Source organism: Prorops nasuta, unplaced genomic scaffold (assembly GCF_024137725.1).
Source record: "Prorops nasuta isolate Cenicafe-Biocafe unplaced genomic scaffold, Cenicafe_Pnas_1.2 PNAS00001, whole genome shotgun sequence".
Taxonomy (NCBI): Eukaryota; Metazoa; Arthropoda; class Insecta; order Hymenoptera; family Bethylidae; genus Prorops; species Prorops nasuta.
Window position 1 is genome coordinate 15,830,153 of NW_027116798.1, and position 118,707 is coordinate 15,948,859.

The 118,707-nt window shown below is 34.4% G+C and overlaps 1 protein-coding gene across 2 annotated transcripts; it reads right to left on the reverse strand.

The window, feature by feature from the left end:
- Positions 1 to 9,828: 9,828 nt before the first annotated feature.
- LOC136772089 (calpain-7-like) lies at positions 9,829 to 108,853 on the reverse strand. Of its 2 annotated transcripts, XM_066728629.1 has the most exons (11): positions 108,437 to 108,853; positions 108,217 to 108,371; positions 107,940 to 108,147; positions 107,543 to 107,865; positions 107,302 to 107,434; positions 106,955 to 107,145; positions 106,652 to 106,879; positions 106,314 to 106,558; positions 106,031 to 106,239; positions 40,080 to 40,521; positions 9,829 to 10,596 (listed from the first exon to the last, which is right to left on the reverse strand). In XM_066728629.1, the coding sequence occupies exons 1-11, from the start codon at positions 108,645 to 108,647 to the stop codon at positions 10,449 to 10,451; spliced, it is 2,493 nt and encodes an 830-aa protein (XP_066584726.1). In that variant the 5' UTR covers positions 108,648 to 108,853; the 3' UTR covers positions 9,829 to 10,448. The 2 variants fall into 2 exon arrangements, with proteins under 2 accessions (XP_066584726.1, XP_066592238.1); XM_066736141.1 differs by lacking the exon at positions 40,080 to 40,521 and having other exon boundaries at positions 108,437 to 108,852.
- Positions 108,854 to 118,707: the final 9,854 nt, after the last annotated feature.

Here is a 118,707-nt window from a genome sequence, read left to right on the forward strand (position 1 = left end):
AAACATAGCCCAAAGTCGAAAAACGTGAGTTTACGTAGTTACAATCCTATTTCTTCGTCAAAAAATAATATTAAGGGAGTCGCGAACCCTTATGAAATCCATGCTGTTATATTCAGAATTTAATGGGCTAGAAGATTGTGTAGGTGAAAAAAATTTAAAAAAATGCCTGCTATTTAAAAAATCCAGCACAATGTTAGAAAACGTTGGTTATGGGAGTTAAAGCCCTATTTCTTTGTTAAAAAGGACATTAAGGGAGTTGCGAACCCTCACGAAATGCATACTGTTCAATTCAGAATTTAATGGGCTTCAAGAGTGTACAATTAAGTCAAATTAGAAAAATTTCCTACTATGAAAAATACAGAAGCTATTGGTTGGTGGTAACCATTATTGCGAACTTATTAAAACCATTAATAAGATTATTATTTTTAATATAAATTAATTTAGTTTATTGATTTATATGTAAAGTGAGCCCTTGATTTACTGAAAATACGAAAAAATCGAATTTTCAGAGAAATAAGGGGTTCGCAGTGGTTCTCAACCTGCGCCCGTAACTGTGGGCTGAAAGTGTGGGCTAACTTCAGCCTCATACTGACTCTTGTCCTGCTCGACGATACTCAGAAATTGGAGTTTCGTAATTTCGTTCAGGGTCACATGGGGTATTTTCCATTGCACTCGTAGCAGCTTGATCGACGAATTGGTGATTTTGACTGATGAGTAATTGGCATTTGTATCGTCGCGCGCGCGAATGAGAACGAGCTTGTGACGCGCGTTAACGACGACTCCCCGATAATCCTCGCAGAATCCCAGCAGCATTTTCAGGGGCACGCAAAAGCTGAAATTCTTAACAGCCTCCTTGAGCCGGTCTTTGGCCGTTGCGACGAACCATCCGGAATGACGTAGACTGGCGCTCTCCTCGGTGCTCAGGGAAACGAGATTCTTCAGAGTGCTGGTAATACCGACGTTTCTGCATCGGTCGATCTCGACACCGTTCAATTCGTAACGAATCTCGTCGAAAAGAAAGGCCGCGGAATTGCAGTCGAGCGTAACTATATCCTCGTTGCTGGCGCTCGCGTCACGCGTGCCCTCCACCAGCTGTCCCTCGACGTAGAGATAACTCTCGCACGGCAGGAGTATCAAATCTTGCTGCTGTATGGGAATGCGTATTTCGTCGCTGTTCGCCAACGAGGCGTTCGCATATGGATTGTAGGCATGCATCTCCATTATGGTGATGCGATTATCGTAGGTCAGCGGTGTGGTGACGTTCAAGGGATCTGCCATTGTTCCACTATGTACTTTCACCCAATCTCTTCACGGTGAATCCCAATGATTGTAAAAATTCTATATTTCTTCTCGTTAGCAAGAAGCTCCTCTTATCGCGATTCCTCCTTTCACTCTGAACCGGTGTATTCGACTCCACGCAGGACGAACGACTAGCGAACGTTTCATCCAGTTTCACCGCTTTATAATCCTCGTTACTTTTGTAAATTAACATTTTTCTTAATGTGTAATCTTATGGTAATTTCTTCACGTCCAAAATCTACGAGACGATCGTCCTGATCGAGGATATGTAACGTGAGACGGTCGATTACTCTGACGATGACCGGTAGATAAATGACGGTTTTCGGTAGCTCCGAGATTTTATAGCCCGGTGGTACGCTAGAAAAGAACTCGTGAATAATGTGTCGGGGTCTACCGTTGGTGTACACACCACCCGCAATGTTGCACTCGATGCGTAAAATATTCGTTTTTAAAATGTTCACGGTTTCGTCGGATTCAGCCTGGGCGTTCGGTTCGATCACGCGATTCGACGAGAAGCCCAGTAGTGAGCCAATGTTATTCGGTTTTCCAAAGTCAATCGAATATTTACACAATATTTCACTCTTCAGTATATTATTGTTCGCTCGTAGAAGAATAACGCTGTTAATGTCGTCTTTAATTTCGTGTCTCGCAGAAATTTGAGACTGCAAATACTTATTTATTGCACTCAATTCTTAACAGCCTCTGGGTATCGTCAGTACTTTATCGTTATCGTAGTAAAACTTATTATTCGTCTCGTCCACATTGGCTATCGAGTTGTACGTTTGCATGTCCACGAGACCGATCTCGTAGCGATCGTCTTGCAGATTGATCGGGGGAAAGAAATCTGAATTTAATACTGATTTACGATCCGATAATGTCACGGTGAAAGACATTTTGTTTTCAAAGTATCTGTTCTCGCAGGAATTTCACGCACAACTGACCGCAATTGCTTTTATCGTACGATTGATATCGATCATGATTGTAGTAGATTGTAACGTTGGGACCAAAGTAACGTACACATTCTTTCGGCGGTTTTAAATTTCCAAAGGAATCGAAATATACGACGATGTCGTTACGCTTGACGTAGGCTACCCAGTGGGTACCAGGGCCGCATTGATCGTCGAGATTCACGATCGCGCACTCGTTGCACCGCGGCCCGTCGAGCGGCAGAGATGTGCGCATAAAGACTCCACGGAAATGTGATATGCGTCGCCAGATGCGTGCCAATTGTATGTTACTAGTAGCACCAGAATCCGGAAGGAGAGCTTCTACATTGCGACGAAATTGCCCCTCATTCATTTTCTTCCCGCTCCTCTTCTCCGACCGTTTTTTTTTTGTTGTTTTTTTTTATACCTCTACGATTTCCCTTTCCAACGATTTGCTTGTACGGTTTCAGATAAAGACCTCGGCCTCCCTCGCGCTTCGCCGACGCTTCCATCGCGCGATTGTGACGTTGCATTTCCTGCAACCGTTCTCTCTCAGCTTTGGCCCGGTTTACAGCCCTCGCTATACCCGATGCTCCACCTGCCAGTGCTCCGACTGCACCTAGCAGTGGGAGTATAGGTATAATACCGCCCCGTTTCCTCGGCACTCGAATTCTTCTCTTCCTCGTAGTAGTAGTAGTACCAATTTTTTTCTTGTTGTTCTTTTTTTTAGCCGCTACTGCTTTCTTCATCCCGACAATATTATTATGTAATCCCAAGCCAAGTTTACGCTTATCATTCATCGATGCCCATACGACTGTGGAGACCGCGCAATCACCTCGAGCTCGCGTACGAACCATTCGATGCAGTCGGCATCACGATGAGCATCGTATCTCGAGAGTGACGCATCGCGAGCACTTTTCAAATAATAACCAACACTTATAGGTTCATGTTTCTGATAAATATCACTACTACTGTTCGATTGTTCAACTTTTGATAATATGCACTCGAGATCCGCGTATACGACGAATAGCACTCGTTCCCCATTTTTGATGTTCTTGAAGGAAACCCAGCGATCCTCGGACTCTCTCGGTAGCATCAAGCGGAGATTATCGTTGAGCTGCGCGCAGTCCTGCTCATGCGACTCGAGCCTCTCCACTGTGCGACAGTAGTGGAGACATCTACAAAAAAAAAATAAAATAAAACATATGCAGTTATATTTGTATCATTATTAATACGTACCGATCGCATATATAATGCGCATTTTTTTTCTTGGTGAATTGGCTTCGCACCAGTCTCGAGAGATTCCTTATGCACATAAAATGTCCTGCTCCCTGTTCATCGTTAACGAGAAGAAGATTAGCATGCCTCGATCTCTTCTTCTTCATCACCTGAAGAGGTACGATTTTTGCGTCGATATCTTGCTCTTCATTCTCCAAGGTGAAGATATTGACCGACACATCTTTATCCGTCTCGAATTTCGGGATCTGTTTTAGCGTAGTCGGAAAGGTTATGCTACCGACGTCTAAAACCGTCCGAAAATGTGGATAAGAGGACGTGCGCTTTGGATTAGCCGTAGGTTTTGCCGGATAGAGTGCTGCCGTCACGGACCACACGAAACATGCATTATCACTAGTTTCTAAATTTATCAGAGCTTTCCTACTTGTGGTAGCAGATGGCAGATTAATTCTACAACCCGCGTGCAACGGGTTAAAACGATTAATGTTAACCAGTAAATAATGGATTTTTTGTAAAGCCCATCCATTATCTATCTCTTGAAATTCACTTAATTTTTTCATAACAACGTCTAAAATATTTTTCCTATACCAATCACTAAAATTATCAGTTTTATATAATGTTGCGTTTGTCGTACTAATGTTTTTTTCATCACTATTGTCCTTGGAGACGAATTGTCCGTTAAATACACAATTGACCTTAACACTATTTGCACTAACAAATACCTTATCTATATGCACACGCACTAATACTTCCGCATCTACTAAAAAATCCTTCGGCTCTATATAATTACTATTAACTACCATACCACTGCATATTCGACTTCGAAACGCCGAATCAAGCTCCTCCCAGATAAGTCCTTGTACGTCATTGCTACAACCAGCACCTGATTTAATATAATTCAATTCTCTCTGCGCTCGTAGCAATAGACACTTTATACACGCGATTTCAGCGAAATACTTTTGACGCGTTCCAACGGGCAAAGCTCGATCAGCGTTGCTCAATCGTCGAATATGCTCGCGACATTCCAGTACCCACGCATCGTGTTCATTCGCACTATTAATTGTAAAAAATTTTCTTCGCAATTCGGTCGACATTTTGTGTTTTTCTTAAAGAAATGACTCTGTCATACGGTGAACAACAACAACAACAATAAATTAATAATTGCGAATGCGTCTCTCGCGAAGAGTAACGCTTATATATATATCGAATAGAGAATGGAAGTAGGGGTATCTACAAATCCCATTGTCTCGTCCGAAATGCATACTGACATTGATATACATTTTTTTTTCAGAAGTCTTTTATTCCTTTATATATTGATCATATACAGATTTCATATAGTAGACATTTTGCAGTGAACATATACCATAATGATTCATACACTTGGGTAACGGTGGTTCGAAATTTTTACTCCATCTAAGACTAAATTTACCCCACTCACACTCCTTCGCATTGTATATATTTTCTAAGTTGAAAATTTTTCTCAACCAATCATATTTCTCCCGTCCTTTCACGAAAATCCAATCCTCCTCCTCGTATGACGTTACATACTTTCTTATTACATCTTTATACTTGTAATAAGGTGAATGACCGTCGGTCCAATTGAATCCATGTCGATTAAAATAAAGCCAACTTTAAAAAGAAAAAAATTATATACAAATCATTACATTTAAAAAAAAAATACTTACTCATTCTGTTCTCTCTCGAGATCGCTCAACCAAGCTTCTTGAAATGGTGGTGAAAATACATTGTGATACACTTCATTATCACGCAACACCGCAAATTCTTTAACTATAAAACTTTTGTCGGTCAATATAAAACTTTGAAAATCAACGAATGTCGGTGTTATTATCGTCGTCGTCAGTCGCTCGATGCAATACTGAACGATCTTTTTTTTTATCGCATTTAAGAACATTTTTTCCCACTCCAACAGGGGAACAAATAACGCATTAAATATTAATGTTTTTTTTTTCTTAGAAAGGGATAAATTCTAAGATTTTTTTCCCTATTGTTATCTACAGTTTCTTCACAGTATAATACAATAGGAAAAAAAATATCTTCCGGAGATTAAGAAAGAATGGACTTCTTATCAAATGTAACTTTATATTTTAAAATAACGATAAAATCTTTCTCTCGACGGAGATATTTCTTCGGATACTTCATTTCAGTTTTTTTTCTTCAACGTCGAGAATAGCACGAGCGCAACAATGCATAGAATAACTCTTATAATGGATATAGAAGCTTTCTTAGTTTATAAAAAAGAACTTAAATATAAAGATATAGCTATAATTAATTTAAAAAGTAACCAAATTTCTTACGCATCTTTTCGTTTGGGTGACAGTATGAAAAACCTTTGTGAGAAAGACACAAAAACTGTGTAGTATTTGCTGAATATGGTGCATGGTATAAAATATAGTGATACGGGATTCGAGAAATACGAGCAGGAGGATGTGGAAGATTTTATTAGAGGTTGCCTAACGTGCGAGAATCCCGTAGTAGCCTACAAGGGAGGGAACATTGAAAAAAATCTATTGAATAGGATGAATGTGGATAATATTAATTTAGAAGTGTATGGTTGCCCTTAGTTTAAGGATTTAATTAAATTATATGATTTTGAAAAAACTCCGTGCAATTTACACGTTCGAGAGAAGAACTTGAACAATGAACGTATCCACTGTCCGTACGAGGAGGTGTCAGTTTTTGCCAAGTGGATAAAAGCAAAAATGTGATTCTTTAAAAATCATTGGAGGAAAAACCTATTTAGAGAAATAAAGAGGGGAAAACAAGTCCTCGCAGCCTCATTCAATGTTACAACATCGTCGGTGCTGGACACACAGTAAGAAAAAATGAGCTGCGAAAAGTGTAAATTAATCATGATTCAAGAGGATATTGTTCCTCTTTTACCCACTCCTCTTAGAGAATTGACAGAGGAATACCTCAATCGTTACTTCGAAGAGTATGAACGGAAACTGCATCATTATTTGCATAAAACCTGTAAGTATTTATTTAATAATAATATTTTTTACATTTCTATAATTATTATTTGTTTGTATTTTTCTTTAAAAATAAAGTGAAGAAAGACGAAGAGCCTGAGGAAAAAGATATTGAGTCAAAGGAGACGAAGAAGGAAGAAGATAAAGAGGAGAAAAAAATAGAGGAGGAAGAATGTAAGTATTTATTTGATCTTTTTTTTTACCTTTTCATAATTATTATTACCTGTTTGTATTTTTAAAATAAAGTGAAGAAAGAAGAAGAAGAAGAAGAAGAAGAGAAACAGACCGGGGAAGATATTGAATCAAAGGAGATGAAGAAGGAAGAAGAGGAGAAAAAAATAGAGGAGGAGGAGAAGGAGGAGGAGGAGGAAGATATTGAGTCAAAGCAAACGAAGAAGGAAGAGGAGAAAAAAGTAGCGGAGAAGGAGGAGGAGGAGGAGGAAAAAGATATTGCGTCAAAGCAGACTAAGAAGGAAGAGGAATCACCACATTTCTTTTTCTTTTACTATTAAATTATTTTATAGAATAGTTTAGAAACATACATTAATGATTCCTTTATGAAATAAATGAAAAAAATATTATTGTTAATTAACCTTTACTATTTCTGTTATCAAAGTGATACACTTCATTATCACGCAACACCGCAAATTCTTTAACTATAAAACTTTTGTCGGTCAATATAAAACCTTGAAAATCAACGAATGTCGGTGTCATTATCGTCGTCGTCGTCGTCGTCGTCGTCATCAGTCGCTCGATGCAATACTGAACGATCTTTTTTTTTTATCGCATTTAAAAAAATTTTTTCCCCCTCCAACAGGGGAACAAATAACGTATTAAAATTTAATGTTTTCTTTTTTTTCTTAGAAAGGGATAAATTCTAAGATTTTTTCCCATTGTTACCTACAGTTTCTTCACAGTATAATACAATAGGAAAAAAAATATCTTCCGGAGATTAAGAAAGAATGGACTTCTTATCAAATGTAACTTTCGCACTTGGCTGGACAGAGTCTATTGTCCTAACACGAGGTAATATACCTCAACTATACCCCACTACCTTATAGTTTAGGGGTACCCATGTGACGTCTCCCCTCTTACATGAAATTCCTATAGTGGATCTGTGGATGGGTGCGCTCATTCTAGTTTGTGCACTTCGACCGAAAAAGTCTCAAAGATAATTATTATTAAAAAAAAAATGTACGACGAAATCTACGCACACCTCTACGATTTCATATGGTATTTAAAAAGGATAAATCCTGATAAAAAGCTTCTGGAAAAAATTAGAGACCGTAAGTTACGACAAATTAAATAATATTTTTTTGCTTATAACAAATTAAATAATATATATTTATTTTTTAATTATCCGCTTACAGTTTTAAGGGATAAAATTATTGAGAAGGAGCATACAAAATATTTACGTAAAGCAATTGAAATAAGGAATGCTCAATGGGAAGAAGAAGTTATGTACAATTTTAACTTTCAATAAGATTTTGATTATTTTGGAATCCGTTGGATGCAGGAAGGTGTTTGGGGGTCACCCAACCTCCAACACGAAGACCCTGATGATGAGGAAGGGTGGCCCCCAATTAGGAGCGAAAAATATATTTGCAATTTTTTTAATATTTAATTTTTATATTTAATTATACCTTTTTTAAATTACAATGTTTTTTAAATAAAAAAAAACATCTTTATACGTTACTTTTCTTTATTAAAATACATATGTATAATTTTCCTCATCCATGTCCAAAAGTTCCACTACCACTGTTAGAATCACTACTGAAGTGATAATTGCTCTCCTCTCCGTATTCAAAGAATAAAAAACCCTACATTAGCATTATGAAACACTCTATACCTAGTAAGATAATATAAGCTGATGGTATAGAGAGAGAGAGAAAGGGGCTCCAACTTTTTTTCATCTTCTTTTTACTGTAAAATAATAACTACTTCAAAGTTGTGATGATACATCACCCAGCAATTAGAAATTTAATATACGATCAACAAAATTTCAAAGTGTAACATAAAATTGAGATCTGTGTATGCTTTAAATATTAAATTTCACTTTCTCTTTCTACCGTTCTCTCTCTCTCTAAGGCGCCCACTGCTTAACGTAAGAGAGGGGGAGGCCACTTATGTACCCCACGAGTTTAACGTCGGGAGGGGAGCAGGGCGCGATACAATGCGCACAACCGCACGAGGAGAGGGGGCACTTCCTCTACTTCCCCTACACCCGCGGGACCCCGACCCCCTCACCCATCGGTCTCAGCCGAGGAGTGGGGTAATTCCCCTACTTCCCCTGCCCCCGCGGAACCCCGACCCCCTCGCCACCCGGTCCCAGAATCCTCCTAGCTACACTACTTTTCTACAATATTATTGTTTATAATTTTCATAAAAAATAAAATTGTTTTATTGAAATTCTGAGCCTGTAGCGCTCTTATGCACTGTTAAACGAGTAAATTCAACCTCTACTAAAAAGTTTCTATTTTTATTTTCGGAGATAAGCTTGAATTAAATTTTTCGTCCGACGTGAATCCCCTTAATGGCCTAACCTCATACATAGGAAGTTAAAGTAACCTCGAGTTTACTAGAAGGATTTTTGTGGGTGACTCCTACATACTGGAGTTAAATTAAGTCCACTGACTAAAAAAATCTTGTCATGTCTCAATAATACTGGAGTGACTATTCATTATATGCATAGAAATATAATTAACCTAGACGTTGAGCAGTCGCTTGAGTTCTTAACGCTTACCTTCATGCACTAAATTAACAGAAGCAATACGTAGGCACTACATATACAGCGTTGGAAAATTTGAAAGTTAGGAAGGGGAAGCAAAACTGCAACTGAATTAAAACCTCATATCCTCCTTATTTCGGTCCCTTTATCATCCTTCCTTCCATCATATGGAATTATCGAAACCTGTCTTTGAGATCCACTTACATAGCTATTCCTCTTTCTAATCGGGAAAATTCTGTGGTGCGATCCTATGTCTTTACTTTAACAGGTCCTGTATAGGGAGAGGCGCCTCGAATCACGCAATCACCTAGGCGAGCGTATCCGTTGCGCACTTGCGCACGATGCAGTCACCTGGGTTCAAGAGCGAATCTGCTTTGCGCAGCAAATTTCAATGTCGTCTCTTGAGTTAATTTATACTTAAACTAAGTAACAAGGCAATTCGCGTCCAACATCAAGGTCCGTCGCCCTCTGGTGTAGATTTTGAGTACTCACCGGTAACTGCTAATCACGTTAAACACAGTGAGTACACGTTACATAGTGCTGCACTATGTAACGTGTACTCACTGTGTTTAACGTGATTAGCAGTTACCGGTGAGTACTCAAAATCTACACCAGAGGGCGACGGATATTGATGTTGGATGCGAATATCATTTGCCATGTTAGAAACTGTAAAATGTACTATTTCTCATTTTTTTCTACGAGACTTACATATAAAGTTATAGCAATAAAAGTTAAAAAAAAAATAAACATTTGATTCAAAAAGGATTAACCATTATGGTTGACACAAGTTAAATAGGCAGGTTGTTTTATCTCTATAACTTACGTTCTACACATAAAAAAAGCGATTAGCGTATGTACTAAAGATAGTCATCAATTTTGTCAACAGCAATCTAATAGTAAGTTCATTTTGTAATAATACATACTTCAGTTGTATACAATTATGTATTTCTCTATACTATATATATTTGCGTTGTAATAATACAAATGATGATGTAATGAAGATGTAAAACTCGTTAGTGCTGTATTTAATATAATTAATGTTTAAAAGAGACAAGGAATGAGCAGCAGTCCAGTTCCACGAGTCCCAATTATTTGAATACAATCAGTAGTTGTCTAGTCTCGTAACTATAATCTGTACTCTCGAATAATAATCAAATTCACAATCAAAAATATAGTACTCATTCTCTCTTTCTCAGCCTATTATTTAATATATTGAAAATTCTTACATGGTTAATTACTATTATGTTATTAATAAAATTCATATGGCGTTTAGGATGTAAAAAGTTGCAGCTGCAGATTGCAAGAAGATTTACAAGTTAAGATGAAAGGTCCCTCCTGATTTGGTAAGTATGTCGACGGTATAATGTTATATGTTCCTGCAGGTACATTTTCCAATTCAAGGTACACAAATCCTGACCTACGAAAAGTAATTTACATATATACGTGTATATATATATATATATATATATATATATATTAGGGTGGTTTTTAATTATTATTAGACCGCCTCGCAGATTCATTTTAAAAATATAAATAAATATATATCCCCGGAGTTCGTGCTCTTAACTAAAATCCTAATAGATGCCTCAATCTACTTTCTTTTTCCTATTTAAATAACGTTGGATTTTGACAGAATTCATATTATACTTTTCTATTTAATGTTAAAATTACTATAAAAATTTTTAAACTGATATTATCAAGCAAAAATATTAGCAGTAGCATAAAATTTGATCACAAATTTTCGTTTATATACATAAAGATTGGCAAATCATTGAAATTAATAGAAATCGACCCTAAAACTGATGTTTAGTAATGTGTCTATCTTTGTGTATGTAATTGAAAATTCACAAAACTCTTTTAAAACTACTAGTAATTACACTTTACAGTTTTACAGTTAAAAATGTTAAAGTTAATACATTTGCTAAATACAAAGATCATTACCAAGGTCTCTCAAACTCCTGTGTTATTTAAATAGGGAAAAGTTATTTAAGGCTCCCTGAATTAGCTTTTTAGAAGGGGATTATCTAATGTAACGGATCGAAAAAATCGATATTCTTCTGCATTTTTTGATAGCTTATTATTATAGAACAGATATCCTATAGTTATTTAGATCGATTCCTTCTTATTTGACGTCTATAGAGCTTTAAAACATGTTGTAACTGCGCGTCATCCAGCGTGTACTGAAGTTTCGCAGCAAGTATACGATTAAGTATTTGAAGAAGCTATGTTGTAATTATATCTGCGTCCATATAGTATATAAGGTTTATCAGCGATGATACATATAATTTGAATCACGTATTTTTGAAATTAAATCCAGCCGAAAAGTCCTGTACCATTTTTTCCGCAAAGGCTTCGTTAGTGAGATAATTCATTTCTAACTCGAAAAATCACGGCTCGAATTCAACGAAATAATTACTTTGCTCCTACTTTTGTTGACAATTCTTTATCATTAAACAAATGTAGCTTGTATTTCTCATCGTTCTGTCGTCACACGAACACATGTGAAACTATACTGATTACAAAGGCCGACATATTTTTATCATAGAACTTGGTAGATTTCTGTTGTAAATTGATGTTCTGAAATCAAGTCTCTCGCCAGATTACTCTATCACAACAGAATTTTTGGATATTTAAGGTTGAAAGGTAAAAAGATGACTTTTGGACCTACTCATATCTTTGGAGGGAATAGCAAAGTTTATAATTTAACACGTAAACTGCTGGTCTACAAGACAACTCATAAGAAACTACGAATTATATCGTAGACTGGCAGTCAACGTGTTAATTTGGCTAGGGTGACCTCATATAGTACAATATTTCCCCTACAAAAGAAGTTATTGATTGTTTATTTATGATTTTTCTTATCGGAGTTGTGTGAATATTACAAAATGAAGCTGTATTGAAGTATCAAAGCTCTAAAGTTTATGTATCTCCAATTTGCGCATGATCTGGGATTGATTTACAAACTGTTATTCTGTTTTGAGATATTTTTTACCTAAAAATACGAGATTATCTTTTATCCAATAAATTATCAGTTTGGTACTAATATGCTATTCCACATTTATTTGCACAGAGTTTAAATGAATATACATTAAGGGGGGAGCCTCGTGTAATAAGTTTTTAAAATCGACTTTTTTCATATATGGATAGTACATAACCTTAAGATATTACCTTTAAAATATTACATTAAAATTTGTACAGAGTACATAGTTATAGAGATTTTTGTAGTTGTGCGTCATGCAATAATATTTCTTGCGGAGCGTGCTGTTCCGCTAGAAACAATTTAAGAAAAGCTTTGCTTAAATCATGATAATGGATTGTTCACAAAGAAAAATCGGTTTGAAAATTAGGACAGCCAAACTTGTTGTATAAGAGATTAGTGCCTCGACGGCCGTATATACATGTCATTATCTACTTTTATACATACTTGCCGTCGAGACACTACCGTGTCTCTTGAGAGCTTTCATTATTTCTGTGTACGGTCAAACCTTGTTTTCATACATTGTCTGAGACTATATTTTATATAAGTTTGGTAAAAATATTTGTTATAGTCAACAGTTATCGATCCAGTTATCATCCGTCAGCTGAGAATCTATTTCCTACTGAAAACTTTAAACGCGTTTTTCTCAAAACCACTTTACCGAATTGGCGTGACGCATAACTCGAAAAGTTCTCCACCGAATTAAAATTTTTTTTTGTTTTAAAGGTAATAAAATTCCCCTATAGATGAACCTCAAATTAAAAATATTTTACGAAATAGTATTTAGTAATCTGTTTTAAAGATGAACAAAAAAATTGTCAAAATTAGACTTCATTTTTTACAGTTGATGCTTATGTTTAAATTATTTTTTTTTTTTTTCAATGAAACGAGGTTCATCTAGAGGGAAATTTTATTAGGATTGTAGTAAAAAAAGAGAAACATGAATTTTTGACTTATTAGGGAAGCTACACGTCACGCCGTTTGAGAGTGTTCTTGCGGTCGATTAACATTAAAGTTATATAACTCTTTTTTTCCAACTCAACTAAAGTAAGAAAAAAATATGATAATACTTTTGAAAATCAAGAGACACGGCAGTGTCTCGACGGTAAGTACATAAAAGTAGGTATAAACGTGTCTATACCGCCGTCGAGGCACAACTCTCTTATACAGCAAGTTTGGCCGCCTCAATTATCAAATCGATTTATCTCTGTGAATAATCCATTGTCATTGTTTAAGTAAAGATTTTCTTAAAATGGGTTTGAAAACCCTTTCATTTGAGCCTACGAACATGAAAATCGGTTCACGCAATCTAGAGATATCATACTCTGGTATCTATATATATGCCGAAATAAAATTGTCCTCCTTCCTCATTTATTTTTCAAGCCAAATGTATGCCTCGGGCTGAAGTTGGCCGCTAACGATAATAAATTATACCCAAAGACCAAACTGTGTTTGTGAACTACCAAATAAAGTCGATATAATCGATATAATTAATCCGGCGACTATTGTCAATTGTATATTGTAATGTGAGGTTATTTGTATTTATATTTAAAGCAGCGAGGTTATTCAGCGTGTTGCTATAATTGCTTTAATGCATCGGTTAATTCTTTAAATTACAAATAAATTCGTTTACAGTGACAGAAGGATCCCACAAAAAACAAGCTTTACTTGTAAAAAAAGGACGGCAAGTACATAAGTTGTATCTAGTATGATTAATATATAGTAATATAAAATATTTTAATTAAAAAAAATAGTGAAATCCAAATGTTAGGCAAGTATAAATTTTTTCCATGATGAAAATTAAAATTTGGAAAAAGGAAAATAGTAACACAAAAATTACTTGCCGGGCCCGGAATATTCATGTGTAACTGTGTAAGTCGCTATCTTGCAATTTAAGCGTTGCTTCTCGTAAGTTAAAAATGTTGTTATTTAATACGATTGCATACAACGGGCCACCAGCAAGTAATTTTTGTGTTACTATTTTCCTTTTTCAAAATTTTAACTTTCATCATGGTAACAATAATTTATACTTGCCCAGCATTTGGATTTCACTATTTTTATTAATTAAAATATTTTATATTCTTATATATTAATCATACAAGATACGACTTATGTACTTGCCGTCCTTTTTTTACAAGTAAAGCTTGTTTTTTGTGGAACCTTATAACGTTTTGTAAGAATATAGGAATTAAAACTAAAAAATTGTTTTAACTAATTCAATCTAACAAAACATTTTCCAATGTTCTAGTCGTTCCATAATCTAAAGCTTCAATTCGAGATAGTAATTTATTAATCTATTAAATAAAATACAAAATATTACAATGATGAGTTCTTATCATAATTGCATTTTTAGAGGTATTTAACATAGGATTCAATGACTGTTTGAGTTATATTTTCAACATCTTATACCCAAATTCACATTAAAGCCTTTCGCTTTCAAAAATTTGTTTCTAAATTTACCTTTAAATCCACTTTTTTCTTAGGTGTTACTCTCATCATCATCTTTGCATTATGGCTCTTTCCCTGGTAAATTAGTGACATTTATATCAAGAGACACGGTAGTGTCTCGACGGCAAATACATATAAAAGTAGATAATGACATGTCTGTACCGCCTAGCACTACCGTGTAAGTTATACAGCAAGTTTAGCCGTCCCAATTTTCAAACCGATTTATTTCTATGAATGATCAATTGTCATGATTTAAGTAAAGCTTTACTTAAAATGGTTTTGAAAAACCTTTTATTTGAGCCCATAAACATTAAAATCGGTTCACGCAATCCAGAGATCTCATACTCTGTTAGCTATCTATATGCCGAAGTTGAAATTCTTCTCCCTTCTTTCTTCCCGAGTTCTGTATGTCCTTGGCTAATTCTGTATGTCTCGGGCTGAAGTTGGCCGCTAAGGAAAGTGACGTCATTTTCACATCGCTTCCAACAAACTATACTCAACGACGAAACTATAGTTGTGAGCTTGCAAATAAATCGATGTAATCGATATAACTAATCCGGCGACTTGTGTTAATTGTCAATAGTAATATAAGGTTATGTATATTTAATGCAGTGAGAATGTTCATTATTATGTTAGTGAATGAGTTTAATTTTTAAAATGACAAATATATTCGAATAATAATGACATAAGGAGTTGACAATTATTAGATAAGTATAACATTATATTTTATAATACAGGATGTTAGTATACTTTGTGGTACTTTGTGAAATTTCTTTTTCAGATAAATTAAGATAGATTATTTCTATTTGAATTGTTGAGGATAGAGTTGACTGGATGAAGTAAGATCAATATTTATATATTTTTAACACTGCCAAGGAGAAGTATACTGTCAACATTTATGTGCATCGGTGATTATCCAGAGTATATATAAATTGCAAGAAATTGTTAAGGTATTTGAAAACCATATGCTAAACTTCCAAATATTGAAATCATTAACAAAATACATATTTAACTGTTTCTTTTCTTTAAATTGATGTGGATTTCAACTGTCCGATAGGTTATCATACTGGGGGTGAATAAAGTTGACTGGATGAAGTAAGATTAATATTTATATATTTTCAACACTGTGCCAAGGAGAAGTATACTTTCAACATTTTAGTGCATCAGTGATTATCAGGATTGCAAGAAATTGTTAAGGTATTTGAAAATCATGTGTTAAACTTCCAGGTATTGAAATCATTAACAAAATACATCTTTAACTGTTTCTTTTCTTTAAACTGATATGGATTTCAATTGTCCGATAGGTTATATCATACTGAGGATGAAACTATGTGGATTGAGTCATTGCTGAGGATAGAGCTAACTAGATGAAGTAAGATTCATTTTCAACACTGTGCCAAGGAGAAGTATACTTTCAACATTTATGTGCATCAGTGATTATCAAGAGCATATTAATTGCAAGAAATTGTTAATGTATTTGAAAACCATATGCTAAACTTCCAAATATTGAAATCATTAACAAAACACATATTTAACTGTTTCTTTTCTTTAAACTGATATGGGTTTCAACTGTCCGATAGGTTATACCTTTGTCAAGAATTAGCAGCATAAATGTGACAGTAATTGGTGTTAAAAAGAAATGTGGTATGCAAAACGACATTGTCAGCTTTGAATATATGCTTGATTGTAGCTTATTCAAAGCTTTTCGAATTGCTTGTCCAGTCTTGCCCCAGTATCAACTCAAGTAGTTGATGAAACTAGTGAAGTCTAGCAAGGTCAGATGGTGGTAAAAGTCAAATATTGATAAACAGAAAATGTAAATTAATTAAAACATACATTTTACTTAATTATTTTTATATGTTGAAAGTATGTTTATTGATTATGAAAAATTTAATCAAACTTTTATTATAGTGAAACTGAAAACATTAAACAAGTAGCCGGGGCATTAATTATGAAGTTCATTTATGCAGAATGGATTACAAATATCAATAAATTCAACGTGTTGACTGTGATATTTTTTCAATATTAATATATATTATTTTATTAGTTAAGCGCTGCTGTTTCAAAAAATGAGAAGTGTGGAAATTTTCTTTAAATTCTGTAGAAAAATTAAAAGAATTATTTAATTTTTTAAATATTATGCTCTTACAAAACGTTATGAAATCCCACAAAAAACAGACTTCGCCTGTAAAAAAAGGCGGCAAGTACATAAACCATTTAGCATAAATAATATAGTAAAATTATCCAATTAAAAAAAGTAGTGAAATCCAAATATTAGGCAAGTGTATTTTCTCACCTTAGCAAAAGTTACATATTTAAAGAAAAAAGGAACAACAAAGTTACTTGCCGGGCCCGTAATGTCCATGCACAGTGGGAAATTGAATAGTGTGTGAGATTCAGCTATAGCGTAGTACAGCAAATTTCATGTTAAAATACAGAATGAAGTTAGCCGAACCACGGACGATTCTAATTCTCACTGTGCATGGACATTACGGGCCCGGCAAGTAACTTTGTTGTTCTTTTTTTTTCAAAAATTTAACTTTTGCTAAGGTAAAAAATACACTTGCCTACTATTTGGATTTCACTACTATTTTTAATTGGATAATTTTACTATATTATTTATGCTAAATGGTTTATGTACTTGCCGCCTTTTTTTCAGGCGAAGTCTGTTTTTTGTGGTATCTAAAATAAAGGCTTCCATTGCATTAATTTGTGTATTTTCTAGTTTATATTGATGAAAAGAAAATACAAATGGCACTAGTTTGCTTGAAAAAGAGCCCTGATTCATTGTTGATATTGGGAGTAACAGTTAAGAAAAAGGGATGAATTTCTAAGCAAATCCTTAAAAGTGAAGGGCTTGTAGATGATTTTGGGTATACAATTTTGGAATTAAAAATCACATAGTTGATGAAAATTATAATAAAATCATGTAGATGTGTAAATATGAAAGGAATTCATTATTTCAATATTTCACATGTAATAGAGCATACAGTGTGTAACTTCAGGAAACTGAAAGCAGTACACTTAAAAAACATAGGCTTCCATTGTATTAACTGGTATATGTTTTACAGTTTATATTAATCAAAAGAATAAATAAATGGCACTAGTTTACCAGAGAAAGAACCATAATGCAAAGTTGATAGTGAGAGTAACACCTAAGAAAAAGGTGAATTTAAAGGTAAATTTAGAAGCATATTCTTGAAAGCGAAAGGCTTTAGGTGATTTAGGGTATAAAATGTTGGAAATATAATTCAAACAGTTATTGTGAATATTATGTTAAAAGTGTAACTATGATAAAAATTCATCATTGTAATATTTTGTATTTTATTTAATAGAATAATAAATTAATATTTTGAATTGAAACTTTACATTATGGAACGATGGGAAAATTGGAAAATGTTTGTTAGATTGAATTAGTTAAAATAATTGATTAGTTTGAACTCTTATATTCTTACAAAACGTTATAAGATCCTACTAAAAACAAGCTTCGCTTGTAAAGAAAGGACGGCAAGTACATAAGTCGTATATAGCATAATTAATATAGTAATATAAAATATTTTAATTAAAGAAAATAGTGAAATCCAAATGCTAGGCAAGTATAAATTATTGTTACCATGATGAAAATTAAAATTTGGAAAAAGGAAAATAGTAACACAAAAATTACTTGCCGGGCCCGGAATATTCATGTGTAACTGTGTAAGTCGCTATCTTGCAATTTAAGCGTTGCTTCTCATAAGTTAAAAATGTTGCTATTTAATACGATTGCATACAACGGGCCACCAGCAAGTAATTTTTGTGTTACTATTTTCCTTTTTCCAAAATTTAACTTTCATCATGGTAACAATAATTTATACTTGCCCAGCATTTGGATTTCACTATTTTTATTAATTAAAATATTTTATATTACTATATTAATTATGCTAGATACGACTTATGTACTTGCCGTCCTTTCTTTACAAGCGAAGCTTGTTTTTTGTGGGATATTCTTTTCATCAAGAGACACGGTAGTGTCTCGACGGCAAGTACACATATATATAGTCGAGCGCTACCGTGTAACTTATGCAGTAAAGCCGAAATCAGACGATGCTTTTTCTCGTGCTGGATTGCTTGCTGAATTGAAATATTGTTTGCTGATTGGTTATAATAATGCAAATATCCAATCAGCAGTCATCATTCTAAATTCAGCAAGCAATCCAGCACGAGAAAAAGCATCGTCTGATTTCGGCTTAAGTTTAGCCGTCCCAATTTTTAAATCGACGTATCTCTGTGAACTATGCATTGTCACGATTTAACCATAGCATATCTGAATAAGGTTTTGAAAGAGCTTTCGAATAAGACCTCGGACATTAAAAACAGTTCACGCAATCCAGAGATCTCGTACTCTGTTGTCTATATATATACCGAAATATTACGATTCTTCTTTTTCTCCTTCAATCCTCGGCGGATGTTTTCGCCCTGAAGTTAGTCGCTTTGACGTCATTTTTCTACTACTGCGCTGCCAACCAATTTTTGACTTTGACAGTTTTGCTCTCTTTAATGATAATGAGGTTGTATTTAGTAATGTCTCGCTCGAATTTTGATCTGACGTATTGTCAACTGTGTGTGTATCTAATTAACCTGACGCAGTGAGGCTAGTTTGTGGTTAAAAGTGTCAATTTAGCAAATTCACAAAAACTTCAGATTAATTATAATAAGAGGAACCAATAATTAGATAAGTATAACATTCTATTTTACAATATAGAATGCAATAAGCTTTGTGGTACTTTGTGAAGTTTCTTTTTCAGATTAAATGAAAATAAAACAGCCCCTTTTTCATTGCGGAGGATAGAACTGACTGGATAACCGGAGATTTATATTCATAACTTTGCTACTGAAAAGTTTACGTTAAATATTAATGTGCATCAATCAGTATCAGGATTATATTAATAGGTAGAAATTGTTAAGGTATTTGAAAATCATATATGCTATACTTTAAGGCATTAAAATCAATAACAAAATGCATGTTTCAATTTTTCTCTTTTTTAAATTGATATGGATACCAAATGTCCAAAAGATTATATCCTGCATTTGAACAATTTTCCTGGAGATAATATAACTTTCTTATTACTATATACGATTAGAGAAAAGTAGATGAATATTTGCTTAACGATTTATTTAATATTCAATGATAATATAAAAGAATATTTAAACCAAATATTTACCTCTACGCCTCTCTAATTAAAGTAAAACGAAATTATTATTGTCTCCAAAATATTGTATAAATTTGGTATATGTTCTTTCAGAGAAATAGTATGAATATGTTATTAATAAATAATAATCTAGCATTTCTGATTTTATAAAATAAATAGTAGTCTGTATTTTCATGAAAAGAAGTCTTTTGCAAAAGAACTGTAGTCTATTAATAAGCACAGTTAACTCTACGTATAATTTTCAAAAGATGATAATTATATATAATAGTGTCAGCAATATCGCATAAGCCAAGAAAATTAAATAGTACAGCTAGTAAAATATTTAAGATTAAAAAATATAAACTGTAGAAATAGCTGTTCATCTATTACCAAAATTAAATTAAATGGTTGCGAAATTAATAGGATATTTGCAAATATCACATACTGTACACCATCTTAAACACATCTAACCATCAAGTTGGATAAAAAGTAATAAACATGGCTTTTGCATTATGTATGGTGTATAACGTAACAATAAAAGCATCTTTGAGTTGACTTTAAAAAATTTTAACGAATAATATGTAATAAGTTCAACAGATTTCAGAAAGTATATTAAATAAAATATTTAATAACTAGCAAAAATCTACTAGATATTAGGCTATAAATTTCTATGGACATAATACGTAGTGTATTTCTTTCATTTCTTATCTAGCTTGTGGAATTATTAAATTCTGTTTTGAAGTATACCAAATTTAAAACGACAATAAAATACTCTAATTTCTGTATGAAATCTGGTAGAATGCAAATTTTATGCGTAAGACCAGACCCTGCAAAAATGTCAAAAAGTAACTAAATTTTCATCAATGTTATGAACATTTAAAGCCTTAAAGTCCATTTTCCCTTCAAAATATATAAAAAAATTACTAAATTCACATCATCATGTGAATTTAGGGCCTTGTATTTTAATTTCTTTTCAAAATGCATTAAAATTGTATTAATTCGCATTTTATAAGAAAAGCTTGCAAATTATTTTGGGCATAAAATCTTGGAAATATAATTCAAATATAGTCAGTGAATATTATGAGGAAACTCCCCAAAAGTGTAATTATGATACAAATTCATCATTGCATTATTTTGTATTTTCTTTGATAGATTACTAAGTTAAAGTCTAAATTAAAATTTTACATTTTGCAACAATATGGACATTGGAAAATGTTTCTTTAGCTTGTATTAATTAAAACAATTATTTACTTTTATTTTCTACATTCTTACAAAACATTATAAGATCCCACAAAAAACAAGCTTCGCTTGTAAAAAAAGACGGCAAGTACATTAATCGTCTAGCATGAATAATGTAATAAAATAAAATATTCGAATTAAAAAAATGAGTGAAATCCAAATGTTAGGCAAGTATATATTTTTACTGTAGCAAAAGTTAAAATTTCTAAAAAATAATAGTAATACAACAAAGTTACTTGCCGGGCCCATAAAGTTCATACCTAAGTGGCTATCTTACAACACAAGCGTTGGTTCTCATAATTTCAAAATGTGACTATTTAATGCCATTGCATACAACGGGCCTGGCAAGTAACTTTGTTGTATTACTATTATTTTTAGAAATTTTAGCTTTTGCTACAGTAAAAATATATACTTGCCTAACATTTGGATTTCACTCATTTTTTTAATTCGAATATTTTATTATATTATTCATGCTAGACGATTAATGTACTTACCGCCTTTTTTTACAAGTGAAGCTTGTTTTTTGTGGAATTAATATAAAATGAAAAATATATACCAGTTAATGCAATAGAAGCCTATGTTTCTTAGGTACACTGCTTTAAGTTTCCTGAAGTTACACACCGTATGTTCTATTACATGTGAAATATTGAAATTATGAATTCTTTTCATATTTACACTTTTACATGATTTTATTATAATTTTCATCAACTATGTTATTTCTAATTCCAAAGTTGTATGCCCAATATCACCTGCAGGCACTTCACTCTCAAGGATTTTCTTATAAATAAGCTCAAATTTATCCATCATTTTCTTAGCTATTACCGTCAACATCAACTTTGAATTATGGCACTTTCGTCAGCACACTAGTACCATTTATGTTTTCCTTTCATTAATATAAACTAGGAAATACACCAATTTATACAATGGAAGCCTCTCTTTTGTGGATATACTGCTTTCAGTTTCGCAAAATTATTCACTATAAATTCTATCGCATGGAAAATATTAAAATAATGACTTCTTTTCATTGTTTCATTTCTAGATGATGTTACCATTATAATTATGATTTAATTGACTTATATATTTCAAAGAGTTTATGCCAAAATCACCTGGAAGCCTTTCACTATTACAAATTGGCTTCCAAATTTTTAAATTTCTCCACCTTCTCCTTAGGCTTAACTCTCAACATTAACTTTGCATTATGGCTCTTTCTATGGTAAACTGGAATCATTTATGACTTCTTCTATTAAATATAACAGCTCAAGCCTGCACAATGACACAATAAACAAGTTATTGTAATTCAATCTGCAATAAAATCTCACTAAGTACCAAAAAATATATTACATATTATATTATAAAAATCTGTTTTTCTTATAAAAAATTAAATTTGGATAATTTTTTTGGAGATAATAATAATGTTTTTCTATTCTTATTAAGGAAGCGTAAATAAATATTTGGTGTTCATACTTTTTTATACTATAATTGAATATTAAATAACAATTAGAAAATATTCATCTACTTTTCTTTAATCGTAGTAGTAAGAAAGTTTTATATTGTCTCATAGAAAATTGTTTGTATATATGATATAACCTATCGGAGAGTATGTTCCACATCAGTTTAAAGAAAAAAATAGTTAAACTTGCATTTTGTTAATGATTTCAATACCTGTAGTGGGATTCTGTAACTCTTAGCGACAACTTTCGGTATCGTTAAGTCCAGTTACCGACAGAAATCGCTAAATGCGATTCTGTAATTCAGAGTCAGCGATGATTGTCGCTTGTAATGTCGGTATTGTCGGTAACCTACCGAATCCTACCAAATAAACGTATATTTCCTTTTTAAGCAAACTCTCAGTTCAATCTTAGTTAAGTGACGGAGTTAAGAACAAATGAAGTTAATATAAATTGTACTAAACCGAATCATTCAGCTGAGAATTGATATTTCACTGAGTTTTTTATTGAAAGGAAAATTAATAATATCGTTATAACTTAACAACGTCCGAGATAGATGTCGCTAAAGGTTTAACGGTACTAATATAAAATTTATCCGAAGAATAACTTTAATAAACCTTTGCTTTTCCTTGGACTCATTCCACCAAAAACTCACAATGCTCGTAATAAATAATATATATCACATCAACTATTATATTGTGAGTGTTTTTGGCCTCAAGTGGGTCAAAACCCTTAACGACAGCTGTCGGTATCGCTAACTACCGACAGCTATCGCTTGTGCTAACGAATGAGCGATTCTGTAACTTTAGCTTTACGACAATAGTCGGTGCAACTCATGTTTGTACGATAACGATAAAATTCGTTAAGGTTCTAGGGGAGTTGGTAATGTTGGTGTATTTAATACCAACTGAAATAGGAATTTTTGTGTTACTTGACTATATCAATTTTGATTATAGCAATTCTTACTATAGCAAAATTATCATATTTTATTTAATAGAAGTATTAAAACGTAAGTATATTTTAATGAAAATAAGTATTATAAATTAATGTTTTAACATTTTTTTTAGTCAGGCAATGTACAGTTAGTGCCTGTGTGCTATAGTTAAATAACACAATTAATATTCTATATTTTAGAGAAAACCTCTGCATATATATTATATAGTTATTTTTAAATATAAAAATTGGAAAAATATTAAATTTTATTTCCTACGATTTTTACTGTAAGCCTTAATTTATAAAGAAAATTTATTGTAAGTACTTTTTTGTGATTTCCAAATATTAATTTAAGAAATATTTGTGACATTTATTATATTTACTTTCTCGGTAAACTTCTACCGACGCCTATCACGGTCGTTGTTAAGTTAACGATAGAATTCGGTAGCGACCGACATTTCTCACAACAATTATCGAAAACTTTGTGTTACAGAATCACTCTTAGCGATATCTCTCGGTAACTCGATTCAATTACCGAAAGTTGTCGGTAACTAGTTACTGAATCCATATAGACGGAAGTTACAGAATCGCTCTTTTCGTTACTGCAAGCGACAACTATCGGTAGTTAGCGATACCGACAATCATCGCTGGGAAGTTACAGAATCCCAGCACTGGAAGTTTAGCATATGTTTTTCAAATACCTTAACAATTTCTTGTAATTAATATGATATCCTGATAATCACCAATGCACATAAATGTTGAAAGTATACTTCTCCTTGGCACAGTGTTGAAAATATGTAAATATTAATCTTACTTTATCCAGTCAGCTCTATCCTCAATAATCAAAATAGAAATGTTCTATTTATTTTATCCGAAAAATAAATTACATAAAGTACCACAAAGCATATAACCTCTTGTATTCTAAAATATTGTTTTACTTATCTAATAATTATCGACTCCTTATGTCATTATTATTTGAATTTATTTAGCATTTTAAAAATTAAACACATTCACTAACATAACAATGAGCAGCTTCACTGTATTAAATATACATAACCTTATATTACAATTGACAGTTAACATGTCGCCGGATTAGCTATATCGATTACATCGATTTTATTTGATATTTCACAACCATGATTTTGTAGTTGAGTTTAACTAGTTGGCAACGCTGAGAAAGAATGACGTCATTTACCTCTTAGCGACCAACTTCAGCGCGAGACATACATTCTGGCCGGAGAAGAATATGACGGATAGAAATGAAATTTTTCTTTATATATATAGCTAACAGAGTATGAGATCTCTGGATTGCGTGAACCGACTTTGATGTTCGTGGGTTCAAATGAAAGCTTGTCCAAAACCATTTTAAGGAAAGCTTTATTTAAATCATGACAATTGATCATTCATTTAAATAAATTGGTTTAAAAATTGAGACGGTCAAACTTACTGTATAAGTTACATAGTAGTGGTCGGCGTATAGTCATGTCATTATCTACTTTTGTACGTACTTGCCGTCGAGACACTACCGTGTCTCTTGATCCGCTAATTAGATAAGTATAACATTATATTTAGAATACAGGAGGTTATATACTTTGTAGAATTTTTGTTTTTCAGATCAATTAAAATAAAACATTTTTATTTCCATTGATGTGCATAGAGTTGACTGGATTAAATGAGTTGATATTTAGGACACTGTGCCAAAGGGAAGTATACTTCCAAGATTAATGTGCAAGAGCTGACTGGATTAAATAAGTTGATATTTAGAATACTGTGCCAATGAAAAGTATACTGCCAACATTAATATGCATTGATGATTATTAGGAGCATATTGTTTGAAAGAAATTGTTAAGGTATTATTTAGGACATTGTGCCAATGAGAAGTATACTTCCAACATTAATGTGCTAGAGCTGACTGGATTAAATAAGTTGGTATTTATTACACTGTGTCAATGAAAAGTATACTTCCGATATTAATGTGCATCCATGATTATCAGGAACATATTAATTGAAAGAAATTTTAAGGTATTTGATAATCATGTTAAATTTCCAGGTATGGAAATCATTAAAAAAAATCATATTTCTTTTTCTTTTCTTTAAACCGATATGAATTTTAACTGTCTGATAAATTATGTTATGTATGTGAATAAATATTTCAGATTAAATTATAATAATACTTATTTGTAAGATGTGAAACATTCCAAAGAACCTTCATTTATGTAGAATACATTTTGACCAATATTTGGATTTGAGCTGATTATACGGTATTAGATGTTTAGAAAAGAAACAAACATATACTCAAGTATTACAAATCCTTAGTTTCGAGGATGTTAAGTCACAAAGAAATAAAGAAAAAGGAGACATTCAAAGTCGAATGTCGGTAAATAGATGAGATGATCATGTTCCTTCAAATATTAATTTTCATTGAAGAATTTTGATTGTTAAATGATCAATTTGATTTTAGGCTTACAAGTAGTTTCATCAATTAATATTTTACAGTCACTATTCAAGTCTATAAGATTATAAAGTAGACAAGCTAGGCCGGTTCTGCCCCCCCCCCCCCACTCCTGTCCACCAGAGATGTTAACTTGTGGGAATTCGGTATCCCCACCACGCCGCCACTAGCTAGCACGCACACAGTGCCAGCGATACATCTGTGAGCCAACCCCAATACTGTCGCTGCTCGCTGGTCACGCACACAGCTACATCGATACGTGCGTGTCTCGGCTTTCGCCGTTCAAGTTCGGTTAGCTCCGCTGAGGTATGAGTACGGGAGGGATGAATATACTTTTTTCTCGGACCTCTCTTTCGCTCTCTATTTCTCCCAAGTTTAGCCAACGAGCCGCGCCAAACTCCTTTTCCACGGTATCGGCCGCAGCGTTGCCAACTCCGCTATTTTGATTATACTACGGTGTACAGTGCTATCAGTGATGCCAGAATCAAGTTTTTAGCAACAAAAATAAAGTTAACCGCTAGCCAGCAGCAGTATAGAAAATTTGAAGGGAAGGGATATATACCTCTTCCCTTCGAAATTTCTATACTGTTGCTGGCTAACGGTTAACATTATTTTTGTTGTTAAAAACTTGATTCTGGCATCACTGACAGCACTGTACACCGTAGTATAATCAAAATGGCGAAGTTGGTAACGCTGCTACTCTCTCCCGTGGCCGCCTAGCGAACTCCTCTTGTATTGGCTACAGTCCCTCCAATAGTCCTTTTAGAAAGAGAGCGCGAAATTTCAAAGGTAACATAAGTCTTATAGTTTTTTCCCCCTTTATCGAAGAAGCTGCAAGTGTGTGAGAATTCCGATCACTGTTCAACTGGATTAGTGCGTTGTGCACTTCCATCTTCTATCACTAACAGGAAAATAAACTAAAAGTCGAATTAAAAATTTGAAAACGTGGTTCACTTGGAAATAAATGAAAGATTATATGTTCATACCAATTTCATTGTAATTAGATAAGAATTACGACCGTACCGCGTGGCAAAAATAGCGTGATTTTTAACATACTCCGTGCAATTCATTGTAGGCTGCGGAGTGGGGAACGATGTCGCGAGTGAAGAGCGAGTCTACTTCCCTCCTCGCTGCTCGGGTAAGGAAGCAAGCTAGATTCCAGCGTTCCCTTTGTTATTGTCGGCTCTGCGTAAATTTCAACAAATTAGTTAAATCTTGCGCCAAACGAAACAGCCTCAATTCTTAACCGATTTTCATGTTTATACACCTTTTTGAAAACGCCAGAAGATTATCTAGCGATCTTCGTTGGCAAATTTTTAAAAAATTGAAAAACTAAAAAAAAAAGTGAAATTTAAAAAGTCACCAACGAAGATTGCTAGATAATCTTCTGGTGTTTCCTAAAAATTGCATAAACGTTAAAATCGGTTAAGAAATGAGGCCGTTTCGTTTGGCGCAAGTTTCGCTCTGTAATGTCGATATACAGATTCCCCTTAAGCTCAAGAATATGTGGTTAAAATTAAAAACATCATTGCTGTTACACACTGTATACAGCAAGTTTGGGTCATTCAATTTTCATATCAATTTCTTTCGTCATGTTATTAATTTAGACATTTTATTTAAGTTTAAATGTTTTCTGCTTTCAAAGAAGTTTTAAACGAACCTCGAAACATGAAAATCGGTCCACGAATTATAGAGATATAGGAGCCGTTAGACCGAATTTTGACAAAACACTTAAATTGTTTCCATTTTCATCTTTCGAGTATGTCTCACCCTGAAGTTGGCTACTTATGAGTTATCGATCAGTTATAGATTGGCGTGAGTGTATACATGCACATATATACGTAACCAAGAAACACACACACAAGTAAACAAACTAACAAATACTTTGAATTTGGTTACTTATCGAATATCGATTACTACCGATTATCGATTATCGGAGTTAGATTATCAATTACTATCTATACCGAGTCTCGAAGATCCAACACACTCTCGATTACCGATTATTATCGATTATCAATTGATAGGTGTATACACACGCACTCATACACGTAACCAATAAGCATACAAATAAACAAACAAACACCTACTTTGATGTTGGCAATTGTGACGTGGCTAATTCTATGCGCTTGGTGTCGTCGCAAAAATAATTATAAAGAACTTCCTCGTACTCTCGGATACATCACCCCGAGTTAATATCGTAAATAATATTAAAATCCAATAATTATGATATTTTTGGCTTTCTTTAATTTATAATTTTGTGAGCATGTTAGAGTAAGATTTTACAGCACAAGGTCAAAAGGAAGCTCCAGATTCACCTTGGAATCCCGCCACAAATAAAGGTTAGAAATCTCATTTATTCATTCATTTGCTATTCATGTCGATACCGGCATATACTATTTAATTTTGTATTATACTGCGCTTTGTAGGTTAATTTTTGTAAAGTGTTCGCTCCATAATTTTAAACTAACTGTACGGTGTGTCGATCTGAGTGAGGGCCTTGCCTCTCCTCCTTCTCCTCCATCATCAGTCCTGGGGAAGAGTACGTCATCGTCAAAATCATCGAAGGAAAAGCAGCAACTTCTTCTTCTTCTTACTACGGACCAGCCTGAGATTTCGAGCCACAAGAGGACAGGACCTAGACTTGAGAGGGTATCCAGAGGACATGAAGCAGGAGGAACTGTGTATCTGAGCCATACTAAAGCTATCGTGGATCAATCTGAATTTAAGGAATAATTGCATCAGAATGGGCTAGCCCTCGCTTTTTCATACTCTCCTGCGGCTTCTATCCATCACTGGTTCACGAACAGCAGTCGCCTAAACCTCACGCTACCGCTGTGACTGACGAAAACATTTAGAGTCGTTCAGGGCAAGACTTACTCCTGGCGACAGAAAGAAGAGAAAACGAGTTAGCGATCAGGGTCGCATAATATAGCGGATTCTCGTGATTCTTCGGAAGTTCTATCGATATCCGAACCTTTTAATCAGTAAGTGGGGATGATTGCAAATGACCGAAATCGCTGTCTTGGTAGCGCAGTCGAAAACTAGCTTCGATTGAAGTACAACGTGAGCTCTGGAGTATCCTAGACCGAACCTAGGACCGTTCTTCTGAAGCCTTTTGGAGATCGCCTGATTGTCGTTTCCCGCTGATCACCGTATCCGAGAGAAAGAATTAGACTACCGAATAGACGAGAGTTTGCGGATTGGTGAGTGCCTCCTTCAAGTCGACCATGCCAGAGCTACACTAATTTCCTTGTATAGAATGGTATATTTTATTCCGCAACATAAATCCTCGAGATTTCGATTTCATATGATCATGGCAGAATACTAGACGGTGATATGTTGAGTAATACTAATAAGTATAATTTTGAACAGTTAACTGGGGAAAATAATCACAATTTCTTACAGTTAAGCATCGTATGGCGGTGTCGCGCATCGAGGCCTGCCTGTTGTAGGCTCGATATAATTTTCGTAATATTAGTAGTTTTCCGGGACGAAATTGCCCGAGTTTTCGTATTATCTAAAGGGTTGATGATCCAAGATTAAATGTCACAAAATATCAACTCCGTCTCCAGTTCACTCGCCGTTTTGATGAATAAAGTCTCCGCTTTTGAGGCGTGTGAGATCAGTAGAGTCTTGTTTGAGTTAATATTTTAGTTAAAGAATCAAGGATATCGGTGATTGGCCACGACCACTTATTTAGAGTTTATTGTAGATTTCTTGGTTATCTCTATAGTATGTTTTATTGTGTTTCCGAATAATAAGTTGTAGAATTCTTGCGTTCTCTTTGATGCGTTAGTGGAGATTTATTGTTAGAGAATTGTTAGGGAAATTACCTATAACGTGGCGGGCCTAATTTGTAATTATTTTCGACTTTCTAGGCCTTGTTAATCGAGCCTGAGATATCCTCAGGAAGTGTAAATCCCAGGAACTTTGTGAATAAACCTAAGGATTTTTCTTATGTAAATCTTGCCTTTTTCTTTTGTCGGATTTTGTATCGCGTTATAGAGATTTTTTTATCGGTAATAGCGAAAACCTCTCCTAACCTTGCCCCTCTCCATTTTCCAGCTAGGGACAGAGATAGCCAACACTTTGGGGCATTTTGGTTATCGAATAATAGATTATTCGTGGAGAATAAAGTCATAGAGAAAACTGGTCTAAGTGGACCTGGCGCCCAACTTATCGAATATAGCGTTATAGATTTTAGAGTATTCGAATGTAGTTCTGTAATTAACCGCGTATTAAATTTAGTTGTATCATATCGTCCCTAAAAACTTTCATAGAGCCCTTCTAATAATTTTAGGAGTAATATTTTGCTCTACGCGGTAAGCAATCGCAAGATTTTGTCGCGTAACACTATTTGCGAATTAGCGATCGATTATCGATGAATAGTCGAATGCCTATTAGTAATTATTGATCGATGGATATGTAAGCACTGTTACATACATTTAACTAACAAGCAAGCAAACAAACAAATAATTATTCTATGCTTACGACAATTTTATGTAAAAATGATAAATTTTCTTATAATTTACTTATTATTCAAAGTATCTTCATTTCGAGCGATTTGAATTTGAAAATTGCCTTTTTGTCTTCGAATCCTGAGGTTTTTAGCTCTTCATTTGCGAATGTTTTACCAACTCTACGGCGGAATATAGGATATTAAATAAGCGTTTTTCTGTGGAATGCACGATTAAGTATGTGCAGTTACGTGCTTTTTGTTTACTCATTGCAATCATTAAAAAACTTTGTGAGATACAAAAAAAAAACAGGTTTCGCCTGTAAAAAAATGGACGGCAAGTACATTGATCCTACACCTAAACTGATTCTATTATTAAAAAAATTAATATTTCAATTAAAAAACGTAGTGCGATTCAAGTAATGGGCAAGCATTTGTATCTTTATTAGTACACGTTAGAAAAATATTAACAGAAAAAAGTTACGTGCCGGGCCAGTTGTACGCAATACCATGAAAAAGCCACATTATGAAATTGCGTAAAAAGACGTTTGTATTGGTGGCATTAAGCAGAAATAACAGATGCGGAACTATTGAGTAATTCATTTTAAACTTCTACTTCTAATGGATAAAACTATAGGATCTAAGAGCAATAGCCAATAACATACTACATCGCTCCACCAACTGTTGTCTCTTTTTAGTGCTACCATTGTAAGGTAGTGACTTACGTATGAAAATTACGGACCCGGCACGTAACTTTTTTGCGTTTAATATTTTTCTAATGTGTATTAATAAAGATACAAATGCTTGCCCATTACTTGAATCTCACTACGTTTTTTAATTGAAATATTAATTTTATTAATAATAGAATCGGTTTAGGTGTAGGATCAATGTACTTGCCGACCATTCTTTTATAGGCGAAACCTGTTTTTTTTTGCTATCTCATAAAGTTTTTTAATGATTGCAATAAGTAAACAAAAAGCACGTAACTGCACGTACTTAATCGTGCATTCCACAGAAAAAGCTTATTTTTAATATTCTATATTCCGCCGTAGAGTCGGTAAACATTCGCAAATGAAGAGCTAAAAACCTCAGAATTCGAAGACCAAAAGGCAAAAATTTTTAAATTCAAATCGCTCGAATTGAAGATACTTTGAAAAAAAGTAAATTATAAGAAAATTTATCATTTTCACATAAAATTGCCGTAAGCATAGAATGATTATTTGTGTGTTTGTTTGCGTGTTAGTTACGTGTATGTAACAGTGCGTACATATCCATCGATCATTAATTGATAATAGACATTGGACTATTCATCAATAATCGATCGCTAACTCATAAGCAGCCAACTTCAAAATGGTCGTTTGTTTGTTTATTTGTATGCTTATTGGTTACGTGTATAAGTGCGTATGTACACACCGATTAATTGATAATTGATAATCGATAATAACGATAATCGAGTGTATTCGATCTACGAGAATCGGTAATCGATAGTAATTGATAAAGCTAACTCTGATAATCGATAAGTAACCAAATTCAAAGTGTTTGTTAGTTTATTTACTTATGTTTGTGTTTGTTGGTTACGTATATATGTGCATATATACACTCACGCCAATCTATAACCGATCGATAAATCATAAGTAGCCAACTTCAGGGTGATGCATACTCGGAAGAAGAAAATGGAAACAATTTAAGTGTTTTGTCAAAATTCGGTTTAACGGCTTCTATATCTCTGTATTTCGTGAGCCGATTTTCATGTTTGAAGGGTCGTTTAAAACATCTTTGAATGCAGAAAACATTTAAACTTAAATAAAACTTCTAAATTAATAACACGACGAAAGAAATTGATATGAAAATTGAATGACCCAAACTTGCTGTATACAGGGTCTTTTCCTAACAGCGGAGCATAGGAGATTCGTGTTAGTTGACTATAGCACTCGGAATGATCGAATCTGAGAGCGCTGATTGGTCAATATTACGTAGTACCAACAGATAATAAGCCGTTACCAATAGTTGGATACAAAAAATGAGATTCATCCGCCATATTGGTGTGGAGAATGTTTACATGCTGATCGTAGCAGAAAGAGGTGTAAAATGGAAAAATGTCAAATGTTGTCGTTACTAAAGTAAAAATTGAATACTTTGAATGAAAATGAAAAATATTCGTACTTTCCATTCATTATTTTCAATTTTTACTTCAGTAACCTTACCATTTGACATTTCTCCATTTTACACCTCTTTCTGCTAGGGATTAGCATGTAAACATTCTCCACACCAATATGGCGGATGAATCTCATTAGTTGTATCCAACTATTGGTAACAGTCTATTATATGTTGGTACTACGCAATATTGACCAATCAGCGCTCTCAGATTCGATCATTCCGAGTGCTATAGTCAACTAACACGAATCTCCTATGCTCCGCTGTTAGGAAAAGGCCCTTTATACTAGTAGTGTCTCGACTGCAGTCCAATGTACTTACCGTCAAGCCACTACCGTGTCTCTTGATACATGTGCATGTGGGCATGTAGTAATACGAAACAATGGATAAGTACGAACTTCTCTTGTTTATCGAAAGGGAAACGTCAACGAAAGTGAGAGTAAAGTAATTTTTTCGTTGAATCGAAGACCTAATTTATCGCTTTAAAATTGATTTATCTCGGTAATGATGCTTTTACGGTGTTAATGGTACTTGACTTTTCGGCTTAGTTTATGCCGAAGAATATGTGGTTCAAATTAAAAGAGCATCATTGCTGGTACACCCTGTATATGTGCTGAAGGTACCGAGGGACTAATGTATCTATCTGATTTTACTGATTAGCCATAAAGATATGTTTTTTGTGTATTTTCATTTGAAAAAATTTAAACGTGTTTTTTTCGAAATGGCACTTTTGCACCTGGCGCAGATGATTTCTCAAAAGGGGTTAAAGATATCGGGTTCAAATTTTAACACATTATTCAGAACACTTATGGCTATCGTCTAAGCTTCATATAAGTTAAAATTTAGATTCTAACATTCAATTTTTTATTTTTGAAGGCAAAAAATAACGTTTAATTTTAATTTTTGCAATTTCTGAAAATTACATTTAAACTTGAAAACTAATATTCGGACAAAAGTGACTGTATTACAGATTATTAAGTTCATTCGTTTTTGGTTTTTCAGATATCCAGCAGGAGTATAACAACTTCCGTCAAGAGATAATATGTTTTGCAGTAGTTCAAGAGTACCTTTATAAATAATTGTAACGTTGCGTTCCCGCAGCGTTACAATAGTTACCATCTAGCGCTTAGCTAATCTCAAGCGCTAGATAGGCAGGTCGTGTGCGAACTGGGAAGTTATCAACCGATGAATTATTGATCTAGGATCGATAACTTGTCGGCTTCGTAGTGTCACGCGATGGGTGTAGCGGGGCAGCGGCGGGACAGGCGCAGGGCCTTACCTGCTCCCGCGAGCTGTCCCGAAACACGTAGTTAGGAGGTCTTATGTTACACACTAAGTGCCGAGTATAATTCCCCGCCGCCGATACCAATCCGCGACAGAGCAGCAGCCGCCGCATACGAAGAAAAGTGCAGTAGCGAAGTACGACCACTGCCACCCTGTCGCGAACCCCTACCAGACAGCAGAGAACAACCGCCCTTCGGGCCACCACTAAGGGCAAGAGGCAGAGAGAGGCAGAGGCAGAGAGAGAGAGAGAGAGAGAGAGCCAACCCTATTGTAGCTGAAGTAAGGGTGAATATTCGTGTTGTAGGAAAGTCCTGTGACGTCCCGGGGTGTGCTAGGGCCATAGGGTTCGTAGCACCGATCGGTTTTATAGGGAACCACTGGCCCTGCTCACCTGTCACGGGTAAGAGGGCAACCTAGCGGAGTGGTCATTCCGTCGGACGTATAACGAAAATCATAGTGTGTAGAGACGCGAATTAAAGGAGTGTTCGCGATTACATAAATTCGTTGTGAGTTTGACAGTTGACGTGATCGTTCTCTACAATCGATTCGAGGCCGCGGACTTAGTTCAATTTCCGTGAGCATTCGTGACCTTAGACTCCGAACCAAAACAATCCGGGTCGTTGTTGTGGTTGAGTACGCGGGAACTTAGTGAGTGCGAATAACCTTCGAGTAATGCGCACGCGCGGGGATAGAGACTCATCCGCGTAGTAGTTAGCTCAGGAATCCATCGGTGGCGCGCGGAGTACCATGCGACTCGGTGGAGACCGTCGCGAACGCCGACTAATGGCTCGAGCGTGAGGCTAACTACTACGTCATCGGAGCTTCAGCCGCGTTCGCACGACTAAGGCCGCGCCACATTCAGGATTTCGCGTCGGCATAATTAAACCGTGTAAGGACAACATTGTATTGTATTGAGTACGGAAATTATAATAAAGAGAGTTTAACCGGAATTGAGGAACTATTGTTATTAGCATCCCATCCCCTAAATTCGCGTAAGACGTTTAGAACCCTCTCTGTATAAATAAATATTCGGGTATTATTAATATTACATCGAAGGCGCCCGGGTCTTGTAGGAAGTCGCCTATTGGGACACGAACGCGATCGGTGAGGGATCACTCCTCCCTCTTTTTCTACGCCATCCTCTAGGGATAGACAGTAGCGTCACATAATTTACTATATAATAAGTAATTATAAACAAATTTGTTATCTACACCACGCAAAAACATTAACGGAACCACTTGATTCCGTCAAAAATTTAACCATTTTCAAAAAGATGATGCTTTTCAAAAAATTGTCGTAAAGACTTCTACTTAGAAGCAAATTAAAGTCTGCAAGTTCTAACTTAAGAATCTATACTGAGGATTGAAATTATTTTAATCAATTCTATCGAATACTTAAAAAAAAAGATGATGTCTCTCAGTTTTTCTTTTAGCCAAGTTTACAGTTGTGTTAAAACTACGACAAATTTTGTCGAATAATAGTAACAAGGTACCATAAAGTTTGGACTTTTCCCTGCAATTTAAGATTAAGAACAACTTTGTGCGATTTTTTTTAGAGAAGTTACAACAATTTTTTCCAAAATGAACCATTTTATTAACTTTTTGTTTAAAGCAATGTCGCAATTAGAAAGCATCACTTATTTGCAATTTCAAAAAGAGAGTGTGAAGCGAAAGACGTCGACTAACAAGTACAAACGGTTCAAGCGCCGTCAGGTTATTGTTTTAAAATTGCAGTAGATTAAATCTATCCTTCTTTTTTAACGAATTATACGTTCACTACTTTTGTCGAATGTGCACAATAATCGTTCGGTAATTTTTTTTTATCATTTTTTTCACCAAATCTTCACAAAAAGAATATTTTCTTCTTCCATCTAAAAAAAAAGATGGCATCAAACGATTTTTTTAACACAGTTATCATTATTTAATTCCGGATGTGTACTTTGCGGTCAATGTTAGCATCACCCAATATGTACCACGAGGAGGATACTGATCAGTCTTGCACATCATGTGTGTATGTGTGTGTGTGCATGGGTCCGTGCGTGCATGTGTAGGCATCTGGCTAATGTGTAGTGTTTCCAACTCTTCTCGCGATAAAACACACACACACACATGATGTACAAGACTGATCAGTTGCTCCTCGTGGTGCATATTGGGTAATGCTAACATGGACGGCAAAGTACACATCCAGATTTAAACAATGATAACTGTGTTAAAAAAGTCGTTTGATGCCATTTTTTTTTAGATGGAAGAAGAAAATATCCTTTTTATGAAGATTTGGTGAAAAAAATGATAAAATAAAATTACCGAACGATTATTGTGCACATTCGACAAAAGTAGTGAACGTATAATTCGTTAAAAAAGAAGGTTAAATTTAATCTACTGCAATTTTAGAACAATAACCTGACGGCGCTTGAACCGTTCGTACTTGATAGTCGACGTCTTTCGCTTCACACCCGCTTTTTGAAATTGCAGATAAGTGATTCTTTCTAATTGCGACATTGTTTTAAACAAATAGTTAATAAAATGCTTTATTTTGGTAAAATTGTTGTAACTTCGCTAAAAGAAATCGCACAGAGTTGTTCTTAATCTTACATTGCAAGGAAAAGTCCAAACTTTATGGTAACTTGTTGCTATTATTCGACAAAAATTGTCGTAGTTTTAACACAACTGTAAACTTGGCTAAAAGAAAAACTGAGAGACATATCATCTTTTTTTTTAAGTATTCGATAGAATTGATTAAAATAATTTCAATCTTCGGTTTGGATTCTCAAAATGGACTTTTAGACTTTAATTTGCTTCCAAGTAAAAGTCTTTAGAACCATTCTTTGAAAAGCACCAGCTCTTTGAAAATCGTAAAATTTTTAACGGAACTAAGTGGTCGCGCTAATTTTTGTGCGTAGTGTATATTCCTAATAAGTACGTTTGCAGGAAATAAAGTTTGCTTAATTACATGCAATAGTTTAAAAAAGCATTTAACGGGATCGCTCACGCCTACTTTACCGACAGTTCAAGTCAATAAACAATTAATTTAATAAAAGTCAAATGCGAAGCAAATTGACAAAACAGGCGTCTTTATGACAAGGTGCCAGTTCTAACGAATCAATCAAGATTAAAAAAAACTCAAATCGGATGAAAAATAACGCTGTACTACTGTCTCGCGTTCTTTAAGTGGAAATAACCAGAAGTGACCCCTCTTCAAGAACGCGGGACAATCATACAGTTATTTTTCATCCGATTTGAGTTTATTTAAACTCGATTGACTCGTTAGAATAGGCACCTTATCATAAAGACGCCCGTTTTTCAATTTACGTCGCATTTGACTTTTATTAAATTAATTGTTTATTGACTTGAGCTGTCGGTAAAGTAGGCGTGAGGGATCCCGTTAAAGTGTTGGTTTTTATAGATGTTCACATTGGGTTACCCCCGTTAAGGGAACACTACACTTTCTCAGGTCGAAATATCGATTTTTTAAAAAGTATCTTATTGGAAAGTTTCATATTTTAAGAATATTCTCTAAAAATTTCAGAAGAAAATTCGAAATACTTTTGAAGTTACAGACGTTTGTATCGTCACTTGTAAGGTAGGCCAAGTTGACTATAAAACTTTAAATGCGTTTATCTCAAAACAGCATGTTTGCAATCGGCGCGCATGATATCTCAAAAACTATTTTACCGATTGGTCTGAAATTTTAATATGTTCTTCTAGATGACAATAGTTAAAGCGTAAACCAACAAAAATAATGATTGGTTAATTTTTCCCCTTGATTTTAACGGTTTTCTTACGAAAAAAATGCAATTATTAAAAATACCAATTTTGGAAGTCCGCCATTTCGTGAATTTTTGTTTAAACAACATAATTGCATTTTGCGCCATAGCCATACTTATACTTTATCTAAAAATATTTTCCTTGTTTAGTTTAGACGTTCCATTAGGTCGCAATCGTGTACGCCAATCGATGCAGATTTTCAAAACATCTTCGACGAGTCTGCAAGAAACTTCAAACAACATTTCCAAAATGATTTGATTTATTTTTCTTGTATTGAAATGTTTGAAACATATATTGCCAAAATGACGAACCCAATAAATGCAATTTTATTGATTTATCAAACTCCTAAAAATAATTGAAATTTTCGACCGAGAAAGTGTAATGTTCCCTTAAGAGTGTGAATACTTAAAATCCGGGGATATTGTTTTATTTAAGGTGTACCCGTAAACGATTTAATCAAAATCAATAATTACTTTTTATAAAAACCACCCTAACACATATAAAGGGTTTAACAGCAATGATGCTTTTAATTCCAACCACATATTCTTGAGGATAAACTAAGTTGGAAAATGTAACATATTATTACATCCGTAAAAGCATCATTGCTGAGATAAATCAATTTTAAATCGAAAAATCAGGGCTTTGTTCAACGAAAAAATTACTTTACTGTCACTTTTGTCGACACTTCCCTTTCGATAAACAAAAGAAGTTCGTTCTTCTCCACTGTTCCGTATTACTACACGCACATATGTAAAACTATACTAATTATAAATATTACCATCGAATGTTCTATAATCTTGATCCAGGCGCTGTATGTGAAATTTATTTTGTATCTATTTTTAAAGGGATCCTCGAAAGTGCCTATTAAGTTGAAAATTCTAGACAACAATACGACGTTATTTCTGAATTAACTTTGAATCCGTTTTATCTTTTCGGTGAATTGCCCTATGAATTGCTCTATCTAATAAGATGTAGTTATAAAATCAGTATATTATTAAAAAGGCAATTTGAAGAAAATCTTTGTTCGATTTTTGAGAAACTTACTGCTCTGTTACATAGAGCAAATTTTGCTACGTTATTGAAAGAGTAAAATTACTTGAAAATCGGTTTTCACACAAATAATGCCATAGTCTTCTCTCGAAATTTCGACTTAAGTGGAGAGCCTGAAGAATTTCTTTAATAATAAATATGCCTTTTTCCATTTTATTCAAGGATAAGCCATAAAATTAAAAACAATTATTTGTTGATGCCGTAGATTATTATTCATAGTTTTTGCATGCTCTTAGGTACGAGAAGATTCCAGAGAAGTTATTAAATACTTATGCTTTCCTCTTTCTTTTATTACAATTTCCTTGGTGAATTGGTAAATATTTCATTTCGGATTATACCATCTTCTAGTCACTATTAACTGGAATCTGACCTAGCAATTGACTGGATTTAATGGCAAGTCTATTTAGTCAGGCAATATGCAAAACGTACTAGGCAAAAACTATGGATAACCTATGGCATAAAGAAAAAGTTATTCTAAATTTTTTGGATTGTACTTTCATGCAATGGAAGATGCCTTACTTATTCTTAAAGGAATCCCTCAAGCTCTCTACTTAGGTGGAAGTTTCCAGGGAAGATTATGGCCTTACGAAAAAACCTATTTTCGAGTCATTATGCTTTTTCAATAATGCAGCAATCTTCTCCACATAAGAGAACAGTATGATTCTGAAAGGCGAACAAAGATTTTCTTCAAATTGCTTTTTTAATATAATACTTATTTTTTGGCCATCTTATTAGATAAAACAGTGCATATGGCGCATCACGAAAAGATAAAATGGCTTCAAAATTAATCTATAAATAAGGCCGTATTATTAGTCAGAATTTACAACTTAATAGGAGCTTTCGAGGATCTTTTCACAAATAGGCAGAAAATATATTTCATACAGCGCCTGGAACAGGAATGTAGGACGTCAGGATGTAATATTTATAATTGGTATAGTTTCACATGTGCGCGTGCGGCAATACGGAATGATGGAGAAGTACAAGCTTTTTTTGTTTATCTTTATCGAAAGAGAAGTGTTAACGGGAATCTGTATACCGGCATTACAGAGCAAAACTTTTGCCAAACGTAGTTTCGTCATTTCTTAATCGATTTTAATGTTTAATCACCTTTTTGAAAATGCCAGAAGGAGACCGACGGCTTCTCGTTAACCGATTCTGAAAAAAATGTGAAAAAAAAATTAAATTCGAAAAATCGGTCAACGGGAAGCCTTAGATCTCCTTCTGGCGTTTTCAAAAATGTGTATAAACTTGTAAATCGGTTAAAAAATGACGGAGATTCGTTTCGCAAGAGTTTTGCTATGTAATGTCGGTATACGGATTCATCTTAAAGAAAGTAAAAGTAAAGTAATTTTTCCGTAGAATCGAAGCCCTGATTTATAGGTTTAAAATTGATTTATTTCAGCAACGATGTTTTTACGGATATAACAATATATGACATTTCGACTTAGTTTATCCTCAAGAATATATGGTTCAACTTAAAAGCATCAGTACTGTTACACCCTGTATAGTATATGATTAATCTAATACCTATAAGGTGCAGAACTTAATGACTTAAATCCTGTAGAGGTATTCGGATTGTTTAAAATTACTGTGATAATATCAATACCGATTTGATATTGTTTCGGTCCTTTTAAAACAATTAATAAGTAATTGTTGTTGCTTGTTCCTTCTAGAACAAGCTGGTAACGTGGGTTGTTTATATACGTGGAATGATTGCCACATCCACCTGCTGTAATACCTTCCCATTGGCCATTTGTTATTTCCTTTGTGTATTTAAAGGGTTGAGATATTTTACGTAGAGTAAACGGACGTGTTCCATATGCTCGAAGCGTATAATAAATTGTTGTTGTTTTCTCATATTGCGATATAACAAGAGTATACTTTGAGCTGCTTTGTGATCCCCATTTTATTTTAGTCAAATAATGAGGGCTATTTATGCGAATGCCATCTATACAGGGCGGTGGATCGCCTAGAGATAACAATAAAATGAAAGAAATAAGAGTAATATAATAATTCTATGAAGGATGTTAAAAGTAGGTCTATTTGTGCACTCGGAGTGGAGCTTTAACCAAAAACAGATTATTACAATTTTTGCATTACTATATAATCACGTGGTAAAATCCATTTTCCGTGAAAGTTTAGAAAATACAAGGAAATTAAAACATATAATAAAAAATGTAATTTTTCTTATAAGAAATTTTACATTTACATATTTATAGATACATGTGTGAGTTAATAGTGTAACAATATCCGCGGATCCAGAACTGTATATATTTAATCTCTTTCATTATAGTTTCATGATGTTCCTAATTTTTCTTTTTTAAGGGGTTACCCCACTTTGAAATTTCCAAAATATCGAGAAAAAAATTTGTTTGCCTAAAAAATTTCTTTGACATTCACAAATATTTTGCGCTTAGTCTCATATCGATACTCAACTTTATTCCAAATTTATAACATTCAGAATGAAGGCGTACCGTGGTTCGAAAGGGTCAAAAGAAGCGTGCCAGGTAGACAGGGATCATCACGCTAGGTTCCTTCCTTTTGATAATGTTCCTTTGTAGAGAATACACATTATACGACAGGAATGGCTGATTCAATTTTGCTAAGAAAAAAATTAATTTTACATACCAGAAATTCGTTGCCAAAGTTTAAACACGATTATCTTGAAAATATACTTTTCAACCTGGTGTATACGATTTCTCAAGGTGTAATTAGCAAAATGGCTTCATAATTGATATATATTTTCCGATATACATTGTCTTCGATGTAATCGTTCGGTCTTTTTTTTATGTATGTTTTAGAGTTTAAAAGTTTTAAGAAATTTAGTGCTACTATTTTCTTCAAGAAACATACCTCAACTGTAATAATTTTTTTTTCTCGATAACTATAAAAGATGTAAAAAAAAGGAACGATTGTATTAAGCGCACTACCTTTTATAGTTTAGAAATATTTTTTTTTTATTTCAGGCCTGTGATTCTTCCGGAGTCGTGTACACCGATAAGGGGTGCGCGACCAAACACTTTTTACGGCAATGATCGTAACTTCTACATTTAATAATATTGTTTAATAACTTTTTTTTATAAACTTCCTGAAATATATGCAAAAATATAGAACAAAAACTAATCAATTCCAACTGTCAGTTTTTTTTAATAATTTTCAAAAATAACCTTGTTTTCATAGCGTACAAAGTGGGGTAATCCCTTAATAGGTAGACTACTTTAGGATTTTTTAAAAATTGACTTTTGTGGTTTAAAAGTTGCGTAAAGGTTTTAAAGGGATCCATCGAGATCAAATATTTTAACTTCCAATAATCTTCTGGAATTTTAAAAATAGTGACCTTTTGTAGGGAATACAAATATTCTTTGATATTTACATTATGGCGGTAAAGAGCCCATTTTTTAAAAAGATAAAAAATAACAACAATTATATTTCACCTTGTAAAATAATCACCAAATTCATTTAAGAAGTAAACCTTTACAGCTATGGGCAACAGTGTCTTACGAGCGATTTGAGACCAAAGACGAACAGATACGAAGCTGCAGCTAGCAGCCGATTGCTAGCGATCGATGCGGGTACTTTCGTCATAACTGTACACGTACCATGTTATGCGCCGCGTAAATAGAAAACGTATGTTCTCGCTAACGCGCCGTATGTAGTCTGACGAACTCTACGTGTCCCTACACGATGAAAGCCACTAAATAAAACTCAAAATTTTCTAAACGAAGCACTTGATATAAATAAAAAAAGTTGCATCTACTTCCTTATTTCATAAGGAAGAGACCCACAAAGGGTTAAAAAAGTGAAACGGGCCAGGAAAATAGCTGAACAAAATTATAGAAGCTTACAATGCGCGACGAATTAGCAGATTTCCGTACATCTTCAATAAGATTCATCCTGCAGCTATCCGCAGGAAATTCCTCAGCCAATTTAAACCATACGAATCTTTTCCCTATTTTATAAAAGATCTGTAGTATACAGGGTGGAACTTTAACGGCGCACTTCCTTGAAAGGGGTGATTCCTGAGCCCTTTCTAAACAAAACGACGTTGACCGTTTTTAAAACTAGCCCTTGGTTAAGGAGAGGTAAAAAATTACATTCTGATTGCAATTTTGCATCATCATTATGAATTTAGTAGTGCTGGTATGTACGTGTGACAAGTGCAAGTATCAGGGAGTTGCTGCTATGACGTTTCACTCTCCCCTTTTATTGATTTTTTCGGAATTGGTGAGAAATTGCTGCAGATTTGCTATTTAGTCTTTTTATTGATTAATGGGAAATTTTGAAATCTAATTCGCGTTCTCGTGCAAAAACTAACGCGAACGCGCAATTTTCCTACGAAAATCTTGGTTAAATGTTATTGTGCGTCCCCATACAATTTAATTTCCAATACCAAATAATGGGCAAATAGAGATAATGCAAATTAAATTCTATGAGGATTGCACACTTTGAACCAAGCCTATGCTCCAGTCAATGAGCGCTCAGTTGTGCATAGCTGGCAATCATTGACTGTAAGATAGAAAAGGAAGCTACAGCCGAATAGTCGCGTCGTTGACGGTTAGCCTAGTAAATAAAAAGAATGCGTAACCAAATATTTGTTTACCTGATCTTATGGAACAACTTTAAGGATAGGCGGCAATGTAGATGAGCTCCAAATAGCCACCTCCAGCATCGACGCACGCCCTTGCTCATCGCAGAAGATTTGCTTGGACAGTGGCTACCATCTCAGGTGTGATCTCCGTAATAGCCACATCCAATCGCGCTGCCAGTTCTTCATGATCCCGCATTAGAAGATTTCCCGTGTAGACCTTTTCTTTTAAGGCCTCCCAAAAGAAGAAATCTAATAGATTCAAATCAAGAAATCTAGCAGGCCAACGGATAGAACCACCACGGCCGATCCACTTGCTGGGAAACTTGCAGTGCAGCACGCCTTTCACAGTGGCCACGTAATGCGGAGCTGCTCCGTTGTACTGAAACAACATTTTCTGTTGAATTTCTAAAGGTACATCTTCCAGAAGGACTGGAAGCTGATTCTCTAGAAATTCGGCATAAATGTCTCCCGTCAATCGAGATTTTAGGATGCACGGTCCAATCTGTACACAATTTACAATGATCATTAATTAAAAACATTATTTGTCTTTAAGAAACGCGAATATGAGTTAGAAACTTACCAAATATTTTCCGACGATGCCTGCCTAAAGATATACCGACCATTTAAATTAAGATTTCTGTTCTCATATTACAAATAGGTTATTCTCGTCCCAGTATTGGTCGTTTCGCATCTTTATAACACCATTTTTGTCAAACATGCTTTCGTTAGAGAATAAGATACAATTTAAGAAAACGTTATTCTCTGCATGTTTTGTTAGAAGCCAGTGGCAAAACTGCAAACGGTTCCCATATTCTCTGGGCAACAATTTTTGTACGCTTGTGTACTTTTAGGGGTGTATCGATTTACCATGGAGCACTCGCAGCACCGTCGTGTGATTACTGCGTAAATCCTTGGCTACAACTCGTGTACTCGTCTGCCTCCTCTGCCGGAACTCGCGCAGCACCCTCTCCCCAAAAGCAGGAACGCGTGATGTTCTCTGTCTCCTATTATCATTGCAGTTTGGCGCCAAACTGACAGTGTCCCGTAGACGTTGCATAACCATCTTTATTACGTTTTTATGCGGGTGTCTATGATTGGGAAATTTCTCTGCGTACACTCTTGCGGCCACGGTAGCAGAAGCATTATTCTGCCAGTACAGCTGTGAAGTATATCGCAATATTCGATATTGCAATAATTCATTTTTCACTGATTTTTGGGTTGAAAAAACGGTGGACTTATGTCGGCTAATTGATAGAATAGTTGTTTCTGTTACTAATAACAACCCCTAGCGGTGCCAAAATAGCACTTTGCTATAAAAAAAAACGGGGGTGGTTGATATTACCAACTGAAACAACTATTATCAATTTGCCGACATAAGTTCACCGTTTTTTCAACCCAAAAATCAGTGAAAAATGAATTATAGCAATATCGAATATTGCGATATGCTTTAGCTGTACTGGCAGAATAATGCTTCTTCTACCGTGGCCGCAAGAGTGTACGCAGAGAAATTTCCCAATCATAGACACCCGCATAAAAACGTAATAAAGACGATTGTGCAACGTCTACGGGACACGGGCAGTTTGGCGCCAAACTACAATGATAATAGGAGGCAGGGAACATCACGCGTTCCTCCTTTTGGGGAGAGGGTGCTGCGCGAGTTCCGGCAGAGGCGGCGGACCAGCACACGAGTTGTAACCAAGGATTTACGCAGTAATCACACGACGTTGCTGCGAGTGCTCCAAGGTGAATCGATACACCCCTAAAAGTACACAAGCGTACAAGAATTATTGCCCAGAGACTATGGGAACCGTTTGCAGTTTTGCCACTGGCTTCTAACAAAACATGGAGAGAATAACGATTTCTTAAATTGTATCTTATTCTCTAACGAAAGCATGTTTGACAAAAATGGTGTTATAAACATGCGAAACGACCAATACTGGGACGAGAATAACCCATTTGTAATATGAGAACAGAAATCTTAATTTAAATGGTCGGTAAATCTCTAGGCTGGCATCGTCGGAAAATATTTGGTAAGTTTCTAACACATATGCGTTTCTTAAAGACAAATAATGTTTTTAATTAATGATCATTGTAAATTGTGAACAGATTGGACCATGCATCCTAAATTCTCGATTGACGGAAGACATTTATGTCGAATTTCTAGAGAATCAGCTTCCAGTCCTTCTGGAAGATGTACCTTTAGAAATTCGACAGAAAATGTTGTTTCAGCACGACGGAGCAGCTCCGCATTACGTGGCCACTGTGAAAGGCGTGCTGCACTGCAAGTTTCCCAGCAAGTGGATCGGCCGTGGTGGTCCTATCTGTTGGCCTGCTAGATTTCTTGATTTGAATCTATTAGATTTCTTCTTTTGGGGGGCCTTAAAAGAAAAGGTCTGCACGGGAAGTCTTCTAATGCGGGATCATGAAGAACTGGCAGCGCGATTGGATGTGGCTATCGCAGAGATCACACCTGAGATGGTAGCCACTGTCCAAGCTAATCTTCTGCGATGAGCAAGGGCGTGCGTCGATGCTGGAGGTGGCTATTTGGAGCTCATCTACATTGCCGCCTATCCTTAAAGTTGTTCCATAAGATCAGGTAAATAAATATTTGGTTACGCATTCTTTTTATTTACTAGGCTAACCATCAACGACGCGACTATTCGGCTGTAGCTTCCTTTTCTATCTTACAGTCAATGATTGCCAGCTATGCACAACTGAGCGCCCATTGACTGGAGCATAGTCTTGGTTTAAAGTGTGCAATCCTCATAAAATTTAATTTGCATTATCTGTATTTACCCATTAATTATTTGGTATTGGAAATTAAATTGTATGGTGACGCACAATAACATTTAACCAAGATTTTCGTAGGAAAATTGCGCGTTCGCGTTAGTTTTTGCACGAGAACGCGAATTAGATTTCAAAATTTCCCATTAATAAAAAAAAAGACTAAATAGCAAATCTGCAGCAATTTCTCACCAATTCCGAAAAAATCAATAAAAGGGGAGAGTGAAACGTCATAGCAGCAACTCCCTGATACTTGCACTTGTCACACGTACATACCAGCACTACTAAATTCATAATGATGATGCAAAATTGCAAGCAAAATGTAATCTTTTATCTCTCCTTAAAGGGATCCACGACCAACAAAAAATTTAATTCAAGCTTATCTCGGAAAATAATAAAAATATTAACTTTTTAGTAGAGGTTGAAGTTACTCGTTTAGAAGTGCTTAAAAGCGCTCCAGGCTCAGAATTTCATTAAACAAATTTATTTTCATGAAATTCTGAGCCTGGAGCGCTCTTAAGGACTTCTAAACGAGTAACTTCAACCTCTACTAAAAAGTTAATATTTTTATTATTTTCGGAGATAAGCTTGAATTAAATTTTTCGTCGGTCGTGGATCTCCTTAAGGGAATTCCTTATAAGAGACAAAGGATATAACGACATTTATAATTTTGCATTTAGCTATACAAAAGATACAACAGAAGCTCTGGTTAGAATGCTCAGGGAAATTTATAATAACATAGATGATAGGGTAACCAAAACCAGAGTATCCAAAATTAATAAAATTATAGAAAATCAAGCTGATTGGTCAGATACTATTAATTTTAGTTTATCAATGAATGATAGTGCCAACGAATTGAATAGCGGTTCCGTGCTTTCCTCACACAATGATCGCATATTTCCACCCAGAGTAACTTTTCATACATATAACCGCCGTATCCGTGTGAAGTGACAACGTTTGTCCCATTACATGAATACGGCGGCTTGTATATGTGAATAATTACACTGGGTGGAAATATGCGATCATTGTCCTCACAAGATGTTAATTTGGAGTAATTTTAATGTCACCTTTCAATGATTAGAGGAGAAATCCCTACTACTTTAAGTATGTCTGTTCAGTCAAATTTTGTTAGTAGCTATGCTGTTACTAATCTTTATGTTATTTTTTGGAATTTTAGAAGTATTCGTAATAAAAAGGAGGAACTTCAAAAGTAAATTGATGATCATGACGATTTTATAGGCGTCAAATCCTGGTCGGATGATAAAATGGAATTTAATCTAGCAGGTTTCAATACATTTAAACTATGTAGAAGCAGCAATGTTGGGGGAGGAATAGTTTTTTTCTAATTAGAAAAGAGACCCATTTTCATTCTATTACTTATCTATTTAAGTTTAAGAATAAACTTGAAGTTGTTGCAATTGCAATCTCACGATAAAAACAGAAAATTACATTTACGCTTGTGGCTTGTTAAAGGATCCCTGGAAAAACTTATTTTTCAAGTGAATGGAACAATTTCTTCCAAACAATTACGACGTGCTCTCATGATCCATATTTAATTGTGGATGACTTTAATGCTCATCATAAAGAATAGAATTGCTTTAATATCTATATTAACGGGCTAACTCTCTATAATTCACTGGCTTCAGCAGATGCATTATTAGTAAACGATAAAATCCTCATGCATGTTGCCTTCTACTGCAATCAAATGTCGAATTTAGATCTTGTATTTGTTTCCCCGGACGCATTTGACTAAGTTTAAGTAGAAAAGGCTGAAGACCTTTAGGGATTGAATCATTATCCTTTCTTAATCTCTTGGTATAATCAAAAAGAAATCATTCATGGAACACTTCGTCCAGATTAATATCCAAGAAATCTAACTGGGATAATTTTCGAAATTAATACTAGAAGGGCTTCGACAATTCAATGAGGAGTCGTTCTGGAATTTTTCGGCATTAGAAAAATATAATTGAATTTATGAATGCATTTCTAGTTCAGTTATAAAAAGCACCTCTGAGAAAAGAAATGTGGCAGTAACTCGTTCATATAACCTAGTTTCGTAATGGGATCAGGAAAAGGATAACCTTATTCTTCTCCGTAAAGCTACGATTAAAAAATGGAAACATAATCGGAAAATCAAAGATTATATAGAATATAAAAAAGGGCGCCATGTGTGAAAAAATACATTAAACGTAATAAAATTAATTGTTTCAGGGAATTTGCAAAAACAATTTGAACACTTATTTTTCTTATGTTTGGGATAAATGCAAGATGTTTAAAAATAAGTTTGCGAAAATCAAGGAAAATTCGTCCAAAGTATTAATTTTAAAAAATAGACAAGAACCAACCTGGAAGGAAACAATCTTAGGATTGATAGATCAGCTGAGCCCTCAATAGGTTCCGTTCAAAGTTATAGACATTGATGTTAATGCAAACACATGGCTAGATTCTCCTTTCACGGAAGCAGAATATACATAGATTTGCCTTATCTAAGGTTATCCTAAAAGCGACCCCAGGGTCGGATAAGTTAGAATACTAGGTCATTACACATCTCCCATATAAATTTAAATTATGTCTACTCAAGATCCTAAATGAAATTTACATATTAAAACAGTATCCTGACGCTTGGAAAAAGGACATCATGTTATTTATTTCTAAGAATAATGAAATGGACTACAGACACATCACACTTTCTTCCTGTGTATGTAAAATTCTTGAAAAAATGGGTAAATGTAGGCTTCAATGATGGGCTGAAACTAATGCAATTCCTCCTCCATCTCAATCAGGATTTCGTGCGGAAAGATCATGTTCAGACAATTTGGTCTACCTAACACTAGCAATTGAAGAAGCTTTCTTAAGGAAAGAGGACGTTCTAGCATGCTTTTTAGACATAAAAGGAACTCACGGCGCAATATAAGAAATGATATATTGATTGATAAACTCAAAAATTTAGGGTGTTCAACAAATATTATTAAGTTCGTAAACTTCTTTACATATGAACGTATAATTACGTATAAAATTGATACACAAGACTCGATTACGAAAAAAGTATGGGGAGATTTACCTCAAGGAGTTCTTAGTCCTCTACTGTGTCCTCTTTACGTTTGAAACATTGACAAAGATTTAGTTAAAAGATTACATTGTGTCTAGTTTACAGACGATATTGCGATTTTTGTTCCAGTTAACTAATCCCAAAGTAGGAAGAGCTATTTCGGAAAATTCTACTAAGATAATTAATATTAGACTGAAAGTACAGGGTTTAACACTTTCTCCTACTAAGTTAACGCTAATACATTTTAACAGAAAGGGGATTAGTCCTGGTACCTGTTCTATTGATATAAACGGTGTAAGAGTTCGCTCAACTCCTTCGACTAGATTCTTGGGTATAATTTTTTATTTTCAGCTTCAGTTTAAAAAGCATTTCAACAAATCAAGAATAAGTTTTTTGAAAGGTTAAAAATCTTTAAATTTATCAATAAAATTAGATGGGGATTCATTCTGTAACTTTATTAGTGCTATATGAAAACCTCATAATATCAGTCATTAATTATAACAGCCATATTTATTTTCCTAACGATAAAGATGCAGGCTTAATCCTTGAAAGAATTCAGTTTGCAGCCTTAAGAGTAGATATTGGTTATACAATAAGCACTCCTACTAATGTCTTAATAGGAGAATCCAAATGCTGTTACATATGGGCGCGTTCAGCAATGCTGTGCAAACATATTTGACGCGTGAGATAAGTAATAGTAATATTTATATATATTACTATTACTTAAAAGGCTATTAATGGTTCCAGATGATTAAATTTATTAGAAAAACAAATAGCTTGCTAATAAACCAAATTATATATCAAGAAACATACCAAATGTATTAGGAAGGAAGGAGGCCTTATTCCTTATCTAGGGTCATATCATACCAATTTCATGATTGTGGACACAAGCACCTCACTGGGTATATTATTGCAAAAATCTCTGGCAAGTAATTCAAATTTTCCAAGACACCTATCCGGACGCCATATTTATGCTGTTTCTTTTTTTACTGATGGAAGTAAAAGAATATAAACAAGGACGATTTTAAGGGCGGTGTGAGTGCCTCGTACTATTCTCCGGAACTCAACATAAAATATGTTGAAAATTTAACATTAAAATGTTTTCCTTCACTGCAGAGTGTATTACAATCAAGTTTGCACTTGAAAGAGCCAAAGATTTTATTCGGATAAAGAAATCTATATACAGGGGTTTTCTCTAACGGGGAAGCATAGAAGATTTGTGTTAGTTGACTATAGCACTCGGAATGAAGGAATCTGAGAGCGTTAATTAATCAATATTGTGTAGTGACACCTTAAAATAAACTATTACCAATAATAGAATACAAAAAATGAGAACCATCCGCCATTTTGGTGTGTAGAAGGTGTTACATGCTATTGTATGTAACAAGAGAAATGCTATTGCCTTGCCACACAACTTTTGCCTGATTTAAAGTCGCCGCGTGTAAGTAAGCTTACTCTCGAGCCCGGGTGGCGGCGCTGTGCCTGCGTGCGCGGCTGCTACGCTCACCTGGGCGAGTGCGAAAAAATAAGGCGGACACATCACAATTACCTGTCATTGTAACATCCACAAAATTTTGAAATTTTTATAAGTAAATTGTGATCATACAACAGCTTAAAGATCACGAAGAACGGAACAATTAACATCAGAAATATATTTACAGAACACGTATTATCAATAAGAATCCACTACTTCAGTTATAAGTATCCAAATATTTGCGAGAAATGTTATAATCACCTCAATGAATCAATACGTATTAATTATTCATTATACAATGAACACATTACTACTATATATCCGGAGACTAATAATATTGACTATTGTTTTAACTGCGAAAACGAATTAATAAATATAATGAAAGCTAAACATTGTAATACTTGTTCATTAGAATATTTGAAGGATAGAAAACAAAAATGATAAATTATGCATAATCCATATAAACATATAACCATATATATATATATATTGCTTTTTGTATAAATCATAAGAAAATGTAAGAATTAGAATATAAGAAATAATTGTAAACCAAGATACCGTACTGCGTTATAAATCTCTAAGTAACGATAAGCTCACAAATTTCAAGAAGTCCTTGAAAGATGCAAGCTCAGCAACCAACAACCGGTGGCACAGCACACCGGTGCTTATCAGCTTATAAGTTCCAGGAATCGCCAAGCGGTAAAAGAGTTCCAAAAAGTACTGCTGACCAAATAGATCTTCCATCAAGCCTAGCACAAGGAAGCAGATTGGTTGGTCTCATCCCTACGCCGCTACTGATCAGACGTACTAATAACGAGCTCCCATTAACGCGTGCAAGTTAGATAGTACACTAGTGCGGTAACTTGGTTGGTCTGTATACTACATAGAGTAAAGGTGACTTATGAACGGACATTGAACATTTATTGAACCAACCAAAATCTAACATCTCCTTGCTGTCCCAGTGACGACAACGTTCACTGACATCATCATCTACAACATCTCCAGGCGCTGACCACTTATTAATTTCTTTTCCACTACCAAAAGGAAATAAGGTAGGACTTAAGTATTATTGAGACTCTACTTTTTCCTATTCTTTACCTTTCCTTTCGCGTGAAGTGTACGAGCGAGTCCCGACTTTCGCGATTAGTAATATCGGATAGTGATATTTAATAAATTCAAAAGCAGTGGAGTGTTATAGTCGAAGAATGCTCTCTCGCTTTACTAGTAAACTTCTTAAATCCACAATAGTTTTACTGGCGACTTAGCGTACGCAGTAGACTATTCCAAGCTTGCGACTTACGCGCAGCTCCTTCTTAAATCTCTCTGCGAAATTACGCAATGTAACCATGTCTTCCCTCCCTCAGATCCAGAGTTACGCCCAAGAAGAAGTGCAGAGGTGGGCGTAGGAAAAGAGAGAAAATTCTTCGTGCCAAACTCAAGAGAGAGCTCAAAGCTTTCAAACTCCTGCAAGAAACTTCGTTTCCTAAACAAAATACAGTGCCGCAGAATACCCTTCAGGACGTCCCTGTCAATCAAGAATCAACTGTATTATCGATACTCCCTTTGGGTAATTTAGAATCCGAGCGACAACCAGAAATAATAGAATCAGATCTCGAAACACCATCTAACGAAACCAGAAGCGAATTACCGTATCAGGCATTAGATTTCGAACAATTCTTCCGGCAAGAAAACCCTTTCAATAATCCACTAGGAATTTGTACTCCACCCCATGAGACCCAGTTTATTAATTTTTCTCTTCATCAACAAACTACAATAGTGAACGGTAATAATGTATTGATCGAACAGTCACAAATAAACGTAACTCAAGTAGAAACGGTCTGCACTCCCAACGACTGGAATCATATCCCAGTCGACGTGAATACAAGCACTGATACGTGCCGTTTACCCAATCACGATATTTCTAACATAGATCCTCGTTATAATAAATATTCGCTTCTCAGGCAAAGGTTGTTGGAAAACCATTTCGGTTGGCCTACAAATACAAACGAAAGGGAAATAGAAACTATCGTTATAAATTGAATCCTTGTAAAATATAATAAAAAAAGACAATTATCTGAAATTACCTAACTAAATTTATTTTGTGACAACCGGGATCTCAGCTCCGACCACTCCAACGCTACTCCCTTACCATTTTTCCCAAAATCCACATCCCGGACGTTACATCATCGAGGCAAGACGTCTTCTGTGAGAGAAAGAGAAAATTTGCTTTAAAGGAAAAATTATCAATGTAAGTGGAAGCCGGATTGAGTTTGATACTACATGAAGGAAGGAAGGATCGTAGGAGATCTCTACACATGAGAGGATTTAACCTAGCTACAGTCCCAAAAGTTTCCACATTCTAACCTACAACCTGATACTGCTGTGCATGCTCTGCCTAAGTATTGCCTGATAGTTTTCGTTTCATGAAGGTAAGCGTTGTGGCCTCCAGAAAGTACTCAACGTCTCATTATTAATATTTCTTTGCAAATTTAATAGTGGCTCCAGTGTGGGTAAGGCATAGCAGGTCTAAGTAAATAGTAGTGTCACTCTGACTTCAGTTATAAGAGTCAGATACAAGGCCTTTTTCCTTGGCTCAGTTAACTCTAATATTTTTATAGAGGAGGGATCCCTCTTGATGGAACTAATTAAATTGGAGACGACTAGCTTGTTCGATGGCAGGACTTAAGCTTTAATGCCATTTAAATATATTTTGTTCTTTCTTTTTACTTACACAGTTGTACACAGTTTTGTTAACATCTAATAACCAAGGCTCTTCTCACTATAATATAAAAATAGATCTAGGGAGACATCCCACTTATAATTATATAATTATTAAAATTTATACTTGTGAATGGTAGACAGAGCTATCGTAAAATATATTATATTATTTTCTTTAACTTTCGTAATTTTCTTGAGAGAATACTTTAATCTCCTAGCATGCCACCTCCTTGAGAAGTCTCTACTCGGCAAACCTCAGTCTGGTTCTATGGACAAAAGTTCATAGGCCTGGCGCTCTTTATAAGTAAAGTCTGTATGCCTTTGTGCTGATTTTGGGTAAAAATGTGCCTTCCCCACAAAGACCAGAAATCATGTCGCACGTAGCAGAAAAATGTGTAAAATGGAGAGATCTCTGAAAGGTGAGGTTACTAAAATACAAATTGAAAATAACGAATGAAAATATGAATATTCTTATTTTCCATTCATTATTTTCAATTTTTATTTTAGTAACCACCTTTTAGAGATCTCTCCATTTTACACAATTTTCTGCTACGATAGCACGTAACACCTTCTACACACCAAAATGGCGGATGATTCTCATTTTTTGCATCCTACTATTGATATTAGTTTAATTTAAGGTGTCACTACACAATATTGATCAATCAGCGCTCTCAGATTCCTTCGTTTCGAGTGCTATAGTCAACTAACACGAAACTGCTATGCTTCTTCGTTAGAGAAAACTCCTGTACACTTAAAATGTCAGAGTGCAATTGTGGCTATTTCTATACTAGAATCACCATGTAATCAAAATCCTGACATTCATGATATTGAATTAATTGTAGCTAAAAATTTTAAAAATAGAGGTAAGTTGCCCTTTGCTTGATACCAGGCTACAAGGGTATTACAGGCAATGAAGTTGCTGATGAACTAGCCAAGGAATTTATATCTATGGTATTTGATATACAGTTGTCTCTCAACTTAAAGGTTCCGCACATGGATTTAACTAGGTTGTATAAGGATCAGCTAAGGTTAATGAACAATATTTTCTTAGATACGAAATATTTGTATAAAGAAATAGTTTTCTTCCTGCAGTTCCATACTACTTCTCAAAAACCATAGATCTATGGAAAATATTTATCCAGGGACTTCCACTTGTTGGGTTAACAGAAACAGAGCCAACCACTACCACCATGACTCTTCGTTGGCTAGGATTGGCCTTATTGAGGACTAGGGCTTACAATCCCGGGATACGGTATCTCGATTTTCCGAGATTTTATTTATTTTTTAATACCGAAAATCCCGGATTTAAAAAATAGTAATCCCGGGAATTTCGAGACTTCTTCATTAATAACAAATCAGTATAAATTGAACTGTACTATATTGTTTGTATGCGCACTTGCTTACAAACTGAACGAATCAGAAATCATACTTTACGCGCGAATATAAACAAACACGTCACTGCATGCTGAAACGCGTTGCATACCGGCATACATGAGTCCTGAATACGTCTTTGCGTTAGTTCTCGCTTTTCTGCCGTCGTGTCCGGATGATATTTTATGATAGATGTGATTCGAAATGTCAAATGAAAATATCTTTATTAGGCATAAAAAAGATTCTGATAACTCATCAGTATGTTACTGTTATTTGAAAGCCAAAGATGGTACATGTGCACAATGCAAGAAATGTAATTCAATACTGAAAACATTAGGAGGATCAACTAAATGATTACATACACATTTATTTTCAAAACATAACATAAAAATTTTAAGTACAGTCAATTTTCCATCCACCAGTCATGAAAACGAAGAATGCGTGACAGCAGTATCACAAAAAACGGAAAATACTCGACTATATTACTAATACTGAAAGTGATACATTAGATGCAATTTTGGCACGTATAACAGCCCTGGATGGCTTATCATTTAATGTTTTCATAACATCAAATGATTTAAGAAAACTGCTAATAGCTAAAGGTCATACTAATTGACCCGCATCGGCAGTGTCGATTCGAAAACGTGTAATGAATTGCAGTCAGCAAATCAAAGAACTTATTACCGCAGAATTGCAATGTTTAAAAAATTCAGAAGAAAGGTTTAGCTTAACTTTTGATGAGTGGACGTCTACTGCTAATAAAAGATACATGAATATTAATATACACGCCTGTAATAAATATTGGAATTTAGACTTTATTCGCATCAAACAATCTATGACGGCTGAGATATGTATTGAAGTTTTAAAACAACATCTTTTTTTGTTTAATATTTCACTTGAAAGGGACATTGTCGCTATAGTAACAGATGGACCCACTGTGATGTTAAAAGTAGGAAAGCTTGTAGATACTGAACATCAAGTTTGCTTCGCACATGTTATTCACTTAGCCGTTTGTGATATACTTTATAAAAAAAAACAGTTTCAAATTAAATCTTCTACTGACGAGACACTATCTGCTAGAGAACTAGATGATGATGGTGAAGAAAACTTCGAAGTTTTGGATTCTATGGAATCAGGTTTGAATTTGGTTTCTCAGAGTGAGTTATCTACTAATCAAATTCCTGATCTATCTGACGAGCAAAATATTAATGAGCTTATAAGAAAAGTTCGCAAGATCGTAATCTACTTTAAAGCATCTTGAACAAAAAATGATACTGTCCTTCAAAAACACGTGAAATTTGAACATGGTAAAGAATTGTCACTTCTTTTAGATTGTAAAACAAGGTGGAATAGCCTTTTGATTATGCTAGAACGTTTTATACTTTTAAAAACGAGCATTCAAAAGGCTCTCATAGATTTAAATCATCCAATTTGTTTAAATGAATTTAACTTTTCATTGATCGTACAAATTATTGACGTACTTGCACCAATTAAATTAACAGTGGAGGCCCTTTGTCGTCGAGATTCGAATTTATGCAAAACTGATGCAGGATTAAAATTTCTTATAAGCCAACTATCTGAAGTGAAGTCTAACATAGGTAATCAAATGAAAGCATCCTTGATATATCGCTTTAAAGAGCGACGACGTACGGAGCTATCAGGTATTTTAAATTACCTTCAAAATCATAAACGAGACAACGAAGATTTGAATGTTCCAAATGATTTATTTGCAACTCCTAGTCAAACTATGATTAGAAAACAAATTAAAACATTAATTGAAAAATTGTATAATTCAAACGGTACAGAAGAAATAGAAAATGAAAATGAAAACGTCGAAAATGTAATACTAGTTCAAAAGCAACAATTAGATCAGCTTACATTACAAGAAAAGTTAGATGCATATAACACGGAAAGTATGAAATCTAAAGAGGCTGAAACACAAAAAGCAGGAGATCTCTTATCGATTATACGAAAAGAAATGAATCTTTTTGAAAATGGAGGAGTTCGTGGGCACCATCTAGATTTGGCCTATAAATATTTGTTATCCATTCCTCCTACTAGTGTTGAGGCAGAGAGAGCTTTTTCAGCAGCAGGCTACATCTCAAATAAAATAAGAAGTCGACTTAGAGACGATACCCTAGATACTTTGGTCTTTCTCCGTTCATATTTCCAAAATTTAAAAAAATAATTCCATTTACAAATTTTTAATTATTTTTTATCATTTCTAATTGGTAAGACTAACTATAACTTTGCTTTAAGTTCCTCAATGATTATTAAAAATCGAACTATTTGATTTAAATTTTGTTTAATTAATGGTAGAAATATAATTATTTTTTAATCTTTAATATTATATTTAAAAGCTATTATGTTAATTTTTATTAAAAATATTATTGTTTTTATTTTGCTGCATAATAATAATGTGCACTGTATTTTAAATATTTTATAAATTTTTCTATCGAAAACAATGTTTTAATTATTTTACGAGTTGCTTAATCCCGGGATTGATCGCGGGATCCCGGAATAGAGTTTTAAAAATCTCGAAATATCAAAATTATAAATAAGGCCCGGGATTGTAAACCCTATTGAGGACCCATCCTGTGAATACGGTTATCCGGATCAAGATCTTAATCGTCGTAGTTGTCAGTGTCCTGATTGGTGATCGGTAGGAAGAAGCTGGTTTGTAAATTATGTAGACTTGGCTTTTCTGCTCCTGTTCATATCAATTTACTGTGATAATAGTAATTCAACGAGTAAGAGGGCGCCACGAGAGTGTGGGGACGAGTGAGAAAAAAGACAGTTGTACGAGACTTTCTAGGGCGAGGTCCCAAACACAATAAAGAGAATAAAACACAAAACTAACTTTAATATCAATAACAACAGGTTATGGGCCCAGACTCGTTAAAGTTTTTGTGTGTCTATTAATTTGGTAGATTTATTGTGTAGCTGCTTTGGTGGTAGCTAAAAGAAAGGAAATACAAAATGGCGAGTCAGCAACAGGTTACGGTTAATGTAAGACCATTTGACGGCACGGGAAGTTTTGTGAATTGGAAATTCAGAGTAATTCAAGTTCTAAATAGATATCAAGTACAAGAAGTAATTATGAAGGAATTTCCAGGAGTGAGAGATGATGGTTATACTGAGTTCGTGAAAAGAGACGCTATAGCACGTGACATAATAGTACAGTGTGTAGCGGATAATATATTGGAAACAATAATGGATAAAACAACAGCTAAGAACATGATGGAATCACTCGAAAAAGCATATGTGAAAATTGGTATTGCAAACCAAGTACAATTACAGAGACGCTTCAGAAATTTAAGATATAATGAGAAGGAATCTTTAAATGAATTCCTAGCAGAGTTTGAAAAAACTTTTCGTGAATTGAGAAATGCTGGGGCTATTATTGAAGAAAAAGAGGTAGTGATACAGTTACTATCAGCAATGCCAGATAGTTTCCAAGCAGTGGTTACCTCCATTGATGTATTGTTCAGTTCAGACCAGGATAGTGTGACATTAAATTTTGTCAAAAATAAAATACTGTCGGAAGAGCAACGTATGTTAAAGAATAATGAAACAGTGGATGAATCTCAAGAAGGGATGGCATTTGCTGGTTACAAAAGAGCTTATAACAATAAGAAATATAAAAAACCATTTAATGGTAAATGCTATGAGTGTAATGAGAAAGGTCATATAAAAGCCAATTGTCCAAAGTTAAATAATGTTGGTGTGGCTGATGATGATAATAATAATATTTGTTTCAATATAGTTAATGGAAAATCATTGGAGAAAGAATTAGTGATATGTGACAGCGCTTCAAATGGTGTAGAAAATATTATAACCTTTGTAGTAGATAGTGGTGCAACAACACATTTGATTAAAAATGATTTCCTTAAATATATGACAGATATCAAACAATCTACACATAAAATCAATGTAGCTAAGATTGGAGAAAATGTATTAGCGCGACATGTTGGGAATTTATCATTAGTGACAAATCAAAATAGAAGTATAAGACTACAAGAAGTATACGTTTGTGATAATTTGGCCTACAATCTTTTGTCAGTAAGAAAAATGGAAGAGGCAGGCCTAACAATTATATTTGAAAATAAAACAGTAAAAGTTGTTCAAAATAATAATATAATTCTAATTGGTAATCTATATGGAAATCTGTACCTGATGCATTTGAAAAGTGATTGTCATTTGGCTTGTTCTATTGTGAATAATGGTAGTTTAATACATAGAAGAATGGGACATTCTTCTCGTTTTCCATCTGATAAAATGTGTGAAGTCTGTCTTAAAGGAAAACAAAAACGACTACCATTTTTGAAAGAAATCCCTGAAAATAGAAAAGCTACAAGAGTATTACAATATGTATCTAGTGATGTATGTGGTAAAATTACTCCTCCCACGTACGATGGGAAAAATTATTTTGTATCCTTCATTGACCATTATACACATTTTGCTATTGTGTACCTAATGAAAAGGAAGAGTGAAGTAGAAATATATGTTAAACAATATGTTGAATTAGTAGAAACTAAATTTAATGCAAAAATAGAATGTTTCAGATGTGACAATGGTGGCGAGTATGCATCTAAGAACTTCAAAGAATTTTGTTTAGCAAAAGGAATTCAAATTCAATATACAATACCTAGAAATCCTGAACAAAATGGAGTGAGCGAACGATTTGGTCAAACAATTTTAGGAAAAGCAAGATGTTTGATCTTTGACTCAGATTTGGATAAAAAGTACTGGGGAGAGGCAGTCAGAACCTCTGTATATCTGTATAATAGGACTCCTTTAACTGCATTGACAAACAATCAAGTACCATCAGAGTTATGGTATGGTTATAAGCCAGATCTAAACAAATTAAAGTTTTTGGTTCGACAGCCTATGCGCATATACCAAAAGAAGATCGATTAAGTAAATTGGATTCCCGTAGTAAGAAACTGATAATGATTGGATATTGCAACAATGGCTATCGTTTAATTGATCCTGTCTATAATAAAGTAATATGTGCAAGGTCAGTCATATTTGATGAAACAAATAGGAAAGACGTATTTGAAGAGAGATGTGTAATAAAAGAAATAGTTCCCGAGGATAAAATGGACAGTAAAGATAGACAAGTTTCTGAGGAAGCAGAAAATGAGGAGAACACAACAGAAAGGGAAATAACTTTAAGAAAAAGTACTAGAACTAGTGTACCTCCTAATTATTTGAAGGATTACAAATGTAACCTAATGATGGCTTTAGCATCTGGTTGGACTTTTACAGACATACCCAATAATTATGAAGAAGCTTTACAAAGAGAAGACGGTTGGGTTGAAGCAATAAATGAAGAGATATCTGCTCTAGTTAAAAATGAAACGTGGGAAATTGTAACGGCACCATCTAATGAGGAAGTCATCGATTCCAAATGGATATTTACTGAAAAATTAATAAATGGTGTTAAGAAAAAGAAGGCACGCTTAGTCGCAAAAGGATTCCAGCAGGATTCAGTGAACCAAGAAATATATGCACCAGTAGCTAGAATGTTAACTCTAAGAACATTGCTATCACTATCCGTAGAAAATAATTTTTGTATCAAGCAATTAGATGTTAAGTCTGCATTCTTGCAAAGTTCACTGAAAACTCCAGTTTTTTTAAATCCGCCGGATGGTGTTAAGGTAGAAAAACCAGGTCAAATATGCAAGTTAAAGAAAGCGCTATATGGTTTGCGTCAAAGTCCAAGATGTTGGAATGAATGTATAAATGAGTGTTTGATTAATAAGTTAAATTTTGTAAGATCTAAAGTAGATCCGTGTTTGTATTTTGATGATTTTACTTATATTTTAATTTGGATAGACGACTTAATTTTATTTTCTAAAAATCTGATTGAGTCTGAAAGGATTAAAAGTAAATTAATGAATATTTTTGATATGAGAGATTTATCAGGTAATAATATTGTATTTTTAGGACTAGAGATAAATATTGAAAAAGGCAAAATTACTATTAGTCAAAAAGATCTTATTCGAAAGATAATTGAAACGTTTAATATGGAGGATTGTGTAGACTCTAAAATACCAATTCAACCTAAATTGGAGCTAACAAAGAATCTTGATAGTAAAGATAAAAACTTACCATATAGAGAGTTGTTAGGGAGCTTAATGTACATTATGCTAGGATCAAGACCTGATCTATGTTATAGCATATCATACTTTGGACGATTCCAAAACAATTATGATTATCACCATTGGAAATATCTCAAGAATGTTCTGCGTTATTTAAAGTTTAGTCAGAGTTTGGTTTTAAGTTATACTAAAGATGTTAATAAGACCAATTTAAGTATAAATGCATATGTTGATTCAGATTTTGCTAGTGATAATAATGATCGTAAGAGTATTAGTGGTTTTCTTTTATACATAAATAAAAATTTGGTAGGTTGGTGTTCTAGGAAGCAAGCAGTGGTAGCTTTATCAAGTAGTGAAGCGGAGCTTCTAGCATTATCCGATTGCATTAGAGAATCATTATTTTTAGAACAATTATTAATGGAAAGTTTCATGTTAGAATACCCTATTATTGTATTTGAAGATAACCAAAGTTGTATAAAAATGGCCAGTACATATGAAACCAAACGAAGCAAACATATTGATGTCAAACATCATTTTGTGAAAGAATTAGTTATGATTGGAAAATTTAAGTTAGAATATATAGAAACAAATAGGCAAACTGCAGATATTATGACTAAGGCGTTACCTTTAACTAAATTCGAAAATTTTAGGAAGAACCTTTGTTTAAGTGTTTGAGATAATATTATATGTTAATTTCATTTTTATTATATTTGTAATAACGTAGAATTAAGGAAGGATGTGATAATAGTAATTCAACGAGTAAGAGGGCGCCACGAGAGTGTGGGGACGAGTGAGAAAAAAGACAGTTGTACGAGACTTTCTAGGGCGAGGTCCCAAACACAATAAAGAGAATAAAACACAAAACTAACTTTAATATCAATAACAACATTTACTTCTTTATAAGTCATCCATTATTCCTCTTAAAATTATTGTTTCTTTCCTCAAATCCTTTGAATGGTTCCGGTAATAGTCTTATCCTTCTTTTTATTTCTCCTTTTCAGATTATGGCAGTCAACACTTTAATTTTAATTCACAAATGATATATATACTGTAATAAATTCCTTGGATTTTATAATTATACAAATATTTTGTACTTATTGAACACTTAAGTGGATTTACGTGAACCAAATGTAATTTCTTCATGTTAAATTAGTGACTTATTACGATTATTATGTAATTAGCATACTAGTTTATTTCAAATAATTGTAAGATGTATAGCTTAAAATTTAGTAACAGGTTCAGAAGTATTTTAATAAAAAAAAAGATGTGAGTTGTGGCTTACTTTAGCAAGAAAGTCACTGAAGATCAGAGGCATTATTACTTCTACGAGCTGGAGACGTTAGCAATATTACTCTCTCTCTCTCTCTCTCTCTCTCTGAGACATTTTAGGATTTAATTGTTAAGTCTAAAATTTAAGGTGGTGACCGATAGTAATGCACTTAGAACCACCTACACAAAGAAAGATCTTTTGCCTGAAGTAGCTCAATGGCGGTTAGAGGTGCAAGAATATACCATTGACATTGAGCATTGATCAGAACTTAGGATGCAACATGTCGATGCATTGAACAGAAATCCGCGGCGGGTAAGAAAATAACCTAATGATAAAATGTTCTAAAAGGAAAATTACCTAAAAACAATAACTTCAGATTGCTGAATTCCTCACGTAAAAGTTACCAAACTGGTCCCCGATAATTCTTCACCTTTGAAGAGCTGGCAACATTGTAATAATAGCTATATGCGTACACTGGTGTAAGAGGTGTTACACAAAATGAAAAAGTTGAAGAAAATTCGTACTGTGTAAACACTAATTAATAACAAGGGACAAAGAATTAATTAATAGAATGGTTGATAATCTTATCAAAATGTATAAACGTATCTTTCGTTAGTTATAAACATTGAATCATAATTAATACTTCTTAAATCATAACTAGTATCCGTCCATTTATTAGCGAAAGAACTATCATAATGGTGCAATTCTTTTTATAAAGAAAAAAAAATACACAGTTGTATTCTATGCAGTCCGTATTTACAACGTATATTCATTTAAACAAAAATTGTCACAAGAAATGAAGCATTATATTTACACTTATTACTTATTAATTTACATGTTTACAATAAATAATGATGCAATTTTTGCATAGTATCATTTTCATGTATTTTAATATATGTATATGAAATTTGGCTTTCGTGCCCTGCACCTACATTTAATTTTCTTCCACTCTTTCAAAGAATATATTACTTTCTTCTTCCAAAACCAGATTACTTTCCTCTTGTCTATTATCTGTACTAACTGCGGTATTTTAAAGGACTGGTTTAAAAATTCAATGACATTTCTTTTAGTACTGGGATGGTTTGCGTCAAATGTTAAATATTTCCTCATATTCTCCCAAGCAAGAATTATTCAAGCATCTAATTTTGTCTGTATATTTTTCTTTTTATAATTTCCTAGTTTCAGCTGTTCAAAAATCATAATGCAATTTTTCATTATTTGCACCATTCCTCCTGCAATATGTGTTTTCAGAGATTGTTACTTAATTATTAATGAGGACATTTTGTCAGAATTTTGACAGAGTTAGAGTTAGTATAAACTGTATTAACTTACATAGAACTTTAATTACTGATGAATGAATTCCCAGATATTGCCGAATAGATAAATGATATCGTTCTTGACTATTATTGGTGCTATTTATGCATTGGTATTCTGACATTAGGTTAGCACCTGTCTTGGGAATCCGCTGTCGATTATAATAACGAAGTATAGGCGACAATGCTTCGAATATCGCACCACTTCTCTCAATTAATTCTATTATTTCTAAAAATGCCATATCTATCAATTTCGCTGGCAATAAATGTATATTTATTAACATCTTAATATAGCGTCTTGCTAGTTGTTTGTCACTGGAGTCCAGCTGATCAATAACTTCATATATTTTAAACTTTTTTGCTTGCTTTGTTACACTCTGCATAAAAATAGAAAATAATCTTTTTTAAATAGGTAAGCAAATATACAATCTTTAATTATTTTATGAAAAAATTTAAAAACTTGCTTGGTATAAATGAAAGTAACAACCATGCACTTCACATTCTGAGAAGACATTTTGCACAGGTGAATAAATGGAAATTTCATAAACTGATATGAAACTTATTGGTTTCATATTAGGTGCTATTTTTCATCTTATCATTAATATTATCTCAAAATAATTATTATATGACTTTGAGCTCAGAAGTGCCCAAGCAAACGGGATTGCCTAAAATTAAATTGAAATACTTAAAAATTCAATAAATTAGCAATTGGTGTGTCAAATATTGAATGCCAAATGTAATTACTTACTTTATGATATCTTCCTGTTAAAATTGTTAGTAACTGGTAAACGTCGCTTAATTCCGTTGTGTTCTTAAAAGTTGCATCGATAAAAAAATCAATTGCATCCTCGCACATTTCCATAGCAAAGTTTACATCACCAAAGACTACTGATGATTCTTCATTACCATGAAATGTATAAAATTTCAGATGAAACATCATTATTATGATTGAATTTCAATAATTTTTACCATTTTGTATCTTTCATGGTTTCTTCAATGTCTCGAAGAGTTTTGGGTTCAGGAGGATTGTAAACTTTTAACCATTTCCTCAAGGAATGCTTCAATTCATTGTATGACAACAATTCTATTTCCTCTGGAAAACTAACAAATTGAAATGATTTATTCTATTTCTAATAAACTCTACCTAAAGATCTTACTTTTTCACACCCTTCTCGTAAACTTCCCTTCCTCTCTTTAATAAATTTGTTGAAATGTTAAACGCAAACTCTCGCACAGTTGCTTTGGCTAAGTAGTCTTCATTCTCTCCATGAATACTGTGACTTTGAGTCATTGTAAAATTTCCTTCATTGTCTATATTTCCTTTTCCCGTACATGATCGGTCATTACCACGAAGATAGCTGGAATAAATGTATCCCTTTCCGGGGCACAGTGGGACGTATACGTCCCACCTCTTTCCTTTTAGGTTATTATATATATGGAAACGATTTTAATATTTGCGATGCGCATGAAGCACTTCATAGATTGTAACGTATTCATCTTATATAAGAATGACATAAAATTAGATTAATAGTTAATAGTAATATTTTTGTATAAGCAGGTAAAGTAAAATAAACTCGTTTTTCTTATAAACAAATCGGTTTCTCTTCATAGCGATAACTTATAGATCTGGTTATTTTTATGGGTATTCTACCTATATAGTCTTACAATATATATTTTTTTCATAATTTTTGGCAAGCCAGTTTTTCTGAAAAAATTTAAATATTGAAAATATAAATTAATTTACATTTTTTTGTAAGCAATATACCAAATCTGTTCCAAGTTGGAAAGGACAATTAATCTAAACTTTTCTTGGAGTTAGCATTTATGTCTGTTATAAAGTCTGCTTAGCGTCTGAATTGTTTTTACGCTAATTAATAAAAAAACATGAAATTAAATAAATTATTTGTTATATTGAATGACCAACTCGGAATTTTTTAATTCTAATCCTAGATTTATAAACGGCGGTCCCGGAAACTGTAACATCAACAATGATTTTAAAAATATTTTTATCACAATAAAATGCCCCTGAAAAGGTTAAAGAACGATTTTTATATTTCCTAAAGCGAAATGTACGCGAGGGTTATTTCAAAATATCCTACGTCACACGTTCCCTTGTTGATCTTGTGTATTTTCTAGCTTAGTGATAAATAAACCCATCATGAAAAATATTTTTTAATTTCCTTGCTTTTATTTCTTTTCTTTGCAAATTGATATTCCTTCTTACTCCGTCCATTTTGTCCACGGTGTATTAAATGGAAACAAAGGTGATCTTCCTTGTCGTCCTTCAATTATAAACAAATTGGCTTCCTTCGTCTTCTTTTAATCGATTCTTCACATTTGAAATTGCACCGTTTTCGTAATTAATCGATTATAAAAGATGACGAAGGTAGCCAATTTGTTTATAATTGAAGAACGACAAGGAAGATCACCTTTGTTTCCATTTAATACACCGTGGACAAAATGGACGGAGTAAGAAGGAATATCAATTTGCAAAGAAAAGAAATAAAAGCTACGAAATTAAAAAATATTTTTCATGATGAGTTTATTTATCACTAAGCTAGAAAATACGCAAGATCAACAAGGGAACGTGTGACGTAGGATATTTTGAAATAACCCTCGCGTACATTTCGCTTTAGGAAATATAAAAATCGTTCTTTAACCCTTTCAGGGGCATTTTATTGTGATAAAAATATTTTTAAAATCATTGTTGATGTTACAGTTTCCGGGACCGCCGTTTATAAATCTAGGATTAGAATTAAAAAATTCCGAGTTGGTCATTCAATATAACAAATAATTTATTTAATTTCATGTTTTTTTATTAATTAGCGTAAAAACAATTCAGACGCTAAGCAGACTTTATAACAGACATAAATGCTAACTCCAAAAAAAGTTTAGATTAATTGTCCTTTCCAACTTGGAACAGATTTGGTATATTGCTTACAAAAAAATGTAAATTAATTTATATTTTCAATATTTAAATTTTTTCAGAAAAACTGGCTTGCCAAAAATTATGAAAAAAATATATTGTTATGGGTTCACACCGCGACAAACTAATTCAAGTACTTTTGGTACAACTAAATTTATTCAGTCCTTGTAGAATTATTTTACAATGTTCGTTTATAAAATAAATTAATAGTTATACAAGTTTTTAGGGGTTTTAGATTAAATGGTTATCTAATTGAAGTTAGAATGAATTTAGGGTAACTAGAGAGCTAATGCTCGGATAAAGTCGGATGACTTGTTCTAGTTACTGCTGGGCCTGGACTGATCGGTCAGGAACCGAGCAGTCAAATCGTTGCCTCAAAAATGCATCGATTCTCATGACCATATATGGTATGGTTATAGGGAATCGATCGTGCGTCAACGGTTACTAAGTCGTACGTCAATAAGTCGATTGTCCTAATAGCTGACTAAGACTTTTGGCCACGCGCGCTCTGAGGCCCTGGCAACAAAGAAGTGCTGTTGCCTAAGAAAGAGGTTCAGGTTGCATACGAATGACGCCACACGGCGCTTGGAAGAATGCAACCGGAGCCTTTTTGAATTTAACTAATTTTAATTAATTAAATATTTTAATACTAGTTATAGGCTAGTTATTGGCTAGGTTCTAGGTTAATAGAGAAAGTAATAGAAGTAGTTATGTGAATATAACACCCCTCCCCCCCCCTGGGGGAAGAGTACCACAAGGGACTCTTAATTTGTTACAGCACGGACATATGATCGGAGTTTTGAGAGTTAGCATCCTCTTGCATCTCCATAGCTTCTTTTTTTATTACTCTGGTCCTTGGCTTGGGTGTGGGCCTACGTTGACAATGGCGCCATAATGCGTAGAGTCCTATTCCAAGTAGAAGTAAAACCAAGGCTGAGTAAGAAGATACTGTATGGTGAAACAGGTAGTGACCCGTCCCTTGACCCTTTTTTTCTAGATCCTTCTCAAGGTCCTTTAGTTGAACGCTGAGGGTGTTAAGTTCGTTCACTTTGCTTAACACATTGTGAAGTCGAGGTATCTTGTTGGTGTCCGCTGTATTTATGCTGTTTTTGGGATCAATTGTATTTAGAGAAAAGTTATAGTTTGGAATGTAATTCCTTCGCTTGCCTATTCTATAGGTTTGTACGGTTTCCAATACAAAATCAGTAGCTGTTAGCAAACAATTATTGTGTAGGTGAATTGTCCCGGAGCCCATTAAATCTACGCTAAATTTCGGTTAATTTTTACAAATTATCTCTATTATTTCTTTATGCGGAGTCGTAAATATCCATGATGATGGATTGTTCATTGGTATCAGCATTGGCTGAACCAGGTGTATTGCTTTATGTTCGCATGTATCTGTTTCTATCGCTTTTAAATATAAAGCAATTTCACACGGGTTTACGCTTTTTATCTTTATCATCGGTTTTTCTAACGGGCAAAAATATTGGTCGTTAATTATATTACACTTTTCTAATTCTTTTAGGTCATATTCCGTGTATCTTTCTGTTGTACTATCTATTGCTAGGTATTCTCTTTTCAGGTTTATTATTGTAAAGAGTGTTTTTGAAAAGTTTGTTGTAATCGGAATAGGATATAAGTGTATAAGCTCATACTCTTTTGGTGTAACTAATGGTATACTTAATATTACTATTAGTTTATTGGTTTTAGACCAAATTGTCGGTTTCATTAATTTTGCTATTAAGTGTATGTTTAAATTGTCTAATGTTATTGGGAATTGCGTACCCGATGGAATGTGTTGTACCGCATCTTTTAAATATTGTAAAATTTTTGAATGTGGGATAACCTTTGGATTGATTATTCCATCTGTTGCCTGTATTGCAAAATTTAGGAGATGATCGGTATCTATCATTAACTGTTCCGCGGCAAAATCTACATTGTACAAGGTTTCTTTTTCCGCTTGCTGCGTAAGCACACTATTCACCGTGCGTGATAGAATTTCTTCGTTCGCGTACAAATTTCTTACGCTACTATTAAATATTTCTAAATTTCTATCAATAATTTGTATTTGGCTTTTTAACGCTTTTTTGTTAGTATCTACTTCATTATCTAGATCTTCTAAATGTTTATTTATTTTTTCTTCATCTTCGCTATCCATTGTTCCGAATAACGATTTTCCTAATGAACCAATCGCATTAATTAAACCTCGCTTTGACCTATCTGTGTGTTCTGTTATTTCGGTAAGTTCTTGTAAGTTTCGTTTTGTCGTGTTTAGTTTGTAGTCTATGTCGTTTATCGTGTTCATGCAAGTTTGCTTGTTGTTGTCGTTAGTACAAAATCGTTGTTGCGTCATTATTTTTTCTAGTGTCCTGTGTCTCGTATAGTATTCAGTGACGTCCGTTGTAATTACTAGTTTCCATTTTTCTTTATAATAGTTTATAGTTCCAATACGCTCGTAAAAGAGTCCTGGTTGTCCAACTATAGGGTCTATTTTGACTTGTTGTTTCGTCCGTCCAATATGGATGATTGTTAATAACAATAGGAACCTAAAAATGAATTTTACTTATTAGTAAGTGAAAGATTTCTTTCCTTTCTTTTTTTTTTTCTATATTGTACGACCCGTGGCTTGAACGTTCGGTCGCCAGGTCAGCTTTTTTTCTATATGTGTTCTTAAGTGGGGATTTTCCTATATAATGTGCGTTTTTCGGACGAAGAGTCATTTTTGTCTTTTCTTTCAAACCGTTCAGTTGTGTCATTACGTTTGTCAAAATGGTCAGTGCAAGAAAACAGGAGTTGGCAAGGTACCGGCCAGAGGATCGAGGGCTCTGCAATGAGCATGGTGTTCCTCTTTTTGGATTTTTTGGTGATTGTAAGTATTCAAATAAAATTACTTTTTACTTTTGTTATGTATTTGATTGTGACTACTTCTTCTAATCTTATATTGTTGTTTGTTTTTAATTTAGTTCTGTGGAAGAACCTACGGGCGATTACGGCCCGACAACGGTATCGTCAACAGGAGAGGCATTTCGCGGAGTGCCGTGCAGAGTTCGCGGAGCAGGACAATGACTTCCCCGAAGTCTTTGACTATTTCGGGATCCGGTGGCTACAATACACCGGCGTTGTACCCCAACGTGGCTGGGGGTACACCAATCGTCAAGTGGAGTACCCAAATGATTGGTATCCACATGCTCCTACGGAGGACTTCGTCCTGTGGTTCCATGGATTAATTGATTAAATAAGAAAATCTCATGTACTATCACGCATTCCTTCATTTTTTTTATAATAAAATTATAATTTTTATTTTAAAAAATTTTTATATGTCTGTATTTCCCTTTCCTATTGATCTTTTGAATAAACTATCAATTTTACCTAATTTCTTTTTGTATTTATTTAACTTTCCTTACCTGTTAGTATATAGTTAGTATAAGATAGCTCAGGTTTAATTTTAATTGCGATTGATTGTTTATTTGCAGTAGAGTACATTGGTTAGTTAAAAAAAAAATTTAATACTAATTATTAAAACTACGCGATTATTTACTATACTTATTCGACTTCTTTACATGATATAGGGTTTTAATCTGTTTACGTGTACATTCACGAATTTCTTTCCGGTTAGTATTTCATAGTTTAGATCGTTTCGTTTCCTTGTAACCGTATAGGGACCATCGTAGATAGGTTCAAGTTTCTTCGGTCTACCGTGCCGAATCATTTCCCTTTTTAATAATACTTTATCTCCTATATTAAAGTCAATTTCTCGCGTGTTTTTATCGTATTGTAATTTAGATTTTTCTTTTTCTTTTATAAGATGATCTTTCATCATGATACCTGCCGAACGCATTCTTTCGCGTAATTCTTCACGGTAATCTCCGTATGTATATGATGGTTTCGGCGGTGTTTCTAGCGATGTTGGGAGTTCTATTTCTCTTCCAAATAATAATGAAAATGGAGTTTCATTTGTTGCTGTATGAGGGGTTGTATTGTATGCAAACATAGCGTATGGTAACCACTCATCCCAATTGTTTAAATCGTCATTAACGTAGCTTTTTAAGTATGACGTTAGTGTTCGATGCGAACGTTCTAGAGCTCCATTTGATTGTGGGTGGTATGCAGTTGTTTGGATTTTCTCAATTTTTAACAATTTGCATACATTTTTGAAGAGTTGACTGACAAAGTTAGTACCTTGATCAGTTAATACTTTTTGTGGGATTCCAAATATAAAAAGTATTTTTTCCACAAAGTATTTAGCCACTGTAGAAGCTGACTGGTCTGGTATTGGTAAGGCAATGCTGTACCTCGTAAATAAGTCTTGAAACGTCAGCGCATATTTGTTTCCACGTGGTGTTGGCGGGTAGGGTCCAATGATGTCGAGTGCTACCTTTTCAAAGGGTTCTAACGGTGTATCCGTAATAAGCATTGGAGCCCTTTTTACTCCCCCTGTCTTGTTTCTTTGACATTTGTCGCATTTTGCGATGTATTCTTGTATATCCTTTTTCATGTTGGGCCAGGTATGTCGGAGTTTAATTCTCTTTAAGGTTCTGTGTATACCTTCATGACCTCCAAAGGGTGTGTCATGGTATTCGTACAATATACGAGCTATTTTTTCAGCGGAATATGTTTCCTTTTTTTTCATTATTTCTGGCTCGCTTTCTTCCTCTGATTCGCTTCCTTCTGGCCTTGACGAGTCAGCTGTGTCGGCGTCAACGTTCGACGTCTCCGGTTCTGGGTCGACGTTCGGTGCTGCTAGTGATGTAACAGTTTCAGCTGTCGTCTCCTTTTTGCTGATTTTTTGTTTCTCCTGTATCAACTTAGGATCTGCTATTGGAGATTTTATCTTATTATTTGTTAGCGGCTCTGAGGGTATCATTTTCGCTGTAGCTCTTGTAACAACATGTATTCTACTAAGAGCATCTGCATTGGTGTTTTGTTTTCCTGGTTTATATTTTATTTCGTAATCGTATTCTTCAAGTTTTAGTCTCCACCTCATGAGTCTTGATCCTGGATCTTGAATATTGAATAACCATGTCAGAGGTTGATGATCTGTAACTATAGTGAATTTTGTTCCATATAAGTATGGTCTGAAGTTTTGAACTGCCCAAACTATGGCTGCTAGTTCCTTTTCGGTTGTACTATAGTTTATTTCTGCTTTGTTTAATGTTCTGCTGGCGTATGCCACTGGCAGATCTTCTCCCAGAATTCCTTGTGACAATACGGCTCCTACTGCTAATTCAGATGCATCCGTAGTTAAAATGAAAGGTTTTTTAAAATCTGGGTATTGTAATATAGGTGCGCTTACGAGTTTCCTTTTCAGTGTATTAAAAGCAGTTTCTTCCGCCGTAGTCCAATGGAAATTTTTTCCCTTTTTTAAGAGTTCTGTTAGCGGTTTGGCTAGGTCAGCAAATTGGTCTATAAAACGTCTGTAGTAGCCTGCTAATCCTAGGAATGATTGAATGTCTTTTACATTTTTGGGTCGTGGATATTTTTCCACAGCTGATGTTTTGCTTGGATCAGGGTAGATTCCTTTATCCGAAATTATGTGTCCCAGATAACATGTTTCTTTTCTCAAAAAACGACATTTTTCTGGTTGTAGTTTTAATGTATTTTCCCTTAATCTGGTAAACACTTCTTGTAGCCTCTTATTATGCTCCGTTAAAGTAGGTGCATGGATTACTATATCATCCAGATACACGTAGCATCTGATTCCATGTAGTCCTGATAACACTGAGTTCATCATACGCTGGAATGTTGCGGGTGCATTTTTCAATCCGAATGGCATACGATTATATTCGTAGTGTCCCATTGGCGTAGAGAATGCTGTTTTCTCCTTGTCCTTCTCTGCCATTTCTATCTGATGGAAGCCTGATGCCAAATCTAATGTTGTGAAATATTTAGAATATCCTAGTTGATCTAGTATTTCCGTTATATTTGGTAAAGGAAATGCATCTCCTACTGTTACTTCATTTAGTTTACGAAAGTCTACGACTATGCGCATCTTCGCATTTCCCTGGGCATCGGGTTTCTTAGGAACTACCAGGAGTGGTGCATTCCATTGACTTTTACTCGTACGTACGATGCCTTCTTTTTCCATCTGATTTATTTGTTTATCTATTTCGTTTTTATGTTTTTCTGGCAGACGGTAAGGTTTCTTGAAGATTGGGGTGGTCCCTTCTTTTAGGGTGAGTGTGTGTTTTACTGCTTTTGTAGTCAAAAGACGATCCCCTTCTATTTGGAATATATCGCTGAAGCTTTTACAAATCATGTATAATTTCCGTTTTTCCTCTTCATTGAGATGGGCTACATCTATGAGATTTGTCAGTTTGTCAATTCTATCCTCGTTGTAATTGTTTATGTGATAGATTGCTGGAGGTTGAGAGTGCTCAGTGTTTTCTTCGGGTGGGTCGGGAATTTTTTCTAGTTCCACTATTGGGGTATCTATTTCCTGCTCGTCTTCTGTAACATTGATTATGCTGACGCAGCAGGTAGACTCAGACGGCCTGGTGACACAGTTTCCCATGTATACGCCTGGTCTAATCTCTTGAGCTGTCACTAGCCCCTCACTCGTGCTATGTGTTATCGCCGCCACTAAAGTTTCGGTTCTTGGTTTCAGGGTCACTGTCCGGGGAACTGAGTAGTGCATTTGCCAGCTGTGTCCTAGCATTGTAATTGAATGATCTCGGTTTACCGTGTAAACATTTTTCTCCCAGAAATCTACACCTAAGATTCCGTCTGCGATTAATGGGAATGAACTAGGTATTACCTGGAATGGATGCAAAATTACGTGTTTCCCTATTTTCACATGTAGTTCCACTGTTCCTGCAGTGGTGAATGGGTAGTTTCCTAATCCAGTAACGGTGTTTTCCTTTTGGTTGATCATCGTTTTTCCTTGGAGAACTCCTGCCTTGATGATAGAAATATCAGCTCCCGTGTCAAAAAGTAACATAGCTGTTCGTTTTTTAAATTCTTCAGCTTGAACTTCTATTAAATTTTTATGTGAAGAGTTCTGTAATACGTTTAGTCTCGTTGTGTCGAGTCGTACTCGTTCCTCTATTTGTGACTCTGCGGCACTTGTTTGTTGAGTGGATTCCCTTTGTTTTTTCCTTTTTAAGGTTCGGCACTCTTGGACTGTATGTCCAGGTTTTTTGCAATAATTGCATACATCTGACGCTTTGATTATGGATACTCTCTTTTCTTGAGGTCTTTTTGCAGTAGTTAATCGTGCGTAGCAATTTTTTGCGAGGTGTCCCTTTCTGTCGCACCTTTCGCAATGTAGATTATCGTTTTTCTTATTGTTACCTGTATGGGAACCTTGTTGAATTCCTCTCTTATTGTGATTAGGTTCATGATAAGATGGGTAGGTACTATCTTCTTCGATAGCCATGGATATAGCTTCTTGTAGAGTGAGGCATTTAGAAGCCTTCACTATCGTTGCAATACGCGGATTTAAACCGTGATTAAATTGAATCAATGCTTGTTTTCTCAGCAATCCTTCTATTGCGGCATTACTATCTGCTGAGTTTCCTGGGTCTAGGCTTAACTGTAATAGCTCAGTTAGCAATCCTTCTATTCGGTTAGCGTATGCTTTAACTGGCTCGTCCTTTCTTTGACGGCTAGTATATAGGTCGTTTTGTACGACTGCTACTGATCGTTTAGGCCTGAATATGGCTTCTAATTCTACGACTAAATCGTCGATTGTATCTATGGCCCTATGTTTAAGTTCATGGAACGCTCTGCCTTTTAGACTTGAGAATCTAATGAATTGTAATAAGTCGCTCCGATCTCTAGGTGCAATGCCGTCGTGAATAAGGTATGCTGTACTTATAAATGGATCTAATCCATCTGGACTTCCTGAGAAAGTGGGTAACATTTTCATAGCTGTTTCGAACGAGAATCGGGGTTTCCGTTCGTCTTCGTTATGAGTTAATTCTTCCCGTTCGTGATTTGAACCATGGTTTAATGGTTTAGAGAAGGTCCTCCGTGAAGGTCTCCTTATTGTGGAACTTCCGCAAGGTCGCGGTTCGTTTTCTGTTGCATAATAAATCGCATCCTGCCGGAAACGTAGTTGTCTAAGTTCTTCTCTTAGCCTAGCATTCTCTTCTTCGAGAGGATTAGTCTCTCGTCGTAAGGTTTCAGTTAGTCTGTTTATTTCAGTCGTTATTGGCGACTGAGACACCCTTGGGGCAGGTGTAACAGGTAATCTAGTATCCAGAGTTCTCTCTGGATTTTGTTCAGGGACCAAACTTGGGTCATGAAAAACAACACGATCGCGATTTGCCATGATGGAGCTTCCGCGCCTACGAGTAGTTACGTTACGTCTAAAAACACTGCGGTCTACGCTCCCAACTAATGGATTTCGGTTTGTGTTTGTATTTGATGTGCTAGGAAATGCAACAGTATCGGTCACTTCTGAGCTTTCTGAATCGAATAATGCACGTTCGGTATTTTCCTGCACTTCGTGCAAGAAGGAAGTTACTTCGTCACTGATAGAAACTTGATTAAATAAACGCCTAGAAGTTGCTGTGAGATTTGGAACCGATTGAGTCCGGTCAAGGTTTCGGTCGTCTTGACTCATGAGAAAATTTTTCCTCTAAATTTTAATTTCGCTCGCGGGGCTCGCGTTTACAATGATTCGCAAAGTAAATGTTTGCTACTGATTTTTTACAAGTTGGAACCGTACTCACCAAAGATCCATTCTTCTTCAGTTGAGTCCTGATGTTGTAGGTCCTCTTGTAGATTCCTTGAGTAAGCTGGTCGGTGATGTTGAATCCTCTAGGATAGGCAGTGATCTTCTGAATGAACGAGGTCGAAGTGTTGAGACTGCGATAATGATCGATGAGTCCCTTGAGGACTGGAGTACTGAGGGGTTGATTTGAAGTGAGAATTCCTCCAGTTGTTGCCGTCGTAGTAGTTGATGAGCGTAAGGAAATCTCCTTTCTTTTTCCTGCTGCTTCACCAGTCGATAGATCTTTCAGCCTATCCCACCGCTGCCACCACTTTTGTTATGGGTTCACACCGCGACAAACTAATTCAAGTACTTTTGGTACAACTAAATTTATTCAGTCCTTGTAGAATTATTTTACAATGTTCGTTTATAAAATAAATTAATAGTTATACAAGTTTTTAGGGGTTTTAGATTAAATGGTTATCTAATTGAAGTTAGAATGAATTTAGGGTAACTAGAGAGCTAATGCTCGGATAAAGTCGGATGACTTGTTCTAGTTACTGCTGGGCCTGGACTGATCGGTCAGGAACCGAGCAGTCAAATCGTTGCCTCAAAAATGCATCGATTCTCATGACCATATATGGTATGGTTATAGGGAATCGATCGTGCGTCAACGGTTACTAAGTCGTACGTCAATAAGTCGATTGTTCTAATAGCTGACTAAGACTTTTGGCCACGCGCGCTCTAAGGCCCTGGCAACAAAGAAGTGCTGTTGCCTAAGAAAGAGGTTCAGGTTGCATACGAATGACGCCACACGGCGCTTGGAAGAATGCAACCGGAGCCTTTTTGAATTTAACTAATTTTAATTAATTAAATATTTTAATACTAGTTATAGGCTAGTTATTGGCTAGGTTCTAGGTTAATAGAGAAAGTAATAGAAGTAGTTATGTGAATATAACAATATATTGTAAGACTATATAGGTAGAATACCCATAAAAATAACCAGATCTATAAGTTATCGCTATGAAGAGAAACCGATTTGTTTATAAGAAAAACGAGTTTATTTTACTTTACCTGCTTATACAAAAATATTACTATTAACTATTAATCTAATATTATGTCATTCTTATATAAGATGAATACGTTACAATCTATGAAGTGCTTCATGCGCATCGCAAATATTAAAATCGTTTCCATATATATAATAACCTAAAAGGAAAGAGGTAGGACGTATACGTCCCACTGTGCCCCGGAAAGGGATACATTTATTCCAGCTATCTTCGTGGTAATGACCGATCATGTACGGGAAAAGGAAATATAGACAATGAAGGAAATTTTACAATGACTCAAAGTCACAGTATTCATGGAGAGAATGAAGACTACTTAGCCAAAGCAACTGTGCGAGAGTTTGCGTTTAACATTTCAACAAATTTATTAAAGAGAGGAAGGGAAGTTTACGAGAAGGGTGTGAAAAAGTAAGATCTTTAGGTAGAGTTTATTAGAAATGGAATAAATCATTTCAATTTGTTAGTTTTCCAGAGGAAATAGAATTGTTGTCATACAATGAATTGAAGCATTCCTTGAGGAAATGGTTAAAAGTTTACAATCCTCCTGAACCCAAAACTCTTCGAGACATTGAAGAAACCATGAAAGATACAAAATGGTAAAAATTATTGAAATTCAATCATAATAATGATGTTTCATCTGAAATTTTATACATTTCATGGTAATGAAGAATCATCAGTAGTCTTTGGTGATGTAAACTTTGCTATGGAAGTGTGCGAGGATGCAATTGATTTTTTTATCGATGCAACTTTTAAGAACACAACGGAATTAAGCGACGTTTACCAGTTACTAACAATTTTAACAGGAAGATATCATAAAGTAAGTAATTACATTTGGCATTCAATATTTGACACACCAATTGCTAATTTATTGAATTTTTAAGTATTTCAATTTAATTTTAGGCAATCCCGTTTGCTTGGGCACTTCTGAGCTCAAAGTCATATAATAATTATTTTGAGATAATATTAATGATAAGATGAAAAATAGCACCTAATATGAAACCAATAAGTTTCATATCAGTTTATGAAATTTCCATTTATTCACCTGTGCAAAATGTCTTCTCAGAATGTGAAGTGCATGGTTGTTACTTTCATTTATACCAAGCAAGTTTTTAAATTTTTTCATAAAATAATTAAAGATTGTATATTTGCTTACCTATTTAAAAAAGATTATTTTCTATTTTTATGCAGAGTGTAACAAAGCAAGCAAAAAAGTTTAAAATATATGAAGTTATTGATCAGCTGGACTCCAGTGACAAACAACTAGCAAGACGCTACATTAAGATGTTAATAAATATACGTTTATTGCCAGAGAAATTGATAGATATGGCATTTTTAGAAATAATAGAATTAATTGAGAGAAGTGGTGCGATATTCGAAGCATTGACGCCTATACTTTGTTATTATAATCGACAGCGGATTCCCAAGACAGGTGCTAACCTAATGTCAGAATACCAATGCATAAATAGCACCAATAATAGTCAAGAACGATATCATTTATCTATTCGGCAATATCTGGGAATTCATTCATCAGTAATTAAAGTTCTATGTAAGTTAATACAGTTTATACTAACTCTAACTCTGTCAAAATTCTGACAAAATGTCCTCATTAATAATTAAGTAACAATCTCTGAAAACACATATTGCAGGAGGAATGGTGCAAATAATGAAAAATTGCATTATGATTTTTGAACAGCTGAAACTAGGAAATTATAAAAAGAAAAATATACAGACAAAATTAGATGCTTGAATAATTTCTGCTTGGGAGAATATGAGGAAATATTTAACATTTGACGCAAACCATCCCAGTACTAAAAGAAATGTCATTGAATTTTTAAACCAGTCCTTTAAAATACCGCAGTTAGTACAGATAATAGACAAGAGGAAAGTAATCTGGTTTTGGAAGAAGAAAGTAATATATTCTTTGAAAGAGTGGAAGAAAATTAAATGTAGGTGCAGGGCACGAAAGCCAAATTTCATATACATATATTAAAATACATGAAAATGATACTATGCAAAAATTGCACCATTATTTATTGTAAACATGTAAATTAATAGGTGATAAGTGTAAATATAATGCTTCATTTCTTGTGACAATTTTTGTTTAAATGAATATACGTTGTAAATACGGACTGCATAGAATACAACTGTGTATTTTTTTTTCTTCTTTATAAAAAGAATTGCACCATTATGATAGTTCTTTCGATAATAAATGGACGGATACTAGTTATGATTTAAAAGTATTAATTATGATTCAATGTATATAACTAACGAACGTTTGTACATTTTGATAAGAGCGTCAGACGTTCTATTAATTAATTCTTTGTCCCTTGTTATTAATTAGTGTTTACACAGTACGAATTTTTTTCAACTTTTTCATTTTGTGTAACACCCTGTACACTGGCCTTCATCGATTCTGCTTCTGGGGAAAATGGCGGGCGCAAGTATTGAGCGCAAACTATAGCACATAATAACAGTATACGAGAAATTGTAGATATTTATCTACAGTTTGTGCCGTCTCATCGTCATGCTATTCCACAAAATATAGCTCTGAAGCAGAAAAGTGCTATAGAATGTCGAATCGCTCTGTCTTCGTTTATTCGCATAGGAGCAAGAGAGAAGGATATATCGAACCCCATGGGATCATCGATTTTGCTCGTGCAAATCTTAATATAGTTTGTTATACGAATAATAAACTGTAGTTTCTTATTACCGCCGTATATTATGATTATGAATTTTGAAAGCGCGCATCTCAGATTTATAAGATTCTACATTTATAATAATATCGGTGTTTCTTTATAAGTCATGTTGAATGATTTAATATTAATGCTAAAGCAATGAAACTCTGAGCGCAGGAAGAATATGATACGATAGAAATGAAAAATCAAATCTGACGTTTAATTAATTGACAATGAATTAAGAGACGAAGGTAAATAAAAATTAGTGTAATATATTGTATTTAGCATAACTTTTATAAAGTACATTTCACTTAATTTTATTGGTTAAATTAAATTGAAATAATCCTTATAATGTTATTATTATTATTAAAAAAATAATTAAATAAATTAGTACTAGCAGAATGTAATGTTATTTGAAAAAAGAAAAAAAATATAATTTATGAATTTTTTAATATTTTAAATGTTAATAAGAATTTTTTGAACTTCTGCGAAAGGAATAATTACTCTAAAGGAAGGTGAAGTATCTTCGCATAACTTATAGGTTTTATTTTCTTCCTCCTTAAACAGATTCATCGTTGCCTGGTTGATAAGAGATTCAACAAACATGTTTCGCTTATTGATTTCTCTTGAAAAGAGAGTATCAATAATGGCCCGCAACAATGGCAATGATAATCCAGCGCTTTTCCTCTCATCCAGCCACTCTGCTCATTGCAAATCCATGTTTCTAAAAAGGTAAGATTAATCAGTAAACATTTTAACTTTAAATAAGTTGATTTATTTGGCTAATGCCTTTCTTTTTCTTCTGTATAATTAGTATCTTTCATATTATAGCTTCTCCTACCAGCTGCAGATTTACAATTTCTAGGGCATCCAAATTGCAATGAAGTATGCAATATATCCTGGTATATCCTTCATGAAGCAATTAGAAGAAATATCTATAGATATTGGAGTGTAAATCAAATATTGCTGTTTTGAGAAACCTGCTATATTTGAACTTAATTTGGAGAATATTCAAGATCTACTACGCATGCTTCTTATTCAAGAGAAAACATCAACTACGCATAACATTTCTTTTATGGGAATCCATTGCTCTTCCTCCATGAATAGTCCTTCCTGTATATTTATAAGCTCCTTCAAAAGCAAATAGCAAAATTATATCAGTTTAAATTGAGCAGTCGGAGTGTGCGGACGTGTTTCTACTTTGCTCGGTTGTACAACATATCATTTTCATAACATCGCCAAATATATCTCAGTACTAGTGTTGTTGTTAGAAATTCTAGGCTCAATGTCTGTTGAGTACAAGCGATTTCTACAGAATCCCCTCCTGGGTTTTATACCAATGGAGGCGGTTCCCACTGTTTTAAATAACCAAAATGTTATTCCTACTTTTAAAATTATTCAACCTACTGGAATGAACTATGCTGATGCAACTGGTGTTAAAAGAGAGCAAGGCATTATCATTGACTGCTCAAATGAATTTACATTAACCGACTATGCTTGTGCCATTGGAGATATCATCGACAAGAAAAATGTTATAAGTGCCTCAAGAATATCAAATAATAGAGTATGTATATACATAGCCACTAAAGACTTAGTACGAGAACTTACAGATAATTATGGTCAAATTTTAGTCAAAGATCAACAAGTCAAAATTAGACCGCTAATATCCAACAACAATAGAATCATCTTCTGCAATGTACCCACTGAAGTCCCTAATTATGCACTGGAAAATGTTTTAAATTCATTAAAAATTAAAACTCTATCCCAAATATCAATCTTGAAAGCATCAATAAATAAAGATGGTTATAGCCACGTGGGCAGTTTTAGAAGACAGGTGTACATTAAGTCAGAAGATATTAAAAAAATACCCGAAGTGTTCAAAATTAATATGGAGGAACAAGATTACGTAATTTTTGCCAGTTCTGATAATCAAAAATGCTTTCTTTATAAAACCGAAGGTCACTTAGCAAGAAACTGTATTATGAACCAGGGAGCAAATACAAACAAGAATTCTCAATCATTTGACTCTTCGCAGGACATTACACCCAATACCCCAATGATAAATTCAAATCCCATCTACAACAAGTCTATAAATATTAGCAATCAATATCAACATACTACAAATACCACTACAACTATCATTACTTCTTCACCAACAGACCAATACCCACACCTACCTGTTGTCCCATCTCTTAACATTCTATCTTCCCTTGATGATCCCGATCCCAATCTATCATTCCCTATGAAACCCCTACAAGAAAAAAAACAAAAAAGACCCAGATCGGTAACCAGTTCTGAAATTTCATATCCAGACTTCATTGATAATTCTACTGATACAATTACTAGTCAAACAAAGAGCTCAGATCTGAAACATAGAACAAAAAAAAAGGGAAAATTAGATGTCGAGGAAAAAGTAACCCCTACTCCTAACCCTACTCCTTCGTTTATTGATACCTATTTAAATATGATTCCTCCTCCTCCCATAGAAACTGATCTAAATCCAGGAGATGATCTTGACAAGAAAATATCCAACTTACGCAATATATTAGAATCACCAAGTTCTCCCATTTCATACCTACAATTCAAATATATTATGGAAAACACTGTAAGAAACAAAAATAAAAATATTGCTAATCTAACAGAAGACTTTTCAGAAAAGAAAGACGAGATATATAAATTTATTAAGGAAATCATTCACCCATCCACCAAGGATTTAGCCATCAAAAAAAGGTGCACTTACTTTCTCAAATGTCTAGATTCTCCTAGACAAACCCCAAATACTTCGGATAATGAATATTAAACACCAAATGCAGCAAATCAACTACCAGTCACCAATAATTAATCTCCTTCAATGGAATATTAACGACTTCAGAAACCATTATGCCTTTCTTCAACTCCTACACAATCAACACACAAAATTGATATCATATGCCTACAAGAGACAAATCTTAAAAATAACCAAAATATCACAATCAAAAACTTCAACAGCCATGTAAGAACCCATAGAGCACCTAGTAGCTTTAAGACAACTTTTAGGTGTCTTTTAGTCAATTGGATGACTAAAAGAAGTCTATAAGACAACGTTTAGTCAAGTGTGCTGTATGGGAAATAGATTGGACTGCACAAATGCTAGTGGAGGAGTAGCTACCTTTGTCAAAAATCACCTACACGTTAAGGAAGTACCATTAAATTCTTCACTAGAAGCGATAGCAATCCAACTAACTCCTACCAAAAATGCTAAACCAATTACAAATTGTAATATTTACCTAAGTAACAGATATGACATCAATTACTCACAACTTCAACTATTAATAAATGAACTACATCACCCTTACATCCTCGTTGGAGACTTTAATAATCACAATATTCTCTGGGGATCCTCTACTACAAATCATAGAGGTCAGATTATTGAATCTTTACTATATAATAACGACCTTGTGCTACTAAATGATTTTTCTCCTACTCACTTCAACATTGCATCTGGTACCACCAGTATAATTGATCTAAGCATTTGTAGTAGTTCTATAGCCAGTGTCATAGAATGGAAAGCGCTAGAAGATTTGCATGATAGCGATCACTTCCCAATTATCATAGAAATCCACCATGATCTAAAAAATCAGTACACAAACCCTGTAAACTCAATAAATAACACCTCACCGTCTGACTTGGGTCCTACCAGATGGAAATTTCACAAAGCTGACTGGAATAGCTATAAAGATAACATACTGCACAAGCTACAAAAATTTAACCAAGTTGTCAACCCACAGAATAACTTAAATAAAGAGAATATAGACTCTGTCATTGAAAAATTCAATAATATAATCATTGAAGCAGCAAACGCAAGCATCACAAAAACATCTACAACAAGAAAAAAAAGAAATATCCCATGGTGGAATACTAACTGCTATATAGCCATTCAAAATGCCAAAAAAGCTCTAAAAGTATATAAGCGTAAGAAAACACCAGAAACCAAAATTGAATTCAAAAAAATAAGGCCATAGCTAAGAAAACCATAATACAAGCCAAAAGAGCTTCCCGGATCAATTTTCTTCAATCCATAAACCACCAATCGTCCCATAAAGAAATGTGGAACAAAATAAACGCCATTGAAGGACGCATGACATTCGGAAATATTTCTCTAGTTCAGGATGAACACATTATATACGACCTTGCTGTTATAGCGAACCTATTTGCTCAGTTCTTTGCCAATAACTCCAGTAACAGTAATTCCTCGGAAGAATTCAAATCACACAAAGACCATGCAGAAAAGCACCAATCGTACCCTATAATAGAACCCCCTTCAAACTCTGAAGTTAACTCCAATCCTATAAACCTTCCCATCACTCTTGAAGAAATAATTCTAGCAATATCCCAAAGCAAAAACACCAGTCCTGGACCTGATCAAATTCCTAACATATTAATTAAAAATCTCCCTACAGAAGCAAAATCTGTATTGACCAATATTTTCAATATTATGTGACTAAATAATGTATTCCCTAAGGTATGGCAGGAAGCTATTGTGATACCAATATTTAAAAGAAAGGGATCAAAAAACGACATCAACAACTATAGACCAATATCTCTAACTTGCTGCCTATGCAAAATTCTAGAAAAAATTGTTAAAGGAAGACTATGTTGGTATATCGAAAACAATAAAATATTAAACACCACCCAGTGTGGCTTTAGGAAAAATTGTTCCACTATTGACTGCCTCCTTTACTTAGAAAACCATATTCAACAGGCCCTATCTTGCAACCAAAGTCTGGTAACTGTGTGCCTCGATCTAGAAAAAGCATATGACCTAGTATGGAGGAATAGAATTCTAAAAATTCTACTTAAATTGAACATATCAGGAAATATGTTCAATTTTATGCATAATTTTCTAAAGAATCGGTATATAAGGATTCGTATTAACAATACTTTATCTGATCGAACAGAAATCGTCAATGGAGTACCTCAAGGGTCGGTGATCAGCGTAATCCTTTTTCTTATAGCCATAAATGACATATCTGAGCATATATCCCCCCCTATTCAATACACCATTGTCGCAGATGATGTTACCCTTTTTATTAGAAGCAATAATCTATCCACCAGCATTGCCATCATGCAGCAAACCCTAAATAAGCTGAAATACTACTCCTCGATCTCCGGCTTCAAATTTTCAGAGGCTAAAACTCAAGTCATCATTTTTAGTCGAAATAAGAAGGATCTCCTCAACTGCAACTGCAACCTAACCTTAGGCTTGAACCCTTTAAATACAGTCCAAGAAATCAAAATACTGGGACTCACATTTGATTCTAAATTCACCTGGAAATCGCATATAACCAACCTTAAACAAGACTGCTTTAAAAGAATCAATATTTTAAAATCTCTATCTGGTAAAAACTGGGGAGCTAATCAGGCAGTACTAAGTAAAACATACAATGTACTAATCCAATCGAAAGTCGATTATGGTTGCATGATCTATGACGCAGCAAACTCAAATCTTAAAAACAAATTAGAAACTATACTAAACTTTAGTATGCGAATAGCCACAGGGGCATACGTTACTAGCCCCTCTTACAGTATTATAAGTGAAAGTAACCATATCCCCCTCAAATATCGACGTATTGAGCTTACTCTGAAACATGCTTTCAAAATACTATCGAGACCTCTTAACTTGATGTATAATCTCGTTAGATTAGCCTTCTGTAATGCATCCACAGAAAGGCATACCAAAAAAATAAAAAAAACTCCATTTGCAATCAGAGCAAAATCCTTTTTGGAACAACTAAATATTGTCCTAAATTTATCCAACCTAATAACTGAATCTACAAACTCGTCCCCGTACTGGATCAAGTCGCTGAGCTCCATTACTATAGACACCAACTGGGAGGAAGCAAAAAATATAGAAGACACAACAATTAAATTCCCCGACTATAATCATATTTTCACCCTCATGGAAACAAAAAAAGAAAAAATTTTGGCCAGGGCTGTTATTTACTCTAAATTTATTTTGGTGATTAATTTCCCCACAAATTTATCCTCAGCCACCTGCCTTTCTCAATTAATCCTTGAAACAATTAAAACACTCAAATCCAAAAATGAAATACAGGATAAAAAATATTTAATCCATACAAACTGTACTTCTTACCTCAACAGACTCCAATCCCTTATTACAATTTCCTCACTTCACAAGGAAATATTGGAATTCAACAATAACCTGGATAATAAAATTACCATCTGTCACACTCCATTAAAACATAAATATCTAACATCAAAATTCAATTCATCCACTCTCGACCCAATGGTACTAACTATAAACAACAAAACCTCATGGGAAGACTATTCCAAAATTTCAAAACACAATATTAGGAATGATTGGAATATTGAATGGAAAAATAGCATTAAAACTCAAAAGCTCCAGAGAATCAAGGACAATGCCCTCGATCCTAACCCAGCTTTAAACCTAGATAGACCAGCTCAAGTCGTAATCACCAGACTAAGGATTGGACATACTAAAATCAGCCATGAACGTCTAATCACAAAATGAGTGCACTGACTGCAAACTATCCAACTCGGTTAGCCACATACTGTTAAAGTGCCCGAAATTTACCAACGCAAGAAGTTCTTTTGATACAAACGCCAAAATGAAGGATTTAATACATGATAGCAAAAACTATATGAAAGTGATCAAATTCTTGGAATCCATCAACCTCAAACAACTTATATAACCTAATTTATAAAAACGCTCACGATACCTAACTAGTTTACTTTTTTTTGTTTTAATTGCTGTTATACATCTCAACTGTAACATACTAATCTGATAAGTTTACCTCCGTTGTTGTTACCTAACTACATGTAAAGATTTATGTAATTCAGTCGCTAATACCTAACCAAGGGGATGCGACTTAAAATAAAAAATAAAAAATAAAAAAAAAAATTATATATTTGCCAGGTAAAATCTTTATCTCCATATAGTTAGTTTATCTGGTCAACCTATATTTTACCAATCTAGAAACTGCTTATTGGAAAATAAGAGAAAAATGAGTAAGATATATGCTGACCAGATAAGTTAACTCTATGGAGATAAAGATTTTACCTGGCAAATATATAATTTTGCTATTTGCTTTTGAAGGAGCTTCATAAATATACAGGAAGGACTATTCATGGAGGAAGAGCAATGGATTCCTATAAAAGAGATGTCATGCGTAGTTGATGTTTTCTCTTGAATAAGAAGCATGCGTAGTAGATCTTGAATATTCTCCAAATTAAGTTCAAATATTGCAGGTTTCTCAAAATTGCAATATTTGATTTACATTCCAATATCTACAGATATTTCTTAATTCCAATTGCTTCATGATGGAAATGGTAGGATATTTTGCATATTTCATTGCAGCTTAGATGTTCTAGAAATTGCAAATCTGCACAGGTGGGAGAAGCTATAAATTGAGATATAAATTGGACAGAACATACATATATTATCCAAATAAATCAACTGATTTAAAATTGAAATGTTTACCAACTAATCTTCCTTTTGTAAAAACATGAATTTGTAATGAGCATAGTGGCTAGGTAAGAGAAGAAGCATTGGATTATCATTGCTATTGTTGCGGGCCATTATTGATACTCTCTTTTCAAGAGAAATCAATAAGCTAAACATATTTGTTGAATCTCTTATCAACCAGTCAGCGATGAATCTGTTCAGAGGGAAAGAATATAAAACTTATAAGTAATGCGGAGATACTTCACCTTCTTTTAGAGTAATTATTTCTTTCACAATAGTTCAAAAAATTCTTATTAACTTTTGAAATATTAAAAAACTCATAAATTATATTTTTTTTATTTTTTCAAATAACATTACATTCTACTAGTACTAATGTATTTAATTATTTTATTCAATAATAATAAAATTATAAGGATTATTTCAATGTAATTTAACCAATAAAATTAAGTAAAATTGTACTTTATAAAAGTTATGCTAAATACAATATATTATACTAATTTTTATTTACCTTCGTCTCTCAATTCATTGTCAATTAATTAAACGTCAGATTTGATTTTTCATTTCTATCGTATTATATTCTTCCTGCGTTCAGAGTTTCATTGCTTTAGCATTTATATTAAATCATTCAACATGACTTATAAAGAAACACCGATATTATTATAAATGTTGAATCTCATAAATTTGAGATGCGCGCTTTCAAAATTCATAATCATAATATACGGCGGTAATAAGAAACTACAGTTTATTATTCGTATAACAAACTATATTAAGATTTGCTCGAGCAAAATCGATGATCCCATGGGGTTCGATATATCCTTCTCTCTCGCTCCTATGCGAATAAACGAAGACAGAGCGATTCGACATTCTATAGCACTTTTCTGCTTCAGAGCTATATTTTGTGGAATAGCATGACGATCAGACGGCACAAACTGTAGATAAATATCTACAATTTCTCGTATACTGCTATTATGTGTGTTAGTTATTAAGCCACTATTGGCAATTTATTTATAAATAAATGGTCACTTTTGCAGAATAACAAATAGTTTAATATAATATTAATCACGACGTACAGAATACAATTTTATAATGGCCTTAATATAAAATTGTTTTAATGTTATAGAAAACACGTCCACTCGTTACAATTTATCAGCTTATAATAAACTTCATACTAAAATAACAGTTAAGTTACCTTAGTAACATAAAACGAATCTGCAAAGAAAGAGACCATGAAGTTATCCCCTCTACTTCTAAATTCACGTTGATTCTGTTACTAAGAGCATTTAATCAAATTTACAAAAAGAGGAAAAAACAAGATAACACCATACTACAATCAATATATTGATTACAATATTTTCTATTGAGCTCCAACTATATCATTTCGTTCGATAACCCGTGACGTGCCACGGCCCGCCTTTCGGCTTTCCCGTGTAACGTGGGACCCTCATATACCATGGAGCTAGCTCCCTATCGGGGTCAATACAGCCTAGGAATGACTAGATCATTCCTATCAGGGGAGTTTGAAGCTACGGAATTCCTTATCGGCAATTCCGTACTTTACGGACTAATTTGACATCGCTCTCAAATTGATAATCCATTAAAAATATTGCACAATAGTTTTCTCTTATAATTTCCTATATCATATGTCATCTGACCGTTAACAATGTGCTATAGTTTGCGCTCGATACTTCCGCCCGCCATTTTCTCCAGGAGCAGAATCGATGAAGGACAGTGTACACCAGTGTACACATAGCTATTATTACAATGTTGCCAGCTCTTCAAAGGTGAAGAATTATCAGGGACCAGTTTGGTAACTTTTACGTAAGGAATTCAGCAATCTGAAGTTATCGTTTTTAGGTCATTTTCTTTTTAGAACATTTTATCATTAGGTCATTCTCTTACACATCTATAAAATTCCATATGGTAACGAAAAAACTGAACTGAAAAAGTTATTCTGTTTTCTAAAAACTTGATGGCGCTAGTGATATGCCATAAGTGTAACGGGGAGTGAGGAAGGGAGAGAGAGAGAGAGAGAGAGAGTAATAAAATATTTAATTGCGCTTTTTTTTCTCTATCTCTCTCTTTCCGTTACACTTATGGCTTTTCACTAGCGGCATCTCTAGATTTTACAAAATAGAATAACATTTTATGTTCAGTCTCGTCGTTACGATATGGAATTTTATAAAAATAATTAATTCTCAAAGTTTGGCTTTATTTCATAATGGATCGAAGTGTTTTTGGACTTTTTACAATCGTTGAAGGAAACTCTTTTAAAAAAAGAAGCCCGTTTTCGCAATTTCGTCTTTATTTTTAATCGAGAAATATTTTATTTTATTCAAAAAATGCTTCTCCGATGAATCAAAGCTGTTGCAAAAATTGAAATCTGTTTTGAAATACCGTTGTATTTTGAAATCTAAAATTTTAGGTGGAGCCGCTCTCTAATGCCGGTATCCACCTTATTCTTAATGTTTAATATTTTACAGATTGATATTATGGAAACAGAGTAAATTATGGCAACCCAAATGCAAGAGGAATAATTGTTTTGAATAGACGAAAGATATTGCAAGAAAATTGAAACAATACTGAGGAGACCAAGCATTATTTCAACGAATACGAAATAAAGCCAGTCAAAATTTATCGCTGATTAGTAGATGAAAAAAGTGCTTGGGTAGTACTACATGCTGCTAAATTATAGGTTTGTCGTTTGTGTCACGATAATGCCGGCCATATGGGCATAGAGAAAACTTGAAAGATTGTCCCGAAATTATTGGTTTATTAGAATGCGTCAGTTTGTCACTAAGTATGTGAAGGCATGCTTGAATTTTGCTTACTACAAAAATACCAGCACTACAAAAAGAGGAAGATTGTATCCGGTAGAAAAGATCCCTACTCCATTTCATCCGGTTCACATGAGTCACTTAGGTCCTTTTGAGACCAGTAAAAAGGGCAATAAATATATATTTGTACTGGTCGATAAATTCATTAAATTTATCATCATAAAACCAGTAAAGAATACGAAAATTAAATACGTGATAAGCGCCCTAGACAATATAGCGACGCTTTTTGGTACAATGACGAGGATGATTTCCTATAGGGGTACAGCATTCACGTCCAGAACATTTCGTGAGATTTATATCGCTTATGGAATTAAACATGTCTTAAATGCAGTAGCTACATCTCGAGGGATGGGCAATGCGAAAGGTATATATAATGGTATCATTTTACCTACACTTACTGCTACGGCTCGTGACTTAAATATGCAAGATTAGGACCAGGAGTTAAAGAAGATTCAGAGTGCCCTAAATACGTCATACAACAAAGTTATTAACACAAGCCTAATAAAAGCTTCAATTGGGTGTGAAATAATAGGTCCAGCAGAAGCATGGTTATTAACCCGTTAATAGGCGCGTGTTTTTTTTACGTAGATAGACGCGTGGTGTGCCACGGACACCCTATTTGTTTTTTGTTATTTGACGTAAAATATTTAAGAATTCAGATTTATTTTTCAATAAATATCATCTATGTGACGTTCCCTTGGTATACGATAGCAGTTGCATGTCTTTAAGTTATTTCTATTAATTAAACGCCAATACTTGTAAGTGACTGTACAAATTTTTCGCTAAGTTACTGATAGATTTCTATTCTTGGGGTGCTTTGGACACCCCGCGCGCCCATTGACGGGTTAAGCGCGGTTCAGCAAAATTTGGAGGTATTACGAGAGGGTATCTCGCAACACATAACAAGAAAGCAGGTTGTTCAGAAGAGGTACGACCAACACAGAAAAGAAGCACGCAAATATACAAAAAAGGAGTTGATAATGGTAAAAATTACTAGTAGCACAGTTACAGGTATTAGTAAGAAGTTAAATCCTAAATTCCGAGGGCCTTTTAAAGTAGTACACATATTGGCCAATGATAGGTACGAAACGGAAGATCTTCGGGAAACTCGAAGAAGGATACGAACTGTCTTATCCGGATATAATATAAAGTCCTGGATTACAATTCAAAGAAACCATTGAGGACCAACAAAGAGTTTTAAAAGAAAAATTAAACAGTTGGGCAAACCTTGTCTAAAATAAAAAATTGTTACGAGAATTTGAATATAGCTAGGTAAACATTACCTAAATAAGTTTATATTTTTGTATAAGATTAAATTTATGTCTATGGGGCAGACCAAAGACAGGAATGGCCGAATGTGAGCTAAAAAGAAGTTAAACAGGGAAAAGGTTCCCGCTGCCATAAAAAAATAACCAATGAGACAATTCACTAGGGTAAGCATTCAACGAGAGTGCAGATATAATGAGAGGGGGAAGGTTTGACAAGTTAGTCAACCAAAAAGACTATAATTAATAATAGTAGGGATTGAGGTAAGCTGAAACTGGCAGCCGAAACTAGCGGCCGATGATTTTGTTTTTTCCCAAACTGTATCCTGAGTTTCCTTATTCACCCGCGCAGTTCAATTGTTAAACAAATACATAAGCGAATAATAGTCATATATTTTTAAGTAGAAACAGATAATACGAATCAGACAAATGAAAACGCAATTTCGTGTTTCCCTCCTTTAAGCCAGTGCTATCCAGTGATGGACACAAAAAAATTTTGAAAAAATTCATGAACGTTCGCAATTAATGCCCAATCAATATGGAAGCATTTCCAGAGCAGCACAAGATCTGTGAAAGGAGATAGAAAATCCGTAAGTCCATATTTTTGCGTGACGCACTGGAAATGATCTTATTATAAATGGACAATAAAAGAGAAAATTCCTGAATTTTTTCAAGAAATTTCTATGTGTCCATCACTAGGCAGCACTGGCTTAATAGAGGGAAAACGCGAAATTGCGTTTTCATTTGCCTGATTCGTATTATCTGTTTCTACTTAAAAATATATGACTATTATTCACTTATGTATTAGTTTAACAATTGAATTGCGCGGGGGGAATGAGGAAATTCAGGGTACAGTTTTGGAAAAAACAAAGTCATCGGCCGCTAGTTTCGGCCGCCAGTTTCAGCTTGCAGGCATTGACAAGATATTAAATCAATAAAGTTCGTTATTTCTTAATAAGAAGTCCTTTTTATTTTCCCCGAATTTAATTTTTAAGTTAACACATGCTTTTGTGGATTAGATATTTATTTTTTAATTTGCTCTTTAAATCATAACTTCCAATAGTTTTCATTTCATTATGCAATGTCAATTCGATTTTTGCATCAATTTAATTAATGATAATAGTTTTATTCTTCTACTGATTTAGTTCGAATTTTAATAAGAAGGAATTATTTAAATCTGATTTTATCTTAATAACCAAATTGTAGAAATAAATAGAAAAATGTACAATTATGCAATCGATAATAGTTCCTTCTTCACGGGCCGCTCATCGTCACTAATTTCTTCACTTCCTCCAAGCTGCAACTTCCTGTCAAAATCATTTGGAAATTTTCAAAAAAGGGAGGTATTAAATTAAGTATAACTTTTCAACCCCTCAATCGATTTGAAGGAAATTTGAAATCTGCACTCAGGCTGCTACCCCGAACCTTTAGTTTCGAAAAAAGACAGTCCTTTCGTTACACCCTTTATATGTAACATGTGGCTATGCAACAACTGTGATCACTGTTACATATTAAGCATGATATGCTATAAGACGCGGGATTTGGCCTTTATTCTGTAGGACAAGTGGCGTATTGTAAGAGGTAAGGTATTTGCTTGCTATTTTGCGAGTTTTGGTTCGGTTCTCGCTGGTTGTTTGTTACTTTTCAGTTATTCGATTACTTTATAGTTTTGTTGTATTGGCGTTATCATATCAGAGTATGTAATTAATTAAGAAAAGTCAATTTTTATAACAATACATAATAAAATTGATCACTATTACATATTGAACTCGCACTTCTTTATTTATCGTAGAATCTAATAGGTAAATGACAAATTATAAATATTTTGTAATATTTCATCTAGTACACTCGGGGAAATATATTCTATCCAACTTCCCAGATAAAATTTTCTGTTTTGCAAATGAACATAAAATTCTGCTACAAAATCTAGTCAACAGATTGATACCATATTTAAAACCGAACCTGATTTGTCAGGCCCTGCTAACAGATTAACAACAAAATGACACCGCTTTCTGTGGGAGAACCTGCGGCAGATTAGTACATAAAACGCAACAGAACCTGCGCCAGAGCCTGCAGCAGATTTGCAGCAGAAACGCAGGAAACTTTGCGTACTTGTGTTTTTAAATGTCTTACGTTGCTTGACGCATGCGCAGAACGATAAACATGGCGTCATCTTTTAGTACAACGTTAAAGCCACTAGGTGGTGTATTGTTTAAACTTACTAATTAAAATATCCGAAAATTTTTAAACCTATAATAATAAATATCCAGTAGAAATAACGTTAAATTGACGTTGAAAGATCAACGTTTTACTCATAACCAATTCAAAACGGTTGAATAGAAGGCATCTTTCTAACGCTTTTTAAACGTTGATTTTTCTAAGAGAGAGAGAGAAATAACGTTTAACTTAGATTGATAAAGAACGTTTTTCTTCACAACTAACATGAAACGGTAGAATTGATGGCATCTCCCTAACGTATTTTAAGTATTGATTTTTTCTGTAGATGCAATGATTAAATGACGTTAGCACAACAACGATTTCTTCGTGAACTGAAATTATATCGAGGATATAATTAAAATATTATTTTTGTAATATTTATTCAATTGATTAAAAAACTGTAAGATATAAAAATATTTAACAAAGATTTTAAGGATTCAATTCGAAAAAAAATAATGTTAGGTGATTTTCAATATCAGTTGAATATTCATCAAAATTGTAATGATCTATCGTACATATCCTAATGTAGCCTAGTGGTTAAGATGCGCTTACCTGCGGAAGGGAAAACCTGCAGAACGCAGGTTCGCGTCCAGACATTTCCTAATATTTTTTCTTTTTTTTTTTAGTAAAAATTTATTGTATAACTGTAACTTATAATATTTTGTAATTTTAATGCAAATTGAAGTGTACAATATTATTCACGCGGTTTAATTTATTCATCCTAACATTTTTTCAATCGGACAAAAACGCGTTAACCCTTTCGCTGCGAATGCCACGTATCCGTGACGTGCCAATCTTTCGAGGGGTGCGAACGACACGGATTCGTGACGCAAGCCAAAAAACGTATATAAATGCATGTACGTATAAAAAAATTCTAAAATTATATAGATTAGGTTCAAAAATATTGAAAATCCGACCCGCTACTCCAGCGGTCGGGGAACCGGAGTAAATTACCCCAAATGGGGTAAAAATGAAACTTTTGTGAGTATAAAGTATATATTTTCAATTTGCTATTTTATAAACCTGATCATGGGGGGCTATAATATGAAAGATGCTAAAAAGAGGCGATTTCGTTTTTTTTTGCTCTTCGCCATGGAGTAATATCAACTTACACAAAAATATTTTAGGGTAATGATTAAAAAAGTTCCCCGACCGCTGCGTTACTCGGTTACACCTATACAGTTTTGTTCGCAGCGAAAGGGTTAAATTAACCGTTGAAAATAACGTTGATTTTGGCAACATAGGCCACGCTGTTTCAATTATAGAAAATGCTTTATAAAAATTACGTTGATTCAACGTTTTTGGTTTATTTAGTAACAATTTAAAGCCATTTAAAGATAATGCATCGAGTAACAGATCCTGCTTTGTTTTTGTTTACAATCTGCCGTCAGAGTCTGTACTGCAGACTCTGTCGTAAATCAGCTGTAAATCTGCGCTCAGGTTCTGTGTACAGATACTGCTGACATGATAGTATGAGCAGATTATGACGGCAAATTGCAATTAAAATGCATTTATATCTGCTACCAATCTGACAACAAAATTTGCAGATTCTGCTGCCAATCTGCACTCAAAATGTTATCTGGGTTATAACCAACCCAGCAAGACGTACATGATGATCATGACGTGATAGACTTATTTTATTCAAACTATACAGCAAATTGATGAAAACTTATTTGAAATAAATAAAATGAACTCATATTTTAGTAAAGTTGCTGTTTCGTTATGTGCGAAATGTATTTAAGACGTTTATTGTAAAATAATTTGCTAAATCTTACATCCCCAGCAGTTCGCATATAACGGACATGACATGATGAATTTATTTTATTCAAACATTACAGCAAATTAATGAAAACTTATTTGAAACAAATAAATTGAACTCATATTTGAGTAAAGTTGCTGTTTCTTTATGAGCAAAATGTATTTAATATACATGATTGTAAATTACTTTGCTAAATTTTGCATAAATTTTGCTGCTTCGACAATCATCAATTTGACACAGAATGTTGGTGCTTAATGTGTAGCAAATCTGATGAAAAACATAATTACGATATTTGCATGATTTTGTTGAATCAACCTATTTACCACTTATTGCATCAAATAAGTATTACTCTTAAAGTAGAGACAATATTAATACAAGGCATATCTAAAATATGTTGTAAATCTAATATGTAAAAATGTAATCTCTTTATAACAAGTTTATTTTTCTTCATCTTGAGTCAATATTGTTGTATAAAATACATGTAAATAAAACATGATATTATGAAACAAATATTTGCTTTAAACGTGATTATAGATCATGATGTAAATTTCAATACCAAAAGTTATATTATAAAATTCTACTAAATATTACTTCAATTTTGTAAGTTTTCTATATTTTCAAAAGTAGATGAAAATTTTACAAAAACTTAATTTAAAAAACTGCAACTGTCATGCGTAATAACTCAGAAAAATTATTACTCTGATGAGTTACAATTTCTTCAACTTGTTTAGTCTCGCTTTGGTGTTCATCGGTCGATGAAGTGAAAAGTGATAAGTTCTATTCGTACTAGTGAGCAGTTTTATTAGGGAACCCTAGGAATATAAGCAATCGGTAAGTATTTTCTTTTTGTAATACATATATATTTATTATTTCAATAGTAGTATTTTGTAGGAAAAATTATTCAATTTTTATCAATAAACGGAAGCGTGCAGACGAGGAAAAGGAACTGTTTCCTGATGAAAACGATTCTGCCCATACTTTAAGCGATTAAAAAAATAATTAATATTTTATAATATTTTAACATACTTTATTTTTGTAATATTATTTTATAGTATTTAAATAAATTTTAAGTAAATTTGTCGTAAAATTAAGTTGTAAATTTCATAGCAATTTACCTATAACACATGTAGAGTTAGGTTGCAGTAAATTGTACGTACATTTTGCTACACGAAATGTAGCAAGTTTATATCAAATTTATCTACACTTTAATACACAAAATATAGTAAAATTTACTTCAAATTTGTCTACATTTTACTACAAGAAATGTAGTAAAATTTACTTCATATTTATCTAAATTTTGCTACACAAAATTTATGGAACGTTTGCAAGATTTTGTGGACATTGCGTTTGTTGATATTATGATGCAAATTTGCTGTAAACGATGCGAAATTTATTTTTCTCATTGATATTCCCAATTATGAGTAAATGTTTCGATTATTATTTTCAGTATTTTTAACTTCAAACTTTGCGCCCACCTGTACACTCATAAGGATAGCAACTTTACTACAAATAATTATTTGAATTGCTGTAAACCTTATATAAATATGAAGTAAACCTGTCTGGCTGGGAAATGTTTTAAAGGGCCGTACTTTAATAGCGGTCAACACTTTTCCACGTCACGTTGGTTACCTGGACTAGCACCGAGTTCCGAGCAATAAACCGAGAACAATTAAAGAACCCTAATATACCTGATACTCTAATCACTAATCCAAAATTACAATTTTTATATTTTTAACCAAACATATTTAAAATTATTATGAATACATTCCTTATATTTTTAACATGAAAATGAGTCCAAATGCGACATTAATCGGACCATTATTTCTTTTAGTTATACCTTGCAGCAGCTACTTTATTATACATAAATTCTAATAAAAATTCAATTTTATTATATATCTTCGTTGTGTATTAAGTTAAAATAAATCTCCAAAATATTGGAAATGACAAACATATTGTAGGATCCTAGATTACCGACGAGAAGGACAAGACGAGCGCGTAATAAAATAGACCAAGGCAGTTGTTCATTAGACGAGTTCGGAGAAGGTCCTCAAAATAAATCATAATTTTAAGTAAACGAGTTGTGAACATTTTCTTTGGTAAAACATTTCCTACAACTAGGGGCTCAGCCGGGATTGAATGCAGTGAGAAAGAACGCGAGATACTGTTAAACCATTTTTTATATATAATTTTAAACCAGTGAATGTTGATTTGGGTTGGGTAACACACGGGCACTGCATTTAAAATGGCCGGCGAAGAAGATGTACTACACTGGGATTTTGAAAAAATGACGGTAGAGCAATTAAGAGCACGACTGGAGTTAGAAGGATTACCAGTAAGCGGCACAAGGCCATTGCTCTTGGAAAGATTGCGCTCGAATTTGGCAGGACATTCTTCGGGGAACAATGTTGGGGAAACGGTCAATATTTCAGGACGTACCCAGAAGTCACCTTCGAAGAAAGCAGTAGCAAAAAATGGAGCAGTGGATAAAAGAAAAGTAACAGGGAAAAGTGTAACTAGGGAAAATCAAAGAAGACCTGCATCATCCAGGGAAGTGATTGATCAACTGAATGAAGACGAGCCTAACGAAGACGATAATGCGGTAACGGAATTAGATATTTTGAAGATGAACACAAAAGAATTAAAGAAAGAATTAAAAGAAAGAGGACTTCGAACGACCGGCAACAAAATGATGCTACTTGTGCGACTATAGGACGCTTTGGAGACCTGTGATGACGAATTTGAGGACGAAAGTTCTAGTGAGGATGAAAGTGATGAAAGTGAGAATAGCGAAGATGAAACTATAGAAAAAGGCTGGCGGTATAATAATGGATCAGCACAACGAGGGACCAGCGGCTTAAGAGCAAATAGACATTCTCGAAGAGAAACTGTACTACGATTTAAGGATTTCGAAGAAAACCTAGAAAAATTTGGAGGCGATGGTTGTTATAATGTTCGCAGTTGGTTCCAGAATTTTGAAAACGTGGCCGGGCTTTGTGGATGGAGCGATGTAGAAAAACTGGTGTACGCACAAAGGCTAATGATAGGCTCGGCTATAAACTCTTCGTAAAATTTGAACTAAGACACACCCAGACATGGAATAAATTTAAGAAAATGCTCACAAAAGAATTTTCTGAAACAATTAGTAGCAAGGAAGTGCATAAAAAACTGAGCATAGCCCGGAAACAACGTGACGAATCTTATGAAGCTTACATTTACCGAATGCTTGAAATAGCCAGCCATGCTGATATTGAGATTGAGGCTCAGATCCAGTATATCATTGACGGCGTGGACGACCTCGAAGTAAACAAATCAGTGTTATATGGAGCTACGACGGTTAAGGAATTGAGAAGACGGTTTCAGCTATACGAGATACAAAGACGAAATAGTAAATCAAAACAATCGTAAGTAACAAGTCACCATAATGCCAATAAAATTAATAAACCAACACCGAGCCGAGCTGTCGATAAGTCAGAACATTGCTTTAACTGTGGTGATAGAAATCATCGCAGAAGAGATTGTCCATCCAAAACAAAAGGAAAGAAATGTTTCAAGTGCCAGAAATTTGGACACATTGCGCAGGACTGTCAAATATAGAATTCTCGCGAACCATTAGCGACAGTAAATGCAATTAATGATTTAGATAAGAAGACGTATAAGTCAGTAGAAATCCTAGGGAAGCTGATAGTCGCAGTCATAGACTCGGCTAGCGACTTACACCTTATGCGCTTTGGGTTATACCTAAAACTGAGCGCACCAGGACTGGACGAAATTTCACGACCATTTGGCGTGGTAGGCAAGTTCACGGTTCAAACTTTAGGAAGATTTGAAGCCAGCGTGATAATTGATGCTCTCAAGTTCGATTTTATCTTTGACGTAATTCCAGACCATCTGATGAATCACGACTTGATCATCGGTGGTAAATTATCTGATTATGCAGAAGTCAAACTAAAACGAAAGAAAGCAGTCCTAAGCAAGATTGAACCGGAGCTGTCGGACGAAGAGGAACGTATGCCAATGGCCGATTCGTGGGCTGAAATATTGAACATCAATGTAACTAAAACATATGATGTTTGCATATCTTATATCGAGGATCGAAAAGTGAAAACAGAGTTAAGACAAATCCTTGAAAACTATACACCGGAGAAGATCAAGGACACGGGTGTACAGATGCGAATTATCTTGAAGGACGAACTGCTAGTTTTCCAACATCCAAGACGACTATCAGCAATACAAAGACAAGTAGTTAATGGCATAATTACTGAATTGATCAACGAAGGAATAATTCGGCCAAGCACGTCGGAATACGCACACAAGCCCGATAGTATTAGTGACCAAGAAGAACGGAGAGCCTAGATTGTGCGTGGACTATCGAATGTTAAACCGAAAAATAATCCGTGACAGATATCCCCTACCATTAATCGAAGACCAATTAGATCGATTTCAAAATGCACTGGTGTTCACTGCACTGGATTTGAGAAACGGATTCTTCCACGTACCTGTCGATGAGCAGAGCATTAAGTATACCTCTTTCGTCATACCTGATGGGCAGTTCGAGTTCTTAAAAGTACCTTTTGGGTTGAGCAATTCTCCTTCTGTATTTCAACGACATGTTCGAGCAATTGTCCGAGATCTTATAGGGAAAGGGATTGTACTTGCCTATCTAGACGATCTAATCATACCAAGCAAAACGGAAGCGGAGAATCTGGCCCGACTGAAAATCGTCTTGACAAGGGCAAAAGAACATGGACTCGATTTTAACTGGAAAAAGTGCGAGTTTATTGTCAAAAAGGTGAATTATTTGGGATACGTAGTAGAAGCTGGGAAAATCAGACCATCAGAGAATGAGATTAGAGCAGTGACGGAATTTCCACCCCTGACAACCCTGAAAAGAGAGTACATAGTTTCTTGGGGTTGACAAGCTATTTTATGAAATTTATCCCTAACTTCAATGTCATTGCTAGACCACTATCGCAGCTACTCAAAAAGGATGCTAAATTCGAACTTGGACCAACTCAACAAGCTTCGTGTCAGGCGTTAAAATTGGCCTTAGTAAAGAACCCCGTAATTAGGTTGTACAACCAGGAAGCAGAGACCGATCTCCATACCGACGCATGCATCGAGGGATTGGGTGCCGTTTTACTACAGAAAAATAATGACGATGGGCTCTTGCACCCTGTATATTTTGCCAGTTGGAAGACGACGCCAATAGAACAACGATATTCCAGTTACAAACTGGAAGTGCTTGCCATTATTAGAGCTCTTAAGAAGTTTAGGGTTTACCTTCTAGGAATTCCATTCAAAATCGTTACGGATTGCCAAGCATTCGTATCAACGGTCAAAAAGAAAAATATGTGTCTACGCGTGGCACACTGGGCCTTACAATTAGAGGAATATCAGTACACAATCGAGCACCGTACGGGTAAGTCTATGAAGCACGTTGATGCGCTCAGCAGACACCCAGTAACAGTTCTGTGCGTGAAAGGAAATCGAAACGGGCTACTCGAAAGAATTAGGAAGGCCCAAACGGAGAACCAGGAGATTCAAGACATTCTTAAAAAGGTCAGGTCAAAAGAAACATCCTATTTTGCGCTGTTAAATAAAGGGATCCTCTATAGAATAAAAAACGAAGTTGAACAGCTGGTTGTACCTAAAACAATACAATTCGAGATAATCAGACAGTTTCACGAGAAAGGACACTTCGGAGTGAACAAGACTATCTATATGATAGAACAGGAATTCTGGTTCCCCAATCTTAAGGTTAAAGCTCAGAAGTTTATATCAAACTGTGTAAAATGTATTTTGTCTGAGAAGAAAGCGGGACGTGGAGAAGGATTTTTAAACCCTATAGATAAAGGAGACACTCCACTGGACACGTATCATGTGGACCACTTGGGTCCCCTACCTTCATCTAATAAAAAGTATAACTACATATTCGATATCATAGATTCCTTCACGAAGTTTGCATGGCTATACCCAGTGAAGTCGACGACATCAGCTGAGGTGATAAGGTGTCTGATGCGACAGGCTGTTATTTTTGGAAACCCGAGGAGAATTGTGTCGGACAGAGGAGCCGTATTTACTTCTGAAGAATTCCGCAGTTACTGTGAGGGTCAGAGTATTCAACACGTTCTAACAACAACAGGGATTCCAAGATCGAATGGCCAAATAGAACAATAATACCTATTTTGAGGAAGCTGTCAATACACAAGCCCACAAATTGGCATAAGTACGTAGATTCAGTGCAGCAGTTTGTTAATTCAACATTTCACAGAGCCATAAGAACAACACCATTCGAAGTGTTAATTGGAAAAAGAATGAAGTTGGAGAATGATCTCGAAATCAAAAGGTTGATTGATAAGGAAATGATTGACCAGTTTGAAGATACGCGTTGCAAGATACGTCAGTCAGCTAAAGAAAAATTACTACATATTCAAGAAAAAAACCGGAAAATATTTAATAAAAAACGCAAGGAAGCGAAACCTTATGAAATTGGTGACTTAGTTGCCATTAAAAGGACGCAGCTGGGACCAGGCTTAAAAATACGGACACCATTCTTAGGACCATACAAAATTACGAAGGTTATGAGGAATGGTCGATACGTACTGGAGAAAATTGGAGAACATGAAGGACCCCAAACTACGAGTACCGGATCAGATTATATGAAGTGTTGGTTGGACTTAAAGGAGTACGAATATGAATCCGAATTCGAAGAAAGGAAAGTTAACAATGAAGAGGAACCATGACAAGGATACTATGACGAGAGACGCACAGGATCTGGGACGCTCCTGTTAGCAGAATGGCCGGATGTAGGATCCTAAATTACCAACGAGAAGGACAAGACAAGCGCGTAATAAAATAGACCAAGGCAGTTGTTCATTAGACGAGTTCGGAGAAGGTCCTCAAAATAAATTATAATTTTAAGTAAACGAGTTGTGAACATTTTCTTTAGTAATACATTTCCTACTATATTATTAAAAAATTAACAAATATAAATCTTAGTTAAAGGTATAATTGACAAGTTAATGTAAAATTTTAAAATACTAAATTAAAGAAAAACAGTTAATTATCTCATAAAATTAAAAATTAAAATATTTTTAGTATGATTCTACTACGGGTTAATTGATGCTTATTTGGATCATTTATAGATATATTATAATAAAATAAATTTGATTGTTAACAGATTTTAAAAAAATGAGAGATGCAAGATATAACTAATATAGAAATAATAGTCCGAATAACGTCGTGTTTGGATTCATTGTCATGTTAAAAATAGAAGGAATGTATTCAGAATAATTTCAAATGTTTGATTAAAAATATAGAAGTTGTAATTTTGGATTAGTGATTAGAATACCAGGTATATCAGGGTTCCTCGATTGTTCTCGGTTTATTGCTCGAGACTTAGTGCTAGACCAGATAACCAACGTGATGTGGAAAAATGTTGACCGCTATTGAAGTACGGCACTCTAAAACATTTGGTTATAAGCTGGACAGAATATATTTTGTAACGAAGTTCCCCGTTACGTATGCAAGATACCGAATAAAAAACATAAAAGCTACAGAACAGTGGATATTATTAATCCCTACGTTACCGACTCGTAAGATAGGCTCACGAGTGGATTATAGCTAACGTCAAGGATAGATCACGTTGACAGGCAGAGGCCCGGATGAAAAGACCGGCGCTCCAGGAAACGATGTCCAGGCTGTCCTGAGAAGTAAGGCATGGCCATGCCAAACAATCCAGGCAACCTGAGATAAGAAGAAGCGGCCTCGGGGAGTCCTAAAAAGAATGACCGTTTCTATAAGTCCCCACGAAGAGGGGAGATAGAACATCGAGTCTGACTTGAACGCTGGTTACGCGCGTCAAGCAGGCTGCGCGAATGTCGTGCGCAGACTGCCATAACAGGCAGTCGGAACGCGACACCATGGGACTGTGCTGATGTGTCCGTGCGTGCTGGTGAGCGCGTGACGCGGCACTCAGCAGCCATGGGTCGGTTCGCGTACGTGAGGCGTGTGCTATAGGCCAGCCTGCACGTACGTCATGACTGGATACCGACCAATGCATAGTGGGTTGTGCAGGGGCGTAGTTAGCCCGTTGGAATGTGTCCCGGTGCCCTCCGTAATTCCACAGGCTTGCGCTATGGCTGGACGGACCGCAAACATTGCCTCCGTGGTGGTCCTCTCCTGGCAAACTCTATGCTTGGCAATGATACCGCATGTTCCCGCACTCCTCACCACCACCTGTGTGTGGGTGGTGAGGGATAAATGTATGCCCCTCAGCAGGTAGGTCTGCGAGGCTCGGACTTCCGCAAGAAACCCTCCCCTCTCTCCACGACCTATCAAACTGAATGACCCTGGCTACCGCTACCGTCCAAATGCATGGCCGCAGGGCCGTATAAGATGCATAGAAAATGGAGTCGAAAGACTCAAATGATACCGTAGGGTTGTTGGCCACCAAACTGACCAACTGGCGCCCTGATACCGATAAATAAGAACGGGCGAAGGTAATGGGAAAACCCGTAGTGTGAGTGTCCCCTCACACTGACGGGAATAACGTTATAATTTCCCTCAATTTACGGCTACCTTTAATCAAAATTGGCTAAAATGGATTTATTTGATTCAGCTCACTGGCTAAAACGAATTAAGATGGGGAGCGAGAGAGAGAAAGAGAGAGATTACCGCTCTTTCTTGTACTCTAAATAAAACGAAGTTAAGCGAAAGATATTAAAATACATATGCATGGAAATAATTATGTGCGCGTAATGAGTAATGGAGTGTTCATACGAACGTTAATAGGTTTAATATGTTGGTGAGGTAAGACAATGGATCATTATTTTGCATCACTTTCCATAAATAGCTAAACGGGATTCCTAATTTGGTAAATATTCTTCTCAAATGACGGCGTCACTGTCTGAGGATTTTTGGAATACACCATGTGCAATTTCACATTTCATCTCTGGTTTTAGACAAAAATCTTCTACAATTTCAGAAATACTACCTTGTTTGTAGTCTCAAATTACTCGTTACACTTTTGGTCATATACGTAAAGGCTTACCTATTTAATTAACTCCGTGCTTTTTACACTAGAAATATAATAGTTACTATTTTGTTTTGTTTTGAAACCGGGTTCATTATTGCCATAGGGTGGTTATTTACAAATAAGTCCAGTCCTTACCAAAAATTTAATATTTCTGAAATTCTAGAAGATAATTGAAACATAATATTACACCTCGATGGATCCTCTTAAGGTAGTAGTCTAGTTGTTTGGGTCGAAAAAAAATTATTTTTTCCCATATTTCGATAGTATACCAACATGAGAATATGGTGTATAAATTTTAAACCGATATTCAAAATATTAATAAAGATATAACATATATTCGAGAGCGCTGCATAATTGAAGGCTTTATATTGCGCGACAGCTGCTATTGGTTCTTCCTCACTATTATAACTCATTACCTTTATATTTACTTGAAGTTTCGTATACCTTTTAATATACGAAAGGATATAACCAGATATACCCGCGTTTGACACGTATGAAGAGACCTAAAGCTTGTTGCACGCACCGGGGATTGACGATTAGTGTGAAGATGAAAGTTCTGTTAGCCATACTTTAAACGTATTTTTCTCGAAATCACGTTTTCTCGGTCTGCCCGAGGCATAACAGATTTTCTATTGAACCGATCGGGCTGAAATTTTTACAGGTTGTTCTACACATCTATAATTCTAGCAGGAACTAGAATAATTATTTTTCATTCATTACTTTTTAAAATACAACCCAATTTACACTAAAAAAATTGTACCTTTTTTTTCGAAATCCGCCATTTTTTTATTTTTTAACCAAATTTTTTCTTTTTCCAGCCAGAATGACAATCCTACTGAACAATAATCCGTTGCATTTTTTTGTTTCCGATTACCCAAACTGGAGATATTGAACGGGCCAGCAGCACATTTTTTTTTCACCTACTTTAACCCCATATAATTTAATTAAAATATCGTAAAAATTAAAAACTATATATTTTTGTACAACTCAATATAGTAATAATAACATATAAAATTTTCAGATTTTTTTGCATTTCATTTAGGTAGTCAAAAAAATTCCCGAAAAATACCCTGTAAAACCGGTCGATTTTCTAGACTACTACCTTAAGTGGAATCCATATGTCAACATTACGCAGCGATTATCTATTTTTCAAGTGGTAGTTGTAATTTTTGACAAATTTTAATGTTAGTGGATGGTTTTGGAAATGCCAGAAACTTATACAGGGAAGTACGTTGGAAAATTTCGGAAGGAACGAAAAAATAAAAAATTTGTTCAATTAATTACATTAATATTTTAAAAGCCACGCATAAATTAAAATGCTGTCTAACATATACCGACCTAGATAAACTCCTTGAATTTCTAAAGAGCCTAATAGCACGAAACCCATAAATTAACAACAACGCTATATTCTAAATAAATTAAGAGTTTGGGCGAAATGATCGAAAGATCTGTAGAGTCAACTGCTTTATCGGCCCTTTGTATATCTCGCGAAAGATTTTGATTTATTTATTTAGAATATAACATTATTATTCCTTGTGACGGATATGCATGTTATTGGACTCTTTAGAAGTACAAGAAGATTATCTAGAGCAACACGTCATAAAATATTTCAGTTTATACGTAATCGTTAAAATATCAATGCATTTATCGAAATAACTGCCTTTATTTTTTTGTTTTATCCAAAAAATTATCAGCGTTCTTTCCTGTGTAAGCATCTGGTATTGCCGAAACCATCGAACAACATTAAAATCCGTTAAAATAATTGGACACTATTTGTCAAATCGATTTTCGCTTTGTAATATCGATATGTACAGATTTTCATTAAGGAGAACCCATACATCGACATTAAAGGATATAATTCGGGGGCCACTCCCAGCCTTATTTCTTAACAGATTTTCAACTCGTCATACGCTTTTGAAATGCCAAAAGATTATTTTGATTTTAAAAATGCAGGTTGCATAATTTTTGTAAAAATAGAAATAAGATTGTTTAAACAATTTATTTCTCGGGGTTTTCATAAATTTTCCAACGTATATTCTCAGGTAATCTTATGGTGTTTGCAAACCACTATGATGAGTTGAAAATTTATCAGGAAATAAGGCTAGAAAATTCTGCCGAAATTTTTTCTTTAATGTCGGTATACGGGTTTCGTTATCAATGGATTCAAAGCTCCTTATGTGCTAGTAAAAAAAGATAAATTTATCAATATGATATTCGACTATTTTGCAATAATATTACTACTTTGAAGCTTAATTATTAGAAGAGCAACTTAGCAGTATTTCAATCTATGAATTTGTTAGGCAAGAAACCTTATTAAACTCTATTTGAGCAATATTCCACTGTCGTTTTTCATGTATCTTTACAACAAAAAAATCAAAACAGTAATATCATGTGTCAGAGGCAGCAGTTTCTTTTTCTGAAAAGATTTATAGAATTTTAACCCTTTTAATATTTTTTGAATTCGTAAATATTGTATGTTTTCAATAATCAAGTTTAATTGTGTGTGGTATTATTGATGTACCTTTCAATAGAGATCACTACTTGTGCAGGAACATAATTAAATGAGAGTTCAAAAGATAACATTGAAAACAGCTCTCTATCTGTCATAGGAGTAGCAAATTTAGTATATTAAATGAATTGATCCCTAAGCGCGTGTTCTTTTATACAAAAAATTGCATTTTTCATGTCTTTTTTAATCGATTTTGTCGTATTTCCCCTATTGTTTAAGAGAAAGCGAGCTATTTAACTAGTGATTCTACCGTAAAAGCATTAAATTAAACTTGGTTTAATTTATGGCTCCACTCCAACATTCAAAATGGACCATCTTTAACATCCTCCTTTATTCTTGTATGTTAACAATAATATCTATATCGTTTTCTTACGTGGGTAATAGACTCTTCTACCATCATTATTATACACCAATACGGTAATATATTCCTGATTCTGTCGAAAATCTTTTATATCCGTGATGTGTCTCGTAAGAAGTATCCAAACAGTGCCTGAGTTATTATTTTCGGTTTCGAGCACAAACTGTGGATTATCACCAATGTTATAAGCATCCTTCATCGGACCTACTCCTGCATTCCACATCCTTTAATTAAATTGAAACTGTATGTTGAGGTATCTATAATTATTACAAGAGTCTACAGTATGTTTACTACTTACTGATGCATACAGTACGTGTGAGTGAATAAGCCAGGATTCCAATTGAAATAGAAGACGTCGAAAAAATTACATATACTGTCATAATCAATCCAAAATATGCCATTATCATACTGGCAGGCCGAATCTGGATCATAATTCAAAGCCTCCCTTAGTGACTGCGTCCAATGTATTGAATCAAGCTCAGAATAATTTCCTCTCCATCGTAAATGGGACCAAGGATTTTTCAATTGAAATAATCTTTTGCCCTATATGATGATACAGATGTTATTCAAATAGAAAAATATAAATAGAAATTAAACTGAAGTTATATTTTATGTCGTCATTTGTTTGGAGCATACGTTAATTTTTTTAATATTAAGAACTGCATAAGCATGAGTAGGGACAAGACCGGTTCTCTCGGCGTCTAAATCGGTCAATTCCCCGGTCGCAACAGTAACCAATACCTCTCCCTTATGAAATCCAAGTAATAACTTTTCAAACAGACTATCTTTATTGAAATCAGCATCGTTTGGTCTAATAGCCCATCGCTCAGGTATCCACCCCGTAAGTGCATGCAAATCAATATTCTGAAAACAAACAGACATAATCTACATATGTCGACGATAAGACACAATCGATGAGTACATGCAAATTTGACTTACGCTATTTGATCCAGGAAAGTCATAACCGCCCATAACTTTCATATATGCTTTTTCCAGTAAGGAGATCCATAATTCGCCCCCATTGCTAGAATAGGAGCAGAGTAGCTGGTTGTACCGGCTCACAGGTAGCAAATCATCTATTATGACTTTACGCGGGACGCCATTGATGTGTAATTTTACCATATATTTGCCTAACAGCATATAATTATAATATTATATATTTAATAAGTTTAAACAATAATGTAAAGCAGCAAATATTATAGAAATGTAAAATTTTACAACATTCCAAAATTTACAAATATCAAAGACAGTAATTGGTATCTTTATGCTATTAAAATGAGTATTACCATGTGGATTATAAATTGGCTCATCATTTTTATTCTTAGGATAAATAATTGATGTTATGAGTCTTTTACCAAATTTTTTTTCATACTGTGCGCTCACTGCAAGGGATGCTACAAATGAGCAATCAGATACCACCTGAAATTTATTTGTGTGAATGCTAGTGGGGAACAGCCTTATTTCAGTGATGAACAAAATTTTGTAACGATAAACTGGATATAGAAAAAGCAATAGATAATCTCTTACAGTTTGTTTAATGCTGTAATAATCTACATGATGATTAATGACCATTCTAGGCTCAGGAAACATTTCCTTGGGTCGACACCATTTGGAAAAATCTGGCTTCTGTTTTGGTGATAATACTAGTAAACCATCTTTATCAGTAAATTGTATAGTGTATTGAAACTTTTCAGCAAGATCAACATTCATAAACGGAACAAATTCATGGTCATTTATGTGAGAGCTGTGAAGCAATACTCTCTTTTCCTCAACCGTATAATTGGTACTGCCACCTGTTATCTTTAAATGGGCACTGCTACCTCTATGCAATGGAGGCTTTGTATATTGTTCTACAAATTATTACATTTTACCATAAAGAAGTTGATTTTACAAGATTTTTCAAAGCTTATAAAGATATACTTACGAGGATTAAATGAAGTTGTAGCTGCATTTATAGGCAACTCAGAATCGAAAAGACTATTTTCTGGTAATGGTGGTAACTTGTCAAGCCTTGCGATAACATCATTATCAATATTATGCTTTTTTCTTATGCCTTTTAAATCCTCAGCTCTGTCAAGAGCTTGCTTGACCAGATTAGTAAATTTAGTTTCCTCATCTACTTCAGTCTTCTTCTGTACAATTATTTTACAACGCTGTATCAACAAGTAAATTTCCCTAAATAATCATGAGTGACAACTTACAGCAATGAGTCCAGCTTCAACTGCATCCGTATACAAAATAACAGCAGTAGAAATAAATCCTTTCTCATCGGCTTCAAAAGCTGCAGTGACAAGAAATTTGCACCACTGTAACAAAGATTCTTGGGTCTGTCCCAAGACTTGATAATTTGTTTCATCTATAAAAGCCCAAATGATATATTAAAGACACTAGCTTATTAGTACCATCAAAAAGTTTTCTTACTAGATTCTTGTAAAGCAAGTACCCTATCCTGATATTCCAAAAGTTTGCCATTAATTAAATTACCGGAAGTGTCAAATGAACATAATTTTTTAAGGTACTTGACAGCAATTTCATAATAGCAGAGTGCTTGCTTAAATTGCCTATTACTGTCATACTCCACAGCTTTACAAGCAACAAAGGATAATTCCTCCCATAGCAATGCTGAAGCCATTTATTATTTTATTTTAAATACCAGATGTACCTTGAACATATTAATAAATTTCGTATAATATGTATTAACTTGATTGAAGTTAGTATGTGAAATTCCAAATAGTAGTAAAGAAAATTATAAACAATTGAATAAGAGATTTTCAAAGTCTTTAAGGTACGATTTCACTTGTCGCTCGTCGCTAGCGATAAATATAAGATGATATAGTATATGCAATCCAAGATGGACACTAGCAGAGATGAAACGGGAGATTGCTCATGCGAGGTCCCGAGGCAATCCCTACCGGTAGGCGGCGCTGGTGTTGGCAAACGCGTGTCTCAGGTCCATCTAACCCCTAACGCCATCTATCGGAAGAGACCACGAAGCACGAGCGTTAAGCTTAGAATAGGGTAAAACATATATGCATTGTTGCCAGAAAGCGGAATAAAGGGAGAGCGGAGATATTTTCTCGGACCTCTCTGTCTTTCTCGCTGTTAGCTTCTAGCAGAAGAGTCGAGGCAAAATCTTTCCGTTTCGCTTTGCCGAAAATCTACCAATAATCGATGTCATTTATATTTGCAGGCCAATGCCTTTATACATGATTTTTTCAGCATATTTATTTATCAGCATTGACTTATTTAAATCAATAATAAATTAAGGAAATGCGTATTTGATATATAATAATTATTTTAACTATAATTTCATCGTTATATTTCGCTTATTTCCGTAAAATCTGCATTTCTTTAGTTTATTATTGATTATTGTAAGTCAATGGCAATTAAAATAAATTTAATCTTAAAAAAAAAAAAAAAGTATCGATCAGGAATCGAACCCGGACCCACGAATCGCCACGCGATTACCTTACCGCCTAGACCACGAGGCTTCTTCAGAGCACCGTAAACAGATAGTCTTTTTAAGGGCTTGAAATCTTCTTTTAAACCATATAAATAAACGAGCAACCGACAGCTTTATTCATTATTATTCTGTCATAATGGTACACAAATTAAGGAATAATTATATTTTGAATAGTTTTCAAAAGCTTTTCCAATAGCCAAGAACGAAGATAAATAATCAACGCTCGCAGTTTCCGTTCTTGGTTATTGGAAAAGCTTTTGAAAATCTACATTATATAATTATTCTTTAATTTGTGTACCATTATCATAGAATAATAATGAATAAAGATGTCGGTTCTTCGTTTATTTATATGTTTCAATAGAAGATTTCAAGCCCTTAAAAAGACTATCTGTTTACGGTGCTCTGAAGAAGCCTCGTGGTCTAGGCGGTAAGGTAATCGCGTGGCGATTCGTGGGTCCGGGTTCGATTCCTGATCGGTACTTTTTTTTTTTTTTTAAGATTAAATTTATTTTAATTGCCATTGACTTACAATAATCAATAATAAACTAAAGAAATGCAGATTTTACGGAAATAAGCGAAATATAACGATGAAATTATAGTTAAAATAATTATTATATATCAAATACGCATTTCCTTAATTTATTATTGATTTAAATAAGTCAATGCTGATAAATAAATATGCTGAAAAAATCATGTATAAAGGCATTGGCCTGCAAATATAAATGACATCGATTATTGGTAGATTTTCGGCAAAGCGAAACGGAAAGATTTTGCCTCGACTCTTCTGCTAGAAGCTAACAGCGAGAAAGACAGAGAGGTCCGAGAAAATATCTCCGCTCTCTCTTTATTCCGCTTTCTGGCAACAATGCATATATGTTTTACCCTATTCTAAGCTTAACGCTCGTGCTTCGTGGTCTCTTCCGATAGATGGCGTTAGGGGTTAGATGGACCTGAGACACGCGTTTGCCAACACCAGCGCCGCCTACCGGTAGGGATTGCCTCGGGACCTCGCATGAGCAATCTCCCGTTTCATCTCTGATATAACATGATATAGATGGGCGCGTTCGTTTTTGTGCTGGCAGTACTGGCAGTACTACGTCATCACAGTGTATTATTGCAATCAATGTTCGTTTTTTAATAAGCGTACTGCATTGCGTACTGCATACTGTATTTTCGAACGGTTGACAGCAGTTTAGTGCCAGTTACCGTGGGGTGGGAAATAGCAGCTTATCACATCGAGTATTTACGTGAGCTATCAGAAAGGAAGAAGGGGAGAGGTCTATAGTAGTGATGGCGATATTGTATCGATATTTGTCGGTATCGATATTTTCATGACGATACCATCGATTTTTGTATCGATACTTTACTTTTCGATATAGGACAGTATCGATACAAATGCTCCAATCGATACATATGTACATCAGAGCGGTTTTGAAATAATCGGATTTTGGATTCGAATTGTTTTAGCTGCAGTGATGCAATTGACATGAAACGTCTAACAAAAAATCCCTATATTCTTATCCTAAACTTTTCTTGTTAACCACAATTCGATTTCGAATGGAGATTGAGAAGTTGATGGAAGGTTTAGGCTTGCTCGTAGCTAAAGTCTAACTAGATTGGTTTATCATGCTTTTAAATTAATTTAATGGATGATGAGAAATAATGGAAATTCATTCAAGGTAATATGATTATATATTTTTAATAGAAATATGCGCTGCAATATAATTAAATAAGTATAATAATAACTAAATAAAATTAATAATCATAAAAATAATAAGATTTAAACAAGGGAAGTAAAATATAAGTTCAAATTAGTTGATAAATTAAAATGTTATTGCTATAATATTTAACCATGAGAAATAAATTATATTTTTATTAATTTCATTTAGTTATAATTATACTTAGTTAATTATATTATTTTACATATTTCTTACTTTTTTAAAAATTGTTTATCATTTTACCTTCAGGAAATTTCTACTATTTCTCTCTTCGGTTCGAATTTAAAAACACAATAAACCTTTTTAGCTATTTTATAGAGCCACGTATAAGCCTAAGCCTCCATCAACTTTTCAATCTCAATCCAAGATCCTCATGTGATAATCGCGGCATGTTTATGATGAGAATCTAGTGATTTTTGCGCTAGGCCTTCGGTTTTGGTTGCATCACTGCAGCTAGATTAATCGGAATATTCCAATTACAAATCGGAAACTCTCAGAATTATGTTATTTGACAAAAAGACACTTACTATACACTATCCGTCTGAAAAAATCAGAAACATTAATTTTCTTCCATAGCTCCTTACAAATATTATTTTGTTTCGTCTGATCTTCTTCAGTTATATTTAATTTTTAACTTAAATGTAATATGATAAATTTGCGGCAGTTAAAACTTAAAATTGTCATAGTCCAATAACATGAAAATTTTTATAAAGTGCCGTTAGAGAAAATCCTGTATTCGTAGTTCGTCTAGAAATATGGGAATACGGGCTTTAGTTGCTAGTAGAAATATATATATATTGAATAATAATACAATTCAATATTCTACTGAATCGATAAGCATCGATATATCGGATATCGATACATTGATTTCGATATTTCACACGTATCGATACTTCCGTTTTTGATACGTATCGATACGAAATATCGATACTTTTTGAAAATATCGCCATCACTAGTCTATAGTAATTCGGATTGATCATTAGAATAGATCTTTTTTTTTACTTTGCTTGAAAAAAAAACTTTGATAACATTTTTTGTATTCAGTGTGGTTAAAGTAATACTGAAAAAGTCTGAAAATTTTGGGAAATTAATAAGTTAACGGGATCCCTCACGCCTACTTTATCGACAGTTCAAGTCAATAAACAATTAGTTTAATAAAATTCAAATGCAAAGCGAATTGAACAATCGTGGGTTTGTAGGACAATGTGCCAGTCCTAACGAGTCAAACGAACTTAAAAACACTCAAATTAGTTGAAAAATAACCCTGTACCATTGTGCCACGTTGTTGAAGAGAGGTTACTTTTGGTTATTTCCACTTCAAGAACGCGGGACAGTGGTACAGCGTTATTCTTCATCCGATTTGAGTTTTTTTAAGCTCGATTGACTCGTTATAATTGGCACCTTGTCATAAAGAAGCCCGTTTTTACAATTTGCTTCGCATTTGACTTTTATTAAACGAATTGTTTATTGACTTGTACTGTCGGTAAAGCACGCGTGAGAGATCCCGTTAACTGAATATCTTCAATACTGATATTCTGATCGATTGGAAAAGACTTTACATTTGTTTAATGAAAATAGTTTGAAATAAACTGTATATTCCACACCATCTTGCGAATAAATTTGTAAGCACAGTTTTTTTAAAATGCATGGTATTCTTGCCTAGATGGTATACATAAGTAATCCATGGTACCCATATCATTAAGCTTTTGGGCAATTATCATACGTATTTTATTTTTAACGGGATCCCTCACGCCTACTTTATCGACAGTTAAAGTAAATAAACAATTAGTTTAATAAAATTCAAATGCGAAGCAAATTGAACAATCGGGCGTTTGTTGGACAATGTGCCAGTCCTAACGAGTCAAACGAACTTAAAAACACTCAAATTAGTTGAAAAATAACGCTGTATTATTATGCCGTGTTCTTGAAGAGAGGTTACTTTTGGTTATTTCCACTTCAAGAACGCGGGACAGTGGTACAGCGTTATTCTTCATCCGATTTGAGTTTTTTTAAGCTGGATTGACTCGTTAGAATTGGCACCTTGTCATAAAGAAGCCCGTTTTTGCAATTTGGTTCGCATTTGACTTTTATTAAACGAAATGTTTATTGACTTGTACTGTCGGTAAAGCACGCGTGAGGGATCCCGTTAATTGGTTATCTGAAGAGGTGTCAATAGTATGTGTATACGTGATCGAACAAAATCAACGCCCTATGTCCATGCTCTATTTGCGTAAAATTATAGAATTTAATTAATCAAACTGTTCTAGTAAATTATGAGATGTATAAAAACCATATGAATATTTGTCCAATCAGAACCATTTTAGCTTAAGAGATTGTAAATTAAATAAGTTAACTTATACCAATTTTTCGCATTTTGATTTATAACTTTTTAAATAAAATTTTTAGATATTTTTTTGAGTAATATAAAAAATAAAAAACATATTTTTCAGTCAACAGAAGTCGAGATATAATTATTTACCCTTCTTTCATCCCACCGTCGTTCATATTAATGAAAAAAAGTAGTCAAAAGCAAATTTTACCTATATATCCCCCCTAAGCTCATACCCTAAGACTTCAAATTTTGCGAAATTTATTTTCTTAAGTAGACCGTTGTTAACGGGATCCCTCACGCGTGCTTTACCGACAGTACAAGTTAATAAACAATTCGTTTAACAAAAGTTAAATGCGAAGTAAATTGCAAAAACGGGCTTCTTTATGACAAGGTGCCAATTATAACGAGTCAATCGAGCTTAAAAAAACTCAAATCCGATGAAGAATAACGCTGTACCACTGTCCCGCGTTCTTGAAGTGGAAATAACCAAAAGTAACCTCTCTTCAAGAACGCAGCACAATGGTACAGCGTTATTTTTCAACTAATTTGAGTGTTTTTAAGTTCGTTTGACTTGTTAGGACTGGCACATTGTCCAACAAACGCCAGATTGTTCAATTTGCTTCGCATTTGACTTTTATTAAACGAATTGTTTATTGACTTGAGTAGTGGTAGCTAGGGGGTTCCTGTGACACGGTGGTGAGGGGAGTGCGGGTGTGCGGGGGGAAGTGTCTTGGGTTCCTGTGACATGGTGGTGAGGGGGGTGCGGGTGTGCGGGGGGAAGTGTCTTAAGAGAGCTGGGGTATATTGGGTGATGAGGGGGGTGAGGGTGTGCGGGGGAAGTGTCTTCTTAAGAGCTAGGGTTAATTGGGTGGTGAGGAGGGTGCGGGTGTGCGGAGGAAATGCTTTGGTTATGGGGAGTGAGAGAGAGAGAGATCCCTCTCACCCTCTCTTTCTCTCTTAGAGTCTCTCACCCCTCTCCCATCAGCCTAGGGCCCGGATGGTTAATTATCCTACGGGTCCACTAGTTCTCTAAGGCTTACCCCCTCTCCCATGTCACTAGGGTCCGGATGGTTAGTTATCCTACGGGTCCACTAGTTCCCTAAGGGTTACCCCTCTCCCATCACCCTAGGGCCCGGATGGTTAGTTATCCTGACAGTTACCCAGATAACTTTTTTTTGTATTTTAGTTAGTGGAGGAAAAAGTTCCAATTTTCTCCACTAGGTGGCGATCACGAAAATTACGGGGAACAGCTACACCGCTAGGGGGGTCCTCAGCATCTTACGGAGTGCCATTTTTTTTTCTTAGACCTGCCCTCGGAGGCTCTTTTCTCCCCCCACATACTTATCTTAGACCCTCCCACTATTTTCCTACTATAGACCCGCCATTTAACTTGATTTCACATTTTTCCTTAAACAATGAGCACTAGGTAGATTTTTTTCTTTTATGAGTTAGTAACAATTATAAAGTGCTTTTTTCATTTTTTTCTTTTTTCTTTTTTCTTTTACGGATTAAATTAAGGGAAATAGGAGTAGGGGAAAAGAAAGAGACTATTAAATAACATTTATCATATAATTAAAAACGAACATGAAACTTATATAAAAAACTAATACAATTGAAACTTATATAAAAACGAATATACAATAATATTTAGCCCATTCAGCTAATAACAGCTTCTGAAACATAAAAAAATTTATTAATATCAAGTAAATTGCGAACTTAATTTTTAATATTTACCTTTTATTTGTTTCCGCACCCACTTTGCGAAAACATCTACCTCCTGTTTCACACAGTGGATAGGCTTTTGTGTTTTTCGCGTAATTTTAATTTTATGCAGCTCACAAGGAATAATGTCTGTTTTTATATATTCAATTAAGCAATCGAATTTTGGACAATTAAAATTTTCTAAATTGACATTATTAATATTCATTATATTTAATAAGTCACGTTCGAAGTGTCCACCTTTATATGCAACCACTGGTTGCACACTGTCACATTCAATGATTTTTAGAAAATCATATATTTCATTTTGTGAATATCTTTCATTTCCCGTATTTCCATATGCAATTCCGTGCACATTATTAAACACAAAAGATGCAGTTTTCCGGTCAGCAATACTTAAAGTGTTCATTGATCCACAAACTTTAAACGCACCATAATGTGTTAAGTTAGAGTATATATTTTTAATAGCCACTTCTTTGTACACTATCTTCTTATTAACGATAAATCCATCCACATCTATTATGTGCGTGATATCTCTTAAATGATGCATAATGTCAGAGTACCTGAAGATTCTGTGACTAAAACTGAGCTGAAGATTGTGTGGCTTAAACTGAACTGAAGACTACCCTACACGCTTCTCAAGATTTTTTAAATGCTGTAAGGGATGTGAAAAATTTGATCTGTGGTGGGAGGTGACTAACCAGACACTCTTAGATACACCATTGGTCCAAAGAGTGAATAGTTAAGGATAGTGGGAGAATTGAAATACTTGGTTTGAAGAGAAGGGGAAAACTTTAGAGAAACAAAAAAAGAATATATTTAAAATAACGGCAAAGTGTAATAAATTTAGTATTAAAAACGCTAACATGATGATCCCAACGTTCGTCGATTTTCAAGGATTCCATTTAATGGATAAGACATTTATAGTTAAAGAATTTGCAGTTTTACAAGAACTAAAAGTGCATCATATTTTATTTTCACCCCCCTTTCCACATACTTGGTTAAGTGAAGAGGAGAGAAAGAAAAAAGAGTAAGTATATTTTATAAAAAACAACGAATTATTATTTTCAATGAATAAGGAATTTCTTTTTCAGTTCAATCTTTTTCAATCATCATGGCTTAAATTGGATGGATGGTTTTTCACCATATTATAAATATAAAGATATTATAAAAAAATATGTATATGAGGATACGGTTTTTGTAAAAGGGGTGGAAAAGTTAAATTGGTTAAAGAGTATTTGTGATTTAGAAATTAGTAATGTAGATGAATATGTGTGGGGAAATTATAATTTAGAAGATGGTTTATATAATTCACAACTTCCTATTTGCATGAATCATGAAGGTATATGCGCACTGAGAAATGTATATTATATGAAATATATGTATGAATCAAAAATCTAGAATATATGTATATTTTAAACTTGAATGCATTCTTTTTACTTCAACGCGAAACCTGATCCGTAAAGTATTTATGTTACTGAAGTGTCTCGGAGACTGATTATTTGAAGGGTTCTCCATCTAAGATTTTTCATTAGTTTCACGCTGATCATTTAAACGGAAAGAAGTACGATGTCGCTTCTAAATAGAGTTTTAAGTAGCCAGGATGAATATCGTGAGTGGGTACGTGATTGTCGCGATTACATTAAAAAATTGAGAGTTGCTAGCCGCAATGCACGTATAGGAGCAAGGCAGAAAATATTTACGGAAATTGCTCAGATACAGTGTCGATTAATCAGAGCAGCAAGAGAAAAAAGTTATTCTTCAAATCACGCTCTTAAGAATCCCGATTTAAGAACTCAGCATGATTATCGCGAGTGGGTTTGCAAGTGTCGTGATTATATTCGAGATTTGAGAGAATCCAACCGGAATGCAACTCCAGATGCTATACAGAAAAATCTTGCAGAAATAAAATGTATTCGAAAGTTACTTCTCCATGCGGCGAAAAATAAAAATTCAATTGGAGCGGGCATTAATGCGGAAAAGCTTATTTGGAAAGATCTTGATTCATCATTTAAAAGTCGAATGTGTAGTGGTATGATAGTAAACACTAATTATATCGAACCACATGAATTTCTATTGGCAGCATCAGAAATGCTGCAATCCTACATGAACAAAGTATTCAGTAAAGTAAGCGCTGTTAAGATAAATATGGTATTCAACGGACAATTTATTTGCAAGGAAATTAGTGATATCAAACATATTTCCACAAAAAATGTGATTTTATTCAAGACTGATACTTTTAGTGATTGGTATAAAACAAACGTCATAGATAAAATTTTAACAAAATTAGGTGAATTTCAAGAGCGTGATAGTGGGTGGGCTTTGGAAAAAATATTAAATTTAATTGTGAATATTAATCACTATAATCCACTACATGCAGGCTGTGGAATCGACCTTCCAAAATATATTAAGAACAAACATGCAGTGATAAACATACAGAGTGATGATAATACATGTTTTGCATGGGCTGTAACGGCTGCACTCTATCCGACTATTTCAACTAAAAACCCACAACGACAATCTTCATACCCCCATTTTAAATCTGTTTTCAACGTCAGAAGTATAACATTTCCAACCACATTAAGGCAGATACCTAAATTTGAAGAAGATAATGATGTGTCGATTAATGTTTTCACCATGGTGGATGAGCAAGAAGGGCAGGAGAATAAAATTATTGCACCTCTTCAACTCACAAAATGTGAGAAATCGAGACATGCGAATCTTCTTCTTCTCGAACATCAAGGTGCAGCACATTTTTTATGTATCACGAATCTTTCTCGCTTGCTAAAGAAACAACTGACTCGAAAAAAACAATCTCATCTTATTTGTAATCGGTATGTTATACTGTTTATATTTTAATATAATTTTATTTAATGTTTATATACTAATATGATTTTTCTCTTAGATGTTTACACTATTTCTTCAATGAGGATAAACTTCAATCTCATAAACGTGATTGCAGTCAGCTCAATATAAACGTCCGTATACTGCTACCTGAAGAGGACCGTTGGGTGTCCTTTAAAAATGACAAGAACAATGAGAGGACCCCATTCGTCGTATATGCAGACATTGAATGTTTATTAGAGAAAGTGAATGAAACGAGCGGTAATAGTAGTATTTATCAAAAACATTTACCCTTTAGTGTAGGATATTATTTTAAAAGCGTTCGTGATTCATCGCTCTCAACCTATAAATCATATCGTGGACTCGAGTGTATAGAATGGTTTGTGCGAGAACTCGATAAAATTGCTAGCATAGCGAGCGAAAAACTAAAGACTGTAGTGCCTATGAGAACGCTAAGTATTAGCGAAAATTTTCGTCATAACAATGATCCTGACTGTCATATATGTAAAAAGCCATTTCTTCCAAATCAAATACGTGTTCGCGATCATGATCATTTAACAGGTAAATATAGAGGACCCTCTCACAACAATTGTAATTTAAACTATAAAGATTCGCA

Excerpts from the sequence above, each read along its gene's own strand:
- LOC136772089 (XM_066728629.1), bottom strand. The coding sequence starts at position 108,647 with ATGGCTTCAGCATTGCTATGGGAGGAATTATCCTTTGTTGCTTGTAAA. Across the intron at positions 107,866-107,939 it reads TACAACTTCATTTAATCCTC|AACAATATACAAAGCCTCCA; the intron begins GTAAGTATATCT and ends AATAATTTGTAG. Across the intron at positions 40,522-106,030 it reads TAGAAGAGTCTATTACCCAC|GCGATCCACCGCCCTGTATA; the intron begins GTAAGAAAACGA and ends TGTTATCTCTAG.